Source organism: Zootoca vivipara, chromosome 9 (genome assembly GCF_965207765.1).
Source record: "Zootoca vivipara chromosome 9, rZooViv2.hap1.1, whole genome shotgun sequence".
Taxonomy (NCBI): Eukaryota; Metazoa; Chordata; class Lepidosauria; order Squamata; family Lacertidae; genus Zootoca; species Zootoca vivipara.
The window spans coordinates 42,703,119-42,846,573 of NC_142592.1; the positions used below are offsets into that span (position 1 = coordinate 42,703,119).

General features: G+C 44.7%; 5 protein-coding genes, 1 long non-coding RNA gene and 1 pseudogene across 10 annotated transcripts; 2 read left to right on the forward strand and 5 right to left on the reverse strand.

Annotated features, from left to right (window-relative positions):
- The first annotated feature begins 11,332 nt into the window (after positions 1 to 11,332).
- RPS19BP1 (ribosomal protein S19 binding protein 1) lies at positions 11,333 to 15,541 on the forward strand. The gene is made up of 4 exons (XM_035127234.3): positions 11,333 to 11,422; positions 11,515 to 11,646; positions 13,921 to 14,018; positions 14,940 to 15,541. The coding sequence occupies exons 1-4, from the start codon at positions 11,371 to 11,373 to the stop codon at positions 15,078 to 15,080; spliced, it is 423 nt and encodes a 140-aa protein (XP_034983125.3). The 5' UTR covers positions 11,333 to 11,370; the 3' UTR covers positions 15,081 to 15,541.
- A 2,707-nt stretch (positions 15,542 to 18,248) lies between these two features.
- ATF4 (activating transcription factor 4) lies at positions 18,249 to 21,341 on the reverse strand. The gene is made up of 3 exons (XM_035127236.3): positions 21,144 to 21,341; positions 19,454 to 19,771; positions 18,249 to 19,180 (listed from the first exon to the last, which is right to left on the reverse strand). Exons 2-3 carry the CDS (start codon positions 19,671 to 19,673, stop codon positions 18,339 to 18,341), a joined length of 1,062 nt encoding a protein of 353 aa, XP_034983127.2. The 5' UTR covers positions 19,674 to 19,771; positions 21,144 to 21,341; the 3' UTR covers positions 18,249 to 18,338.
- Positions 21,342 to 31,525: 10,184 nt separating this feature from the next.
- On the reverse strand, positions 31,526 to 39,762 carry MIEF1 (mitochondrial elongation factor 1). The gene is made up of 4 exons (XM_060279822.2): positions 39,619 to 39,762; positions 37,866 to 38,046; positions 36,899 to 37,161; positions 31,526 to 35,544 (listed from the first exon to the last, which is right to left on the reverse strand). The coding sequence occupies exons 1-4, from the start codon at positions 39,760 to 39,762 to the stop codon at positions 34,735 to 34,737; spliced, it is 1,398 nt and encodes a 465-aa protein (XP_060135805.2). The 3' UTR covers positions 31,526 to 34,734.
- A 1,153-nt stretch (positions 39,763 to 40,915) lies between these two features.
- Positions 40,916 to 41,128, reverse strand: MIURF (mitochondrial elongation factor 1 upstream open reading frame). The gene has a single exon (XM_060279823.2). The coding sequence runs from the start codon at positions 41,126 to 41,128 to the stop codon at positions 40,916 to 40,918; it is 213 nt and encodes a 70-aa protein (XP_060135806.1).
- A 1,402-nt stretch (positions 41,129 to 42,530) lies between these two features.
- LOC132592767 (uncharacterized) lies at positions 42,531 to 74,553 on the forward strand. The gene is made up of 4 exons (XR_009558277.2): positions 42,531 to 42,667; positions 64,148 to 64,352; positions 67,200 to 67,331; positions 74,477 to 74,553. It is a non-coding gene; the product is annotated as an uncharacterized LOC132592767 (long non-coding RNA).
- Positions 53,986 to 105,098, reverse strand: MGAT3 (beta-1,4-mannosyl-glycoprotein 4-beta-N-acetylglucosaminyltransferase). Of its 5 annotated transcripts, none has more exons than XM_088652077.1 (3): positions 104,341 to 105,098; positions 80,363 to 80,508; positions 53,986 to 61,895 (listed from the first exon to the last, which is right to left on the reverse strand). In XM_088652077.1, exons 1-3 carry the CDS (start codon positions 104,449 to 104,451, stop codon positions 60,389 to 60,391), a joined length of 1,764 nt encoding a protein of 587 aa, XP_088508203.1. In that variant the 5' UTR covers positions 104,452 to 105,098; the 3' UTR covers positions 53,986 to 60,388. The 5 variants fall into 5 exon arrangements, with proteins under 5 accessions (XP_088508203.1, XP_060135804.2, XP_034983051.2 ...); XM_060279821.2 differs by lacking the exon at positions 80,363 to 80,508 and adding an exon at positions 97,129 to 98,301; XM_035127160.3 differs by lacking the exon at positions 80,363 to 80,508 and having other exon boundaries at positions 104,341 to 105,097.
- On the reverse strand, positions 88,902 to 91,185 carry LOC148684616 (uncharacterized; annotated as a pseudogene).
- Positions 105,099 to 143,455: the final 38,357 nt, after the last annotated feature.

Genomic DNA, 143,455 nt, shown 5'->3' on the forward strand with positions numbered 1-143,455 from the left:
TCCTCCTCTGAAGACTGCAAAAAAACAAAGCCATTCTTCCCCTGCCCATCCCCACCCCCCAATATTCTTATGAGAGTCCCTTCTCCAGCCTTCAGAGAGTGGCTGGAAGTGGGGAGGCAGAAAAAGGTCCTCCTTTTCTTTCAGCAGTGGTAGTTTTAATCTGAAATTTCAGGTGCAGTACTACTGTGCCCAGAGCTCAGAAACTGCTTGCATTAATGAAATTCCCTGTCGCAAAATGCGCCTAGAGCAATAGGAGATTTGAACGCTGTGCTAGTGTATTTTTAAACCACTTAAGAGATCTTTATCATATTAAGCAGTATACATTTTTATGAATGAATGTATGTATGTATTTAATTCTAGTCAACAAGCAGGAAGAGCCATTGTGGATATAATGTTGGGTCAACAAGATCTGGGCCAACCATCACTTGTATTTTTGGTTGTAGACACTTCACATACTCCCAGCCAGTTATCTATTTGTAACAGGGAAACATTAGTGACCAACCTTACATTGATATTGCAAATATATGTGTGTGCATACAAATATTCCTTTGCATATGTGTTATGTCATTGTACTAGCTGTATTCAGCATGGTTTATTGTATGAGCATTTTCCCCCCTTTTTTATTATTTAAATGCACCCCGCATGTTGTTAAAAGAAATAGGTCGTTGTCCTCATCAACAAGCCAGAGAAAGGCATTAACCCCAACAGACACTCATCCTCCTTCAGCAGCCTCCTCCATTGCCTTCCCAGAGGCTAACTGCAAAACATCCAGTCTGTCATGGAATGGCGACACCTTGTGATGAAAGGAAGCAATTGCAACAAGGGCCAAAGTAATTCTGTGCATCCTCTGATGGGAAACTTTGCTGTCACTGGTGAAGAGAAGTGAACAAACAGAAAACAGCAATCAGTCCTTCCTTCTCCTGTGCTGCAGAAGATGATGGAAAAGAGCAGGGAAGGAGGGACACTGCCCCCAACCAGGAAGCTCCTCTAACCTCCCCGCCCTCTGGCATCACCTCCTGTGAGCAGCGCTGTTTGGGCCACGGTGTGTGTGTGTGAAATAAGTGCAAGCAAAATAAGTCAGCAGCTGGTTTTCCACCAATTGCCATTTACTCTGATTCAGCTTTAAAAGAGCAGGTTTTCACAGGGAAAGCTCCGGGGCAAAACAAAACTGTGCTTGGACACGGAGATTTTAAGCAGAGACAGTGCCTGGGAAAGGCAAGTGTGCATTAGCCTTTTGATGTGCGCGCTTTTACTGTTCTTATAATGAACTGTGGAATTGTAGAGTTGGAAGGGACACTGGGAGTCATCTAGTCCAACCCCCTGCAATGGAGGAATCTTTTGCCCAACGTGAAGCTCGAACCCACGAGCCTGAAATTAAGAGTCTCACGCTCAACCGAGCTATCCCATAAATCATTGTTCTCATATTAAAACCAAAGTATGTGGGGGGGGGCAGTACATTTTAAGCGCCATAAACTTAACAGCAGGAGAATTTCATCGCAGCTGATAGGCTTCCAAAAATTCCCTTCCACTCCTCCTGCATTCTGTTCCACCAGACAGTCTCTCTGGCTGCTGTGATGGCTTTCTAGGGCTGCATACACACTTTCTCTTTAAAGGACATTCAAAGTGCATTATTTATCTCAAGTAATTCCAGCCAGAAGTGGAGGCTGGTCCACTAGGGCTAAGGGGGCTCTGCCCAACCAACCTCAGTCTACCCTTAGCCAGTCCCCCACCTGCCTACCTTTTCATAACCAGTCAATAGGGATGGCACAGCTGGTCAGCTACCTCATCCCCCGTCTCAGGCTACTGATTCCATGGGCACAATGAATGTTGAAAACATGATAAAATATTTTATCATTTATATATTATGACCGGGATAGGGAATTTCTAGCCTGTGGGCCAAAAGTGGATCTCTTTTCTGGCCATGCCAGAACAGCTCTTACTGTCAGAAAGTTCTTCCTAATGTTTAGCCTGTCAGGGTTAATGGTGCTTCTAAGACCAATTTGAATCAACTAGTTCAGCTCCTGCCCTATTGAGCAGCAGAAAACAAGCTTGCTCCATCTTCCATGCCCTTCAGATATTTGAAGTTGCCTGCCCTGTCCCCTCTCAGTCTAAAACATACCCAACTCCCTCAATAGTTCCTCCTGCATGCAGGTTTTTGCAGCACCTACACAATCTTCCAAAAATTCCAAAATGAGGAGGAATTAAAGAACCTTTTAATGAGGGTGAAAGAGGAGAGTGCAAAATATGGTCTGAAGCTCAACATCAAAAAAACCAAGATCATGGCCACTGGTCCCATCACCTCCTGGCAAATAGAAGGGGAAGAAATGGAGGCAGTGAGAGATTTTACTTTCTTGGGCTCCTTGATCACTGCAGATGGTGACAGCAGTCACGAAATTAAAAGACACCTGCTTCTTGCAAGAAGATCAAACCTATCCATTCTGAAGGAAATCAGCCCTGAGTGCTCACTGGAAGGACAGATCGTGAAGCTGAGGCTCCAATACTTTGGCCACCTCATGAGAAGAGAAGACTCCCTGGAAAAGACCCTGATGTTGGGAAAGATTGAAGGCACTAGGTGAAGGGGACGACAGAGGACGAGATGGTTGGACAGTGTTCTCGAAGCTACGAACATGAGTTTGACCAAACTGCAGGAGGCAGTGCAAGACAGGAGTGCCTGGCTTGCTATGGTCCATGGGGTCACGAAGAGTCGGACACGACTAAATGACTAAACAACAACAACAACACAATCTTGTTCTCATCAAAATGCCATCTCACATTTTTCTCTATCCCTCCCCATTTAATCTGAACTGGTTGTTTCTTTGGTTGTTTTTCTACTTATTAGTGGAAAAGGCAAATCTGGATTAAAGCAAGGAAGGATATGGGATGGTATTTTGATAAGGATGCCGTTGTGTGGAGACTGTGCAAAACTTGCATGCATGAGCAGCAACCGAGTCCAAAATAAACTGCTTAGTTGAAGCACCCAGACTTAAGATTCCCCCACTGCCATTTTAATCCATTAAAAAAGTCCTCATTAGCAAGGTTTTAAAAACTAATTTGCATTTACCTTTTTAAAATACAAATTGAACTAATTAGTTCCTTAGTTCCTCTCACAGAGGTCCTACGTAGCCTGAATACAAAATGTGATTTACTGTGGAATCTGTACTGTTCCATTAGTTACAGTATTATACATTTCCACTGGAATAGCACTGCATTATGTGTTGACATCCAGCTTCATCGTTCTTCATATTTATTTGTATTTGCCCACCTGAGGCAATTTACTCGGCAGTCGCTTTACCTACAAAGAGATATGGATCACTGGCTGGCTGTTCTGCAGGCGTGTGGTGTAAACACTTTTGGCTTTTAACTGGTGACATCGCTTTGAAAAATGATGTTTTCCTCCCTTGCCTTTATGGCTGACTGAATGCAAGCAAATGGAAGGCAGTTCCTTGAATTTCGGTCTTGAGTGCATTGAACATGTAGCTATTTCTGACTGTCAAGGTGGGGGAAGAACCCAAACCCCCTTACTACTCTTATTTCCAATATTTGGTTCATCTCTCCCTTGTAAATTTTTTATCTCCTCTCCTCTTGGTTTATAAATAATGAATACCCCATCAAGACATACAGTAAGATGATAAACAGGCGTACAACCTGGATCTCTAATCCAGCTCTTAGAGGTCATTCTTGGCAGGTAATAACAACTTTAAGGCTGTGTACAAACTCCTGTACAAACTTTAAGGCCTGTGCACAAACACAGTGTGCTCCTCCAGTGCGGTTCCACCACTGGTTTGGGAAGCAGTGTGCACACAATGTTAGCCACAATCCATATTGATCCTGTACCTATCATGTCACTTCTTAGGAAATGCTGCATTTTGATGCATTCCCCCGCAAACCGGCTTCAATCCAAATTGAGAAAAAGAACAACGTCACCGTGTTTTAAGCTGGTAATGTGTACATAGCCTTGGCCTCAGTCCTGTCCGCCTCTTTCAGTTCTGTGAACAAAACTGAATCCACAATAAACTGCTGTGCAAAAGGTGCTCTTCAATTCTACAAATGCCACATCATTGTCTGCCCCGCATTTGCAAGGGATCGATCCTTCAGTGTAGCAGCACCCACTACTCTTTGGAAATCTCTGCCTTTTATTATTAGTAAAGGGACCCCTGACCATTAGGTCCAGTCATGATCGACTCTGGGGTTGCGGAGCTCATCTCGCATTATTGGCCGAGGGAGCCGGCATACAGCTTCCAGGTCATTTGGCCAGCATGACTAAGCCGCTTCTGGTAAACCAGAGCAGCACACGGAAACGCCATTTACCTTCCCGCTTGGAGCGGTACCTATTTATCTACTTGCATTTTGATGTGCTTTCGAACTGCTAGGTTGGCAGGAGCTGGGACTGAACAACGGGAGCTCACCCCGTCGCGGGGATTCGAACCGCCGACCTTCTGATCAGCAAGCCCTAGGCTCTGTGGTTTAACCCACAGTGCCACCTACATCCCTACTATTATTAGACAAGCCCATTTGCTATACTGCATTGTTTTTGGCATGTGCCATTTTTGTTTAGGCACACCTACCCAGATATACAGTTTTAAAACACAATTTTAGCATATAGTTTTATTATGTGACTGTTTTATACCTGCTGGTTTTGTTTATGTTTTGATAAATTTAATGCCAAGTTGTTTTTAATGTTTAATTTTACTGCATCTTTGACATTGTTTTAAGTAAACCAACTGCGGGGAGGGGAGTTGTCAATTAAGCTGTATGTAAATTTGTCAGATTAAATGGCAATAAATTTGACCCAGAAGTTCAAAGGGAAAGGAATGGATATATTGAAGGAGACTTCTCAAAGAGCTTCCAGAGCCTACAATGTGAAAGGAAAATAAAATAGAAATGCCAGTACAGTGTGTGTGCCCATACAGTTCCCAGGGATTTCAATGGGGCTAGTGCATAAATTTGTCAGAGAGAACTGCACAGCACTTCTGGGGTATTATGGGGTCCTCTTGGAAGCCCCCCTAAAGCTCTGCAAATGTTTGCAGATGCTTCCACCTATAGCCCCACTGCCTTTCAGCGCCACGTCATTGGCCGAAGTCAAGCTCCCACAGAGCCAGTGTGGTATAGTGGTTAAGAGCGGTAGACTCTTAATCTGATGAACCAGGTTCGCGTCTCCATTCCTCCACATGCAGCTGCTGGGCTAGTCACACAACTCTGAAGTCTCTCAGCCCCACTCACCTCACAGAGTGTTTGTTGTGGGGGAGGAAGGGAAAGGAGAATGTTAGCCGCTTTGAGACTCCTTTGGGTAGTGATAAAGCGGGATATGAAATCCAAACTACTACTACTACTACTACTCTTCTTCTTCTTCTTCTTCTTCTTCTTCTTCTTCTTCTTCTTCTTCTTCTTCTTCTTCTTCTTCTTCTTCTTCGCAAGCTTGCAATCCAGAATCACACAAACTGTTATTTGTCCCTCATCTTTCAAGCCCTCCTCAAAACCCATTCTTAAGATTCCCACCCCCCACCCCCAGCCTTTTCTGCATCTGGTATTTTACCATCCTTATCTCACTCATCCTAAGAAAACAATCCTTTCTGCAGTCTCTCTCAAGTGTTCTTTCCTGTCTCAGAACCAAACAAGACGCAACCATTGTCACGTAGGCTGGGCTGGGCACACTCCATATCCTGTGTGCTTTCACCGCTGGCATTTGAAGCTGAGTATGTGTGACGTTAGCCGCAGTCCCTTACCTATCCTGTAGTTTCCTGATAAATGCTGCTCTTTGATGTGTTTTCCCACAAACCAAATTCCATCTGATTTGAAAATGTAAACTTCAGTTGAGCTGAGGCATCTGTTGAGCATGCACAGATGGCAGCACCTGTGCAGGTGGCAGCTTCATTCAATAGGATTTGAGGGTGTTGCAGGCACAGGGAAACAAATCAGGTAATGTGCATCAGGTAAAGATATTCCATCAACGGTGCCTCCGTTGGGAAGACAGGCGAACTAATATCAGTGTACTGGAAGAAGCAAAGATCACCATTGTTGAAGCAATGATTCTTCAACATCAACTTCGTTGGACTGGTCATGTTGTGCGGATACCTGGTGATCGTCTTCTAAAGCAACTACTCTATTCTGAACTTAAAAATGGAAAGTGTAATGCTGATGGTTAACAAAAGAGGTTTAAAGACTGTCTCAAGGCAAATCTTAAAAAATGTAGTATAAACACTGACAACTAGGAAACACTGACCTGCAAGCGGTCCAGTTGGAGAACAGCCTTTACCAAAGGTGTCATGAGCTTTGAAGATCCTTGAACTCAGGATGCAAGGGAGAAACGTGCTAAGGGGAAGGCACACTTGGCAAATCCACACCGTGATCAACTCCCACCCAGAAACCAATGTCCCCACTGTGGAAGGACGTGCGGATCCAGAATAGGCCTCCACAGTCACTTACGGCAGTGTTTCTCAACCAGTGTGCCTCCAGATGTTTTGGGACTACAACTCCCATCATCCCTAGCTAGCAAGACCAGTGGTCAGGAATGATGGGAGTTGTAGTCCCAAAACATCTGGAGGCACACTGGTTGAGAAACACTGACTTACGGACTCATTGTTAAAACCATGTTTATGGAAGACAATCTTACTCGGCTACAAGTGATCGCCAAAGAAGAAGAATCCCCACCTCCTCTCCAGTGTGCGCAGCAACATAAAAAACTTGTGACTTGAAAATCAGTGGGGAGTTGACTTGCTGCATTTTAAGCTGCTAATGAGCACTTAGGCATAGTTTCCTCCAACTTCTTTTCTTTTCTATTTTAATAGCCAGCATGGCAGGGAAAAGAGGCAAGTTGAATAGGGACCATGTCAAAAAAAAATCAAGCATTCCAGGAAAAACACACCAAGTATGCCAGCAAAAGTGACCTATAGTTCAGCTCTTAGAAAGGCCATCCAGCACATGGAATTGGAATCAAAGTGTTCTGGGTACAAGGCTAACAACTTTCTGGTCTAAACTGGACCTCACTTTCACCAAAATGCCAGTGTGAACATCAGCCTGGCAAGGAAGATATATTGTTACTCTTTGTTATTCCTTTATTGGTCTCTATCCTCTCTTTCAGTATTCATCTTGGCCATCTAATGTAGACTGGCTTTAAATTAATTAATTAATTTGCTGCATTTCTATCTATCCCACATTTTTCTCCAATTTCAATTCATCCATATTTTTTTTTAAAAAAAACTTACCTACTTATTTATTTCATTTATGAATTGCTTCCTATGAAACATCCAAAGCGATTCACAGTAAAATCAGGAATCAGAATTGGAAGGGTCTCAGTGGACTGGGTGATTCAACTCTCTGTGAAATACATCAGGCCAAAAAAAATATGCCACAAAGTTTTGTACTGTTCCTAAATGAGCTTAAAGGGCCTAATGGACAGATAGGCACTGTATACATTTTTGAAACAGACATCACACAGAGGTGGTCGAGACTCATGTTTAACAGCTCATCTGGCCGCCATTGGTGGCAAGGAATCCTATGCAGGCGATTGAGCAAGATGGCAGGTCTGTTAAATACAAACCTATGCATGGTGATTTATTCAAAACACTGAGAACTGGGATAGCTCAGTCGGTAGAGCACAAGACTCTTAGTACTGTGTCCAGTTCTGGGCACCACAGTTCAAGAAGGATACTGACAAGCTGGAACGTGTCCAGAAGAGGGCAACGAAAATGGTCAAAGGCCTGGAAACGATGCCTTATGAGGAACGGCTTAGGGAGCTGGGTATGTTTAGCCTGGAGAAGAGAAGGTTAAGGGGTGATATGATAGCCATGTTCAAATATATAAAAGGATGTCATATAGAGGAGGGAGAAAGGTTGTTTTCTGCTGCTCCAGAGAAGCGGACACGGAGCAATGGATTCAAACTACAAGAAAAAAGATTCCACCTAAACATTAGGAAGAACTTCCTGACAGTAAGAGCTGTTCGGCAGTGGAATTTGCTACCAAGGAGTGTGGTGGAGTCTCCTTCTTTGGAGGTCTTTAAGCAGAGGCTTGACAGGCATATGTCAAGAATGCTTTGGTGGTGTTTCCTGCTCGGCAGGGGGTTGGACTGGATGGCCCTTGTGGTCTCTTCCAACTCTACGATTCTATGATTCTATGATTCTATAATCTCAAGGTGGTGGGTTCAAGCTCCATGTGGGCAAAAGGATTCCTGTATTGCAGAGGATTGGACTAGATGACCATTGTGGTCCCTTCCAACTCTACAATTCTATGATTTTATTATTTATATCTCACCTTTCCATACAGTGGGGTAGAAGTGGACTAGGTCTGGGCATCTCATCATGTGATTGATTCACTATGAGCACAAATCCTAATTTTTCCACGGCAGGTGGCACTTTGAAAAGTCACTACGAAAGCCTCTAAGATTGATATCTCCATCACATAAAGAGATCCCATGGCAGTTTCATTGCACACCCAACTCCAAGCATATCACACTTCAGTTCAGCCCATATCAATCCTTCTTTCAGGGTCAAGTGAATCAATCCTTATTGTACACTTCATTTAAGGGTAATGAATCTTGAATGGAGAGATTTAAGAGAATATAATGAAGCCTCAAATCGTTTGCACAGAACACAGGAGGAAGACTTTGAAGCGAAAAAGCAGAGAGGAGCCTTTCCAAGAGCTCAGCTACTGAAACTAATTTGAGCAGTGGTATTTTCTTAAACTGCTGATTCAGATAAAACAACACAACAGCTGAAAAGCACACTGCTCAGTATAAAATACATCCTCGCTAGTATTTAAAGGAATAATAAAATATCTAGCAAATTAATTCAAAGCCTTTGGTCAATAAACCCTTTAAAGAACTGGCACAAAACGATATTGTCTGGCACGGGCAAGGCTGAGATAAATTTGATTCCTTGAGGAACAGAAAATGTAATGAGAAAATCTCTTAATAGTGCCAGCATTAGCATTACAAGGACAAGGGCTACCAAAGTCACCAATTTGTTGCAAGTGCTACTCTGTGCTGCACATGCCAAGTAGGCTGTGAGATCAGAATAGAAAAAGAGGAGCAGAAACCGAAAGGAGGGGGTGTCAGCTATCCTTGTCCAAGAAATGCTGCCCAGTTGCAGCTTGGATGCAATAAATTATCATTTATCCCTGCCTGGTAAGTTATTTCCAGCAAAGTTCTGTCGTAAGCTTTTCCAGGATTGATTTTTTTAAGTCTATGGAAAAGTGAAGATCAAGAGCTGCGCTGATACAGTAGTAATACATGCCTGTTTCTCATCTATAGATTTTCAAAGGATATTTCATGTGGCCAAATATTCTCATTTATAGATTTTCAAAGGATATTTCATGTGGCCAAATATGCAAGAGAAGTAGCGCGTGCGCGCCCACACACACATTTATATATACATACTATATAACCCAGTCATGAACACACACAAGAAATGAAGGGGGGGGATTGTGACTAGTATCATGTAAGAGGCTAGTGGTGAAGGCACTAGCACACCATTTTTAGTCATTTCTTTTCCAGACCAAATCACAGACTACTCCCCACTTTTTTCCACTGATGCAGAGGGAGAAGAAAAAAACCTCAAAAGCCTCTGCCAGCAGGGCCGGCCCTACGTATAGGCTGGGTGGCGCAGGGCACCATGGCGCCGGCCTGCCAGGAGGGCGCCGCGAGCTGCGCCTGCCTGCTGGCCTGCCGGTCCGCCGCGCAGCTGCGCACTGCGCCCACCCGCCCACCACGCTGGGAAACGGGGCGGGAGGGCGCCGGAGAGATCGCGCTGTGCCTGCCCACCCGCCCACCGCGCTGGGAAACGGGGCGGGAGGGTGCCGGAGAGATCCGGCGCACCATGACGCGAGGGGTGCTTAAGACGGCCCTGTCTGCCAGCAAAATTAGCCCCCACCCGTAGAGGCTGCATAAAAACCATACTGTACATTTAGAACAGGAACCTAAGGTCCGGGGGCCGGATGCAGCCCAATCGCCTTCTCAATACGGCCCGTGGACGGTCCGGGAATCAGCGTGTTTTTACATGAGTAGAATGTGTCCTTTTATTTAAAATGCAACTCTGGGTTATTTGTAGGGCATAAGAATTCCTTCATTTCCCCCCCCCAAAAAAAAATAGTCCGGCCCATAACATGGTCTGATTTAGAGCATATTCCCCCTTCCAAGAATCCTGAGAACTGCATTTTGCCCCTCACAGAGCTACAATTCCCAGAACCCTCAACAAACTATAGTTCCCATGATTCTTGGGAGGGCAGAAACGTGCTTTAAATATATGGTGCATTGCCAGTTCAATCTGTATCCATCCACATTCATTAGACTGCTCAGCAAACTGAATATAGTAATACATATTCACATTCAGTAAAGGGAGGACAGTGAGAGGAAGAGTTGAGAGGCAATTAACCAACTGTGTTAATTGACAATTAACCAACCAGCATGTGTTCACTTCTCCCAGGCTTACCTGTGTGGGTTGCTCTGTCCAGGCATCCCTAGCTGATGGAGTGGAGTTTGGTATTTGTGTCTAGAATCCCAAGGCCTGTTAGGGTTCTAAACAAATAAATATTGGTAATGCTACCTGAGGAGAAACAGGAATGTGCCTCTCCCTGCATTTTTATTTTAGAAGCTCCGATATTTGGTTTTACATATTGTAAATCTCACAACGACGTTTACTTGGTTTTGTAAAGTCTTTTTTTCTGTTGTTACCTGTCTGGAGCGCTCTAAAATTAGACGGGGCGGAAGTTGCTATATAAATAAAAATAAGAAGGATTAACAGCCAACTTCAGCCCCTGGAGGCTAACAAGATGTCGCCCTAGAAATGGGGAATACTTCAGCCACTCAGGGGTCAATACTTTACTCACTTATCTGGGAGTAAGCCCACTGAACTCAATAGGTCTTAGTTCTCAGCAGACACGTAAAGGACTGCACGGCCACCCTCAACGTTCCCGCCTAAAAATTAAAGTGGACATTCCTTCCCTCACCCGCTAAGTACAGTACAAGTTACAGGTAGGTAGCCGTGTTGGTCTGGCGTAGTCGAAACAAAATAAAAGAAAATTTCTTCCAGTAGTACCTTAGAGACCAACTAAGTTTGCCATTGTGCATGCACACGAAAGCTCATACCAATGACAAACTTAGTTGGTCTCTAAGGTGCTACTGGAAGAAAATATATATATATATTGTTTTAAGTCCAGTACAGTACAGTACTGTATCCGATTTGATTACCCTCCCCTCTGCGCAACCGCCAGCAAAACCTAAGCAGGTGCGGCATAGAACTACCGGAAGTGTGGCAGAAACCAGGACGGCACACCAGGAAGTGTGGCTGGAGGAAACACGGAATTGCGTTCATCATAGACAGTAGTACCATAGAGGTGAGACAGGAAGAAGGGCATTTCACGTGGGAGAAGCGGGGCAACATGTCAGCCTCCTTGCTGAGGAAGGGTCTGGAGTTGCTGGAGACGGCGGGAGGTAGCGTTAAGGCAGCGGGGGACTGAGGGAAAGGGACGAAAACCGTTCGTTCTTTACTCTAATAGGTTTTATCTCTCTTTTCCTCTGAATAGCGTCCGCTCCCCGGCCCAAGAGGGCAGCCACCAGCAGCCCACCCAACAAGGCGAGGGCGAGAAAAAAGAAATTCTCTCGGCCCCAAAAGGAGAAGGCGACGGTCAAGGGCAAAGTCATCAAGTCTGCGTTAGGTGAGCGCCGAGGAGCCCTTATGTTTCGGATCCACCCATACGTTTTTTAACAATCAAAGCAAAACCCTTCAGGCAAGCTTGCTCTGAATCCCAGGAGGATGCAGTTAATCACCGAAACTTTATATTTATTAAGATGACGAACAGCAGAGATGCTAAAGTTTTAAAGCGAACCGCTTTTACTTCCGGTTTCTTCAGCTGTTCTTATGTGTATCAGATGCTGCAGCCGAGGTGGCAGTTTCGGAACACGAGGGAGTATTTGGAAGTGTGACTGTGGTTGAGTGATGCCTGTTATTATCCTCCAGGTTGAGGCTTTTTAGTTTAGAGAGAAGGGGAATAATAGGAGATATGCATCCAGGTGTATTAAACTATGCTTGGTGTAGGGAAGGTGGATAGAAAAAACGGTTTTTCTCCCTCATAATACTAGAACTTGGGTGCAATCCAACAAAGTTGAATGTTGGAAAATTCAGGAGAAGCAAAAGAATGTATAAACGACAGAATTCATTGCTACAAAAGGTAGTGATGTCTACCAAGTTGAGTGGTGCTAAAAGAAGAATAGACAAATTCATGGAGCATAAGGCTATCAGTAGCTACTGGCCATGATGGTTATGTTTCCCTCCCTCTGTGCTTCTGAATACCAGTTGCTAAGATTCACAGGTGTGGAGAGTGCTATCCTGCTCATATCCTGTTTACTAACTAAGCATCTGGTTAGCAACTGTGAGAACAGGATGCTGGACTAGATGGGCCATTGGCATGTTCTCTGTATTTCTTCAATGAGGTCCTGTATCAAGTACAGTGGTACCTCTACTTACGAATATTTCTACTTACGAATGGAGCTCCGTCCGCCATCTTGGATGCGGTTTAGATAGGGTTTTTTCTACTTAACGAATTTTTAGATAGGGTTGCTTCAACTTATGATTTTTTTCTCCCAGTGCATTCCTATGGGATTCAACTTACAATTTTTTTCTACTTATGAATGTGCGTTCGGAACACATTAAATTCGTAAGTAGAGGTACCACTGTATATAGATATTGAGTTTTTTCTAGAGCAAATGACATTTCTGTTGCAATTATGGATCAACCAGAGAGGCTTTAATTATCTGAATATTACCTCACCTACAGTACCCGCTATTCACATCAAAGGAACTAAGGAATATGGAAACCAATATGTTTTGCTTAAATATATCTGTTTTGTAAATCACTGGTGATGAGTGCGGGGTCTATGTCGGTTCATATGGGGAAAGGCAGTCCTTGAGGTCCTCTGATGGTTTGCAGATAAGGAATTCTAAAAGGAAGCTGAAAAGACAAACTGACTTTTGCCCCAACTGGAGCTGCTTAAAAAACTCTGTGCACGTCGTAGGCAATTGTGAATGACATGCAAGAACATTCTGCAAGACTGTAATAATACATGCCCAGGCATCTGTCCTTGTTTTGTATCCGTTAGTTACATTAGTTGCTTAATGATCTGAATTGTGTATTTGTATAGACATGAATCTCTCTACTACCATCACTTCCCCACTTCCTTGGGCTTCTCAATGTACTATATTATAATTAAGATCTGGAAGGTTTTGTGATTGGCCTATTATCTACCTGAAGTGACTGCAGGATTCACTTTAGTAAATAATTTTGCTCTCCACATTGGGAATTAACACATGCCCCATGCATGGCCCTAGTTGATCCAACGAAAGACCACCTTACCAGTTTTATCTGTAGTTTTAGATCTATGACCTATGCTATACTGTATGAAGGGCAATTAAAAAAAAAAATCTCGGCCGCAGTGGCAATGTCCATGCCATACATGAAAGAAAGTACCTGAATCAGTCATAGCAGCATGTTATATCTCACTGTATCTGTTGAACAATCTTAAAGGTAAAGGTAAAGGGGCCCCTGGCCATCAGTTCCAGTCGTGTACGACTCTGGGGTTGCGGCGCTCATCTCGCTCTATAGGCCGAGGGAGCCGGCGTTTGTCCGCAGACAGCTTCCGGGTCATGTGGCCAGCATGACAAAGCTGCTTCTGGCGAACCAGAGCAGCGCACGGAAACGCCGTTTACCTTCCTGCCAGAGCGATCCCTATTTATCTACTTACATTTTGATGTGCTTTCGAACTGCTAGGTGGGCAGGAGCTGCTGGGACCAAGCAACGGGAGCTCACCCCGTTGCAGGGATTCGAACCGCCGACCTTCTGATCAGCAAGCCCTAGACTCTGTGATTTAACCCACAGCGCCACCTGGGTCCCTGTTGAACAATCTTACTAACAATTATTTTCTTAACTTTCCCAGAGGAGTATACAAAACATCAAGCTGTTGACCATTTTCAGGAGAATGTGAAGTACATGACGAGTAGCCATTTCATGACAGACAGCACCATCACTCAGAAGGTGAGCCTTCTACTGTGTTCATTAGATGCCATGGTTTAATTGGAGGAAGGGGTGAGGAATGTACTGTTGTTGCTAGTTTGTTTTTCCTGCCTTGTGCCTTGTCACATCCCCTAACGATAATGTTTCTTTAATAGAAATTGAGTTGAGAAAGCTTGCCTGTAATATGGATTCTATGTGCCATATGTCGTGTAAGAAAAACTAACAAATTTCTATACCTGTAAAGTATCAGTTAAAATGATGTCTCAGAAGGAAGAGCTGTAGCTCGGTTGCAGAGCATCTGTTTTGCATGCAAAAAGTCCCAGATTCAATCTCCAGATGGGACTGGGGATATTCTTGGCCAGAAAATACCAGTCAGTGTGGACAGTATTGAGCTAAATGGACCAGTGGTCTGACTCTGTATAAGCCATCTTTCTGTGTTCCTAAGAGCGGGGTATCTTGAGAAAGAACTTGCATTTTTCCACTTACCTTCTAATTCCTATTGCTTCTTCCTCTGCCATTCTTACCAAATGGTAAATATTTATCTTAATACATTAAAAAATATTTTTTAAACAGTCTGGTGAATTCCTAAAAATGATTTCTGTAAATCAGACTTTTTGACTCAAGTATTTTTTAAAAAATTCTCATCTTGCATGGGTCCTTTTCTTCCCAAAAGGAAGAGGCAGTTGCTTTTGAAATTGGACTATGATTGAATTTTACTATTGGTATGCAGCAATGCAGAGTGTAGCCTTGTTGGACTGAATTTCCTTAAATTATTTTGAACAGAGCCTCGACTTGGCTCTATTTGAACAGTGTGTCAGCAGTCTGTGCTCAGATGATTGTTTGAGCTGGAAGATAAATCGAGACTTGGGAACCGTAAGTATTGGTAGTTGTGCAGTAATAGAAAGCTGTAATTTCTCATTTCCCTTTGTTTTGTGTCTGAAGGTTTTGGCCCAAAATAGAGGCAGGAAAGCCAGAGACCGCCATCAAGAGGTGGAGAAAAAGAAGCCCGAAGGCACTGTTTTCACCGAGGAAGACTTCCAGAGATTTGAGAGAGAATATTTTGGGGGAACTGGAACTGTCTGACAAAAATGGTGCTGTCTCCTGGTTATAGAGAAAACATCAAAGATTAGGATACTTCCTTTTTATAAGCAGTTGGGAGCAGAACTTTTAATATACGGAGCCGAAGCACCTCTACATCTACTGTAACTTGTTCAGTCCTCTCATGCAGGATGTCTGCTCTTTCTTACCAAGAAAACATTGTTCCTAGGAATTATCTTCTATACTTTGGGACTTAGAGTTGTACCTCTCCAACAGAGGTATTGCAGCAGTATGAGAAAATGATGGCTTGAACCAATCATCCCCCACCCCCAAATAGTTAAGAGGCCTGTGGAGACTTAAACTGCTACTTTGTATAGGGTGTGTGTGAGACAAACTGAATGCAAATGTTGGGGCAAGGGGAATTCGCTAAAAGTGTGGGAATTAAATGCACTTCCTTTTGCAAGAATGCCGCTAGGAAAACTCCATAAATGTGTATTTTATTGTTACACTTGCATTTTTTGTCCTTCCAAAGAAATTACAGGAGCTTATATACAGTTGTGCTCTGTACCCCAAGTACCATCTCTCTAAAGCATCTTGGGTTTCTGTATTCCATGTGAGGCTGTAGTAACACTGCCTGTTAGTAAGTGAAAAGTTTCTCTCGTTGACAGTTTCTGAAAATCATTATTGAGGCTTACAAGGTAGGTAGGGATTGTATTTATGGTAGGCTATAGCGTAACTTGTGCTCTTACAGTAGCTTGAGGGTAAGTAGCTTGGTTTGGTGGGGGCACTTCTGGATCTTTTGCTGTCACTTGAGGCCCAAGTGGTCTCAGTGGAGCGAAGTGCCTTCCCTCAGCTTCGGCAGGTGACCCAGCTATGACCCTATCTGGACAGAGATAGCCTAACTTCTGCCATCTGTGCTCTGGTAACGTCTAGGGTGGTGGTAGTAGTAGTAGTAGTAACATTTCTTATACACAGCTCATCAGACTGGTTTGCCCCACTCTGGGCGATTACTGCAGTGTGTTATACATAGGGCTTCCTCTGTAGACAGTTCAGAAACTCCAGCTGGTGCAGAATTCAGTGGTCAGGTTGCTAACCAGAACAAGAGGGTTTGAGCATATTACACCAATCCTGCATTGCCTGTCAATGAGTTTCCAGGCCCTATTCAAAGTGTGTTTTTTTTACCTATTAAGTTTGAATGGCTGAGGACTGCCTATCACCATATGAACTGACCCAGACCCTATGATCATCATCTGAGGTCCTTCTTTGTGTGACTCAAGAGGTCTGGGTGGCGGCAACACAAGAGTGGGCCATTTCTGCAGTGGCTCCGCTTGTGGAATGCTGTCCTCAGGGAGGTTTGGCTAGCACCTTTATGACACACCTTTGGACCCCAGGCAGAAATGATCCTCTTTAACCAGGCCTGATTGATTTAACATCCTATATACCCTTTTAAGTGTGTCTATGGGAGTAATAATTATTTATTTATTCCCCAGCCACTCTGGGCGGCTTCCAACCGAGTATTAAAATATTAAAAACAATACATTAAAAACTTCCCTAAACAGGTTGTCTTTCAAAAGGTTGCTTATTACCTTGACATTTGCTGGGAGGGCGTTCCACAGGGCAGGCGCCACTACCGAGGCCCTCTGCCTGGTTCCCTGTAACCTCACTTCTCGCAGCGAGGGAACCTCCAGGCCTTCGGTGCTGGACCTCATGTCCAGGCTGGACGATAGGGGTGGAGATGCTTCTTCAGGTATACAGGGCCTCTGTTTAGGGCTTTAAAAGTCAGCACCAACACTTTGAATTGTGCTTGGAAACATGCTGGGAGCATGTTACTGTCTCCCCAAAATGAGTTGGGAAAGCCACTGCTCTTCAGCTGTTTGAAACTTCCATAATCCCAGTAAATTGGCCATGCTCCCTATGGTTGATGGTGCAAGTACCGTACCACAGCTCTCCCTCAGTGAGCCATTGTTCAGTTATTGTGCAAATTCATTTATGAAAGTCGCCATCTGTACCTACTGGTAGTAGCCTTGGGCAGCTGCCAAGCCCCCATTTTGGCCCATTAAAAAAAAACTGAAACCTGTATTAAACTCTTCAGCGCATCACTCTAATGTACTGCAGCAAAATTAAAATGGCAAGACATGGCCAGTTCAATTTCTACCGTAAGACTGCTGAACTCATGGCAGGTAAGCCAAAGGCCTAGTCAAAGATGTCTTACTAGTGGAAATACCCCTCTGCCCCAATTATGTGAAAGTACGGTATTTTAAGTTATTTTCTCCCTCATCTTAATCAATTTGGGTTTAAATTACTTGGCGAAGTCTGCTGGATGGTGTAGTAACTTTACCAAAATGTGGCAACAGCACTCTGCCAGTAAACCTACTGTGGTTGTCAAAAGGTATGGGTGCATAGCTTTTGCTACTGATTGCTAAACTGTTAGGCTGTTGAAAGCTTCTTCAGAGTATTAAGGGGAAAAGCACCTCCACCAATGTAGGAGGCAGATGAAGCTGCCTTGCTGCAACAGTGTTCTTCAGTCTGGATTTTCTTACAGTTAACCTTTTCTCCCCCCCCCCCAGGCTGTACTCACACTGAAAAATGCTATCATTTCAATTCCTTTTATGCATTTTTTGTTGCAATATGGTGTTTCAAAACATTGTCTGCAAACAGACTGAGAAGTCTGACGAATTACCATAACCAAATTTTAAAAAAACCTCATAGAACTAGCTCTTGCTCCCTTCATGCACTTTTGTTATCTAACCCAGGCATCCCCAAACTTCAGCCCTCCAGATGTTTGGGACTACATTTCCCATCATCCCTGACCACTGGTCCTGTTAGCTACGGATCATGGGAGTTGTAGGCCAAAACATCTGGAGGGCCGCAGTTTAGGGATGCCTAATCTAACCAAATGACACCCCCAAATACATAGCACAGTAAAACTGCAATTAAGGTTGCTTTTGAGAATAAAGGCCTTTGGATCATTAAACTAAAAAAAAAATTATTGGTTGTACCAATAATATATTAAAATATACACACATAACTAGCTTGGAGATGAATACTGCCAGAAGTGCCGTATCCCATTTTTTAAGCCTTATCAAATGGAGTTCCCAGGTTCCCCTCACCAGCATAATCCAGACCTATTTTTATTCCTTTTGAGTTTTATTAAAATCTACAGACCAAGCCTGCTGTAAGTAGAACCTGCTTTTGCAAGAAACAAGACAAATGTGTACTAGAAAATAATTTATTAAGCAACAATACACAGCTCATTGTACTAAGCTCTTATATACATACATGTAACATACACCCTTGACTACCCTATTCTGGGACTTTAACTTTTTTACCCTTGGCCTTCCGGACCTCTTCAATTAGATCTTTCAAATACTGAATTTCTTTGCTCAGGGAATCTGCCTTTTCCCTCAGTGTTTCATTTTTCTGCTCTAGTTCTCTACATTCCCCCGATAAGGCCTCCTGTTCCAACCTTTTCTTCTGTCGATAGCGTGTAGCTGCAGTCTTGTTTTGCTCCATCTTCTTCAGCTTCTTATCTACTCTCTTTTCTCCTTTCATCTTTACTGACACTACCTTATCTGTAGGATGTTCATAAGGTTTGGACCTCACAGGGCTATCATGCAGGACTGTGACTGATTGGCCATCACTGGGGGAATTAACAGAAGTGGTGGGGCTTTGCTGGGGAGACCCCAGGTAAGATTCTGGACTCATGCATATTCCACTATCATTGTCTGAGTGAGCTTCATCCTCTTTTTCACACTTTGGAATCACCACTACTAAGATATGGGCTTCAGTTTTCTTGTCTCCTTCAAGAACATCTACTTCACTGCCTAATTCTAAACTGAAAGAATGGTCTGTAGTGGAAATCACTGACTCTGGAGTGAGGGGAAATGGTAACAAGGGGGCCACCTGGTCTGCCCCAGAGGGAGACTTAGGAGAATGAATAATTAATTCTGTTATCAGTGGAATTTCTTTGTTGGGGATTTCTTGGACAGGAGGGTCAAATAGATCACACGTGTCCTCCAACGTGGCCATGAGCTCATCTGGGGAGACGGTGGCTTCCAGATCATCGATACCCAACAGTGCATCGAAGTCAAATTCCTTCAAATCCATCTTCTCCACCATCCAATCCATGCCAGAGAAGGCATCCTCTGTTAAAGAAATGACATTTTTTTAAAAAAAAATAAAAATAAAGCACAAACTTTTTAAAAAAAAGCACCACAAACTTTAGCAGAAATGAGGGTTTTTTTAAAAAATATTTTTTCCTCCTATCCTGTGTTCATTTAACATATTTAGATGATGTTGCTAGCATTCATATCAGCTCAGCTCTTTAATCTTATTAAGAATGTCACACATTTACTACATTGAACTGTAGTTCAGCAAGGCCACCCAACGTTTTCAGAACATGTTTTAGTCTGTCTTACCCTGGCTGTTGTCTGTGGTGGCATTGTCCAAACTATCCACAGCCAGCCATTCGGAGGAGCCCACTTTAGCCTTGTCGCTGGAGAACCCATGCGAACTGAGGTTCTTGGCCACCTCCAGGTAGTCATCTAGGAGGCCCAGGCCCTCCTCAGCCACCAAACACGGCTGGTTGGAGGGGGACAGAAAATCCCCCAACAACATCTCTGTGTTTGAGAAGCTCATTTTGGTCAGATTTTAGTACTTTGTCGTCAAAAAGTGTGGACAAATAGATGGTGTCTTTGTCGAATACAGCAAAGCTGCTGTCTGATGGCTTGAAAAACCTGAAAGACACAAGCAATTTTGTTGTTGTTATCAAGATGTCCATTGATGTTGAATTCAGGTTATCCCTTAAGAGAGGGAAAAGATGGGGGGAAAGTACATTACTGCAACAACAGCACACCATGATTCCAGTTTAGGATTTTTCAGAGTACCGACACTGTATCTGGATGCTATCCAAGAGAGTTCTAATGAATACCAACAAGGCACTATTGTACAATAGCGCCAACTAGGATTTGTGGAAAATGTTCTCACTTCTGCAAGACAGCTTGCTTGGGTTTCCTCCCAACCATATATGGTCACAGCCACGGCTTCAGCTCCACCCACCACTTTTCCTGGTCTGATTCATGCATTCACAAGCGTCAAAGGCAACAGCTGCAGCCATTTCATGATCTGCCTGCTGTGCATGTCCCCACCCTATAAATAGGGAGCCATTTTGTGTCCTGCCACGTTTCCATGGAGGTTCGATTACTCCTGGCATCCTGGCATTTTTCTAATCATGGCTGAGCAGCAGCAATATAAGGGGGTGCAAAATAGTTTGAATTCACATTCAGTGATCAAAGAAGGGTAACATTTTCCACAAATATACACAAAACTTATTTCAGGGTGACAGGGAGCCATCTGAAATCCCCACCCTTTCTTGGAAAGCTCAATATGGCACCAACCCAAAACAGTCAGATCTGAAGCTAGGGAAAGCCAGCATTGTTCTCATTTCAAGTGCCTTGGGCCCAGGAAAATTAAACAAAAATTAGAGCTGCTCCTTTTGCGCCTCACTTTGTGTTGAGAAAAGCTTTACCATTGCCTGGCAAGTAGGTCCTAATAAACCCACAGCTGTTCGGCTCATGAAAGCCACAACAAATTTACATTAAATGCCATCTTTGGTCTATATAGGACCGGAAGAGACAGCACAGATCTATCAATAGTTCAGATCTCATGAGCATTTGCTTAGCTATGAAGAGAAATCACTTTAATTACCCTGGGAAACCCAGAGGCTCATTAACTCATCCTCCACTTTGGACAAATAGACCTCTCCCATCCTTTTTCTCCAAGGGAAGCTTCGCCCCACCCTCTGAGCTCCTTTCCACTTCCAAGGTAGATCTGTATTTTGGGAGGACGAACCATTTCCAGAAAGTCACATTATCCCCATTTCATGCCCTGCCCACAAAAGCAGATGTCAAAGAGCGACCCTTTCCAGTGGGTGAAGCGGAGCGTAAAACGCTGCTAATTACACCCCCCGGGCTTTTAATCCCGTGAGGTGAGTCTATGAGCTCCCCGCCGCCGCCCACTACTGGTTTATTTTTAAAGATGGTTCTCGTCGTCTCCTCCTTCGGAATAATGAGGCGATCCCGCGCAGTCGTTTTGTCCCTCGATACTCACGCCATGGTTGCAGATGCCTGGAGATGCCGAGGCCGCGGCCGCTGCTGCTGCGCCTCTGCAATGGCCGATGCCGCCGCTTGCACTGCCGCACCTACCATGCCATGGCGGCGGCGGAAGCAGAAATCACCCTTCGCTTCGACGTGTCTGAGCTGTGCCCCAGACAATGACACGCGACAACCAGCTATACTCTTAATTCTACAGGCAGACAATGAGGCTGCGCCGCCCGCGCTTTCCGTATTTATACGCAACAAGATCCGGCAGGACGCGCCCTTCGAAGAGCAATCACTCCAACAAGGATCCTTCCACCAATCGTTTCCAGAGTTAAAATAACTTCGTTCAAAGAACTGGATTTTCTCAGAGGGCACTCTGCAGGACTCTAGGGGCCAAATGTACAGTTTGCGGGGCTTGGCGACTGGATTTGCCTGACCCTGCTCAAAAGTCAGCGGAAGGTTTTCAGGTACTACACTGTGTTGTTTTACCCTAACGCCGCTCTCCAGGCTCTCAATTAAGGTCAGACCGCGTGACGCAGAAACGGCTGGCTAGCTTCCTATTGGTTTCCTTGGAGCAGTGGGAAGGCGACTGGCTGGAGCAGATGGTCTCCCTAACTCGAGACAGCACGTGAACATAGAAACACCCGATTGGCTGACAGCGCCTGTCCACGTGTACTGTAAACCGTCATTGGCTTAGAGCGGGAAGGGCGTCAATGGGTTCCGAAAGGCAGTTGAGGGGTGGGAGGGAGGCAGAATTCTTTTCTGTGTTGCGCGCGTGCATTAAAAATTCAACCGCCTCAGGTTGGAGGACGGCGAAAACGTCCTTTCGTTGTCCTCGACCTGCGTGTTTCTTAATGCGGTGCTGCTTGCCTCTCCCTTCTTTTGGAATGTGAATATAGGGAAGAAAAGGAACCTTGTCGTTCCATCTTCTTTGCCATCCTTTTCCTTCCCCCTTTTCCCGAGCGGCTGCCATGTTTGGTCGGTGTGGCAAGTGACTAAACATGGCTGCTCCCCTGGAACCGGCCTGACATTTGTGGAGCTCCGTCCGCAGGAGCCCTGTAGGGCGCAGTAACCGCCTCTTCCTCTCCCTCCCTTGGCTGTGCTGGGGTGCTGATGGTGCTTGGCGAGCCTAATTGCGCCCCACCATGATGCACTATGAAAGAGAGAAGAATTGAGTGTAACGCAGCTGCTTTCCCCTCAAGATGGCCAAGCTGCCCACAGAAGGCGCAAGTGGACATAAAGCCTTCTGGGCGGCTGGGGGGAGATGAGCCTTCAGGCAGCAGCAACCGCCCATGCTGACTCCTCGCACTTGCCTGCCTGCCTGTTTCTCGGGGCAGCATAGCAGGGAGTATATGGTGCGCTGGACTGGATCCGCGCCTCTGAGCTCTCGAGAGGGTAAAAGGAAGAGATCGTTATGCCGTGGTCGCTGCTCGCACGTTTTTCTAGGCAGCAGCGCAGCACCGTAGGGCCAATCCTCTTCTCTGCACCCAGGGACGATAAGCGAGAGAGGGGAGGTGTAAGGAGCTGCTCTTTGCCCTTGCCATGCACATTTCAGCCCTTCCCAAAACGGGAGAGCGTAGTAGAGATGGTGCCGCTGGGGTGTATGCGTTCTGGGGCGCTGTCTAAGTTGGGGAAACCCCCCACCCCCAAATCCTTTCCAGCATCTGATGCAGATGGCATAAATTGTTTGGTCACCTTTTCCTTCCCTTCAATTCGGCTTCTTTTCCTGCAGAATAACTGCGTCAGTGCTAAGCATAAGGTATGGTTTTTAAAAATAACATGACATGTAGCTTGACCCCCTTCGTGTTGGGTAATCCACTTCCTTTCTTCTGCCAGTATCTATGGGTGACGCACAACTTTTTCTTCCTCCTTCCCTCATGATGGGAATCAACATGAAAGTTCATGTTATGTGGTCTGGTAGCCCAGAACTGGACTCAGCTGCGCAGCAATAATGGTTAGCTAAGGAAAGACAAAGTCACAGAATACTTGCAGTAGTTGCTGATTTCTGATACTGTATTTACTGTCTTTTTCAAAAAGAGACTAACAAAGTATCTTTGAAGATGTATGAATGGAAAACTATTTACTTGATCTGCCTGTTGTTACTGTTGTAATTCCATCCATATGAATTTACAGCTAGATAGCTGATACATTACTTATGTTGGGTGCAGTGCTTTGAAGGCCATGTAATTTTTGTAATTTTGTTGTACTGTTAATACTATACAGTACACAACTTGTCTCAAAACTATGTAGCTCCTAAAGCTTTAGTGTTTCAAAATTAACAAATCCACAAATGAATAGTGCTCACAATTGGACTTTTGAGCCTGTCCAGTGCTACTTAAACCTGTGTGTTGGTTGGGAATATGAAGCCCATAAGGTTACATTGCTAGTTAAAAATAAACCAGTTCCAACACATACACGTTATTGTCTCCTTCTTTAAGATTAGCCTTGTTCAGCTTCTGTTTCCTCTTTTCAAAATAAAATCTTCAACAGGATATAGTAAACGGAATTTCATTGCCCAAGACTGATGAGGGGGGAAATAATCACTAGGTGGACACGTCAGCACCAGTGTTTTCCATTGACAGAGTAGCAGTTCTCCTGTTTGCTTAAAAGGTCATACAAGATTTTATTGACTGATGCCGGTCAATCTGTTCCTGTATTTTTTTAAAAAAAAAACAACAACCATGCCCCTCACGGTCACAAGTAATTAAGTGTTTTTTTAAAAAAATTGATTTAGCACTGCATTGCACCAAATATGTGTATTTGGCAAATACATTAGATTACTTCCTTTTTCTTTCTTTTTTACAAATTTAGTTTGGTTAGTTGAAGATAGATTACATGGTTATTTTTACATATGTGTAAAAATAGATTTCACTAGGCCAAAACACTCATTTTTACAAGTCACATTGATTTTGATGTGCAGATGTACCTGTGTTTGTTCAGCCCCACGGCCTGAACTAGGTTTGTGTGTGTGTGTAGCTGTTCTGTGAAAGGGGTGGGGAATGTGAACTTAGCTGAAGAATCCACTGGTGCACATTAGCAATACTTGACTTATTTACTTCTGCTGGTTTTGAAAAATGAAAGCAACAGAACCTATTAGGCTTTAACAACAATTGAAGTAAATATGTGCAGTTCTTCAGATAGGAAAATACGTGTGCAGAAAGCATGTGAGATATTTTATCATTCAGGATCTAAAACCACAAAATCCTACTTTAGTTTTGTCATTTGCTCTCTGCCAAAGAAAAATCCCCCAAAGCACTTCAGTACTGCAGAAATCTAGGAAACTCTGCTTTCAGTTCATAAAGGGGGATGCAGCTGCTGCATGTCTGATTGGCTGGGCAAATGGGTGGACATCATCACAGGGTGCTGACAGGCTGCTGTAAACGATCTCATATCATTGCCCTCCCTACTTTAGTGAATGCCTTTTTAAGTGAAAATGAAAAGGTCATTCTAATCATAGTTAAATCAATGGAAATTAAATGTAAACCTTAACCTCTACCCCCCCCCCCCAGAGATAATAAATCTCAATGAAAGAGCTCATTGTGGAGCTAAACCAAAGGCACAAGTTAAATAAAAAGAACTGGCTTGCCCTAGCATTACAAAGGAAATAAATCCTTAGCATTTGTGGCAAGGAAAGATTCGAGAAAGAAATTCCCAGTCCCTGAGCCAAAAATAAATTAATTCAAAAAAGAATCATGTTCTATTTAGGCATGAAATGTCATTACTTTCAGAATTCTGCAGAGAAACTAATGTACTTAACCTGGGTGGGTAACAACATTTTTCCAGCCTTAAAGCAACTTTGTAGGATTATTATAATTAGTCTTACTGACAAAGACTTGTCCCTGGCAATTGGAGGGAATTGAACACAGCATCCCAAAATCTCTACCCAGCATTAAAAAGGTAAAGGGACCCCTGACCATTAGATCCAGTCGTGACCGACTCTGGGGTTGCAGCGCTCATCTCGCCTTATTGGCCGAGGGAGCCGGCGTACAGCTTCCAGGTCATGTGGCCAGCATGACAAAGCCCCTTCTGGCGAACCAGAGCAGCACACGGAAACGCCATTTACCTTCCCGCTGTAGCGGTACCTATTTATCTACTTGCACTTTGACGTGCTTTCGAACTGCTAGATTGGCAGGAGCTGGGACCGAGCAACGGGAGCTGCCCCCCCCCCCCAGTCACGGGGATTCGAACCACCGAACTTCTGATCAGCAAACCCTAGGCTCTGTGGTTCAACCCACAGTGCCACCCGCATCCCTAATACCCAGCATTAAAGTAAAGGTAAAGGGACCCCTGACCATTAGGTCCAGTCGTGACCGACTCTGGGGTTGCAGCGCTCATCTCGCCTTATTGGCCGAGGGAGCTGGAGTACAGCTTCCAGGTCATGTGGCCAGCATGACAAAGCCGCTTCTGGCAAACCAGAGCAGCACATGGAAACGCCGTTTACCTTCCCGCTGTAGCGGTACCTATTTATCTACTTGCACTTTGACGTGCTTTTGAACTGCTAGGTTGGCAGGAGCTGGGACCAAGCAACGGGAGCTCACCCCGTCACAGGGATTCGAACCACCGACCTTCTGATCAGCAAAAGCCCTAGGCTCAGTGGTTTAACCACAGCGCCACCTGGGTCCCTTAATACCCAGCATTACAAACACACAAATTAACAATTTCTTTCTCTCTAATGTAAGATATAGAAAAATAGAATGTCATGTTGACTCGTCAATACATCTCACCATTTCACAGCAAGCAAGCAAGCAAGCAAACAAACAAACAAACCACCAGCTCTAGTTGCTGGACATTTTCCCCAGAGCATTAAAGAATCCATTGGAATTTCCTATGTCCCCAGGGGTATATAATCCTGCATGGGGTGTTTTGCCACTTACCAGGAAATGATTTAACAATGACAACAGGTTTATGAGCACTCCTGTTTCCAGACCATCCCTCCCACAGAATACCAAACTGAGGGCATGCCCTGCTCCATGTGCTGAGCCGACAATAAACTGAAATAGCCGCATGGTTACCATGGAGGCCATGAAGTCCCACACTAGCTCACTCAGAGGGACTTTGGTGTGGACACCAAAGTCCCCCAAAATAATAATCGTGGAGTTCTCCAATACCATGCTCCAGACCACCTTTACTAGCTCAGTCAAGGAAACTGTTGGGCAGCAGGAATCAGTATAATTCGGTTCAGAGATGGGAAACTTCTGGTCCAGGGGCTGGACTCTCCCCAGGCCACATCACTCCCTGGCCTTGCTTCATAACCTAAGCATTTTCCCAGGATGGGATGTGCCCTTCAACTCTTGCTTGCCTGGATGGAGGCTAAAGAAGGATGTGTGAGTGTGTGTAGAAGCTAGCCTACTGTAAAAAAGGCAAAACTCACTTTCATTGCTCCATGTCCTTTGGACTCTGGCCTCACCCACCACTGGTGTGTGGCCTCTGGATAGTTGCCCAAAACAGAATGTGGCCCTTGGCCTGAAAAAGGTTCCCCAGCACTGGTGTATTTGTTCCCTCCATCTACAGTTTATAACAATCTGGAGTTGGAATATAAGAGAAGTTTGCAGACATACTTGAATTAGCCTTACAAGGTGGAAGACCAAGGCCACATTCACAACATGCATTTAAAGCACTATGATGCCACTGTGATTTTTACTATGATTGTAGTTAAGGGTGCTTCAATTTACTGGAAATTGTAGTTAAGGATGCTGAGAATTGTTAGCAGTCTCCTATTCCCCTCACAGAGCTACAGTTCCAGAGTGGTTTAACAACCAATCCCCATTCGCAGGGAACTCTAGGAATTGTACCTTTGTGAGGGGGCATCAGGAAGCTGCCTTATATTGAGTCAGACCATTGCTCCATCTAGCTCAGTATTGGCTGCACTGACTGAGACAAAGATCCAGGGATCTTCTGCATGTACAGCAGATGTTCCCCTACTGTCAGGAACCAGATTGAAGGAAGGAAGGTGAGGAAGAATAGTTAGAGCCCCCCCTCTCCCTCTGCTCAAAGGCCTGATCCTGAAGTTCATCTGGAGCAGGAGGATAGTATCGATCTAGAACAATGTTTTCCAGAAGGACACAGTTAGAGAACTGACAGTTGGGCTGAGCTGGGAGAAGAGCAACCAAGGGGAGAGGATCAGGAAGAGAGGGAGCTGGTTGGATCTCCCTCACTAGAAAGTGTGCAGCCCATGAGCCCTAGAGCCAGGCGTCTGGATAGGGTAGCCTCTCAGAAGGCTCAGTGGTGGAGGGATTACGTGGTGAGGAGATGGAAGTAACTAGAGGGAAGTGGGAGGAACTCAATTAGGAGTACCTGCACAATGAGAATGGACGCTGAATGTTTGTGCTGTGTTCAATAAACCTCTCTGTTGCTGCAAAAGACTGCTTTCGCTTCGTGCTGTTATCTACAGAGAGGGGGAAGGTAAGCCTTGCCTGGCAGCATGACACCTACTGAACTACAGCCATTTTCCAATTGAATAAATTGAATTTAGGCATCTGTAGACATTACTGCTTGTCATAGTTCATACCAAATGGCAGCAGCCTGGGTATGTAACATTATGTAAAGCAGATGCTCAGTCACTGAACTATGGCCCTTCCCTCCACTTGGGTTGTGTAAGACTTGTGTAAGACTCTGATGACCATCTACTCTATTGCTACAGTCCACATTTGGCCATTGGGCAGGAATGGAGTATTGCTACATTCAAGAAGATGCAAGAAATGCTCAGAATTGTTCCCCTCAATCTACAGAGGGGAAATCCTATGGAAAGCCCAGTTATAGCCAGTTAACACAAATAACATGCTCCTGTTTTGCATCTCGTTCTTTAGAAGCTGATATGCTTCATTTAATTCCCTTGAAGCATAACCAGCAATACAGCAAAAGGTCAAAACTGCAAATGAGTATTGGAATGTAATGGGCAGACAGGGTTACAATTTTGTTACTTAAAATACAGTAAGGGATCAGGTAAGGATGCAATTGTTGTCGTACTGGGTTGCAATGAGATCCTTTGGCTAGTTTACCCCACCCACAGACACATAGTTGGGTACATTTCTACACTAGTTCAGAGCAACCATGTTGTCACGCGATTCTTGGAATTACACAATGTTCCTTTCCCCCTCTTTCATATTTCATTTTTCTTCACTGAATCACCATGAAAATATTATAATTACAACCGTAAGCAGAGTCTTGTGCTGCGGTGAGCTCACTGGGCTCAAAGGCACCAATGCTTTGCTATTACTCCGCTGCTAGACGGTTAACACAGCAGCCCACATACAGCATGGAAAAATGTTTATTATTTAATTTAATGCCCTTATTTGTTTTAATCCACCTTTCTCCAAATGCAGGACCCAAGGCATAATAAATTATAACAAATATAACAAATACAACTAAAACACACACAAGAAATATAAATATCAAAGCAAAGTTGTTGTTTTTTAAAGTAACCGTGTTTTTTAAAATGACTTTTTCCCTTTATTTATTATGAAGATTTTAGGGTGGTGGAAGGAAGCAGTTTGTCCCAGTTGTTACCCAAATTATGGCAAAAGAAACCATCAATGCAGATGGTGATACTTGGGGAAAGGGGATGGGTTAAAAGCTGAACACACACACACAGATGTTTGATAGTGATACTTAAGGGATGTCAAAAAATGAAAGATAAATCATGCGTTCAAAACATATATTCCATACCTGGTGGCTAGTCTTACCCTCACTAACCAGATAACTTGATTAGCTTATAGACCAGGTGTAAGGAATCCTTTTTTCCTGTTGAGGGCTGCTTTCCATAGGGCTGGATGTAAAAAGGTAAAGGACCCCTGACAGTTAAGTCCAGTCGCAGACGACTCTGGGGTTGCGGCACGCATCTAGCTTTACTGGCCGAGGTAGCCGGCGTTTGTCCGCAGACAGTTTTTCCAAGTCATGTGGCCAGCATGACCAAGCCTTGTACTTCTTGATGTGCTTTTGAACTGCTAGGTTGGCAGGAGCTGGGACTGAGCAATGGGAGCTCACCCCATCACGGGGATTCGAACCGCCAACCTTCTGATCGGCAATCCCAAGAGGCTCAGTGGTTTAAACCACAGCACCACCCACGTCCCCTTTGGGGTGGATGAGTATGGGCTTATTTGAAGAGGAGGCTTTCAGACTGTAATTGAATAATGCAACTTATTTTGAATTTTCCAGGGCCTACATACTGTATATGCCTGCTGTTTGGGTCCCAAACATACCATGCAACATTGGGGATGTGATTATGAAGGCTAGAGTCCTAAGATGCCCTGGCTCTTCTGCTTTCCATCCACACAAATACCGTAACCTTAGGAACAATAGTTGTAGCAGGTTCCCCACTTGTGTTGCCTTATGGGGAAAGCAAGGAATGGTGACTGCCTGGTTAGGCTGAAACATTCCTCTCTGTGCTTTCCACAGTGACAGGAATGACTGTTAAATTGCTTACAAGCCTCCGACAGACTGTTTCTCCATGTGCTCACATTTGCTGCAACCGTAAGAGCTGCAAACTTGCTTAAGGCTGCAATTCAATGCACACTTACCTGCAAGCAAGTCCCATTGAACTAAATGAGTCTTGCTTCCAAAAAGTATAGGATACAGTTAAAAACGAAACCTGAGGTTTTCAGGGAGTTTAACTCCATGACGTTCAATGCAGTCAGTGGCAGAATAACAGAACTCACCTCACAAATGTTTATCATAAATTCAGGTCATGATGTATAACAGCAGTATACAGCTCAAATCAGAGAGTCATTTTCATTTTTCCCCAACGAAAGAGTTCCATATCACTATCTTAAGTGGGGAGAGATGGGGGAAATCTTCCATGCCAAGTGTGTTCTTTTTTTTAACTCTTTCCCAATAATCCAATTTCTCAATAGTAATTGAGAAGGGACACAGCATTCTAATGGATGAATTCCATAGCCAAAGAACTCCAAATTACCGGTACATGTCAAGAAATCACTAATTCTATGTTCAGAATTAGTAATGTGTATCATCGTCCGTGACTGGACTTAATGGTCAGGGGTCCCTTTACCTTTATCATTATTATTATCATATGGTTATCAGATGTCAATTCCCCTGGATTTACAAATCTGTCCCCAGACAAATTCCATCCCCAGAATGTCCCCGGATTTCATTTAATGTTCCTGGATTTATATTTCAAGTGTTGTAGATTTATTAGTAGGGAATGAATGTTGCGTGATTGGTTCAATGGCACAAGACACATCATATGGGGACTTCCGGCGAGGCAAAATGGCGGGCACCACTGCCGAGGGGGAACTGGGGACGCTCAGAGCGTCAACTGGGAGAACCGCTGACACCCGCCCCCACAACCCAAATCGAGTTGGGAGCGAGAGCACTGGACACCAGGACAACTGCCCAGCGGCAGTCCAGGGCCATGAAAACACTGGAGCCAATGCAGGGAGGAGGGGAGGAGGAGGAGAAAGAGGAAGGAGAAAAAAAGAGGGGAGCCCCGACCTTGCAGCGCCTCTGCCACTGCCACTGAGGAGAGGTAGGAGAGCACCAGGAGGGCAAGGACACATGGCGGAGCCCAGGCCCGACCCGGGCCTACTCCACGGTGGCTAGCACTCCAACAGAGCAGGCCGGGGCCCAGAGGAAGGCCACGCGACAAGAGATCACAGAGAAGAGAAGATATTACTTCTTTTAAAAATTTAAAATAACTTTTCTTTTCTCTTAAAAAAAAGTGTCCCTGGATTCTTTGAAAAAAATCTGGTAGCTTTATATTATCATTTGGTGGCTAAGACAGAGGGCATAGAAGATGGAAGCAGGAGGTACCACCCTAGGCTCCTTTGAGAGGAAGGGTGGGGTAGAAATTTAATAAATAAAAAGCTGGGATCTTAAGGACAGGAGGACAAGCATCCATGTTGGGCATAAAAACCAAGACCTCCAAGTTCTCTGCTCAACTCCTTACAAACACACACCTTGACTTCTAATTTGCTGAGGAACTGCGCCTTTAAAAAACAAAATTGAACACCGAGTTGTGCGAGAAGCTAACTCTTGCAACCTCTGCACCAAGGTAATATGACAGCTATCTTTTGTGGCATTTCCAAGTGACTTCCACAAGGCCTATGGTGAAATGTTGATGTAAAGCTATAGCACCATCTTATTTGAATTTTTAAAAGCGCACGAGGCAGCATGTTCTGCAGAAAAGTCTATAATTTTTTGCTCACTCCTTGCCAAGTTTTTCTCACAAACCAGCAAGTGCTATTTGAAAGCTGTATGCAGTTGTAGATGGATTATTGTATGGCTTAAGTACAGCTTAAGTGCATTTCTCCCTGTGGGCATTACAAGCTGATAGTTTCAAGATTTTATCAATCTAACTAGCACACAAGGAATTTTCCTGTCCCCCAGAAAAAGGCTATGCATCTTATGTTGTAGAGACATTCAAAAACAGCCACACAATTGTGGAAAAGTTGTTTTATTTCATAATTTCCACACAGTCACAGACCATGCACTAGACCTTGTTCTTCCAACACCCTTACACAGCATTAGGGCTTGAGAGGGGCTGAAGTATCTCATTCCTTTCTCTTCAATATCTTGGACACACAGATACTAGAAGAAGTCTACAATTTACATAATTAAGTTGTTGTATTAAGAATTTTAACTGGTTTGGAAGATCAGTAGTGGTGTTTGACAATAATGAAAGCCTTCAAGTTGAGATAGATGGTCCCCACCTTGCAGTTTAGGGGCAAATCACATTAGCTGGTTTGACCTAAACATCAAGATAGTACGTCGATGCTTTCCCAAGGTTCAAGAATGCAGCAGCAGACTTTGACTTCTGGGCCTATGACAATCATTTATTTTATGTCAAGGCCTCCCCATTCCCCATGATATGCGAAAGCAGCTAGACACTACTGGCATCTACAATTTGTTCTGACATTTCACATAAGGAGTCCACAAATGCTTAAGACCAAACCATCCTAGATATACCAATACACATGCATTTTACTGAATACTGGTGGCGGTGTAAACATTCTTCAGAACGAATCATCTAGTCACATAGCAGAATTGGTGCAATATTGTTATAGCTGTCCTGCATAGCCAGGTGCCTAAACGCTGAACAAGATGCATCCCCTGCCACAGAAATGAGGAATAGCCCAGACATGCTTCTCCCAACCACTTTAAACTTTGTGTTGACTGTCAATAGCATGGTCTCTTATTTCCTACTTGTGGAATTATACGCACCTACCATACTAAGAAATAGGCTCAAATCCCTCGTCCTTTTTTAGGTGCCTCAAAGAAAGAATTAATTACTTTGAGAAAAGAACAGCTAAAGCGATTAAAGTGAATAATACAAGTGTGTCTTGTTGGCCTAAGCCTACACTCAATACGCATTCAGAATCATGGCAACATGTCTTGGTCAAGGCTTCTATCAATTATGTTCCTAGTCAGTAATAAAGCATTCATTTTCTTAACTGAGCATGTAATGATATGCATTTGAGAAGTGGAAAAGCAGGAGAAACTAGATCCCTCCTACTCTCCCTGCAGGATCTTCCCTGCTTACCATGCTGCAACTTTGAAACAAGCAACAGAATGATGGCAAAGAGGAAACGGGATTAACACAGAAGAGGTCAATGTGGGGTTTCGTACAACTCTTAAAATTCATGTTCAAATAGCAAGGTCTCCATCACCCTAAATTCCGCATGCATCCATTTCAGCAAGGGGGGCAGGAAGACTCGTACTGGAAGGACAGCTGAGAGATGAGTGAAAAACCTGGTGTTTTTCCAGGCTATGTATTACCAGACACCCACACACAACCTTTCAAGTCTTTGGCTGTAAATCTGGTGAGGCTTAAATAACAGCAACACTGTTTCTCTGCTGAGCAACAAATACCATCTAGCAGACAAAAATGAAAAGACAGGGTTTTTTTTGGGGGGGGGGTACCCGGGTTAAGTTGGTACTGTATATAGATTAAAGCCTCCACTCTGGAACCACACCAAAGGCTTAACTTATTAACATAAGCACCACCTTTAAAAAAAAAGGACAGGGAAGGGCACTTGTTCCTTATACCTACAAATTATCTCATTATTTATGCTGCCTTTTCAGCGGCAAGGGTGAGCATTTCAGATGAGAAAGCAGGGGAGCCATGCCTGCAAAATTACACACAACCATAGCAGTGCTTGTCACGCGGACTCGATACACAAGAATCTCGCCACTTAGGGCACCCCCTGTTACTTTTCTTTCTTTTTTGGTGATGGCAGCAGTAACAGAACCAAACATTCCTGAGAGATAAGACATTCACAGTCAATGCCCATTTCATGTCTGCAGAGCGGGAGACAGTAGCTAGAGTGAGTGGCCACTCCTTGAGCTGTGCCATTATCTCAAGGAGCAGCCAGAGATGCAGAGCAGCACTGCGTAAATTAAAGCTGATGACTCCTTAAAAAGCAGCAGGGGCAAGGTGATTAAGCGTGAAATGTGCCACCCTCTTTAAAAGCATATTAAAAGCAAAATTCTACTTTCTATTCAAGTTTTCTTTTGCCTTCCTGTAGAACCTTAATCTCTTGTTTCCAGTGACTAGTCATTTTACGGACCTGAAGTCTGTCAGGTACAAGGTAGTGACCATCAATTCTAGCAATTGGGAGATGAAGGTCTGAATCTCAACTACTCCTCATAGCACACTCCAGCCGCGGTGCTTTCAGCAAGAATTTGAATGTTCAAAACGGAAATATTTGAAAATATGGCGCCTTACTTCCAGAGCTGCTTGTTTTTTGTCGCAATAAAAGCTAAAGAATGTGTGTTCCTAGCAGTTTGCATTTTCTTGGGCAGTTACCACTTGTAGTGGGAAGTGTTCTTGATAGCCACATACAGGAAACTGCTCTCCCTACATTCTTCCAGACACCTTAAGGGTCTAGCGCCAGTTTTGCAAACATGCATGCAATAAAAGAACCAAATTTGTATACATTGAAGGGCATCAGATTGGCTGGGGAGTTTATCCCTAGATTCCTAAAAATGGGGATACATTAGTGAGAACCTATGCAAATGTGCAAACTCTCTCTGGACACCGCCCCCCAAGGCAAATATAAATACAATCAATGCACAGAGCTCACACAAATACATTCTCCACTATAAATATTTCTATTGAAACTTTTCATCCAGACTGCCATGCACTTTGGGGTGTGAGAGGAACAAAAACAAACTCCCACGCAAAAACCAACAATAGGGGACTGAATCCCTTGGGGGAAGAGGGCACAGAATCACCAAATTTAGATGTTTCCAAAAATTGGCAGTAGGTTACTGGCCCAATTCCACACTTTCCTAGGTGGGAGTGAGAGTTTTCAGTGCAACAAGTCATAGCATATTACTGGGGTGGTGGGTTGCACAGGGTTGGGACCGGCAGTTGGGACCACAGCAAGGACTTTCTAATAGACCAAGCAGCCAATCCACATAACTTCTTGCCCCATGAGACAATGACTATGCGGGTAATGGAAGTGGACTAATAGCACCAAGAAATCTAATGGACTCCCCGCTCTCACGGTATGATAAAAACGGAAAGATAAACAGGACGAACTTGTGAAAAGAATGGGGCAGGGTATGCATATCTCACTCAGGATGTGTCAGAGAGAACCTGTCGTGGGCAGGAAGCTCCAACACTGTTCTCACGCATAAGGCAGCTATTCTGTCTGGAGTAGGACCTCTGGTTCCGAAAGGGAACAGTACAGAGTGTAACCCAACTCATCCACCTCTTCAGGAGTAAGCTCTGAAAACAAGTTCACCTTGGGATTCAAAGCGCTGGGAAGGACCCCTGCTTCCAAATAGCCAATGAGCCCTTTCAAGGCCTGCAGAAAACGGTCAGCGAGCAGGTCTTGTGACCAGTCAGTCTCCTTCTGTGTCAGGTGCAGTATGACGTTGGTAAGCTGGCTGGCAGAAAGGTGACTCAACGCCGGGTTCAGCTTGCATATAGCCTTGAGGATCTTGAGGCACAAGGAACGGCAGCCAGAATCAGCCTGGTCTAAGGCCCGCAGGCGAGCTGTCTCAGCCGGCCGAAGACTGAGCCGCCACAGATTATCATACTGGGCCAGTCGGTGTGGTTTGGCTACTAAGACTGTGTCACCTAGCGTCACAGATGGCAAGAAGTCTATGAAAAGGCGCCGATCTCTTTCATACTGGACCTCCAACGTCAGAGATTCCAAGGGCGCTACTGGACGGATCACATAGTCTAGGAGGGTCCCAATAGCTGGCCAGTTGATGGAGCCTGCCACAACTTTCTCAAAGGTGCTGGACACTGCCCTGGGTGAAAGGTAGCCCCCCACCACACAGCGGTCCCAGTAACTGCTACCACGAGGGAAGTATTCTGGGTTTTCCCGACGTACCAGACAGAAGCCAGGGATGTTCATAATGGTGTCTTCACCTGGAATGCAAGACCACAGGTTCTGTTCCAACACCAGAGGAACCATGAGCTGGATGTGATCAGCAGTCACAACCTGCCAGGGGGGAGAAAAAGAAGAGGTTTTCTAAGGCCCTTAAAAGGCCACACTATTTGGCTAAGGGGAAGGCTGAAATGCAAAGGAAAGTTGAGCTGGGATCTCCTATGATGCTCGGTGCCATGCTAGAACATGCTGGTGTATCAGAGGCAGCATTGGAAATAGTTCCACATAAATTAAACAGTAAGAAGGAAATAAAAGCAGAGTTTATGCTTCAAGGAAACTACCACCTTATTGAGATGCCATTCACATGCTCACAGTGATGATTTGCAGATAGGCATTCCCTGGATACAGACCAGAGACAGACGGGGGAGTTGCCTGAGTTTTAGTGAATAGGAATAAGTTTGCATGTAGGTGAAGCTTACCTGATGTTTTTAATTCTGTAGAGGTTGTGCAATTTTTTCCCTTGAGATGTTTTGGGTATTTAGTCATATATAGATTTAAATGTGTTGCAACCTATCCTAAGCCCCTCAAGTGGAGTGCATTTACATTAACTAAAGCCTGAGAAGAATGCTAAGAATGTAAGAAACGAAGAAATGAAATTGCTTCCTCAAAAGAAAACAGAACTGTTCACATTTATGGTGAATGCAATAAAAGAGCCAAGGGCATATAATAGAAAACAGGGAGCCATTCACTGAGTCAGACTATTGTTCTATCTAGCTCACGATTGTTTATTCATCAACTGGCAACAAATATCCAGGGTTTTTCACACAGGAGTCTTTCTCAGACCTACCAGGAGTGGCAGGGACTGAACCTGGGACATTGTTGCTTCTAAGTTTTTATTGTCTAATGCCAAAAGACAACTATTTAAAGACTGAGTTTGACGAAACATAATACAACGTTTCTCCAAGGAAATCACCATCACCATTAGGTGTAAATTTAAGTTTTACCTAATGCAAAATACTACACATAGAAGTCTTGATGCAGTGTTGAATCAAGTAAGTCCATTCAGAATTGCTCATTTAAAGGCTATATGTTCATCAGGGTAGCATGCAGGAATGGCTCCCATGCCCATTATATATTGAAAAGAACAGAAGAGACTAAATAATGTAGAAGGACCATGCACTGTCAGGAACAGATGTGGGAGAGAAAAGATAGAGAAATATTTGAATCTTGCTCAGTTGGAAAGAGAGGACATTAAAATTGCAAAAAGGAGGGAAAGTGCTTTACAGTCTTGGGGAGAACAAATTATTTCCTATGCAAGATCAAATCACAAAAAGCCAAGAAATACCGTATGACTACAGACAATTGTAGGCACAATGATGCTGAGACAAACACTGGCAACAATGAAGTTTGCATGTTCTCTATCATACCTATTGAATAATATGTAAACCTTCTCACCCATCCAAATTACCTGCAAATCATCATAGAGGCTACCACTCAGGTACATTTCACGGAGAGGCATGTCTGGCAGCTTGGCACGGAGGAAACCACGCAGTTCTGCACATATATCTACAGCAGCTTGCTTGGCTTTGGCCTGCTCTTCTGTTGGGATGGCCACCTTCCTCCGGTAATACGCAAACAGCTTCTCTTGCAAGGAGATTCGGAGGCGGGACTTCTTCAGCTCCACCTGGCTTTTCTTGATGGATGATTTCTGCTTTGTGGATTTGATCAAATCTGCCAGGATAGGTTGGAGAGAGAACAGCAGGCCTCAATATTTCACCACACAGGACTCATTAGGTACAAATTGCCTGTACTGAATTGGACCTGTATTGAATTTGGAAACACTGGGGATTAAACTATGTGAGACAAGAATCATTGACCACACTTTTAACCTTTCTTTAATGGCAATGTGCATCTTGATACAGACTGCAACACCACCCATTAATTCATGTCACTTTCCTGACAAAAACAGTCCCACTGCCCAGCTTTAATCTTCCTTATCAGGACAAAATGAAAAGTACCCATGTGCTTTTCCTGCACATTGTTAGTGTTATGATGTAGTGATATAATTTCTCTTACATATATATGATTATTGTAATAATTTGGACAGTCTGTTTTCTGTAAACTACTTTGAGCACAAATATCTTTGTTGAAAGTACAGTGTAAAATGAACTGACCTATTTGAAAAAGATGCTCTTGTTCCCTGGAGATTTTCACATAAGGCACGAGAACCGTACTTGTCAGGAATACATTGGGTCAGCAGTATCCTTCCTCAGAAGAATGTGCTGGACTTACTGATCAGTAGGCTCTCTTCCAAAACTAAGATCCTTTCTTAACTAACTGTTTTTTGACACCAGAACACGTAAAGGTGAAAGGTTTACCTGTTTGGCAACCAAATTATGTAAGAAGTTGCGTAAGAGTTACAGGATGTCCCTCACCTATATCAAAATCTGAAGAATCAGTGGGAAGAGTCTGCAGAGAGCGGCTAATATTAGTCTTCATATCTTGGTTTAATAACCGAGATGATGATCCAAGCCAACTTGGTTCCTCCCAGCTTCTCTTTCCTGACTGACTCATGCGAGTGGGGCTGGCTGGAGCACTGATTGCCCGGTCATACATCTGAAGCAATAAAGTGGGGAGACAAGAAATTAAGTGTATGATCCATTCAAAAGCCTTCATTTCCACAGCCTACCTGTGTAGAACCCAATGGTGAAACCGTTCTGGAAGGCCTGTAAACTCCATTTTGGTAGTCAAGCAAACATGGGACTAATATATGCGAGCTGTAAAATGAGCTTATCTCCTTGCTTTGAAGCCTTGGCTGCTGGCTTGGTTAGTTGGGAAAACCTGTCAGCTATGCACTTATCTGAGAGATGGATGTGAGTGGGGAACAGGCCCCAAAGACAGTGTGATTAATTGGATTATTTCTGCCAGTTTATATATCTTGTTTTCTGTATAAGTAACACATAAGCTACCGTGTTTCTCATATTATAAGTCATGTCATAATCTTTTTTTCTCAAGAAAATAAGCCTATGGCTTATTTTCGGGGGGTGTCTTATTATTTTTTTAAAAAAATACAGTATGGTACCTCCCCTGTCCAGCGCCCGGAACTGGCTGCTGCTGCGCTGCTGGGCGCGTTGTCGCGCTTCAGCAGGGCACGCTGCTGGGTCCCGCCGGGTCGGGGCTTCACGCGGCGCGCGCTGAGGCTCTTGCCGGATCCCGGCTCGGAGCAGCGCGCGCTGCGGCTCTTGCTGCGTCCCGCCGCCGGGTTGGGGCTTGGAGCAGTGCCAGCGCCAAGCGCCAACCCAGCAGCGGGACCAGCGGGACCTGCAGCGCGCGCGACAGGAAGAGGAGGGACCAGCGAGTGGCAGCCGCGGCGGCCAATGAAGGCTCGGCCGGGTGTTTTTTGTCGTTGTAGCTGCGTCCCGCCTCTTCCTGTCACGGCTCGGCGCCCGGAACTGGCTGCTGCTGCGCGCGTTGTCGGCTCTTCAGCAGGGCACGCTGCTGGGTCCCGCCGGGTTGGGGCTCCACGCGGCGCGCGCTGAGGCTCTTGCCGGGTCTCGCCGCCGGGTCGGGGCTTGGAGCAGCGCGCGCTGCGGCTATTGCTGCGTCCCGCCGCCGGGTCGGGGCTTGGAGCAGCACGCACTGCGGCTCTTGCCAGTCCCGCCGCCGGGTCAGCGCTTGGCGCGGTGCATGCTGCTGGACATTTTGGAGGGGCAGCAGCAGCCGGTTCCGGGCGCTGACAGGCATCTTCCTCTTCCATGGCGCCATCCAGACCTGCTCCCAGCACTACGGCTTATTTTTGGGGTATGTCTTATATTTCTTCAACTCAGGAAAATCCTGCCATGGCTTATTTTGTAGGGATGACTTAAAATATGAGAAACACGGTATTAGCCTCTCAGAGACGAAGCATGGTGGTGCTTGTTGCTTCAGCGTCTATCCTGGGGTGTAGTGACAAGGAATTCTATGTTGTCTTGTATGTTTCTTATATATATCCTTATAATAAAACATTACAACTGATTACTCTGGTATTGTGTGCATCTTTCTTTGGAATCCCTGCAACTGGGTCCTTCGGAGCACCAGTCAATCCTTCACTTTGGTCTGTATTTCGACCCATGGGACAGAAAACTCCCATTGCATCTTTATCGTACCCCAAAGTCTAGGCACCCTTTCACTCACAATGTTCACTCTTACCCGCTTAACAGCCAAGGTGGCAATCCCCAGCATGGCAGCGCCTCCCACACCTAGGACAAGTCGAGCATTGGACAATACAAAATCAATGGCTGTGCCAATGCCATTGTCATCCTTCTTTCCTTTGCGCTCTCCAGCGCCTGCCATTGCTCCTTTATGGGAAGAGAAAAACCAAACACAACTGTTAACATATTTCATTTTGCCCATTTGTCATTCAGTGCTTCCTGATTAAAGCTAGAATCTCACTCTGTCATAGGGGTCCCCAAACTAAGGCCTGGGGGCCGGATGCGGCCCAATCACCTTCTAAATCCGGCCCGCGGACGGTCCGGGAATCAGCATGTTTTTACATGAGTAGAATGTGCCCTTTTATTTAAAATGCATCTCTGGGTTATTTGTGGGGCCTGCCTGGTGTTTTTACATGAGTAGAATGTGTCCTTTTATTTAAAATGCATCTCTGGGTTATTTGTGGGGCATAGGAAACACGTTCATATTTTTTTTCAAAATATAGTCCGGCCCCCCCACAAGGTTTGAGGGACAGTGGACCGGCCCCCTGCTGAAAAAGTTTGCTGACCCCTGCTCTGTCCCATAGGACATCAAACTTATCATGGGATAACATGCTTCACAATTCTTAAGTCATTTGTACAGACAACTCTGACACAGCTTAGGCTGAGATTTGCCCAAGTCCTTTCAGTGAACTTCATGGCTGAATAAAGAATTGAATGCAGCTGAACAACCAAACCCAAGTCTCTCTCTTTTACTGCTAAATACAACTAAGTTCCTAAGGCAAATGAGAATATATGAAAAATGGTATGCTCTTTAAGAATGAACTCAAGACAAAACTATCTCAAGTTTTCATAAACTGATTTCCAGATCGTAAAAATAGTTGTAATAAGAGCTTACAATATTGTACAGAAATAGATCTTTCCACTATGAAAAACCATCAAAAGCTAGATGGGAATTTCCCCAACCTCTGCAGTTAAGTATAGGTCAGTCCTTGCAGTGTGATCTGCAAGCTTCCTGGAACTACTCTGGCTCCCATATATCCTACTCATGTTACATTTAGTCATTCAAAGTAGTGCTTTAGGACAGATCTACAATCATTTATAAAGATTCTGAATAAGTAAGAGAGCACTTTCTGCCTGGAAAACAACCTACCTGAAGTTTACTGCATCTGTGAAGAATGGGGAATACTCCCAGGCAGGACACTATTGGGATTCCTTTTTCAAGTTTGTACCACACAGCCAATATTGATGAAAAGGAAAGTGGTGAGGAAAACAGGTGGGGGGGGGAAGGAAAGTCTCTAAACCAACCCCCCAAGTTTGGAGTGCAAGAAAGCCTGGCCCTTCTCCAGCTGTCTCTCCTTATCTTTGAGCTGCTCAAGCTGTTGGTTCTTGCGGAATTCCCGCCGGATTGTGTCGAAGTAGAAATCACGGTCAGTATAGCGCAGGCCACGTCCCTGACGCAGTAGAGCCCGATAAAGGTTCAGCACTGCTTCACGGGTCCACGCTGCCATGGAGGATGAGTGGAGGGCGGGCAAACTGAAGGCACACAGAATAAACATAAACAATGAAACAATCTCTCTCTCTCTCTCTCTGCAAATTATAATATTTAGCCAAGTTGTCAATTGTGTTTTATCCAAGAGGACATGATTCATAATATCAACCAATATGAGAAATACATCTATTTAAAGCTCTAACCACTACAACTACTTGCAAAGTTATCCTCTATTTTACAAGCAAAAGACAGAGAAGACTTCACTAGACATATTAAAAGAAACACTAAAAAAAGTTCCAAAAGGTGAGGGAAAGCCTTTTTAAAAAATACAACCTATATTCACATCCCACAAAACTAGGTATCAAATCTCAAAGGGAGATGCAATCAAGCAGCCTGTGGCAGCGTTGCCTCTTTCTAGGCCCTGCGACTTAATCAGAAAGTTGGGTTATGGGGAAGCATCATGTATATGTATTTTTAAAGAAATTATTGTTAAGTCAGATTTACTAAAAGTTATTGTGAGAACGTCAGTCTCCTGGCAGCCTTAGAATAAATCTTGAAATAAAGAGAAAGTATATAGCAAAACGTTCTTGATAATAAATGGGAAAACAAAATAATAACAACAAAATGTGTACAGACTAACAAAATGCAAAATAGCACAATGAGAAGAATCGGAAGTTAGTGTTTATGGTGTGTATATGTTGTAGTGTGTGGTGTATGTACTCTATGTAGTAAATTGTTATAAGTTATATGTAAATTGATGTTAATTGAAGAAGACAGTAAGCAGCAGTAAGCGGCGACTAGCAGATATCCCCGCTCCCTCCAGCCTACCACAAAACGAATAATAGATGTACTGTATAGATATATAGATATATAGATATAGATATATTTTGAGTGCACGATGAGGAAAATGAAAGGCCCTCAGAGGAAAGTGGAACTCAAGGGACCAAGGAAGCCTCTCTCCTCCCCTCCGAGCCGAGGGTCCTTAGGAAGAATAGCCCCGCCGTTGCCACCGAGGTTGGGGCGGCCCTAAGGCTCCGGGCGTCAACCCTGGAGGGAAGGGGGGGGGCTAAGGGCGGGCACTTGCTCTCGGTACCTGCGCGGAGGAGAGGAGACCGTCGCGTTTCAGGGGCTGCTCAGAGCCCACCTCTTCCCGCTCCCGGCACAGCTCGCGGGGTTACTCGGCAACATGGCGGCTTCTCTTCCGGGGCACGACCTCCTTCGCTATGGAAACGTCAAGGGAAAAAAACATCCACAAAAAGGCCGCGCTTCCCGTTCGGCCCTGAGGCGGAAGGGCATCGATGGAAAAGGATTCAAATGAAGCAGAACAGGGCTAAAAACAAAACCGACCAACCCCCTTCCAGCGCTCGGAAATAATAATACTCTGCAGTGCACTCTAAAAGTATTATATTTTGCTCATTGAAGGAGGCTGCGCCCCTGCTGGGCTGTTTGCATATAGAGCCTCTGCGTCGTGGATGCTTTGATTAAAGGCACTGTTTTTTAAGGTGATGTGCGAAGCAACGAGCTAAGCAACGGAGTTAAATTTAGGCATTCGACGTGTGTAAGTTGCATTGTTTATAAATAAAGAGTTCTCTATGGCAAGGCTTGGGCATAGCTGCCAAGTTATCCCCTTTTTTAAGGGATTTTCCCTTATGCTGAATACGCTTCCTCGCGAGAAAAGGGAAAACGTGGCAGCTATGGGCTTGGGTGCAGATTTATGCTTAGAGTAGACCTATTGAAATCCACACTTCAGGTAGTAGTAACTTGGGAGTCTCATTTTTTTTCCAGTTGGTCAATTCTTAGGTAAAGGTAAAGGGACCCCGGCCTGACCATTAGGTCCAGTCGTGACTGAGTCTGGGGTTGCGGTGCTCATCTTGCATTATTGGCCGAGGGAGCCGGCTTACAGCTTCCAGGTCATGTGGCCAGCATGACTAAGCCGCTTCTGGTGAACCAGAGCAGCACACAGAAACGCCGTTTACATTCCCGCTGTAGCGGTACCTATTTATCTATTTGCACTTGACGTGCTTTCGAACTGCTAGGTTGGCAGGAGTTGGGACCGAGCAACGGGAGCTCACCCCGTCGCGGGGATTCGAACCGCCGACCTTCTGATCAGCAAGCCCTAGGCTCTGTAGTTTAACCCACAGTGCCACCCACGCCAGTTCTTAGGCATGACTAAAAAAAGGCTGCAGTACGGTAGTAGCTGTGTCCACCCAGCAGGAATAATTCCCAAGGAATTCAGTGGGATTTCCTCCTAGGAAAATGGGTTGCAGTCTTGCTCATTCGTAAGAGTAGAGCTGTTGGAAATGGTCCTCCTGCCCAGAACTCCTCCTGCCCAGAACTCCCCCTGTGTGGTAAGGTTACCAGATTTTTTTCAATGAATCCGGGAACACTTTTCAACTTCAGTCGTAATGGATGGATTTTGTCAGGGGACTGATTTGTACATCCGGGGACTGTCCCCGGGAAACGGGGACGTCTGGTAACCTTACTGTGTGGTACTGTATAGTGGTTAGTGTCAGACTAGGACATGGGAGACCAGGGTTCAAATGCCCATTTGGCTATGTAGCTCAGTGGGTGACCTTGGGCCAGCCACTTCTTCTCAGTTTAAATTTACCTCACAGGATTATCGAGATGAGTGTCACAACTCTATAGTCGCCTTTGACTGGACTTAACCATCCAGGGGTCCTTTACCTTTTACCTTACCTATTGTGGAGATTAGTAGAGGATGAGGAGGACCATGTACAATGAGCTCCTTGGAGAACAAGCTGGGCTTTGAATGCAATAAATAAATAGCTCTGCTACCCTTTATAGTGGCCCCCTTTGCTCCTGTTTCAGAAGACTATGGAGGATGCAATTACTCTTCCAAGCCTTCCCTTTCTGGATCTCCCCATCATGTCTTTCTTTGGCTATGTTCCTGATCGAGGATAAAAGCAGTTGGCCTTTTGGTCTATTTACATTGCTTTGTTGACTTGGGCAATGCAGTTGTAGCCTCTTGGTTGCTCTTGCTTGTCAGTGTTTTTAACCAATGAATGAAGTCAGAGCTATGATTTATAAGTGAGTTGGTTTGGATAGATAGACATTTCTGAGGTCCTAAAGAGCTGCTGGATTATCCTCCTGTTTACTGATTTTGCTTATTTCCTACTCCCTAGAATTTGGTATTTTACGTCCTTTTCCCAGCAACCAGGATGCATCTTTCTTGGGCTGGGTTCACCTGACATTGGGTAGTCCCTAGAAGTTTCTTTCTGCAAATCATAGTACTGTACACAGTAAGTGTGGGTGAATGTTAAAGAATCCTTCTTCTTCCCAAAAGCCAAATGTCAAAACTTTGCAAAGAAGCTTAGACACAGCTCCTGTTTTGCAGGAATTAAAGACCAGGCACTCATTAAGAATTCACTGCATAGTTAACAATGGTATATATTTCTACCCAGAAGTATCTTTGTGTTTAATGGGAGTTACTCCCAGGTAAGTGGGTAATGGATGGCAACTGAGGCTTTGGTTTAGGGTTGACATTTGGGAGAGAGGGGTTCTTGTGTATTTAACCAGCTGTATGGCAGGGAGAAATTCAACAGGTTAAAGCTTTTTCCTGTGTGGATATACAATTATGTGGAAAGCTTCACCATGACTACTCTCTCTAAAATTGTGTTATGTCATGCATGGCCCCATGATAGTATTATATATGATTAAAAATGAACTGATGTTTTAAACCTTTTCTAGTTGGATGCCTTGGGAAAAATAAGCTTTCAGTCCTAGGCCTTACTTCTCAGTAGGCATGGTTAGAATTGTGCTGTTCATTTTCTCCCCAGCTGCCCAAGAACAAATTGGTAGGCCTCTGCTGTGTGTATGTGCTGTAAAACACACTGAAATCAAAATGTAATTACTTCCACTTTCATTCCCAAACAGTAGCTGTATTGATCCTTCGAGCTAAAAACAAATCCTGTGTATATTCCTATCTGTGTGTAACCCCATCAAACTCAGTGTGGGTTACATCTAAGTAGAACTGCATAGGTTTGGGAATTCTAATATGAAGTAGTTAGGATGAAAATTGAAGCAGGTTTTTATTTTTATTTATTCACACACACACACACACACAGAGCGCGCGCGAGAGAGAGCGCTTTATTGTGGTCCATAGACCCAAAAGCTTATTTATTATTGTCTATACTTATAGCCCACCCTTCACCAAATGGTCCCTGGGTGGGTTATAAAATTGCCACAATTAAACAAGTACAATTGACATTTAAATAAATAAATAAAATCCACAAAAAAGCCAATAACAAAGCAACAAAAGAACAGCCGGGCATCAACTCTGACTTGACCCACTCACTTACTGCTCACCTTTAAAAAAGGAGTGTCTGCCCCTGCCTTAAAACATAACTAACAGGTAGAAATGCAATGGGAGCAGCTTCCCCCTCCCCACGTGCATCTCTTGCTATTGAATTGGTGCTTGCTGTGAGGCATTTAAATGTACACCAGCATTGCAGAGTGGGGGTGGGGTGGAATATGAAGCACTGCCTGGGGGAGGGGGGAGGTAACCCTTGTTTATTTATTTTGTGTGTTTGTTTTTGATAGAGGGTACAATTTCAAAGCAGCAGCAGCAAAACAGAGACCCTAATCCAGCCTACTTTAATTCCGTTGTTACATTAATCCATGGGTGTCAAACACAAGGCCCGGGGGCCAAATCCGGCCCGCCAGACCTCGTCATGTGGCCCGCCAAGCGCCCCAGCCAGCGGGACCCAGCAGCAGGACCTTGCTGCTGAAGCGCGGCGCCGACAAACAGCTGGGGGCAGGGGGGGGTCCCTTCGCGCTCTTTTTTGGCGCTGAATCAAGGGGGCGACCCCCCTTCCCTTTCTTTCTTCCTCTCTCTCGTTCTTATTCTTTCTTTCCCTCTCCTTCCTTCCTTCTTTATCTCTATCTTCTCTCCCTTTCTTTTTCTTTCCTTCTTTATTCCTTCTTTCCTACTCTTCTTTCTCTCACCTCTTTCCTTCCTCTCTCCCTCCTGCTCCCTCCTTCCTTCCTTCCTTCCTTCCGTCCTTCCCATCTTTCTTCCTCTCCCTCATTCTTATTCTTTCTTTCCCTCTACTTCCTTCCTTCTTTCTCCCTTTCCCTCTTCTCTCCCTCTTTCTTTTTCTTTCCTTCTTTATTCCCTTCCTTATTTCCTACTCTTCTTTCTCTCCCCTCTTTCTTTCCTTCCTTCCTCCCTCCCTCCCACTCCCTCTTTTCTTCCTTCCTTCCTTCCTCCCTCCCCTCCCTCTCTTCAGAAACATAGGATGCTGTTTTATACTTCTGGCCCTTAAACCCTGGAACCAGGAGAGCAGCTCCAGTGAGTCAACCTCAGCCAGTCCCTTTGGTGAAGGGTGGTGGCTCACTGGCAGAACATCTGTCCTGCATGCAGAAGGACCCCAGCATCTCCAGGTACTAGTAGCTCTGCAAAGGTCCTGCATGAAACCCTAGCGAGCCTCCACCACCCAGTGCAGTTACCAAAAATCATTTTTCAATAAATTGTACAATAATTGTACATTTGAATATCTACTTGCCATTATTCTGACTATTTTTCTGCTTTGAGAGCTAGTTATTACATTATTACAAAAAACAGTAATAATTGAATGCAGTGACAATAATTTATGATAATAAAGAGTGGACACATAGTCCTACAGATACAACCGGCCCTTTGAGGGTGACCAAACGGCTGATGCGGCCCCCGATGAATTTGAGTTTGACACCCCTGCATTAATCCCTATGCGTTTCCATCAGTTTTGCCCCACATACAGAGGGTTCTGCCAACAGCAATCAGAGTCTGCAAGTGGTGCTCAAGGAGCACTGTTCCTTTGTAAATGATCGTGATATTGTAGAGAAGGACTAGACCACAGATATAGGAAAAAATAGCATGGAAGGCTCCCGTTATGCGCAAGAGCTGACTGTCCTCCTCCCATCCCTCATGCTCAGCTCAGCTCAATGGTGCCGCCTTCTGGTTGTTTTCTTGAAAGCTCATTGCTGACGCACTATTCTTGAGAATAGCATTTCTGATTGGAAATTGTGGGAAGGTCAGCAGCACTATAAGTGCTACAAATAAACTCCTTCCACTTCTGTGGGAAGAGCAAAGCATTGTGGACTTGGTTGCTGGACTTCGTGGACCTGTCCGAGTCCATGAGCCTGGATAGAAGAAGAGGTTGCCGAGACATTTATGGCTTAGGGGTGATTAAAAAGAACAAAATAGGGGGTAGTAAATCCTCCTGCTCTTTTGCAGTGTATGTTTTCCCATGGAACAGGAATTACAACCTGCATTGGTGGCTGCATTGCTTCAAATCTGGAGGGTGGCAATATGGTTCACTTTCTGCCCTAAGCTTGTTTAAAAGGCTTAATGCACATGCAAACAGTTCTGTATAATGAACTTTAAACTTGGATATTCTCACCAGGGTTAAACTGCAGAGTCCATGGGATTTATGGATCACTCTCTTTTAAGAAGAATGTGTATCCTACTCTGCTCCTGACTTTTTTTGTTGTTGTTAACGGAGAAGGGCCTACACCATCACTTTCCAGGGTGTGTCTGTGTCTAAACTGTCTAAACTTCCTTTCTAGAGAGCAGGCCTATGAAAAATCTGGTATGGTCTTGCAAAACTATTTTGAGCATAATATATTTGTGGGGAAAACTGGGGAATGCGTAGGTACATAAGGAGTATGTGGACACTGCAGAAGGCATCCTTCCCACAGAAATATCCAATATTCATGAGAACGTACATATTCCTCATAATTGGATGCTTGGAAGTAATTTTCACTGAGGTCCTTAATTCCAATTAATGCATATAAGACTAAGGAACCATGCAATCATTATGATTTCCAGGGCTTTTTTCAGCCAGAACTCTGTTCCGACACCTCTCAGGTGGGCGCCATTGCCATTATAAGAGAACAAGGGAGGTGCTCATGGTGAGTTCCAGCATCTCTCTTTCTAGAAAAATGGCACTGACTATGCAGAAGCATTTTTCAGGGGCTTAGTGAAGGTTAGTGGCCTTCAAATGTCCTACATCCAGGGAATCCTTTCCATGTGGATTCACTTGCACGAAACCTGTTACATATCAGGATTCTATAGTGTGTTCTAGGATGTCTTCTCAATGTTGTTTAAGGAGGCAAATGCAAAGCCAAGAGTGTGTTGAATACTTGCTTCCAACTGCACATTGCTGAAAACTGGTAGCGATGAGCAACCTTTGTTTTTGTTTTTTACCTGAAAACCTGAATTTTGTGCAGGTTGTTTCTGTCGTTAGAAATGAGAGACTTCCTCAATGTACTGTCCAAAGCTAACAGATGTTTTTCAGAGCATCTCCATTATGATGTCATCAAAATGCCAATACCCCCCTTTTTTGACACTTAATCTGGATTTCCCCTTACTCCAGCTAATAAAAACAACCCATTATACATCTGCAGTCACTGCTCCTGTGGAAGCTGATTAGTATTGTTTGGGGTGAATGGGTTTGTCATATTTTGGTGATGTTTCAGGGGCTACTCTATCATCACACCCACACTTCCCTTTACTCCTTATCTGGGCACATCCTAGCCATTTTGTTTCCTGCAGCCTAATACCAGATGAAAAGCACCCATTTTTACAGATTGATGCTTACTAAAAGCACATCAGGTTCAGAGGAGCCATTCTCTCATTTACACAGTAAGCGTGACAGATTGTCTCATAGACTGTAATCTACATATATAGTGGGCTTTTTAAAAAGAATACTAATAAGGAGGCTTTGCACAAGACCTATTGTGCAAGCCTTATATGAGTCAACTAAATATAATGCTTGTGCAATACCTGGTTATTACTTAAATGTTAAAACTGAATGGCAATGGATATTGTACCCCAAAAGTCTCCATTTTGCCCATTGTGAATCAATATCACAGGCTGGAAATGTTTGCTCTTATATTCTTCCTGGGAACTTTTTCTTTCATATAAGAAAAAGTGTGTACACACAAATACAAAAATAGTAGATCCTAGGAACAGAGCAAAACAAAAGTAGTGAAAGGTGGGCAGGAGTGATTCGAGTGGGACAAAACAGCAACCCCGCAACTCAAATTATTCCTTTACACACACCTGTTTTGTGATCATGTTGAAAACAAGAAGGCCAGTTTAAAATATTATTAAAGCAAGTTTTAGGCAATTGTCATAGTTTTGGAAGCTAAGCTCTTCATCATTCACAAACATGACACAACAGCCAAATTATGGCCCAGGGTAATTTTACCAGACGTACATAAACAGAGCATTTGGTTATCTCAATACCAAATCATATATTCACCAACAATATCACTTTTCCTTGTCATGGGTTCCTAGATATTTTTTAGAATTTGGTGTGGTATTTTTTGTATCATTCCTTTATTTGGGACCGAGTTGTCTGCTCTACTGGTGTGGCTGTGGCGAGAGTACCGGTACTAAAGCCTGGGTGTGGTGCTATGCAGGGACTGGTTCAAATCTGCATTTACAGGCCAGTAGTGTGAGTTAGTGCCAGTGGAGGGTTTTGACTGACGCAGCTCCTCTACCACATTGCAGCTAAGGGAGTGCTTGCTCCTTTGGTTGGGATAGAACCAGAAGTTGAATGTTCTCTTCTGGTATGTTGATTAGGAGGCAAAAATGCACTAACTGTTTTTGAGCTTGTGCTGAATGGGATTTCAATGTGCTAGTAACATTTGTTGGCAGCACTGGCAGCTTAAGGTTTCCGCTGGAGATTTGTTATGCCTTGTATGTAGCTTGTCTAGGTTTTCTTTTCCAATTGCTTGAAAACAACAATCTTACAAATGGTAAGGTGTCATGTTTACTAGCTGCCATTGATCTGCCTCCATTAAAAACAGTTTGCAAAGAATGAAAAAAATCCTTTTCTGATTGCATTGCACTGGTTTAGAGCTGAGAATCCTGCTTGCTGGAAGATGGTGGGAAGATGCACAGCAATTGTTAAGGCAGACTTGGTTCCTTAGTGTTCCTCAGATGCACTGCTAAGAAGTGTTTCAGGGGGCCCAGATCTTCTGTACCAAGCCCCTATTACCTTCCCCTTTCACCTTCTTTTAAAAACTTCTTTTTCTTTGCTTACAAAGTGGCTGAGCACATGGCAAAGCAGAGTGTTGATGAGACCCCCCCAACCCCCCCATCATCTTGATTTTCCCAGAAGCATCTATACATATAAATTTCTGTATGCAATTGTTTTATTAGCAAATTTGTGTCATGGGTCTGTGTCCCAAGTCTGTTAGGCTCTTCTTATGCTCTTAAGTAGGGGTGGCAACGTTTATTAGCTTTTGAGCCACATAATTGAAGTATTCACAAAATGAACTTGAAGCACAAGCACTACCTTCTTTGCCTTCCATCCCTCAACAAGTCCTGCAGCTACCATTCTTCCTGCTAGTCTGGCCCAACTATCTTTGCCCCGAGCTCCAGAATCTCCCTCCACCAATCAGACAACAGATCACATTCCCTTTCCTTCTTTGCTAACCACCCCTGTTCTCAATGTGCAGTGTAGCTGGGAGAGGAGATGAGGAAGATTGAAGAGCTCGGCCTTACGGCACTAATGTACGGTATATGTACACTTAAACACATCATACACAGCCCATTCCTAAGCATGTTTACTCTCTGAGGTCCTATGGGACTTTCTTCCTACTAAGTATGTGCATAGGAATGCACTGCAGCAGTGATTGCGTTCCTCTTTGTCTGAAACCATCTGGGATCTGTGCTTGGAACTGCTTAAGAACAACCTGTCATTGGTGAGCTGTAGCTTGCTTCTCAGAGTGAATTGCTTGGAATCGAAAGCACCATGATTAGGTAAAATAAACCGTTAGGACTATTGCTGAAAACATTTTGTTATCTGGAACTGTAGCTGTAGCCATTAGCAGAAGAGCAGGGGAGGTGGGAGGAAGTGACTAAAAATAATTTCTCTACTCAGAATTTTACTAAGCAGGGTGTATGGAAATCCCACAAACTTGGAGGGCTTTGCTTTATTGACACAATCTTTCCAGCTCTTTAGATTGCAATATAAAGTTATATTTAGTTCTTCAGATCATAATGTTCCCAACAGTGTACAACCCAAAGCATTTGGGCATGTGCTTAACTTCAGACCCTTAAGTAATCCCATTGGGCTGGGCTGCAAAATACTTAAGCATGCCAGTGCGTGGGCTTCTTCTCATTTTGCACTTTATTGACTGGCTCAGAGGTAAGCCCTAATACAGCTTTATATATGCCACAGAGATTCTCTTGGCTGCGAGAGCTGTGGCGTATACATTTTAAAGCAATGGGCGTAGCTATTTTTAGAGGGTTTGTTTCCATTTTCTGAATGCATCCGATCAATAGATGTTTTGTACAACTCCAGAAATACAACATATGCCTATTTATTTCATTTTTATTTGAAGAATGTGTGCCGTGCTACCTAGCAAGGAGAGCCCCTAATGAGCAACTATATATAAGACAGTTTCCGTCTGATTCTTTGGAATCCAGAAGGAACAAGCAAGCTTCCTCCCACTGGCTCTAAGAATTCTTTTTGTACATGGTGTTGGAAACTTGTGCATGCAGTAATGGCACTACCAGATGGGAGGTTTTATGCATGAAACCAGACCTTTTGAATAAACATTTGCTGTAATTGTTCCTTTGTGATAAACAGAGGTCCAGGGTGGAAGGAGCACTGGTCTGGCATCAGACGTCTTAACAGAGCAGTACGAGCACTTTCAGACAGTTGCTGGTGAGGCTCAGGTGTGTCAAATCATCCTCAGTCCACAAAAGGACAATGCCCATCCCTGCAGTATGTGAACCAGTAGGTTCAGTGTAGGTAGCACAACAATCACCACTCCAAAACAGCCAGGTTACTCATTACCTTTGTCTTGGAGGTGTTTTCCTTTGGATGCCATGCCAAAACTATCCCTGTTGCCACCTCCTTGTTAGATGTATTTTAGCTCACCAGCGCTTCCAGAAACAAATGGCATTAGCCTCCCTCCTCAATGGTGGGAGGGATAAGAAGATGGGAGCGCCTCCTTCCTTATGCTACACTGAGAATGCTTTGTGATATGCTGTCTCAGGAGGATCAAAATAGGCTAAAGGCACTGGTGACTTCAGTAGTAAGCCAGTTCAGTCTTACTTGCTTTATCAGCTCCTAGAGTGTTATCATAAGTCGGGTAGTAATAACCACTTTGGCTGTCATACAGCATGGAATTGAAACCTATGATTTTTTAAAACACTTTCCCTAAATGCCCAAGCAATATTGAAATCCTTTCTGTGGAGTGTAAAATATTGAGCTTATTTTATTTCATAAAGGAGTGATTGCACAGTGCAAAAGTTTAAAGATGCAATTAAGATCCCAACTTGCAAAGTTTGCCACAGAAGCAGGGCTGCTATTATCAGGCTGAATATTTACAGGTTTAATAATGGCACCAAATCCCTTTCTCTGAAGTTGTTACCTACAAACCTGGAGCTGAGACAGTGAGCCATATAATCAAAAGCTTTGCAAAAGCAGGAAGCAAAGAGAAAATGTGAATGTTCAGTTCTCTGGGGATAAGATCTATTGTCTGGACCAAAAGTTTCACACTGTTCCTCTTTTGTCACTGCTCTTTTCCTCCATCAGTGGAGTAACTTTAAGCTGCATTTAGGAACATAGGAATCTGACTTATACCAAGAGAGTCAATTGGTCCACCTAGCTGATTACTGACTACACAGACTGGCAGTGGCTCTTGTCAGGCAACAGTCTCGCCCAGCCCCTACCTAGGCTTTGTACCCATAGCAGGTATCTATGATTGAATCATCTGTACACACCAACATTTCCTCACCTAGTTGTATTAGATTGAAATCCTAACCTCACTGTATTCAATAGGGTGTACTTCTGAGCAGACGTGGTTCAGAGAGCACTGCTACTTGCTACGCATAGCAAAAGATAAACTAACAACATTTGCAATCCTACATGAAGGGGAATTGAACCCATGTTCTCATTTCCAGAAGTGAGTAAATTGCTCCATGCAGGACACTGGGCAGTTCATACTATGAAGTAGTGTCGGGGAGCAGAAAACATGGCATAGTATTGTTATAAGAGGGAGTTCATGCAAGATCACCTATTGTCTGTTAACTGAAGTTTGCTTGAATAGGTTGATCTACCGGTATGTAGGTGCTTCCTAATCCTTCTCTCTCTCATTAATAACCTATGTAAACAGTTTTGTGTGCTTTAGTTGACCTGAGATTTGATTTAGAGGTACATGGTGCGGAGGAAGATGTTTGTTCACTCAGTTAATTTTAATTGTATATAAATAGTTGTAAAACTGATCCAGGGATTGAAGGGAGAAAGAGGAAGGAACGTATGGTATGTTGGCAATGAATGGGTCCTAACAAATAAGCAGGCATTTACCACAGGTGGATTATTTGCAGAGGGAAGGAAAAATGTTGCTACATACTGCTGTTAAGTAAGCCTCCAATGACTAACTGAACTTTTAACTAAAGACTGTGCAATAATTCACTAATTCATCCATCTGCTGTGTATATATTGTAGTCATATGTCATTTATTAGCACATATTTTGTATTAATGTCTTATTTGCTCCTTCTCCTATCAGAGGCAGTTGAGATGGGTGCATGGCACCAAATCTTTCATTCCTGTTTGTCTGACAATTCTGTGTGGAATATTCAGGGGAGGGGTATACATATATATATCCAGTTGGGAATCATGAGGTTGAAAGTGGCTACATACTTTGCTATATCCTGCTATGGAGAAAACACAAAATATCTTTAACTGTCCATAGGCTTCCTCAGTTGACTGGGCAATTGTGCTTTCAGGCTAAAGGGAAGGAATATACAAACAGTCAGTTCTAAGCTGAAGGAAACAAGCAAGCTCCCCTCTCCTTTTCCACAAACATCTTCCAGTTTCAATTGGAAATAAAACTACCACACATGCTCATTTCCCTTTCATGGTTTGTAATTTGTTTTATTTCTTCCTTTAAACATCCCTTTAAGGGTGAAATGAAATCCAACCATTTACAGAGAAAATGATTTCAGAATGTACACTTTGATTTTTTTCCTTACAAAAAAATTATTAATAATTGGTATTTATAAATTAGACTTTAAAGGGCTTCTTCAACTTATTTGGCAAGTCCCATGTATTCCTTAGCCAACAGGGGGCACAAAAGCTATTTCTTTGTGCTGGGATGAGAGATCCTGTATCCTTTCTTTAAGAAATGAGCTATTTTCAGGACTTTCCACGGCAGAATACTGCTCAATTGTTCCCTCAGGAATCATACTGGATAGTGGTGTGTACCCTTGTTGCAGGTTCTTCTTCATATCTCTTTTAGGCTAATTTACCAGCCTTGTTCCCTCCCACCCCCACCTATGAGAGAGTTCTGTATCAAAATTTTCTCTTGCTTTTTTATGGCAGGGGTGGCAAAGTCATAGCCTTCCAGATGTTATTAGACTACCACTGCCATCACCCCAGACCATTGGCCATGCTGGCTGGGGTGGCTGGTGGTTGACTCCAACATCATGTGGAGGGCCACTGATTTCCCAACCCTATTTTTATAGTGTGGTTATGGCCCTTAATGCCTCCCCCTCTTCCCCCCCAACAAAACTCATCAACTCCATATTTTCCCTTTTTAAGATCCTTCAGAGTTTGAAAAGTGCTCCGAAAGTCGAGTGGAGTACCATTCCTTTTTTTCAAACCATTCCGTTTAAGGTCTATAAAGCCATGGCACCTTGTCCCTTCCAATCCAATCCAGAGTGTGACTACTTCCACGATTACTCCGGATCTCCACCAGTAGAGGACAGACAGAGAAATGAAGTTTGGCAACTGCCTAGGAGCAGGCAACGAGTGAAAATGAACGGTAGTTCAAGTCTGAGCTCTAAATTTGCAAGGAAAACGCCGTAGTTTCACCAGAAATGATTCAGAACATCCTTATGTGCCTGCTATAGAAAAGAAGTTATGAATCTTCCAGTTTTCCTTTTTCAGCAGCTGAATACCCAGTCTTAATGACAGTATTGGGAAGACAAGGAGCTACAAAGCAGAGAGAAAATATCTCTTCCATACAGATACACAAAACTAAAAAGAACAGCCTATCCAGCTCTCTGCGCAGTGCCAACTTTGTCCCTTGTAACTGGATAAGGTGTGAAGTAGCCCCCCCCCCAGGTCACAGAGAACATATGAATATGAGTAAGAATTAGTACAAATTGATAACCAGTCACATAAGTTGCTGCCTGTATTGGTCAAGGGGTGAAAAGGTGAAAAGATGCTTACAAGTAGGTCAAAGGAGCTGTTCTCTAATGCTTAGTTCAGGCATCCCCAAACTGCGGCCCTCCAGATGTTTTGGCCTACAACTCCCATGATCCCTAGCTAACAGGACCAGTGGTTGGGGAAGATGGGAATTGTAGTCCAAAACATCTGGAGGGCCAAAGTTTGGGGATGCCTGGCTTAGTTCATGTAAAGAGCAGATAAGATGGGGAAACTGTTCCTGGACAGTTTCATACTGTAGCTATGGGATCTCATAGCAGAGTGCTATCTCATTGGTGAGGATGGGTAGGAATCCCTAGAGACACAAAGCATACAAATCATGGAAAAGTCTAGGGTGGCTATAATTCTTCTCCCTCACATCTTCTTTCCCACACACAGGGAAGTTAGTTTTGTTTTCAAATAAGGAAAAACATTCAATCCCCCCACCACCACCACACACACCTTGCAACTTAAAAAGAGGTAGAGTCAAAGACCAATTTCACAACCTCATTTTGTACAAATCAGGTTTGAAGACAGTGGAATGTGGCACTATGGGAGATAGGGCTTCTCTGAACAAATGGGAAGTTATTCTCTAAATCCTGTCTACAAAGTGGGCACTGTCTCCACAAATACTGGCCATAGTTGCTGTCGCTGGCCATGACAATACTTCTGGAGGTCTACTAGGGATAAGCAAGGTGGGTTTGTTGTGGGGAAAATGGGAAAGATATACTCCTCAACTTCCTCCAGCTATTCATGGAGAGAGGAGACTCAAGCTAGCTCTGCTAGGAGTTATATGCTGGCATTCATGAGGATAGTGCATCATGATGGTTATAGTACTATTGGTACACTTGCAAGTAGCATTATGCAGCACTATAACAAAGACTGCTCCAAACCTTTCTGCGTAGCAGGAAAGAACTCTGCTAATACTTTTAAGCCAGCCCACCCTTTGCCCATTTGAAGTGGCATGAATTATTCTAAAAATCAAAGTTCTTTCCAAACACTCACCAATACAGTTAAGACACGACGTCACTGCAGCTGCAATGCTGAACACAAATTCTGTGTATACATTAAACTGACGGAGGGGCAGGCACTAAATATCTACTTGCATAGCAGCAGCTCCTCGTTAGTATGCAGCCACTGACACACTCCAAAATGAGGCTGGCTTTGCCCACCAACCACACCAAGGGCTCATCCACACTTCTGTTTGCCCCACTGTTTTCTCATGGGAAAACCCATAGTTTAGTGCTGAATCGGAACAAACCGCAATCAGCAAAATCACTCAGACCTCTGGCCAGAAAGCAGGGGGACAAGCGGAAGTGGGGACGAACCCTTAATTACCTTTGTAAGGATGTGAAAGGATCTCAGATTCTCTATGTGGTACCAGCTGGATACAGCCTTGTTACAAGATGGAGGGTGTGCACACCCTGATTTTTCTACATCGGTCCCTCTACAATTGTGCCTAAAGGTTCTTCCATTAGGGCAGGTTCTTCACTCATCTCAGAGCTCTCCTCTTCTACCTGTTGCATATACATTTACCGTAATATTTGACTTACTCATTTTCCATTGACTCTGCAAGTCAAGGGGTAAAATTAGGTGCCTAAATTACTGGCTTACCAAGATATTTCCCCAAAGTTGTTTCTCCTTTAGCCACTGTTGGCCACCCCCACCCCCAACCGGAATGCAGAAGTCCAAAGGCTTTTCTATTAGTGCAAAGTTCCTTAATGTGGGACTCTGTTCCCACTACATAATAAATAATTAAATAGAGGGTTCTTAAACTGGAAATGTTTTAAAAAAACCACCCATCATATGCAAAAGGCAGTCCTATTTTTTAAAAAGCAAAGCTTTTACTGTAAATTCTCCTTTTCTTCCCCTATCCCCAACCCAAGAGGTCAGTTTCAAGTTTCACTTTGGTGCAGTCAAAGAGGGGACCAGAACAAAGAGTTCTTTCAGTGTCCCAAAGGAATTCAGCGCTAACTTATCCAATTACAATGGGATCTGTTCCTTGCACACAACAGGGGGGGGAACCCCCCCACCCCCAAGGAAGGGGGAGAGTTGCGGAAAGTATAACAGGGCTAGGAACAGCCTCGCTGTCTGTGTGTGTTTTTCAGTGACAGATGGAGCCTAGAGACAGCAGTGATGGGAGTATTACGAATTCATGAGCTGTAATTGTGAAAGCCCTAGATGTGCACAAAGCATGCCCTGTAGAGCAAGTGCAAGGACTGAAATGAACAGCGAGCTGGATTGGAGAAAGGAGCTCGGTTTGCAGGAAAGCAGCACAGTGCTGAAGATATGTGAAGTCATCCCCTTGGTTATTTCTTGATGGGCTATTTTTCTGGAATTTCGTCCCAATACGCTGCAGGCTTACAACCAAGCACTGCAGCACAACCAAAGCGCACATTCTCCATGTCCCAAGGGTTGGAGCACATCTCTCCCCCCTCCCTCTCCCTTGCCTCTCAACACACATCAGTAGTGAAGGAACATACTGCAACAATTGTGTTAGGCAGGCTGGGTCATAAGAGCTGAAGGTCAAAGCCTAGATTCCCATTTCCTCCCAAGACTGAAAAGAAAACTATTCCCTCTGTGTAGTGGGCCTTTGTATGGCAGTACTGGGAACCTATGGTGCTTAACTAACCTCCATTAGTCACCAGCAGCTCCTTTGCTATTGCTGCACATTCATTTTGGAATAGCCGCTTGAGATCTGCTCCATCAACTCTACACCCCACTGTGCCCGCTGTACCCAGTATGGTTCAGGATCCCTCTCCTTTAGCCCAATGAAGATCTTCTCATAGAAAAAGCAAACAGCCCATTCCATGGGTCATTTTAGTGCCACCTTCCCCAACATGGTGGCCTCAAGATGTTTTGGACTATAATTCCAATCAGCCCCAGCCAGCATGGCCAATGGTCAGGGATGATGGGAGTTTGAATCCAACAATACTTGAAAGGCACCAGGTTGGAGGAGGGTGGTCTAATGTTTCAACAGAGAAAGGAACCATGTACAAAATTTAGCATTGCCTTAAGAGTGGTGCACAGAGTTAGGTTGGCAGCACCAGCCAATCCATTCACCCATCCAACAAAAAGAAAAGGGGCTTCAAGTGAGCTCAGCTTTAGACCGGAATTTCCTTCATTTTAAAGGCATAAAGGTTCATTCATACAACCATTTTTACATGGCACAGCTAAATGCAAGATGACTCGGGTTGGTACAAGGAGCCATCCTGCAACTGGCTGAAGCACTTCTCCCACCACCCCTTGGCTCAAACCCACAGGCCAGAAAGTTTGCCACTAGAAGAGGTGTAATCATCTTGAGCTATCCAAGCATTCACAAGACCAGCAGCTGCACCAAAAAAGAAGAAGTCAATGCAGAGGGATTTCATCACATGAAAATGGTAGAGCATGAACTGGCTGAGCGCATCATGGAGACAAAGCATTAGGAGTGATGCCAATGGAAAACTATAAAGCAAGACACAGCACTTTCTGTGTCTCTTATAGGGATCAGGAATAAGGCATTTGAAGGGCAGGAAAGACAAAGGGAATGAGAAAGAGAAAAACACACACACACACACCACACATCAGAGGAACACACTGTTCCAGTGGCAAGGAACCTGTGTGCACCCTCCTATTGCTGCACACACATCACCCATTTTTTTTGCAGTTAGCATAGTAGCTCACTGTTTAATATATTTCCTTAGCAGCAAACATAACATGGGGTTTACAATACATTTCACCCTGACTCCATATCGTTAGTTAAAAGAGACATACTGGAGCCTCTTCAACAAAGGAGAAAGGATGCACACCGTAAATGGAATACTTAAATGCTTGGCACCCAGATCTAAATGTTGGGCTCTTACATCAGCCTCATCCGCCACACACCCTGTCCCCTCTACTTGCCTATGCAAAGCACATTATAGGCGTGCAAATGCTAGACTTCCAATATAGCACTGTCTTCAAAATGGTGGCATCATAGAGCCAAGTACCTTTACACCTCTCCTGTTCCAGAGGTAGTAGGATGTGCACTGTAGCTTTAGCATCCTAATATCCCCTTTCCTTAAAAGCAACTCTAAGCATGACATGCACACTGTTTTAATTGAAAATGTAAACAACACATTTTGTTGTCATGGAAGAGGGAAAGTAGGACCTCAGTGGGTATTCCCCTTGCAAGTCTGTGGGCTACAGCCCTCCTGTCATGTTCCTTCCACATTAGAGACTGGTTACCAAAACCATCCATTTAATGAGCAAAACCAGACAGCTTTTCGACCTCCATAGCCTGCCAATTTGCAGAGAGTTTTTCCCTGAATGTTCATCATTATCAGGTGGAAAGCAGAGTTCTTTGGTGCTACCGTGCTCCCAGTTTGTGTGCACACCCACACTCAAATGTAACAAACACAGGTGGCAAAATATACATATCCTAGACAGACATGACTCCTGGAGTCACCTACAAAAATTCTTTCACACTTATACACCCATTTCCTAGTGAAGCTGCCACCCACCTGTTCTGGCTCCAAAGAAAGAGCATTGTATCCAGGGACAGGGTGCTTTTTGGCCAAACATCACCACATGCTCTTGAAAACGACCAAGACAAGAAGAGTCCACACATCTACCCTGACATATGTCCATAACCTCTATGGGCTGAACAAGTGGCAATATGCTAGGAGAGTGGAACTTAATTGGACATCCATTGGTTTCAAATGACTCAGATGAACATTGGCTTTTAGCAATGGAGCATGACATCACGCCCACCTAAACAACAAAGACTCGAGGCTTCTGCACTCTCACACATCCAGCTGTGTGCTCCTTCTCATCTCCATGTCACACAGAGAGGCGCTACCTGTCTTAAGAGTTTTCTTCCATCCCACAAGAGAGGTGAAGGAGCTGTACCTCCTGCTGGTTCTCAGGGCCAGTTCCTACATCCTCTGGTCCTTGTTTACATGGTTTGCAATCTCCTCCACACCCAGACACACCCAAGTATATTTTCTGGGATGGGGCAAACAGAGGCTGGAGAGAACACACACTTCTCCAAGAGGAGTGGGTGGGGAGGGGAGGAAGAAAAACAAAAGACGTACCCCACTTCCCCCTTTTTCCATAAAGTCCCATGCAAGCCCCACTCCCCTCACCCAGCCCCCTCTGCTTTCTGGTAAGGGTTCTCCAATAAGTAACTAAACCGCTGGTAGTTCTTCAACAGATATTTGGGGGCATACATTTGTTCTTTGGGGTCCGCAGCAGGATACTCTTGGGTGGTGCCATCAAACCACCCGCCAGTCCGAATTAGCTCCCGGATATAGTTAAGGTCCCGCTTGTCCTCGTAGTCACCCCAGCGGGGGAAATCCCCATTCTGGGCTGACACCAGTTTGAAGTAGATTCCTTCTGGTGTAAAGCACCAAGAGCAGTGCCAGCCAGCAAAATGGAGCGGGCTACCCAGCGACCACTGCACCAGGATGTGACCTGTGCTGTTTTCATACTGCCGAAAGCCTGGCATGGTGTAGTACTCCCTCCGGCGCAGGCGAATCCCATCTGTGGCGTAAACAGTTTGGAGCATCCCCACCGTGCAACCAGAAACCACTTCCAGGGTGCCGGGCTGCTTCCAGAAGAATCCATAGAGGGATTTGCGCATGTGGAAAGCAAAGGGCTCTGTCCAGCCATCGTAGAGTTTGAGGAAGAGCACGCCATCGCGGGCTGGGATCTCGTCGGCGTCGTCAATTATGAAAACATCATCGGGCCGCAGATTGCGGAAGCGCGAGATGCCATCCCGAGTCAGGAAAGTGCGCAGGTAGTCATCGGCAATCCAACCATCCTGGCGCCCACCTGGGGGGAAGTGATCCAGGAAGACATAGAGCATCTTGTGGCGGATGTAGTCAAAGGAGCCATTGAGCAGCATCTCGCGGAACTTGAGGGGGCGTGGCTCACCATATGCGGTGAAGTTGGACTCACAGACCACAAAGGCATCTACCACATCGCCCAGCTCATGGAAACGCACGTCCAAGAGGTCAAATTCGTGGTTGACGTTGATGGCATTAATGACTCTCCGAGGAACCTCCCGTGGGGTCAGCCGGTCTTTAGTGGGGAGGTTCGAGTACTGGACCACAGTGGGCACCCCACAGCTAGGCCCATGCCAGCCAGGAAGGCACACACACTCCACCCACTTGCGCCGCTTTGTCCCATTGGTGCTCAGAGGTTTTCGGCCTGTCCGCCCAGAAGCAGCTCCTTCTATTTTCTCCTCTGGCCGGCCCGCTAGTGGCTTTTCCAACACCTTGGTGCCTGGTTTGAAGCAGACACCACCAGCTTTGGTATGCACAAAGTATTCCGCCGTGTCTTCAGGCAGCACAAACTCAGCTCTATGCAGCTCTTCGCCAGCTCTGCTTGGGGAGAGGGGCTGGAGCAGAGGTGAGTGGGAGTACAGTGGCGTTCGGAGGAGCTCAGGGCCCCCGGGCTCAGGGCTGACCTGAGGGGTGACGGGTGCATTGTTCCAGAAGAAGTTGGAGACCAGGTTGGGGCTAAGCGACGCCAGCTCCCTGGGGAATGTGACATAGGAGAGGGCCTTCAGGAAGTGAAGGAAAGAGATGAGGCAAAGACCAGCCATGCACAGAGTCAAAAAGAGTTTGTGGCGTCTCATCTTCATCCTGGAATGGGAAGGAGGGAAGACAAAGGGAGAGAAAGAGAGAAGTTGGGTTAAATATTTCCTAGCCCACAGAGATTGTTTAATCATTGGTTGGGTAAAATGCAGCAGTTGCCATCGGGGGCAGAATCCGAGCCCCCACCCCCACCCCACTCAGGAGAATGAGCTAGAGGTCCCCCTAACGCACGAGAGCTGGCTCACCACATTTTGAAGAAAGGGATGGAATACACGTTTACGATCTAAAGATGGAGCCCTCCATAAGACTATTAAGTCCAGAGTCTAAAATTACTTAACTGCACCACAGTTAAAATGTTGCAGGATGGGAAGCATAACCAGGGTTAGGCGGTTTTCCTCCTCACAGATTTAAGCAACAAAGGTTCAGCAAAGGGCACTCACTACATGGCATGAACTAAGTCCCGACAATCCTGTAGAAATGTACAGCTCATGAAATCAATCCTAGGGGAGATAATAATTCTGTAGAAACTTACAGTTCTTGCAGCTCTCCTCTATCAGGGAACCACAACCCAGAAACCTGGGCTTAGCTCCGTTTCCAGAACAGGGCAAAGCTTATATAAAGTTCTGCCTTAACAAAGACCACAATGCACACCTAGCTGGCAGGAAAGTCCATTCATAAACAAATAGCAGGCTTCGCTTTTAGTTCAAGCTCAGTGTAGGCTCGGCTTAGCTCACAAGGAGCCTAGTTCTTTGTGCTCAGCCCTACTGACAAGAGAAGCAGGAGTGAGAAAGGAATGAGAATAGGATGTTACCTACTCATTTTGTTATACTGCTATTTGGCATTATGAGCAACTGGAAGGAAAATCAATCCTGAACTCATTTGTCTTTGCCCTTTGATAGGTATTTTATCTGGTTGCTGTCAATCTGTGTAGATAATGTTTTCCTGACCTTTTGTCTTATTCTGATGCAGTTTATCTGGCTAAGATTGCGTCTCACAATTAGCTGCTGTTTCTGTTTTATCTAGCTGAGGGGGATCAGCCTTTGTCCCAACAATTATAAGGATATTCATGTGTGTGAGTGAATCAAGTAGTTCTGGGCAGGGGGAGAAAGAACAGCAGAGGTAGGAACTTCATGTCTTGCAGTGCAGTGAAATGTTTTCAATTGTATATATTTTCTGTTTTAAGAAGTGCACTGCTAAAAAGGTCTTGTAATGAAAGGCAGTCTATAGCTCAACTAAAGCTTTTAGCTGTTGGGGGCAGATACCAAAACAAATTATCTGAAATGATATCTAGGGATTGCTATGCTGCCATTTTGACCTGGATGTGATTATTCATGGTTTAATCATATCAAGATTTGACTTCTGGGACATGACTTACACAACAATGGCCCTGAAAAGCAATGGAAAATGTAAACTGATATAAAATGCTACCCGCCTGGTTATTAATTTGTGATACCAAGTAGGTGCTGTTTCTTAAACTTTTCATAATCTGCATTGGCTTCCTGTTTCTAGGTTCAGCTCCAAGTGCTGGTTCTGATCTTTGCAACACTTTAAAAAACTTGAGATCTAAGTAGTTTTAAGGTCTGCATTCCCCCATATGTACTCTTTTGTACTCTAAAAAAATTCCTTCAGTAGCACCTTAAAGACCAACTAAGTTTTTATTTTGGTATGAACTTTCGTGTGCATGCATTCTTCTTCAGATACCTTCTTCAGACACTCAAACCTGGATCTCAGTGTCTGGGCTGAACGATGGGGGTGAAGACACTCCTTCAGGTATACAAGGCCATAGCCATTTAGGGCTTTAAAGGTCAGCACCAACACTTTGAATTGTGCTTGGAAACATACCGGGAGCAAATGTAGACATTTTAGGACCGGTGTTATATGGTCCTGGTGGCCGCTCCCAGTCACCAATCTGGCAGCCACATTCTGGACTAGTTGTAGTTTCTGAGTCACCTTCAAAGGTAGCCCCACATAGAGTGCATTGCAGTAGTCCAAGTGGGAGATAACTAGAGTATCTCCCAGTACCCTATAATGTGCAGGCAGATAGGGTCTCAGCCAGCATAGCAAGTGAAGCTGGTAGACAGCTGCCCTGGACACAGAATTGACCTGTGCCTCCATAGACAGCTCTGAGTCCCAAACGACTTCCAAGCTGCGCACCTGGTTCTTTAGTGGCACAGTTACCCCATCCCTCCCCCATTTTGCGAGCTGCTTCTTTTTCAGTTTTAAAATGGGATAAAAGTTTAAAATCTAGGGTACTGCTTTTGCTGCTGGGGACTGCAGTAAGGTTGATACTGTTCTTCTAGGTGTCAGAGAGAAAATTCTATCTTTGAAAGGACAAGAACAGCTCGTGCAAAAGAAGAGCCCGTTTCAGATGTCACCACACTTGCAGAAACCGCTATTTGCAAGAACTACTGTTTGCAAAAATTGCAGGCCAGCTGCAATGCAGAAAAGACAATTAATGTGAAGGACATCAAGGCTAGTTTAAGGATGCTCATCAGTAATTGGAAGGTAAAAAAGGCCTTACTTTCTATTTTTGGTAATGTTTGCAGGATGCAGCTGAAGATGGAACAAAACCCACAAAACTAGTTCAGTACACCTGGGACGCTTCCAGACTCTAAATGATATTCATAATATTGGATTTTAAGTTGTTGTTGTTATTATTTTTTATTTATTAAATGTGTATACCTCACTTCATCCAAAGATCAAAAATACAAAATGAGAACACAAAATACATAATAAAAACAAGAATAGAAACAAACCAATAACCTTCCCCGCCCCCACAAACACTTAACAAAACAGAATGTTAGAAATGCTTTTGCCTGGTGCCTGAAGAAGGCGACAGGCGAATATCCCTGGGGAGAGCATTCCACAAACAGCGAGCCACTGCAGTAGAAAATACCTGTTCTCATGTTGCCACCCTCCAAACCTCTCATGCAGGAAGCACCTTAAGAAGGGCCTCAGATTATGAGCGCGGGGTCCAGCTCAGTTCACTTTGAATTGGGCCCAGAAACTAACTGGCAGCCAGTGCAGTCAGGCCAGGATCGGTATAATGCAGGCAACTCTCCATTTGCACAGGGGTTGCATTTTTGGACATCCACACACGTCAGGCACATAAGCCTGTTCTGCCCTCTTCCGGGTCCAAAATGACCTGTGCATCGGTGGTTGTATGTCAATGAAATACATGCATTGACTCAAACCATCTTGCCTCCATGAGCAACCTGACTGTTGAATTCTGCACCAGTGGAAGTTTCTGAATCACTGTAGCTCTGTCACTGAAAAATTGATCCAAGAAGTGGTCACTTGATTCTTAACCTACCAGTGGAGTGACCATCCTATCTACTGTATATCTAGAAACTGGGTCCCCATGGCCCAGTTCATGATTTTTAAAATATAAACTTCTGTTATAGGGTAACAGGACAATCCTATGTATGTAATCCTATGCAGTAAATTCAATAGAGTTTACTTCCCACTATGTGTGCTTAGGAATGAAGTTATATTGTATGAATAAAAGCTTGGCTAGACATCTACTGGTTATTCTAGCAACATATTTTTATTTTAAATGTCACTGAAACATTTTATTCAGAGATTTCTTTGTTTAATCAGCATATCTCTTCATTTTATGTGTAGCCCATATGAAACTCTGAATTAATGTTGTTGGCATCCATCTGTTGGGAGTGCCACGTAATCTGCCCAATTTAGAGGCACCTTCCTACTTGCTCTGGTTCATAGTTCAAAGGGCTTTGGGAACAGCAGACAATCTGGCAAATAAGAGTTACACCAGAGCTTCTACTGGGTCCTATATCACTTGTGGGGGTGAGAGGTCTTCTCCTTCCAGCCTGGTGAGTACTTGAAAGCCTCTAAGTTTTCTAAAGGAAGGGAATAAATATAAAAATCATAATACAAAGACTATCTTCTTGACCTCCTTGGACTCTTCACATCAGTGTTAATCTGATGACTGAGACAGGCAAAATACTGCAGCAAAGGATCTGAATATCTTCTTGTGGATAGTTCTTCTCTTAATGCTGCTTAAATTGGATTTTGGTTTTGGTGTGTTTTGCAACAGTTTCACATTACTACTGACTCATGTTGAAATATTTATGCACTGGCATCCCTGGGGCATTTCCCAAACTTTTGATACCTGTGGAACAGGGGTTTAGTTCTTTCGTTTTTCTTTGATCAAAATTGCATTTCCATCCTAAAAGCTCTAATAAAGTGTAAATGTATACATTGTCTTAATTTGATCCTAGAACCATGGGCAGGAATATTGCTTGGATATTCAGTGCATTTCATATACTGCTGCCTCTCATCATTCTTTGTCCAGACAGGGACAGGGCCATGATTTCTAGTGATGCTTCCCTCATACCCTTCAGGTGTCACATGGACTGCACTGGGGAATTCCTGCCAGTCTTTAGCACTGGGCATGAGGAACATGTGGCCACCGGCTGTGTTTGCACTCCAACTCCCATCTGCCCCAGTCAATATGGCCAGTGCCAGTGGTAAGAGATATTTGGAGTTACAGCCCAGCAACCTCTGAAGGGCCACTGGCTCCCCATCACAGCTTATGCCCGCCTTTAGATGAGGTCACCCACTGTCCATAAAGTGGCAGAAAGTGTGGTGAAGGGAACTCTGTGCAGTCCCTGTCTATAGAAAGAGGCAAAGAGTGATGGATGCATCCAGGAATGCACCTTAAACTACTTGGGAAATATGCTCTGACTCCTCTTATGGTACACTAATGGAAGGGAGGGGCCATAGATCAGTGGCTGAGCCCATGCTTTGCATGCAGAAGGTTCCCAGTTCAATCCCTGACATCTCCAGGTAGAACTGGAAAGACCACTCTCCAAAATGCTGGAGAGCCAGCTAGCCAGCGAAGACCAGGAAAAGCTAGATGGACCAATGGTCTAACTTGGTAGAAAGCAGCTTCCACTTGTTTACAAGTGATGCTAAGCTACTGCCACTTGGCTCTTTACCTTACACGTGTTTCCTGCCCTTTGTGGTCAAGTCCACCTTTCTAAGATTTCTACGAAATCATTGCAAATGGCTCTGATTTCATTTCAGCCACAATGTCATACAAGCTTAAAGAGCAAGCAAGCTAGCCTCCCCACTTTGACTCTTTCCTCCCATCTTCCTTGCTTGGAAACATCATGCAATTAGAAATTCATATGTGCAAAAATCAAAGAGACGTAAGCAGAACAGATAATTTCCCTCTTTTATCTGTCTCTCCATGACTTGTTGCCAATAAAATGAAGCAGAAAGAGCCAAATTGCACCAGCTCTACCCAGGCAGGCAGCCTAGGTTGCATTCCCAGCAGGATCAAAACGGCATGCTGTTAATGGGTTTCCATCTGATATCTTCTAGTTAGGAGTTAGGCACTATCAGCAGGAGTTGCTGGAAGATAAACAAGAAGAGATCTTCTGAAGAGGTTATGGCAAACCTCCAACAGTGCAATAACAACAGCCCTTGGGACTACGACCTAGTTCTCACTGAGCGGTAAGACTTCAAGTGGGAGAATTGTATGACTGAATGATCCTCCATACAGTAATCCTGTGAGCCCTCCACCTTCAGTGGTATACAGTACTCAGACAAGGGGTTTTACCACGGCAACAAGGTCTAAACATCCAGCTTTCCTAAACATCCAGCTTTCCCGGCAACCAGATTGTCTCCAAATCCATCCACTAGGAACACACACACCTTCATCTGAAGAAGTGTGCATGCACACGAAAGCTCATACCAAAATATAAACTTAGTTGGTCTTTAAGGTGCTACTGAAGGAATTTTTTTATTTTACCTTCCTCCTTAATACTGTTACAAAAGTTGGGTAACCCCCCCCCCGCCTCTGCCCAGTGATAGGAAGATCCCCGGCCGCACCCCCCCCTCACAGTCTGTGTTCCTTTGGCGAATCCCATCACCTCAAACAGACACCCCATCAACTTGGCAATATCTGTCTCCCCAGGCCAAATGATTCTTTTCAGATGGCCCATCAACACCTTTTGTCATGTTAACAGATTTGCTCTTCACTAGACCAGTCAGGCTGGCTTGCATAAGACAGGACGAATTCCTTGTCTGGCACAGCTTGTACTTTCTTCCATATCTCAATTAACGAAAATAAAATCCTACCCTTTACTAATTTCTAGGGTTTAGGGGGATCACCTCCCAAAATCTATAACAATACTTTTTCCGCTACATCTGCAGGCAGAGAAGGGTTCACTACATTCATGTATTAACTTGAGAGAGGCCCGAGAACTATGATGATTGAATATACTCAGCATAGGAAAATACAGGTAAAGCATCTGCTGGGACCCCTGTCTGAAACCTTGCAGAGCGGTTGCCAGTCAGTGTGGATAATACTAAGTTGGAGTTTTGCCCTTCAGGCATAGATGTTCTTCAGCAGTTTTTAAGATGAAGGAAATTCCTTCATGTCCAGACACAATTATCTATGCCTGAAGAAAAGAAAAACAACCCTCTAAATTTGCAACTAGTAAAACTTATCAAGTCGAAAGCATTTAATGTATCCTATTACAACAAACAAACAAACAAAACAAAACAAGAATTTGCTTTAATACTAAAAAGGCAACAGCTTGAAGTAGGTTTAATAAAGAGACCCAGACAGAGGTTATCAAAAAAGGCCAGAAAACCTTGTTCTGTTTCTTAATGCTTGTGAAACATGAAAACCTTTGGCAAAGTGCATTCACAGCTATCCTACCGTAGTAGGAATGCACCTGGGCCATTAAATTCAGAATGATTTTCAGAACGACAACCCTGGGCATCAAAGGAAATTCAGACCAAAATGTTCCAGTGGAATAAATGCTGCTTCCAAAGTAACTAAAGGTAGCAAACCTATGCATGTGCATAGGCAACTTCCAAGAAAGGCCCATTGACTTTAAAAGGAGAGAAGTATGATCAGGTAAGTGTGCATAGGATTGCAGGCTAAACGAGTTATGCCAAATTAAAACCATAAATCAGTAGGGATCTCTGAGATGTAATAAGTTTCAAGCCAGAGGGTGTGAGGCAGCTTATTTAAACTCCAGTTCAGGAGTCAAGAACCAGTTGCCAGAGTTTCTTTTGAAATTTTTATGCACGACATTTAATTATGTGCATAATTATTTCTATACACAACATTTAATTATGAAGGCAGCGGACAGTATGGGGAGGTCTATGCAAGCTAGGGGTCAGAAAATGAGGAAGGGGACAGGGCAGAAGACGGCCAGCAGAAGCAGAGACTGAAGTTATCTTACATCTCCTTCCTCTACTTTATGAAGCAATTCATTTCCAGACTAGTGTATTTCAGCCCGTTCAATAACGGGCTCTAGAACATCCTGGGGTTCGGAGAAGCGCTTGCGCAGCGCTTCTCCGAACCCTGGGACCTGTCATTGCTGTCGGCGGCAAGGGGACAGGAACGGAGGAGGAGAAAGCGCTGCTTTCTCCTCCTCCGTTCCTCTCCCGCAGCCGCCGACAGCAAGGACACCTCCCAGGGTTCGGAGAAGCGCTTGCACAGCGCTTCTCCGAACCCTGGGACCTGTCATTGTTGTCGGCGGCAGGGGGACAGGAACGGAGGAGGAGAAAGCGCTGCTTTCTCCTCCTCCGTTCCTCTCCCGCAGCCGCCGACAGGAAGCAGAACTCCCAGGGTTCGGAGAAGCGCTTGCGCAGCGCTTCTTCGAACCCTGGGACCTGTCCTTGCTGTCAGCGGCAGGGGGACAGGAACGAAGGAGGAGAAAGCGCTGCTTTCTCCTCCTCCGTTCCTCTCCTGCAGCCACCGACAGGAAGCAGACATCCCAGAGTTCGGAGAAGCGCTTGCACAGCGCTTCTCTGAACCCTGGGACCTGTCCTTGCTATCGGCGGCAGGGGGACAGGAACGAAGGAGGAGAAAGCGCTGCTTTCTCCTCCTCCGTTCCTCTCCCGCAGCCGCCGACAGGAAGCAGACATCCCATGGTTCGGAGAAGCGCTTGCGCAGCGCTTCTCCGAACCCTGGGACCCGTCCTTGCTGTCGGCGGCAGGGGGACAGGAACGGAGGAGGAGAAAGCGCTGCTTTCTCCTTCTCCGTTCCTCTCCCGCAGCCGCCGACAGGAAGCAGACATCCCAGGGTTCGGAGAAGCGCTTGCGCAGCGCTTCTCCGAACCCTGGGACCCGTCCTTGCTGTCGGCGGCAGGGGGACAGGAACGGAGGAGGAGAAAGCGCTGCTTTCTCCTTCTCCGTTCCTCTCCCGCAGCCGCCGACAGGAAGCAGACATCCCAGGGTTCGGAGAAGCGCTTGCGCAGCGCTTCTCCGAACCCTGGGACCCGTCCTTGCTGTCGGCGGCAGGGGGACAGGAACGGAGGAGGAGAAAGCGGCGCTTTCTCCTCCTTCCTTCCTCTCCCCCAGCCGCCGACAGGAAGGACGCGCGCACTCTCCCCCCCCCGCCTCCTCCAACCGCCGCTCCTCACGGCCAGGGAGGGTTGTGAGGAGGCCTTCGCCGGCCTCCACCCCGGCGGGAGCGGCGGTTGGAGGAGGCAGAGTGGGGGGAGAGTGCGCGCGCGCAGTCTCTGCTGTCCAATCCCTGTATCCCTGGGGCACATGCGCAGTGACCCAGGGACACACGGGACATCTGGACGCAGGGACAACATGGACATTATTATATAGGATAGGATAGGATAAAAGAGAAGTAGCATTGCACAGCAGATAGAAGTCTTTGGTTTGCCTCCATTAAGAACTCTCAAGGCACTATTTCTTCCACTCAGCTCCCAATTGGCAATACAGGCATAAAACTAGCATAGGGCTGACCAAGAATGTGTGTGAAAAAGTAATCTGAGCTATATAGCCGTTCATTATTGAAAACCAAGGACAAAGTTTTTCCCCCCTGAAGCCAAGACAGCTAATGCCAGCAGTTGTTTGTGTAAGCAGCATTGCCAATGCGAACAAGACTGTCTATTCACCTAAAACCCCAAGCCAGGGGTCAGCAATCTTTTTCAGCAGGGGGCTGGTCCACTGTCCCTCAGACCTTGGGGGGGGACTATATGGGGGGGGGGATGAATGAATTCCTATGCCCCACAAATAACCCAAAGATGCATTTTAAATAAAAGCACACATTCTACCCATGGAAAAACACCAGGCAGGCCCCACAAATAACCCAGAGATACATTTTAAATAAAAGGGCACATTCTACTCATGTAAAAACATGCTGATTCTCGGACTGTCTGCAGGCCGGATTTAGAAGGTGATTGGGCCGGATCCGGCCCCCGGGCCTTAGTTTGCCTAGCTTTGGGGCACCCTCTGGCTAGATGTCCTTAGCAGACTTGCCAGCCCTATAAGTGTTGCTGCTGCCCATTCTCTTGCTCCTGTCTCAGCTCAGTCTGTGCCACTGTCCAAAAAGAGAAGGCAAGGGGACACAGGCTGCTTTTCCTGTCGGGACCCATCAGAGGACAGGTGAACCAGCAGAGGACAGGTGAACATGAGCAAGGAGTAGCAGCAGAATCAGGGGACTGCCAGTAGACTCCTGCTGGGATGTGAGCGTCGCCCCGAGGCCACAGGCTTCCAATTCTGGCCCTGCACCTAACTATTAGGTCTACTTGCCCAAACAAAATTTATCTCTGCCCATAGCTCCTCTTGTCCAGTCTCCTGCTAATGGGGTGGCAATAGCACCGCACTGTTTCTGTCTACCCAAGTGTCCCTCCTAATTTGCTTCCAACAGTGCATGCAAACCCCTTTGTTCACCAAGGCAATGTATTAAAGCAGGCACCCCCAAACTGTGGCCCTCCAGATGTTTTGGCCTACAACTCCCATGATCCCTAGCTAACAGGACCAGTGGTCAGGGATGATGGGAATTGTAGTCCAAAACATCTGGAGGGCCGAAGTTTGGGAATGCCTGTATTAAAGCCTCCCAGAAATCATCTTTTGGGCAGGAGAGTCTGCCACATTCTCAGTCCTCCGCTCAGCTAAGAAGGGGATGAAGGCCCATTTTTCACTTACGGATAGCTGGTCCAAGCAGAGAAGCCTCAATGGAGCTCCACAGAAAAGGCAGGAGTGCTGCTCACACGACACCAAGTAGTTCTGGTGCAGGAGATGAGCCCTCCTTAGGTTGGTGGTGGTTAGGCCTCAAACTTTCCCCACGGTTTCCTTATAACTGCAACTGGGCCTAGGCCCCTGGATGTCACATTGCGAAAGACTCTTTTCATAGCATCCTGCTTGCAATCTTTTTTTGTTAAAATGTTTGAAGACATTGGGAAGCACAGGAAAACAGAAGCTTTCACAACTTGGTAGCAATAGTATATTGCCCTCTGTTATATACATACCCGTGTTTCTCTGAAAATAAGACACTGTCTTATATTTATTTTTGCTAAAAAACACACACATTATGGCTGATTTTCAGGGGATGTCTTATTTTTTCCCTCCTCCTCCTGCCGCGGCCGGCATTGATGCTGCGCCTATCACTATGTCTTATTTTCGGGGTATGGCTTATATTCCTTGAATGCTTAAAAATCCTGCTATGGCTTATTTTATGACTACGTCTTAAAATAGGGGAAACAGGGTATATACCACAACGAGGACTTCTGAAGTAAGCCCAAAGTCCCTTTTTACAGCCACGGCATTAAACACTACTGATAATAATTTTTATTAGTTTACAATTACTATCCAATAATAGCCTCATTATAGCAATACCAATTTATTATACAATTACTAATACCAGTCATTGAATTATATAATTTAGGTGGCGCCCCGCATGCTAGAAATGATGGTTTGAGGATTTTATTTCTGTGTTCCAAAACATTGAACACTATTATGGGTCATGACTGTTGAAACATTGGTCTAAAAATATGAGACAATATCTCTCTTCTCTCTCTCTCTCTCTCTCTCTCTCTCACACACACACACACACACACACACACACACACACACAATTTTACAACACATGAGTAGAGACCCTGGACCAGAGAGGATTATTTGATGAGGATACAGGATTGTTCAAATAAGGAAGGGCCTGCTTACCTTAAATTAACAGGTTTTTGAAGACTTGAATAATCATGGGCCTGTGGGTAATTAGAAAGGCAGAAGCAGAGCACTAAAATCCATAAATTGGATTTTAGTGCAAGTTCAGCTTGGGGTTTATTTAGATATAGGAGCCCCCACTGATAAGCCCCCGAAAAATGCTTCTGCATACTCGGTGCTATTTTTCTAGAAAAAGAGGTGCCAGGACTCATCATGAATGCATCCCTTGTTCTCTTATAATGGCAATGGTGCCCACCTGAGAGGTGCTGGAACTGAGTTAGGGCTGGAAAAAAACCCTGGGGCATATACCTCACACTCTTAACTAGGGCTGACATACGTCTGGAATTTCCCAGACATAGCTGGAATTCATCCGTCAAAAATGTTGTCCGTGGCGTAATTTCCGGAAATCGGCTCAACAACTTTGCCAAACCTTTGTGTCCGGATTTTCACTTTTTGAAATATGGCAATCCTACTCTTAACCATCACCCAAGTTCTCAAAGAGAACTTGCCTGGTGGGCAACTTTGTTGATAAATCTGAATTCACCTCTGGGAGTACTATTATATAGCATGTAGCACACACTAGAAACCTTGATTTCTAATCTGGATTTGACCTACCCACTGGTAGATGGATTCATATTCTAGGGTTCCAGTTGTCTCTCTCCCCTGTGGGAGACATCACTGCAATAAAAAAAATGTCTTTCATTGGGGAAACTTTATAGAAACTATTTGTCATAGCACCCCAAAGCTATCAAATTAAGATCAGCCTGCCCTGCTCATAACCACACACCATAGCTGTCAACTTTCAGATTTGAAAATAAGGGATCAGCAGCCACACCTGTCCCGGAGAAAGTCTATGGTATATCTAACAATCCAGGATAGCAGTGGGAAACGGCGCTGGAATAAGGGAATTTCCAGCAGAAAAAGGGAAGGTTGACAGCTATGCCACACACAGAGTCACCTCTGCTTCCTCACATACCAGAGATTCCTCATCTCAGAGAGGAAGGAAAACACTTGGCCTCTGGGTGGGCTGACATTCTGTAGCCTTCTCTCCCATTTTTTCCTTTTTCCATTTCCTCAGATTAACATTGCAATGCAAGAAATGCCTCTGAATTGCAGGCGCTTGAGGCCGAAGTTCATCAGATGAAGCAATCAACACATTTCTCCTTCACCCACAATTAAGAGAAAAACAGTGCACAGGTGGAAAGGAGACAACAGACCGCAGGGCCAGTCTAAGTCACGTTGTTGTCTGAGACAAAGGAGATGGTGCCCTTTTCTGTTCCACACACAGAAGCTGACTGGTCTGCCAGCTGACTCTTAATTCAACACTGGTGATGGGAGTAGTACATCTAAAGCAATGGGCTAGTATAGCAGAACCAGGACAAGCCATGTAGTAGTCAACCATTCCCCCTCAGTTGGAGGACAGAGCTGTGTAAAGGAGGCTTAGGAGGATCGGAAGAGAGGCTGTCGCCATTACCTCCACCAGTTGCTGCCTGAACATGAACCAGTCCTGACAAAATGTATGAAAATCAGAGAACGTAAAGGATCTTCCCACCCCAAAAAATAAATATGGAAACCAGAGGTCTCCTATAACACCTAGATGAAACTACTGAGTTTTGGACTACATTGCCAGCAATATGATGACAACACACAGCTCTACTTCTCCTTTACATCTGCAGGTATGGATGTGCTGGACATCCGTCTTTCCTTGGTAATGGACTGGATGAAAGCCAAACTGAAGCTCAATCCAGGTAAGACTGAGGCACTGCACCCCTATCTGGACAAAGATAGCCTAATTGCTGTTGTTTATGCTCTGTTAACATCTAGGTTAGATTACTGCAACACATTATATGCAAGGGCTGCCTCGGAAGGTGGTTCGGAAACTTTAGCTGGTACAAAATTTGGCAGCCAGGTTGCTCATGGGGGCAAGATGGTTTGAGCGTATTGTACTGGCTGCCAATTAGTAATTATTTCCCTTCACCATAGGGGTTTTGGGGTGGGCTACAATTTTTTAAATGCAATTGTTAAAATAAAAATCAGTTAAAAAAAACACAGAATAAAAGGGTAGGTCCTAAAGACCTAAAATATATGAGGTGTCAAAGGCTAGGGGTAAAGAGGCACATCTTTAGCATTCAATTAAAACTCCATAATGAAGGTGTGGGGGGGGGAACTGCACAGCTTAAGGGGTGCCACAAGGGTTGCTCTCCCCTGAGCCACCATCACCTCCAAACTTCTGAAAGCAGTGGAACTACCAGAAGGATCCCCTCTGCCTGTCTTCAAACAAGTGAGCCTGTGGGGAAGGCACAAAGAGCCCCACAATCAGCAAAGTATTACTAGTTTGCACTGTGGCGAAACACTAGGTGGTATGTTCAGATACATACAGTCTCAGCACGGATATTGGAAGTCCCTCAATACAATCATGAAAGCCTTCTCCACCACCACATTCAGTATTACATTCTGCCAGCTTGGTGAAGGAGTTTGTAGTACAGTAAGGTAGACAGTGCACTAACATCCCCTTTCTGTCTCATTGGTCACAAACACCACAAGCAACCACTTGAACTCAGACACAGTCTCATAGTGAGGGAGATGGGTTTTTTTTCCCCCAAAATGGGTGATAGCGACCTCCCTTCCCTGCCTCTCTCTGACCTATAGAGTGGTGTTGCACTGAGCACCCAGGCAGACACAGCCGGGTTAGAGATGGGGAACCTGTGGCCTTCCAGATGTTGGACTCCATCACCCCTGATCATTGGCCATACTGGTTACGGCTGATTTGGTTTAGAGTCCCACAAGGAGGGCCACAGGTTCCTCATTCCTGATTTAGTGATTTCAGCATGTAACAATCAACTGAGCCAGTTAAGAGATTAGAAATCCATGCTGCTTTTTTTTTTGGTCAGCAATTTAATGAGCACCTTTTCCTGCAGCAGAATTTTGATTGCTAATAGTATAACACAGTCCTGTTACCTGGTAACCAAGAAACAGAAGCCAGAATTAGGCTATGGCAGAGAAGAGGCTGGCTTGTTTCCCAATGACTTCTATGGGACACAACAAAAACAAGCCTTATGCGAGGGGCATGTAATTGTTTTTGTTCATTACTATGTTTTGTGTGTGTCTATTGTAAATAAAATGCAGTGATCCTTGGATGAAGGGTGATATAGAAATTTATTAAGTCAAAAAATATGTAAGGAGACTGGGACATGAGAAAACATCCTCTCCAACGTCAAGATACTGGGGTCACCAGCAGATTGACTTACGGTAGCATCCCTGAATGCATCCTTGATTTTCTTTCCCACTTAAGTCAATGGTTCTGGCACTTGAGACATGGTCAAGGTAGGGCAAAGCCTGCCTTCTACTTGTGACACTGAGTCCCAATGAGTAAGGCCCTTGCAATACAGAGATTCACTTTCCATCACACCCTTTCTAGTATGAGTAGCCAACATGGTGCCTTCCAGATACCTTGGAACTACAACAAACATCAACCACATCCAGAAAGACCAATAGGGATGATGGGTTCTGTAGCCCAAAAACATCTGGAAGGAACCATACTGACTACTCCAAGCAACATCATAATGGCTGGTATTCTGCTAGCTGCAGTTTCAAGAAACAAACTCTTTTCAAATTATTACCCGAATCAAGACACCTAAATCTCCTTCTGAAAATTAAACCATTTTACAGGTTCGTTCAACAGACAGCTGTAATTTATTTGGTACATGGGGAAATGACTGGATCTAAGCTATTATAAATCGGTGCTTTTTGTCATCTTGCTAAGCAGTAAGAAACTGGGGCCAAGTGCAGTAATAATACACTAGAGGTTATCTTCTCCTTCCCTAGAATTAGGCCTTTTTATTGTTCAGAATTATCAAGTGATTTATACCATCCTGTACTCACATCCGAAACATAATGGAACTTTAGTAAACAGGTCAACCATTACTGACATTAATGTTCACCTTGGGAGCTGAACAAACAGAGGATGCAAACAACTTGATGTTATTCCTTACAAAGGAACTGCCCTTACAAGACATTCTCCAATATGTGATCTGGAAGCATAAGAAAGTAACTGGGATGTGTCTTGCACTCAGATGTCTGTGCACACCAGTACAAGACACTTGAAAAATGAAACAGCAACCTGGGAACCACAGAACCTACTTATGTTCTAAGACATTTCTGCACCTGAGGCAGAAAATATAGAGGCTTTGCTCCTCACCCCGCTGCCCACCGGTAGTGACAATCATAAAAATACCTATAATATTTTTAAACTGGTTTCCAAAGATTGCTTGAGGACTCCTTTTGGCATAACGGACGTTGCCCTAGAAAAATAAAACTTAAAATTATAAGAATGAAAATATTAGGAGTGCAATTATGTGCTCGTGAATAAGCCCCACTGAACATAGTAAACCTTTTGAGGAATTGTGCTGTAAGTGTTTACCTTTTAAACTTTAAAAAGGGTGCCTCAAAATGGCTTTAGGAATGGGTTTTTCCTCTTCAGTGATGCCAGTGGGTGTCTGAAGACCCAGTATGCTCTGTCCTTCAAAGGGAAATAAGGACTCTACTTATCTCTTCCTATCCTACCCTGCTGAAATAACCACCTTGGGGTGAGGTTGCTGGTAAAATTAGTTTTCCCCACAACTGATGTGCTAATTTCCAAAATATCACGTGTGTATTGTACAAGTGGCAACTGCATGTTTCCAGTGCAATGAAATGATTCTTAAGAACACACAGGTTAAATGTCAAATTCATTCTACGCTGGCAACACAACCATATTTAGTTCTATCATGTTTTTGCACACTAAGAGACTGGGTTCTGAACTCCACCTCTACCCCAAGCCAAAAAGAATACAGTGGTACCTTGGTTTACGAACTTAATCTGTTCTGGAAGTCCATTCTTAAACCAAAGCGTTCTTAAACCAAGTCATGCTTTCCCATAGCTGTGGGGGACTCCATTTACAAATGGAACACACTCAACAGGAAGCGAAACAAGTTCTGCTTCCAAGGCAAAGTTCACAAACCAAAACACCTACTTTCGGGTTTGCAGCGTTCTTAATCCAAGTTGTTCATTAACTAAGCTGTTCTTAAACCAAATGTACCACTGTATATGAATATACTTCCTTCCAGAATGAAGTCACCAACAGGCCCGCTTTTCTTCAGTTTTAGCTGACTGCCCTGAAGTAACTCCAAAACTGATTGACTAACAAAGGTAACAATGGACAAAGAACAACACATTACATGCAAATGTGTATTAAAAATTGTGATGGCTTCTTCTTCTATGGTTTTCTGGATGCGTTGGACTACAATTCCCATGATCCCTGACCATTGGGCCAAGCAGGTTGGGGTTGATGGGAATTGCAGTCCAACAGGGGCTACAGGTTCCCTCTTGCTGCTCTAGAGAAAAGCTGCTTTGGATGATGTGAAGTGGAGAAACAGAGGGCAGGGATGCTTAACTCCCTATTATCTACTACAGTGGTACCTCGGGTTACAGACACTTCAGGTTACAGGTGCTTCAGGTTACAGTCTCCGCTAACCCAGAAATAGTACCTCGGGTTAAGAACTTTGCTTCAGGATGAGAACAGAAATTGTGCTCCGGCAGCAAGGCGGCAGTGGGAGGCCCCATTAGCTAAAGTGGTACCTCAGGTTAAGAACAGTTTCAGGTTAAGAACGGACCTCCAGAACGAATCAAGTTCTTAACCTGAGGTACCACTGTATTTTTCTGCTGCAACTCTCAACCTTCTTTATTTCTTCCTTGGGGCTTCAATATACATTTTTGTTTGATCAAAGTGGAGTTGGTCCCATCCAGTCACTTCCTTCTGTGCACAGACATCTAAATACAAACCGGTTCTCTCTTGTAAAATTCTCCTTTGTCATACCAACAGAGAGTCAGTCTTTGATTGGATTATGTCGCCCTGGCAGGTCAGGTCAGGCTGAAAACACATCCTTCTTTTACTGCCGTTTATTCTCTGAAGAACTCTATGTTTATGCCCTTTTATTTTTCATTTGCATTTGATGGACTGGTCAATTGACTTAACGAGGCCATATATCTTCATTTTGGTACAGAATGTTTAGTTGTGTTTTGAAGACTAATCCTCCGAGCCAGATACAACATTTTTAAAAAGCTGTTCTTAAAGACAAAGCAGGAAGTTATCTGTCCTTGTTTAAGCCCTACTTCCCAATGAATGCCCATAAAGATACTTTAGAGCTTGTTTTTCAAATAAGGAAACCAACTTGGCTTTAATGGGTTCTGCTGTGTCCAGCCAGATCAGGCCACTTCAGTATTGCTGCTGTAGCAACTTTCTTTGGGATAATTGGGATATAGCCACCCAAAAGTCACAAAAGGGTTCTGACTTGGGGAGGGGGGCAGTGGAATGAGGTGCAAAGACATTTTAAAGGGCATAATGATGCAGAGTTTCAACAGTTTCTAGATCAAGTAGCCTTGCCTTGAAGGAGTTCCTGTAATTTTGCTACAGTTACAAATCACCTTTGCCGGGCCAGGGGTGTGTGTGTGTGTATGTGTTTTTTTAAATTGGCCTTTAGAAAGCAAAGCAATTTTCTTAACGGATGGCTTTTCTGTGGGGCAGGTTTCTGGAAAGAGGGGCTCAGAAAGAGGAAGGCACTGCAAAGCACAAATGACAGGATCACTACTGGGGGGAGGGCAGCAACAAATACACGCATACCCTGGTCACTTGAGGTTTGGCAGCAGGATCACTTTCCCACAGTAGCAGCTCTATTACTGTTTTGGAATAGAGCAGTCACTCCACCTCCCCTTCCCTCTCACCCCCCCCTCCCTTTCTGTCTGCACGGGTCCCAACTTGGCTCCTTCTCTGCTTCAATGAATGTTTGGGCATAAGCCAATCCTATGCAAAAAGCATTCCCTGTCGCTTGCACTCTCTCTCTCTCTCTGAACCCCCCTCCCACTCACTACACACACAGAGACAGGGGGAAACCTGACTCCACACTTTAATCTAAGGGGGTCTCTCTCTCTCTTCCCCCACCTCCACCCTTTCCTCTAATCACAATCCAAATGTAGCAGGGGAGCACAGCCTCTTCCAGTATGCATTACTTTTGCTCAAGGGAGATTCACTTGATCCAAGAAGTGGCCTTATTTATTTTCCCAGCTTTCTTTTGTTCTCCATTTCCTCCTCCTGAGCTCTGGCAAAACCCAGCAAATCACCTCATCTCCAACAATTCTATAAGATTAACCCCCACCCCACGCATTTTTAAGAATCATGCCGTTAGCCAATGGGAGAAATAATGAAATACCCCACACTAGGGATGGAGATGGAATCCGTTTTAAACGGATTTATTTATACAGTACATGGAATTTGGAGGTTCTGATCAGACTGTGTTTTGCTCAGAAGCACTGCTTCTTGTGTAATATGCCAATTTATGTCCAAGCTGCTTGTGCATTGTTGTGGTTGTTTAAAAGTCCAACTAATTATGTGCAAACTTGACATGAGTCAACAGTGTGATGTAGCAGCTAAAAAAGCCAATGCAATTCTGGGCTGCATCAATAGGAGTATAGCATCTAGATCTAGGGAAGTAATAGTACCACTGTATTCTGCTCTGGTCAGACCTCACCTGGAGTACTGTGCCCAGTTCTGGGCACCACAGTTCAAGAAGGATACTGATAGCTGGAACATGTCCAGAGGAGGGCAACCAAAATGGTCAAAGGTCCGGAAACGAAGTCTTATGAGGAACGGCTTAGGGAGCTGGGTATGTTTAGCCTGGAGAAGAGAAGATTAAGGGGTGATATGATAGCCATGTTCAAATATATTAAAGGATGCCATATAGATGAGGGAGAAAGGTTGTTTTCTGCTGCTCCAGAGAAGCGGACACGGAGCAATGGATTCAAACTACAAGAAAGAAGATTCCACCTAAACATTAGGAAGAACTTCCTGACAGTAAGAGCTGTTCGGCAGTGGAATTTGCTGCCAAGGAGTGTGGTGGAGTCTCCTTCTTTGGAGGTCTTTAAGCAGAGGCTTGATGGTGTTTCCTGCTTGGCAGGGGGTTGGACTGGATGGCCCTTGTAGTCTCTTCCAACTCTATGAGTCGATGATTCTATAAATTGGGGGGGGGGGATCTAAAGCTTCATGCTGTACTGTATTTCTCCAGCACAATTCCACCCACTCACACAGTTATACATATTGTTGTATGATGTACTAGTTATTTTAGGAAGCCAGCAGTGGATATGTGTACATCATTATATGTATAATAGTCCATATATGAGAACTGTTCGTGTTTTTTAGCAAAAGGCTCCTTATCAAGATTAGGAAGCAAGACAGGAATTAGAAAAAATCCATGCAGATAAACTCGCCATTTGAGATTTGCAAAAAATTCCATCCCTACCCTGGACTGCCACATATGTAACCAACAAAGTCTGATGAGTTGGCTTAAAAGAGGATGTACTGCCCACCTATGCTAGGACCGTAGATTTCTGCTTGGCCGATATCCATCTTCTTGCAAATAATGGCCTTGCAGCTAGAGGACCCTAACCGATAGGATTAAAGTTCTGTAGAAGCTAGCTAGTTAACAGTTTTTGCACAGTAGTGACAGGCATAACATACCCCCAAACCAGGTTTTACACTTGCTAAACCTAAAGCAAACATTTTGTAGTATATTAAACTCACAAGTAAGGCTTAGTTACTGAGTTTTAAGAAACCTCTCAGTTATTTCAGAGGAAAAGGGGGATATAGACTGACGGTCTTTGAACTACGATAGAAGTATCTTCCATATGATTCAAGCCGAGTGCAGATTTGGCAAAGATTCCCTTGAATCTACATTCTCAGCCCACCAAATTTGGACATTTCTCAGAATTGCCTCCTCTAGAGATGTATGTTTTTGACCTCAGATATAACCTTTTAATAGTAGGTGGCGAGAAAGCCAAGAGACTAGGATCACATTCACACCATACATTGAAAACACTATGTTACCACCTTAAACAGTTGTGTTGTTGTTGTTTAGTCGTTTAGTCGTGTCTGACTCTTCGTGACCCCATGGACCAGAGCACGCCAGGCACTCCTGTCTTCCACTACCTCCTGCAGTTTGGTCAGACTCATGTTCGTAGCTTCGAGAACACTGTCCAACCATCTCGTCCTCTGTCATCCCCTTCTCCTTGTGCCCTCAATCTTTCCCAACATCAGGGTCTTTTCCAGTGAGTCTTCTCTTCTCATGAGGTGGCCAAAGTATTGGAGCCTCAGCTTCACGACCTGTCCTTCCAGTGAGCTAAAGAGTTGTGGCTTCCCCCAAAGAATTCTGGGAGCTGTAGTTTGGTAAGGTAGCTAAGAGTTGGTAAAGGTAAAGGGACCCCTGACCATGAGGTCTAGTCGTGACCAACTCTGGGATTGCGGCGCTCATCTCGCATTATTGGCCGAGGGAGCCGGCGTACAGCTTCCAGGTCATGTGGCCAGCATGACAAAGCCGCTTCTGGTGAACCAGAGCAGCGCACGGAAATGCCGTTTACCTTCCCGCTTGGAGAGGTACCCATTTATCTACTTGCACTTTGTCATGCTTTTGAACTGCTAGGCCCCTATTCCCCTCACAGATCCACAATTCCTGGAGGTTCCTGTGAAGAGGGATCAATTGTTAATGTAGCTAATTTCCATACTCAAGATCAGCCTCATTTCAGGGTGGGCTTCAAGCTGTCATGTGCCACCACCCTTCAGGCAGGGATGTGGAAGTGCAGTTTTAGGGGCAGGAAATGCTGTGGTCAGTTTTAGTTCCCAGTGTGCTGCCCATTGGGATTTGAGAAGTGTCTCCAAAAGAACACAGAGTCTGTGCAGCATTAAGCACAAACTACGTTTTGGAGACAATGGACACCCTACAACCTAGGAAGCCTGCAGCGCCTTATACCAGAACCTGCCTTACAAGGGCAGGAGCCATAGCTCAGTAGAAGAGAACATGCAGGAAGGCAAAGGTTCAAACCCCAGCATCTCCAAGCAGGGCTGGAGAAAAACACTTTTTCTGAAATCCTGGAGAGCCGCTGCCAGGCATTTTAGAGAATACTGAACAAGGCAGACTGAGAAAGGAGAACATGTCAAACTTTCAGAACATTTCAGTCTACCAGAACACTCTGTCACTGATACCAAGGTGGACATACGTGAGCAAAGGAGTTTCAAACATAACATTCACACAGCATTGTCGCATAAGTGTTACAGTCCTGTCTTGTTAGCCCTTTTGACAGATCTGAAAAAGGCTGGAGTTACAACAATGGAGCAGCAACATTTACAGAGCTTACAAAATCAACATAAATTATATTAGATACTATGTTTCTGTTTTTCCACAGCATCACTTAAATAATTAAAGGTGAAAAAGTTTTCCAAATGCTCATTTTAAGCACCTGTTTGCAAGTTCAGCCTTATGAATGCTGCCTTATAAATGCAAATGGGGAATTTATGATAGATAATAGCACAGTAATTGACCCTTGGGTAGCCTCTCAATCGACCCATTTCAGTTTCTGTTCTCACAAGATGAGGGGGGGGGCTTCAATTACTAGTTTCCTCTCATTAATAGCAAAAAGAAGAGGGGGGGGGGACTAGCAATTAAGCCCTCCCCTCACGCAGGAACAGAAACTGACACTGTGGGGATAGGATATCACTAATCCTCCTCCTATAGCAGGGGTCCCAAACTAAGGCCCGGGGGCCGGATGTGGCCCAATCGCCTTCTAAATCCGGTCCATGGATGGTCCAGGAATCAGCATGTTTTTACATGAGTAGAATGTGTCCTTTTATTTAAAATGCATCTCTGGGTTATTTGTGGAGCATAGGAATTCGTTCTTAATTTTTTTTCAAAATATAGTCCGGCCCCCCACAAGGTCTGAGGGACAGTGGACCAGCCCTCTGCTGAAAAAGTTTGCTGACCCCTGCTATAGTCATTAAGAAGCAAATCAGGCCAGCTCTACAAGGGGAGAAGTTTTAATAAGCTGAACGGGACTTACTCTGGAATTAATACAGAAGGAGTTTGGCCATAAGGAAAGGCCCTGCTGGACAACTGGGCGCTTTATCAAGTGCTTGTGTGGAACCTCCCATTTTAATTCTGCTTCCAGCTAATTGAGGAAAAGCAATGCCTCAGCAGTACTCAGGAAAAGGAATCTAGAATGGAAGCACTAGCAGCCTTTTGTCTCACAGCATGCTGATATTTTGCTGCAGTGTACCCAGAGGCCATTTCATACATTACAGGAAGTGAAAAAGCAACACATTTCTATGGCCAGCAAACTAGTCTTTTAGTGGCTTAAAAACATCTGTGCTTCAGAAAACTTGTGGTGAAATGTACGCACCAAGCCTCAAGCCAACTGCATCTCCTGGGAGTGGGTTCACTACTTAATTTTAGATGTGCAAATGCCCTTCAGCTGTTGACAGGAAATGTGTGGTTCCGCTGTGCCAAAACAAAGTCCTAAACCAGGCAGTCTGAACCACTGCACGGCCAGTACACCTAGTTTTTCTGCAAGCCACCAGCCCAGTCTCCAGATGTTCTGGACCACAACATCCATCAGCCCCAGCCACCCCAGGCAAAGGGGTGGGGGGAAGGGAGAGAATGCAAAGAGACAGTAAACCCACTCTGATTTCAGCTGCTGAGATATACATCACCAGGACCAAATAGCGCTATCTCCAGTATTTACAGGAAACCAGAAGATGCTGTTCCACTGCACAAATAGCCTATAAATGATGCAAAAGGTTGTTTAATAATGCAAAAGCCATCCTATAGCTCTCCTGACCGTTCCAAATGCAGGTGTGGCCACAAAACAATGGCAGGAACTGGTGGGAAAGCAGGATTCATTTGGATCATGCACTCATGCAACAAAAAGACTTTTTTAAAAATGACAACAGGGCCAGTAAGCAGTGGGGAATGGCCATATGGCAAAGGGTTTTAAAAAGATCCTATTCCCCCCCCCCCCAGTTACAATCGAGGAGCTGCTGCAGCGGCAAAGAGATATGGTTAGCCACAAGCCTGTGATACTAAAAAAGAAAATCATGCTCAAAGTAGGAATGGCGGAGAGATTTGCTTCAAATCACCTTTAAAGGTGAAGCTCATAGCTGCCAAGTTTTCCCTTTTCTCGCGAGGAAGCCTATTCAGCATAAGGGAAAATCCCTTTTAAAAAGGGATAACTTGGCAGCTATGGTGAAGCTGCTTGATCTGCACTTTCCGAAGTAATTCATGAACCGAAACAGCCATCCTTCCAAATTTGCACTTCCCCAGATTTTGCTAAGCAGTAATGTTTACAACAATGCACATGATGCAGTAAAGTGTGCACAAAAAGGGATATATTGGCAAACATAACATAAAATTGCATTATATTGGGGGGAAATTGCTTTGCAAAAATGTGTATGTTCAGCAAAATTACATGCAAACATATTAGGATAAATTTGCTGGTGAAGTTCCACGAGGTCTTTAAAAATAATTTACAAACTGATGTGGAAATGTGTAAAAACCGAACTAAAGACTGGAAAAGTGATAAACTAAAATTGACACATTTGCCCACCAGATTCACATGTCATTTGAACATAGGACTGTAGCAAGCATCTCTCTTCAGACTGTCTCCTAGGGCTTCAGTTTAGGAGGATGGAAACAGCACACACAGGATCACAGAATTGTAGAGTTGCAAGGGATCCCAAGGGTCATTTAGTAACACTCCCTACAATGCAGGAATTTCAACTGGATCATACATGACAGATGGCCACCGAATCTCTGCTTAAGAACCTCTAAGGAAGGAGAGCCTACAACCTCCCCAGGGAGTCCGTTCCACTGTCAAACAGCTCTTACCACCAAGCAAGTTATTCCTGATGCCTTGGTTCAGGTCCTACCCTCTGGAGCAGGAAAAAACAAGCTGGCTCCCTCCTCCAAGTGATAGTGCTTTAGATGTTTTAAGATGGCTATCATATCTCCTCTCAGTCTCATTGAAAGAACACAAAACAACTATGCCAGGTATTTGAGATAAGACATCACCCACCTAGGTTGCGTAAGGCCCAATTCACACATTGCAGAAGAGAATACACCTCCTCACACTTCTACCACAAACTGACAACATCTCTCCCACCAAAAAACTGTTCCCGATCTCTGCCGATCCAGATATTTTGAGTGAAGAAGAAAGGAAGAGGAATATGTAACAGCATTGTTAATTAATAACTGTACATTGCTTCATTGTACTTCCTCTGGGGCATAAAAGATTGACTCTATCCCTGAACCGGCCTGACCTTAATAATTAGCCTCCTTTATGGTGGTTGCCTACATTGCACTTTTGTGCTGGGCAAATAGTCAGCACAGAGCATCCTGCCTTTCCCCAAAGGGCTACCCCTTTAAATACAGTGGTACCTCGGGTTACAAACGCTTCAGGTTACAAACTCTGCCAACCCAGAAAATAGTACCTCAGGTTAAGAACTTTGCTTCAGGAGAACAGAAATCGTGCTCCCGCGGCACGGCGGCAGCAGGAGGCCCCATTAGCTAAAGTGGTGCTTCAGGTTAAGAACAGTTTCAGGTTAAGAATGGACCTCTGGAATGAATTAAGTTCTTAACCAGAGGTACCACTGTAGTTCTCGTATGTCTAACGTAACTCCAGCCAGAATGTGCTTGGTCTGTTTCCTCTTCTCACTAGCAGGGATGCGTCAATTTCGGTTTCTCTCAGTTTCGTATTTTTTTATTCTTAATTTCAGTTCTTCACATTTGCACATTTTTTAATTAAAAAACAAAACCCCTCATGAAAACTAATTAGCATTAAGTGAGAATTTCTCCAAATAGACTCATTTTTGGAAAGCCATTTTCCCATATAGATTGCATTTTGGTGTGGTATTTTCCCCACTGTATGCATGTTAATGCAGACTTCACCTCAGTATATGCACTATTGTACATGCCACTGACTGGAGAGCTGCACTACAAAATTTAGAGAATTGCAAATTTTGATGGATGGCTCTGTGTTTCATTTCATGTATCATTTTGGAAAGTGCAAATAATATAGACTCACCTTTAAATGTGAACTGGATCTTCCAGGTTTTTTTAAAAAAAATCTGCCTCCTTGTGTTAAAGGGCCAGAACAAGGGTAATCTCGTTTTCTGCTTGGTTCGTCGAGAAATTTTGCTCTATTCTAAATAAAGTGCAACAGGCTCTATCTCTTGCCCGCCTCTGCCTCTCCCTAAGAGGTTCTTCCTCTTTTGTTTCAGGCTTCAGAGAACTGGCACCTCTTTTCAGTACTGTAGTGCTAAGCCAGAAAAGGGAGGTCACCTTTCAATAATAATAATTAATAATAATAATAATAATAATAATTTATTTATACCCCGCCCTCCCCAGTGAGAGCCGGGCTCAGAGTGGCTGACATCAATAAAATTACAATAAAACATAAAAGAAAGAAAAACAATTGATTAAGATGCAGATTAAAATACAATTTAGATTTAAAAATTGTTTTAAAATGCAGCCTCATTTTAAAATGGCCCAGATCAAAACCCAAAGGCCAGGCAGAACAGCTCCATCTTTCAGGCCCTGCAGAAAGATGTCAAATCCCGCAGGGCCCTGGTCTCCTGTGAGAGAGTGTTCCACCAAGTCGGGGCCAATACTGAAAAGGCCCTGGCCCTAGTTAAGGCCAATCTAGCCACCTTATGGCTCAGGATCTCCAAAATATTGTTGTTTGTGGACCTTAAGGTCCTCTGCGGGGCATACCAGGAGAGGCGGTCCCATAGGTACGAGGGTCCCAAGCCACATAGGGCTTTAAAGGTCAAAACCAGCACCATAAATCTGATCCTGTACTCCACCGGGAGCCACTGCAGCTGGTAAAGCACTGGATGAATGTGATCCCGCGGCCAGGACCCTGTAAGGAGCCTCGCCGTGACATTCTGCACCCACTGGAGTTTCTGGGTCAGCTTCAAGGGCAGCCCCGCGTAAAGCGAGTTACAGTAATCAAGCCTGGAGGTGACCGTCGCATAGATCACTGTGGCCAGATCAGGGTGAGAGAGGTAAGGGACCAACTGCTTGATTCAGTGGAGATGGAAAAATGCCACCTTAGCTGTGGCTGCAACCTGCGCCTCCATGGAAAGGGAGGTGTCGAAGGTTACACCCAAACTTTTGACAGAAGGCGCTGGCACTAGTTGAGCCCCCGCAAAAGATGGGAGTTGGCCTCCCCAACCCCATGTCATCCTGACCCAACCAGAGGACCTCTGTCTTCAAAGGATTTAACTTCAATTGGCTCCCACGTAGCCATCCAGCCACAGCTTCCAAGGACCTGGTCAGTGTGTCCAGGGCCGAGTCAGGACGGCTGTCCATCAACAGATAAATCTGGGTATCATCAGCATATTGATGACAACCCAGCCCAAAACTCCAGACAATCTGGACAAGGGGACGCATAAAGATATTAAAAAGCATCGGGGAAAGGATTGCGCCCTGCGGGACTCCACACACCAAGAAGTGCCGCAGCAACAACTCCCTCCCTAGCGCCACCCTCTGTCCCCGACCTGAGATAAAGGAGCGCAGCCATTGTCGGACTGTGCCCTGAATCCCCACGTCAGCAAAGCGGTGGTCTAAAATTTCATGATCGACCATGTCAAAGGCTGCTGACCAATCTAAAAGAATCAGCAGTCCCAAAGCCGTCTCGATCCAGCTGTCTATGGAGATCATCTGTTAGGGTGACCAGAGCCGTCTTGGTCCCATAACCAGGGCGAAAGCTGGACTGAAATGGATCTAACGCCGATGTTTCATCCAGAAATCTACCCAGCTGTTCGGCAACCGCTCTCTCAATTACCTTACCCAGGTACGGAAGATTCAAAACCGGGCGGTAATTGGAAAGATCTAAAGGATCTAGTGATGTTTTCTTTAGGAGCGGACACACCACTGCTTCCTTCAACTCGCCTGGGAAAGTCCCCGTGCCAAGGGACAAGTTCATGATCTCACCCAGGGGGGCCGTACCTCATCTGGACACACTCTGATCAGCCAAGACGGGCACAGGTCAAGGGAACAAGTGGTGGGCCTTCCAGCTCAGAGGAATCTGTCTACATCAGCAGGGAGCATCCGATCGAAATGGTCCAATACTGGACTCGAAGACGGTCGAGGGGCCTCCAGTTCTGTTATTGTATCCAAATTGGCAGGGAGGTCACAGCAGAGCAGCAAGACTTTCTCCGCAAAAAAGCTCGCAAATGCCTCACAGCTATGGGTTGAATTCATATTTAAATTTGGCTGTTCATCTAAAGTTGTTAGAGACATAATTATTCTAAAAAGTTGCGCCGGGCGAGAGCTAGCGGATGCAATGGAAACTGAGAAGACTTCTTTGCAGCTTTCACCGCCATCTCGTAGGCTTTCATAAGTGTCCTATAAGATGTTTTTGAGGCTCCGTCCCGAGTATGCCACCTACTTGCTCTAGCTGTCTGAGGTCCCGCTTCATTTTTCGAAACTCCTTGATAAACCAAGGGGCCTGGTTTCGGCGGGGTCGCAGAGGGCGCTTAGGTGCGATCTCATCGATGGCCACCGAGAACCGGTTATTCCAGTCCTCGATAAGGTCGTCTAATGAGTCGCCGGGGGAGCAGGGTCCTGCAAGGCCTGACAGAATCTATCAGGATCCATCAGCCTCTGCGTGCGAGCCCAAATAGGCTCGCCACCCGAGCAGGGGAGGAGCGGGAAGTCAATCTTGGCTTTCAGGGCATAGTGATCAGACCATGGCACTTCCACTGGAGGGAACATGATCACATCTATGCCAGCACCAAAAATCAAATCCAGCGTGTGGCCTGCTTGGTGAGTGGGGCCCAAAACAAACTGGGGGAGCCCTAGTGTTGCCATGGAAGTCACTAGGTCCAGGGCCTGTGAGGAGGGGGTGGCATCAGCATGGATGTTGAAGTCTTCCAAAACCAATAGGTTTGGGAACTCCAAGGCCCAGCCCGCTGCCACCTCCAGCAGGTCTGACAGGGTGGTAGCCGGTGCGCTGGGTGGTCGGTACACCAGCCAGACAGCCAAGCTCTCCTTGGCGCCCAACACAAGACCAACACATTCAATGCCAGAGATCGCCGGTGCTAGCAGAGCCCTGAAAGAGCAATCCTCCCGGATTAACAGCGCTACTCTCCCCCCCCCCCGACCCACAGTCTGTGATTGGTGGAGGACAGAGAAACCTGGGGGTGTTATCTCATCTTAAGACAGGGGTTTCATGCAGTGTCTTTTGCAGGCATGTCCAACAGGTAGATCGTGATCTACCGGTAGATCACTGGACGTCTGCGGTAGATCACTGGTAGATCATTGGCTCCCCCCAAAGAAGCTGAACAACTGTGGCTCCCCTAAAAAAAGCTCAACATTTTACCTCCTCCCTGAAAGAACTCAACAACTTTGACCCGAACCCCCCCCCAAAAATGGGCCTTCCTCCTTCCTATAAAAAAGCTCAACAATTTTGACCTGAACCCCCCAAAAAGGGGGTAGATCACTGCCTGTTTTTAACTGTGAGTAGATCTCAGTCTCTTGGGAGTTGGCCACCCCGGTATTGTATTATTATGAACAGTATGCTACCTGTCCTGATACTGCACATGTACTGGTCTGCCATTAGGGTTAGCAAAGATTCCCATGTGGTTTACAAGTGTCTGGCACATCAGTGCACCTGGAGTTGCACTTAGCTTAGCCCAAGCCGAAAGTTTCACCCTTTCTTGATCCCAATAATCCTACACTCACCAGTCCTGAACACCTCAATCCACAATCACAGGTGTAAGTCAGTTTAGCAACAACATCTTCCTAGGAAGCAACAGCATCATTGTTCTGTCAGATGGGCAAGGAATCTCTAAAGATTATCAGCATCGAAGAGTACAGTTCCCATGACTCTTTGGGGGAAGCCATGAAGTTAAAGTGGTATTAAGTATATAGGTTTGAAGCAGATCTATGCCTTAGTGCCCAAATGGAGAGAAACTCAATACCCTCCACTATTGCACAAGGAGAAACAGGCTTCTCAAGGCATCAGTGTTTGCAAGACAGTTGTTTTCATAGCCTTGTTTTCAGTTCCGTTCTAATTATTCTTAGTGCTACGATAACTATCTTACTGTAACTAAAACCAACATAGCGATTACACAAGGAAGATTGCAGACTAGCAAGAGATTTTATGCAGGGTGGCCACTTCAAGAAATGTCTCTAACACTGCGGTTTTGTTTGTTTTTAAAAATTAGCAACAGGTGCATCCCAGGTGAACCTTCTCCAGTCGCAAACATATTCAAGGGTAAGTCCATCCCACTCATTTCAACAAAACCTATTTCTAGAAGTCTGGGCATGTGCGGAGAGATAGGTGTGCCTAACACCATCAATTTAATGAGGCTTAAGCACACCTAACTCTGAATAAAAGCAACTTGCAAAAGCACTTTCTTGGCCGTGAGGTGTACTTGAAATTCCACTGAAGCCAAAATGTCATCTTTAGAGGGGCTTTGCCTACCAAGCAAGGTGTGGCAGAAAGAAGTGAGAGACAGAGCCATCTTGATGGAAGGTGGCACCTCTAGTGAGGGAATATCCTCCCCAAGGAGATTCTGTATTTATTCTGGCACCAGGTGAAGATTTTGGCCTCAAGTAAATACTCCTTTTCTTTTAAAAAAATCCTTTTTAAAAGTGTTTCTAAGATGCACTGTTAGTGAATTTCACTTCTTATTGGTTTTAAACAATTGATTTAATCTCTGATGCTTAATTTTAAGCTGCATTTGTGTTTTTATGCTTTAATTTGTTATTTGTATTGTAAGCCACCCATTAGTTCTGGTTGTAGGGCAGCATAAACGCCATAAATAAATGGAGTTTGCTTCCATATATGCTAGTAGGGGAGAGAGTGAGAGTTCTTGTTTCAAAAGTTGCAAGTACAGTCATACCTCGGTTTACAACCGCCTCAGTTTACAACCACCTCGGTTTACAAACACCGCGGACCCATCTGGAACGGATTAATTCACTTTCCATTACTTTTCAATGGGAAAGTTCGCTTCAGGTTAAGTACGCTTCAGTTTAAGTACAGACTTCCAGAACCAATTACACTCATACTTCGGGTTAAGTACGCTTCAGTTTGAGTACTCCACGGACCTGTCTGGAATGGATTAATCCACTTTCCATTACTTTCAATGGGAAAGTTCGCTTCAGGTTAAGTACGCTTCAGTTACACACAGCTGCTTATTTGGTGTTGGGTAAACTCATTAATAAGCTGCTGTCATCTTTTATCTAATAAAGTTAATGGGTGGCTAGGATCAATAAGTTCAATTTTAATATATTTGTTTTTAATGTTGGCAAACTGTTGACGCCAAGAAATAAAGAATTTCCCCATGCTTCAGCGCAACATGAGAAATAAAAATACAGTTAAAATCACACAGCATCTAGCATAGTACATTACAAATGCTACAACGGTCACAAAAACCATTAAGTGTTCTGCCAAAATCCTCTGCAATTCTCAACTGGTGTGGATGGTACTGAACTAGATGGGGCAGTGACCCGACTCAGTAAAAGGCAGCTGGTTATGCACTGAAGTCAATAGGGACTACTCTGAAGCAAAGGGTATACAGTACAGCAACTTCAGTCCTATACCTGGAAAGATTTTACAATAGTAAAAAACGCACCCGTCAGCCTCAACTGTTGAATAACGTAAGACAACATCCTGATACTTGCAAGCAAAACAAATCTTTAAAAAGGAACATTTACTATCCTCCAACACTAATTATTATTCCCAAGGAACACAACCACCCAAATTTGTACTCTTTAAAAATACAGGAAGAGGATGCTCATTGCAGATTAATTTCCCTTGGTAACATGGCCCATAGGTTTCACTTTTAGGGTATAATTAATTACTTAATGTAAGTAAGGCTGCATTGATCAGGAAACAAAACTCTGGGAAGATCCCAGGAAAGAACAGGAATGGATAAGAGCAGAAAAGAAAAGAAATAAAAACAGTAGAGAGGTTAAACTGGAACAAACCCCACTTCTTACCTATTGAGAAGCTGCTTTTCTATTTCTTTGATTGAGCCATTACCCAGAAACTCCTGGCTACACTCCTTTACCCACCTAGCTGGGAGTACTGTAGGTCTCAGAAATCAATGGGACATACTTCTAAACAGACACATATAGCATTACACTGTTAGTAGACTGGATGTTGGTCCCTTCTGGTATTCTTCAGAAGAGTAAATTACATTCTACAGAGCCTCTGTTTCCCATTCTGTGAAATGGTGGTAGTGCTACTTCCTTCCCACCTGGGGCTGATTAATGCAAATTGGCCACAAACATGAGATTCCTTAGCTAATTACGCTTCCTCCCCCCCAGTGCTTGCTAATTGCTTTGCATTCCCCAAAGAAGTGGAGTGTATACTTAAGAGCATTGCCAAGAATGCCCAAGTTCTTCTGCACCCACTTTCCTTGCCTCAGCGTGATAATTACCATGCTTCCAAACTACCATAGGTAGATAACTTGGTTATCTGAGAGTACCGTAAGCCCCACTGAATTCAATGGGACTTACCTCTGAGTAGACATTATTAGGCTCGCAATCATTTATTTGTCCACTCAGCTCCTAAAACACATTTGCATACCCTCCAACATTACTTCAATGAAAATAGGGACATCCCATTCCATAACGATGCTTTTACTATTTATACCCCACACATCTTACTGGGTTTCCCCAGACACTCTTGGCAGCTTCCAACATAGATAAAACATAATAAAACATTAAGCATTAAAACGCTTCCCCTAAAGAGCTGCCTTCAGGTGTCTTCTAAAGGTTGTATAGTTACTTATCTCCTTTGCTTGGGGGGGGGGGTCGTTGCATAATTCCATACCCTCCAACATTTCTCTGATAAAAATAGGGGCGTCCTAAGGAAAGGCGGAACATTCTGGAATCAAATCAGCTTCTGTAAATCCAGGAATGTCCTTGGAAAATAGGGACACTTGGAGGGTCTGCATTTGTTTGGAAGTTAAGTCCAAGCAAATCAATAAGGCTAATGTGCAAGTAACAGAATCTAGGACTACCATGTCAGTCTTCAAACTGTTTTCCAAGTCTTATATTTATTTAAGATATCTATTCCCCATTTTACCAAGTCCACAAGGCAGATTATAGCAAAACCTTTACTACTACTACTACCACTACTACTACAACAACAACAACCTAATAGTAAAGGTAATAAAGATAATAAAATAATAAAGATGAAATTACAGCTAACTAGAAAAGACAAACAGCTAACAGAAAATAGCAGAAAACCCAGCAACTGATTACCCATGAGAGATTCAATAATCAATATGTCACTCATCATTCACCCCTAAAAGATATCTGAAGGTAGTTCTCACTCGTGTCTAAAGGCTAACAGGGAAGGAGAGAGAGAGAGAGAGAGAGAGAGAGAGAGAAGACAAGAAAATTATGTAGCCTTCAGGCTGCTATTGGGAAATTCTTTTCCTACAGCATCACCTGCTCTACTGCCAATTGTGTAGGAAAATTTCTGCCTGAGGCAAAGGAGAAGATGGCACGCCCTACCCAAGCAACATACAGAAGCCAACCCAACTGGAAACTTTCTGGAGATGTGGCTTCCAACAAGATCTCCTGAGATCTCTCACAAGTTCCACAAGATCTCGTGAGACATTGGCAAAAGCCACTGCAGCCACACAACCTCAGCAGCAGCAAGAGATGGCAGGGTGCCCGCAGGGTCACCACTGTGTGGGATTCTGCCACCCCATGATCTGTTTCCGTCCACCTCATGGGCAGGCTGGCCCTACTGGAACCTACAACTAACATAAACACTGTCCAGGATAGCATATCTGAAGTCAGCGGGCTAGTTTAGGGGCCCCAGGGCAGGCCACTGCCCACTTTTTGCCTAATGGTAGGGCTGGTCTAGAGCGGGGCAGGGTGAGACAGCAAGCAGAGAACTCTTGTCAATCAGGAGCAGGCTGAAGATATCCTTGGATCTCCTGGTAGATATCTGGGTGAGCTGCGGCAGGTTGGCATGGATTTCTGCCTTCCAAGTTATAACAATAGCTTGTAGAAATTTATTTTAAAGCAATCTCTGTCTGTCTTTGGGCTAATTGCTTATTATTCTCAGAGTTCCTCTCCCTTTGAGATGCACTGCTTTCCTCATATTGTTCGTTTTCAGTTATTTGTTTAGTATCCTTACCAGGCTGAAGGCTGAAGTCAACACAACAATCATCCATAAAAAGATTGTTGACTTTAAAGACATTTTAGACAGTGTGTCTATACTGCAGGCTCCTTTCTGTGTATATTAAACATTTGCTGTCACTATGAAACCTACAGCAGCCATAACTTTCAAGTGAGCCCTAATGAATCAGGAGTCTAGGTGGCTGAAAGGCCACAGCCAGGGAGAGGCATCATTAGAAGGGCTATTTACTTTTCATAAACCTGTTTATGACTTTGGCATACAACTGGGAGTTCACATGATAGGGTGCTGATGACATGATGAAGAAAAAGGATTTTGTGCTTACAGAAAAAGAATAATGCTGGAAGAAGGCTAGGCTAGCATCCTTCTACCAGGCATTTAGTTTTAGGACTCCTTTGGATGGACAACCATTCAATCGTGTGAGCTCCGACCTGCAGTCTCAAGTAGACATGAGATAATCCAGGCACAACATCTCATCTGCTGTTTAGGAGATGGAGACTGCCCATATCATACATTTAAAGAACCTCCCAAGAATTCTGGGAATGGTGGTTTGCCCCTCACAGAACTACAATCCCCAGCACCCTTAGCAACCTAGTTTCCAGGATACTTTGGTGGGACCGGGCAACCAAAATGGTCAAAGGCCTGGAAACGATGCCTTATGAGGAACGACTTAGGGAGCTGGGTATGTTTAGCCTGGAGAAGAGAAGGTTAAGGGGTGATATGATAGCCATGTTCAAATATATGAAAGGATGTCATATGGAGGAGGGAGAAAGATTGTTTTCTGCTGCTCCAGAGAAGCGGACACGGAGCAATGGATTCAAACTTCAAGAAAGAAGATTCCACCTAAACATTAAGAAGAACTTCCTGACAGTAAGAGCTGTTCGGCAGTGGAATTTGCTGCCAAGGAGTGTGGTGGAGGTCTTTAAGCGGAGGCTTGACAGCCATCTGTCAGGAATGCTTTGATGGTGTTTCCTGCTTGGCAGGGGGTTGGACTGGATGGCCCTGGTGGTCTCTTCCAACTCTATGATTCTATGACCGGCAGGGATGTGCTTTAAAGGTAAGGTTTGCACACAGCAGAAGTCAGGTCTAGGAAGTTTATGTTATGCTTTAAGTGCCATTTTAAACTGATGACTTCCTTTCTAAATGCTCTTTTGACTTTGTTAGCCACCTTAGCTATTTCACATTAATTAATGGGGTTGCTTATTGTGATGCACTTTCCTAGAGAAATTCTCTAAAATGAACTATCAACGTGTTGTCCTTAGAACAAAAATCAGCATTGGTGCAGCAGATAATATGAAGCTGGCAAATGAAGCTGCTCATTTCTTTAAGGATGGAGGCTGTCCGTTTCACAGACAGGGAAGTGTTTCTTTGGGCATGAGGAACAGAGCATATTCCAGAAGCAATACTTCCGTCGACGTGGAGAATGAAGGTGGCACATTGGGGAAGGGGTGATGCTCAGAGGTTAAAGCACTTGTCTTGCTTGCAGAAAGTCCCAGGTTAAATCCCTGGCACCTCCACGTAGGGCTGGGACAGACTCCTGCCCGAAAGTCTAGAGAGCAGCTGGCAGTCAGTGTAGATCAGGCATGAGGAACATCTTTCAGCCTGAGGGCCACATCGCATCCTGGGCAATCTTCCAGGGGCCACAGGCCAGTGGTGGGTGGGGCTCAGGCAAAAGTGGGTGGAGCAACAAATGCATATCATACCTTTCTGCAGTAGGCTGATTTATGCACACACACCTGCACTGCACTTAATTTTCACAGCACACCTGCAATTCTCCCAGTTTGGGAATGAATGGTCTAGACTCTAGAGCAGCCTTTCTCAACCTTGGGTCCCCAGATGTTGTTGAACTACAACTCACATCATTCCTGAGCACTGGCCATGCTGGCTAGGAATGATGGGAGATGTAGTCCAACTACAGCTGGGGCCCCCATCTAGAGAAAGGCCAGCCTAGAGACACCTCAGAGCCTATGGCTCTATGTCCTGGGTGAATACAGGAAGCTGCCTTATATTGGGCCAGACCATTGGTCCACCTAGCTCAGTAGTGTCTACACTGACTGGCAGCAGCTCTCCAGGGTTTCAGCCTGGGGTCTTTTACAGCCCTGGAACTGCAGGGCATTGAACCTGGGACCTTTGGCATGCAGAGCTGATGCTCTACCAATGAGCTCCGGGCACCTCAGGGCTCGTCTCCATTAGTGCAACTCCACTAGTCAATTTTATCTTGGATTCAAGCCAATACACAATTAATCCACTTGATCAGGACCTTAGACCGAAGTAATCACCATGCTGGCGCCAGCTTGGTTACCTGGACTGGGGTCAGGACTGTGTCCTTCCTGGTTTAAATTTCCTGAGTTTTCTCTTTTTCTTTCTTCTTCTATCCACTTTCTTCTTCCTTATGTTTCGTTCTGTTTCTTGATGTCCTCTGCTCTGAGTTAACGAGGGAATGCAGAGGAAAGTGATGGATGGAAGGAGAAAGACCCTGTTTGAGAAGCAGGGAAGGGAAGATCTCCCAGGGTGGGAGAAGAAAGGGAAGCTCCCAGGTGAGAGCTGGGAGCCTTTGCCAGCTTTTATCTGTGATAAGAGTTAAGGTCTACCTCTGATAGGAGGGCTTTGTATTCCCTCCCTCTCCCTCTCCCTCTTTTTTGCTTTTGCTTTTAATTTTTCTTTAGATTAGTTTGTTATTTATTGTATTATTGTATGCTGGAAAATGTCCATAAATAAAACAACAACAAACGAGGGACACAATGTCCCTCAGCCATTCTTCTCACGACAACCTTGAGGGGAAAGCAGAATGGCTTGACCACTCCTAGCACACACCTGCCAACCTGGTGGCACACCGAGCGGAAAGTACTTCTCCCCCTGCTTTGTGCTCCCCCCCCAGCAGGGTGGAAGAAGGGCAAGCACTGTGCACGCCCACCAGCATGCAACCGCAGGCGATGCGCTGTGAGTGCAAGCCAGTCCTCCTTGGTGCACATGACCTGACCCAGAGATACGAGCCGGGCTTGATTTGCCAGGCAATGGCCTGCCACCCACCCACCCACCCTGGCATGGCTGCAGGCTGTGCCAGGCTTCCTCGGCACTGCCACCTCCTCCTCAAACCGTATCCCATTCTGACCCGGTCACAGATTCCAACAATGTACAAAGAGCCCGTTTCAGAGAGCGCGGCCCCACCTCGAGCCTTGCCAGCCTTGGCAACTGTTAGTCACAGCCCTCTGGGGAAGCTCTGCCCACTGCCCCTGACTGTTTCAATGGGGCTTTTACAGGAGAATTTCCTGGGCGGATAGTCACCACTGGCACTTATCCTGCCCCCCCCCCCACCGACTCCATTCCTTCATCCAATCTGCCCATTGGGTTTTTGTTTTTTTATCTTCAAGATGTTGTTCTTAAGAAAGCTTGTGACAGGAAATTCAGCGGCAGCTTGATAAGACCTCTGTCCCCATGCAGAGTTTTATCCCCCAGCTAAAAGATTAACACACAGCTGTTTGTGTGTGTGTGTGTGTGTGTGTGTGTGTGTGAGACAGAGAGAGAGAGAGAGAGAGAGAGAGAGAGAGAGAGATGGCATAAGCTGCAATCAGGTTATATACACACTCCTTAACTGTTCAAGTATATCAGACGTTCCTACTATTTTATGTAAACCGCTCAAGAGATTGTTATTATTTAATTAAGCAGTATAGATGCTGTGAAGTAAGTAAAACCGTAGATCTTGGGTATATGCATATTTAGCCATTTTTAGGTCAAGGGCGAATAGAAACATGGAGCATTTCTTAGGGCCTGGTAGTGTGTCAGATCCTCCACAGAACGGTTGCAGTGGCTGCCCAGAAGGTACAATATAAGGAAGGATGGAGATGCCCTAGAGGCCTTCCTCAGCCTGCCACAACCTGATGCCCTTCAGCCGTTTTATACTACTTCCATTAGTTCCCAGTCAGTGGTAGTCCAAAACAGCTGGAGAGCACCAGGCTGGGGGAGATCGTGCTACATGATGGGCTAGGGGAGAGTCAAGTGGTGGTGATGGACCAAGGATCAAACAAAGGGAGGTTCTGCTTTTACAAAAGTCCCACACCTACAAGAACTTGCTGCAAACTTTCTGGCTATAGCTTCACATTCTAGATGGATCCCAAAAACACACATCTCAGGTGTCAAAGTCCAGGACAAAGAGATGTGTCTCTGGCATTTGCTGAATCCATGTTGTATTCAGTGGCAGTCCCACATAGGTGTGCACTGCAATAATCCAGCCTGGAAGTGACTAGAGCAGGCATCCCCAAAGTGCAGCCCTCCAGATATTTTGGCCTACAACTCCCATGATCCCTAGCTAACAGGACCAGTGGTCGGGGATGATGGGAATTGTAGTCCAAAACATCTGGAGGGCCGAAGTTTGGGGATGCCTGGCCTAGAGCATGGGGCACAAATCATTGTTGTCCATAAGAGGCTGTAGCTGGTGAACCGGCTGTAGCTGCAAAAAGGCACTGTTATCCCCTTAGGTATCCTGAGCCTTCAGTGACCGTGTTGAATCCAGAAGCACCCCCAACCAACAGACCAGCCCTTCCCGGGCAATGCAAATCCATCCATAACAGATTGTCTTCCCACCTTCTGGATGTGAGAACTTGGGACACATAACAAACACCTCTGCCTTTTCAGGATTCGGCTTCAACTTATTGGCCCACATTCAGCCCATCACAGCCACCAAGCACCTTTCTAACATCTCAGCTGCCTCTTCTGGTTCAGAAGGAACAGAGAAAGTGAGTTTATATTGGCTATCTATCCAACCTTTCTTTTAAAAGATCCAAAAAAAAGAATTTCTTTAACCAACTTTTAAAATTATTTATTGCTGAGTTTCTCTCATGGCTACCAAATTTCTTTTCGTCATGGCTCCTGTGCCAAACAGAAATTCAGCAGGCAAAGCATGGAGATGCACTGGAGTTAGAAAACCATTCACCAGCTAAATTTGGCTTCTCCCAAACCTGCAATAGGTATAGAAACCGTGCTAGAAAAAGCTGGCAACCCTAAAATGTCTTCTAGTCCCTGGCCACTCTGTATGTTTTGTGTACATCCCATAGTAATGTGCATGCACTACTTTCAGGTTACTATGCAAACATGCCCACAAAAATACAGCACAAGGAGTAAATAAGAACAAATGGAAAAACAACCCTAAACCAGCACTTTGATAAGCACATTAAATTTGGATAGAAAATTATTACACCTAAGAGACTCTGATTTCTGACAAAGTGTGTTCAGTTTCCAGTCTCTTGGTTGTCTTTCATGAGTATAGTGTGTGTTTATATCAAAATAAATCCTAGGATGCAATACAACAAAAACCTATTTCTTCAGCTGCATGTCTGTCTGTCTATAAGGAAGAGGCCATAGCATGTCCCTGAAGCAGCTCAAAGTGCTTGAGGGATACGGTGGCATTTCAAGCAGGCACCACAGACGCAAAGAAACATGATGGTATTAGAAGCAGCTGCTTGGACAGCAATCTGGGAAAGGGCCTTCTTAATGTGAGCTGGCACCTGCAGGGAAAATTGGTCAGGTTCCCTCTCCGGTATTCGGCTGGGTGCACTCTGCATCCAGTTTTGGGTCGTCTGCATATTTGCAGAATCCAAACCAAGGGATATAGCTATCTGGCACAGCACCCCAGCAGGAAAGGATGTCACACCTGCAGCAAACTTCCTGCCTCTACTGCAAAGCTACCTTGAGTCAGTTGGTCCAGCTACTAGGCTGGGAGCTTTGCCACAGCCTGTGGTAATTGTAGGCTTCAGTCCAAGTCTACTGTTTACAACAAGACTTCACTGCAGAGACTCAAGGATTCTCAAAGGGCATCAGGGAAGAGAAGATTTGGGCATTTCTCCCCTCAAAAAGACACAGACGAAATGCCATCTTTCTAGACCTAGGGTTTGTTTGTTTTATAATGCCCCTGTCTCTATTGTCTCACCAAATGCTGCACAGATTATCCCCACTTTTACTTCTCTATTTGGAATGGAACTTATCTTTGGAGGCGGGACTTCAAGGAAAGGGGCCATAGCTCAGTGGTAGAGCATCTGTTTTGCATGCAGAAGGTCACATGTTCAATCCCCAGCATCTCCAGGTCGGGCTGGGAGAGAATCCTGCAATGAAACCCTCAAGAGCCACTGCCAGTCTGTGAAGGCAACACTGAGATGGGTGGCTCAGTGGTCTGACTTCATATAAGGCAGCTTCCTATGTTCCCCTCTTCTATCCGGGCTGAGTACTGACTACAGTCTTTCAGAGATTTGAATGAAGTACAGAAGAACCATTGTAACATGCATATTAAAAAAAAAAACCCAATCCATCCCACTACAGGCAAAGCAGATTTTTCAAGCAAATTCTGCTGGACCAAAGGGATAGAAAAAAAGAGAGCACGCATACCAACAGGCAGTGATAGCCCTATTGTACTATTTTCAAGTTTCTGAGAAAATGTCACCCATGCAGTCAGTTCCTAGCCGATGTCAAATTTGACCCCAGATTTGCAGCGCACATGGATCACATACCTTATGGTGTGCCCTGCCATCCAGCTCAGGGGGGAGGGGAAGGTACTATAGATTATAGTGACTAGAGTTTGGTGGATTAGATCAGGCATCCCCAAACTGCGGCCCTCCAGATGTTTTGGACTACAACTCCCATGATCCCTAGCTAACAGGACCAGTGGTCAGGGATGATGGGAATTGTAGTCCAAAACATCTGGAGGGCCGAAGTTTGGGGATGCCTGGATTAGATAACGTAGATGGAAAAGAGATCATCAATAGGAAAAATTAAATGAGGAATTTCCAGGTGACACAAGGACTTGTTTGGGAATGTGTGGCCACTCTGCTCATCACATAATTATCACTGCCTCTCTGCTTTCCTGCATTTACTTTTTCTTCTGCTTACAATCCCACCACTCTAGCATGTGCATGGGACTAGCACATAATGAATCTGATGGCATGGGTTGTAGTCCATTAAAGCTTGTGTCATTTAAAAAAATGTTGGTGTGGAGGGAGAAGCACAGCAGTTCCAAGGAATGGGGGGGGGAATGGCTGCTTTTCTTGATATTTGTGATTCCTCGTGATCTGAGCTCTGCTATATAGGGAGTTGAGGGGCTGTAGGTGAGGGAAGGGCCATAGGTCAATGGTAGATCACATGCTTTGCATGCAGAATCAGAGAATTGTAGAGCTGGATGGGATCCTGAGGGTCATCTAGTCCAACCTCTGCAATGCAAGAATCCTGCCCACTGCCATCCCTGGGTGGCCATGAACCAGCAACCTTTTGGTCAATTGCCAGTGTGACTTGGTAGGATGCATCTTCCTGTGCTCCAATGTATGGGAAGGTAGTGAGCCTTGTGGATGATTCAGTTTCTGCTGAAATGTATGTATATTTTGGGATTTACAGATGACTCAGCCCCTTCCACTCTCAGCAGTGGCGGGGGACAAACACATCTGAACCTCCAGGAAATTTGTTGGTTAACTGAGTAACACTCTCAGCCTAAGGTCTAGCTCAACATGCAAGCTCATCCCATGATGACTGCAACATCAAGTGATGGCTGGCATGTGTGAAAGAGTCAGCTGCAATCTATCACAACAAATGGTTATTTATATCACAAAATGCCCCAACTCAGATGCTATACTTTTTCAGTGTAGTCAAGTTCATGTATTCCACTTCCAGCCATGGTCCATTGACTCATGTGATGTACATACAGTATGTGCAAAAGCAGCCTATAAATGATTGTCAAGTATGTCCCTGGTTCAGATCTAACTCAAACTCACCAGGTTGTCTTTGGCAAGCCACCACTGGCCTTCCGCCTACAAATATGGGGATAAAAATGCTGGCCTACCTAACAGGGCTGTTCTAAATATTACTGAGATGGTTTGTGTGAAGAACTTCCAACAGGCAAAAAGCTCTGTTGTCCTTGCTGATGATGGGGACAGCTTTCCTAATTGTGAAAATTCTACTTTTGGGGAATATTTGCTCTTGACTGATCTACTTAGTGGTCCTGAAAAGGTGCCAAGAGAACAACTTTAATGTGGCCCAAGAAGAGAACCCAGAAGGTAGAACCCACAAATCCCGGAAGAAAGGAAAGCTATGGGGGGCTGGGGGCCCAAGTCTTCTTTCTCTTCCATCCCTCCTGCTTGCTCTCCCTGCCCCTTCTTTCCATAATACTGCCTAAGTAGGTTTACATCTGCAGCACAGGCTCCACTCCCCACCACCACCACAACACCTTTGTTGTGCTCCTGCAGACAATCACATCACCCTGGGATGGAGCAGCATGGGGTGGTCCCTCCTTCACCACAATATACAGAGAGGGAGAGCTCTGTCTGTCTAGCTGTGCATTTTCAGACATTGCCAGTGGCCCTATGTACAGTAGAAGCCAAGGGAAAGAAGCCCAGCTTCTGTATCAAACCCTGTCGAGGGATCATTTGAAATCAACAACACAATGAGCAATATGCTTGAGGGAGTGAATCGGAAAGGAAAACCTCTGTGCTTAATTCTATAGAATAAGTGTTCAAAATCGCACCTCTCTTTTTCTCATCTCTCTCCCCCCCCCCCTTATTTACTGCCTATAGCACGGTGCAGGCTTGGCACAAATACACCATCAGTGCCCTCCTGGCATTGAGAGCTGGGCAGCAGATGGGCTGTTGCTGCAGTGCCTGCGCTTGTAGGTTCCCAGCCTTGCTTTGAGGTGCATCTCCCTCCCTCTCTCTCTCTCTGTAGGGTGGGAAAGGCAGAGTGGGCTTGCAATCTAGCCTTGGATTTGGAATGCAGGAGATCCCCATCATCCCCTCCAGAGAGAGAGAGAGAGAGAGAGAGAGAGAGAGAGAGAGAGAGAGAGAGATGCTGAGGTTATGGTCTTTCAGAAGGGGCAGCATCTTCCCTCTGGTCATGTCTTAGCCATCCCTGCAGATACAGGTGGGTCGTTTCTCTACAGTGCTAATGAGGAGGAACTGCCCCCCCCCCAGTTCCCTCTTTCCCCCATACTACAATCACAAGCAGCAGCAGAGATTGGGGGGCGATGCCACCCCTTACCCTCCCAACACACACACACACACACACACACACACACCAATTATTTCTAAGGCTCAAAGTGAAGTAAAGGAAGTGAAAGATCAAAAACACTTGGGAGTTTCCTCCTGGATGGATGGTGCAGAGTGTCTGGTCCCCCCACCATTAGCTCCCAGACTCAAAGAATGGACTGATTGTGACCTCTTCCCGCACCCCTACAGTCTTAAAATAATTGTGCCTCCAAAGAAGGCCCCCCCCCATTCCTAATCATACACAAAGATCTGACGACCTGGTGCGGGGTGGGAGGGACGAAGCGAGGAGGCACAAGTGGCAAGGGAGACCCTTGGGGTCAGGAGCGATGTGGGGTGGAATGGGAACACACGTCAAATGGGAAGATGGGTGGAATGGGGTAGGAAAGGGTGGCAGTGAGATGGGCAGTGGGGGGTTCGGAGTGCAAGTGGGAAGGAGGGCCGGAGAGGAGAGCGTGACGGCGGGTGGGGGGGGACAGTGAGGGGGGGCTGCTCCCACTTACCCATCGCCCGTTGTTTTTCAGCAGCGGCGGCGGCAGCGGCGGCGGCGGCTCCTCTGCCTCGCGGGCCCCCGGTGGGGAGATGCTGGACTCCGCAGCAGCCTCTCGCCCCATCCCTGATTCCGGCAGCCGTGGCCGCCCCCCGGCATGGCTCAGCCGGGGCGAAAGCCCTCCACCTCCCTGCTCCTCCTCCTCCTCCCCCGCTCCACCAGCAGCCTCTGCAGGGGAGGGAGGGGGCGAGGCGAGCGACCCACACACCGGGGTGTGGAGCGTGGTTTGGGGAGAGAGAGAGAGAGAGAGAGAGAGAGCGTGGTTTGGGGAGAGAGAGAGAGAGAAAGAAGGAGAGAGAGAGAGAGACGCAGGATGAAGAGAGGGGAGGATGATGAAGATGGTGGTGATTATGTGAAGGCGGAGAGAGAGAGAGAGAGAGAGAAGCAGGCGGGGCAGGCGATGGATCTGGGCAGAAATAGGGAATGTGTGCGTGGAGGGGGGGAATCACCTCCTCGCGCAAGAATAATACTAATAGTTCTAATAATAATGCGGCCGAGGCTCCTCCCCCGCCTCCTCCTCGGAGCCGCCAAAGGAGGGAGCCCGATGCTAACGGGGAGAGAGAGATCAGGTTGGGAGGGCTGCTCTCCTTCCCTCCCTCCCGCCTCGCCAAGCCTGGCAGGTCTCTATGCTGCTGCCGCTGCTGCTGCTGCAGTCATTCAAAAGCCCTGCGTGCGCGAGAGCGAGGGTCCGTCCGTGCCCCTTCCGCCCGCTGTCCTGCCCCTGAAGGTTCCTTCTCAGCCCCCCTCCCCCCCAAAAAAACCCTCCTTCTGCCCTCGCCAAGCCAGATCGCCGCAGCTCCTTCCCCACCTTCCCGTCCCTCCTCCGGTTTAAAAATATCCCGCCCCCTACCCCGACGCAAAGTAGGGAAGGGAGCAGGCGGGGGGGCGGGGGAGGGAATGATGAGAGAAAGGACTCGTCGGGAGGAGAGGGATTAAGTCATCCGAGCATCATCGTGACCCCCAGAGGCGCTCGCTCGCTCTCTCTCTCTCTCTCTCTCTCTCTCTCTCTCTCTCTCTCTCTCTCTCTCTCTCTCTCTCTTGCATCTAGGTAGGATTCGAGGGTGGGCTTCCCCACCATCTTCAAAGCGAGCTCAACCGCACGCCCCTCACAATACCAAACAAAAAACAAAAAACCCCACAACAAACCGGGACAGATATTTGAGTGTGGAAATCTACGCCTAGCAATTGGCGGCGCCTTTTGCAGCTTAAAGAACGCTCTCTCTCTCTCTCTCTCTCTCTCTCTCTCTCTCTCTCTCTCTCTCTCTCTCTCTCTCTCTCTCTCTCTGTGTGTGTGTGTGTGTGTGTGTGTGTCTTTTTTGTGCACTCGCACTCCTGTTCTGCCTCTGCAATGGAAGGCAATACAAAGGAACGCCTTGTGTTTGGAAGCCGAGTTGGGAAGGGGCGGGAGGGCGGGGAGGAGACGGCGGGGTGGGCTCGGTGAGTGTCTGAACTGGGCACGACCACTTGTGCTGGGCGAAGGAATGCGCCAAGCTCGAGAACGAAGGGGGCGGCCGGTGGGGAGTAGGCCCTTCCCCAAGGCACCTGAAAGGGCAGGGAAAGCTGCCAGGACGGTGCAGCGGACAGCTGGGAGTGGAGCCGGCAAGGCCTGGATTTGAATCTGCTGCACGTCCAAGGCACCGTCTGTAAAATGGGCACAACGAACACCCTGTTCTAGAGGGGGCCGTGGCAAAAATAGGTGGGTCGGGGTGCAGTTTGAGGCACAGCTCCACTCTTCAGTTCAGACTGGCAGATCCATGATGCGGGGGGGAGGGGCATTTTAGGAGCTTTCCAGCAAACCATCCTTGCTACTTATCCATCACCAAAGAACAGGAAATGGAAGGCATATATTTAATTTACATAGGTTAACTTATATGTATTGATGCAAATTTAGACATCTGACCAGTGTTGCTGCTCAGTTTGCTGTGAATGGACCCCCGGTCAAGGTCCCTGCTCTTCCTTCTGATGGATCTTGATCTATAGATTGGGCTTAGACTGGGCAGAGGATTTCAAACACAGGACTATCCTCCAATATCCCTTCAAAGAGAGAGAACTGCTCTCTGTGAAGCAGAAGGAAAGGCTACCCTGTTACTGCCTCTAGGCAATAAATGTATAGGTCAGCACAATCCTCAGCATTTCTATTCAGAACCAAGCCCCAGAGTCCCGTGCATCTTACTCGCAAGCAGGGCCGGCTCTAGGTAGACCCCCGGTGGCGCGGTGCGCCAGGGCGCTGGGCCGGTAGGCCGGGCGCCGCGCGGAAACCATGCTGTGCCCTGCGAGGCCGGAGCGATCTCCGCCCCTCAGCGCCAGGGCGCGCGATCTGCTCAAGACTGCCCTGCTCGCAAGTAATCACGCACAGGTTAGCAGCCATTGTTCATTTTGTTTTGCTGGTGATACAAATTATTCCCCTCCCTACAAAGTGGAACATTGGTTGTGCCAAATTAATATTCCCCCAGCATTCAGACTGGGTTATTTTGTCACTGGGAAAATGCAGCAATCCAGCAAATGTAATTATGAATCCTATGTGGCAGTGTGGTTGCACAAGTGCCTTCATGAGCCCCTCTTGGGCAAGGCTTGTGACATGGCAAGGGGTGAAGACATGAGAGCCTTTCAAGCTGTGTTCATCCACTGATTGGGTCACTGATTACTTTTAGGTATGAATTTGTTCATTTATTAAAGGAATTTGTAAGTTGCCTTTCACAAGGCCTTTCATTTCATTTTTAAATTGCTTCCCAGGAAACACATTGAAGGAACTTGACAAGTTAAACATCAACAATTTTTAAAAAAAGTCAAATCCAATGCAGACTGAGAAAAATCTCCACCTATAAGTCAGGGGAGGGGCAGGGAGGTGTTCAGGAAGTGCTGAAAAAGAAGAAGGGGGGTGGCATCTGTCTGATATGTAATGTAATATGTAGTGTCAGATTATGACATGAAGTTGGAGGGAGTTTGAAAGGGTAGGTACACCACACTGAGGCCCAGTTCCTACAGAAGTGTCTTCCTCAGGCATAGGCAACCTTAGTTCTGGGCCCTGTACGTTTCCAAGCACAATTCAAAGTGTTAGTGCTGACCTTTAAAGCCCTAAATGGCCTCGGTCCAGTATACCTGATGGAGTGTCTCCACCTCCATTGCTCTGCCTTGACACTGAGGTCCAGTGCCGAGGGCCTTCTGGCGGTTCCCTCGCTGCGAGAAGCCAAGTTACAGGGAACCAGGCAGAGGGTCTTCTCGGTAGTGGCACCCGCCCTGTGGAACGCCCTCCCACCAGATGTTAAAAAGAAAAATAACTACCAGACTTTTAGAGGACATCTGAAGGCAGCCCTGTTTAGGGAAGATTTTAATCTATAATAAATTAGTGTACTATTTTAATATTTCTGTTGGAAGTTGCCCAGAGTGGCTGGGGAAACCCAGCCAGATGCGTGGGGTATAAATAATAAATTTTACAATTTATTTTAAAAATTAATAATAATAATAACAACAATAATAATAATATAGTTCAGGGGTCCCCAAACTAAGGCCCAGGGGCTGGATGCGGCCCAATCACCTTCTAAATCCGGCCCGCAGATGGCCCAGGAATCAGCATGTTTTTACATGAGTAGAATGTGTCCTTTTATTTAAAATGCATCTCTGGGTTATTTGTGGGGCCTGCCTGGTGTTTTTACATGAGTAGAATGTGTCCTTTTATTTAAAATGCATCTCTAGGTTATTTGTGGGGCATATTTTTTTCAAAATATAGTCCGGCCCCCCACAAGGTCTGAGGGACAGTAGACCAGCCCCCTGCTGAAAAAGTTTGCTGACCCCTGATAGTTTTCTATATGTTTTGGAACTACAACTCCCATGATCCCTAGCTAAAAGGGCCAGTGGTCAGGGATCATGGGAGTTGTAGTTCCAAAACATCTGAAGAGCCAAGGTTGCCTATGACTGGTCTTCCTGATGAGATGATATATGCAGGAAGCCCTCTCCTGCAGAGCACAGTGATAGTTGGGGATATAAAGGGTACAGCAGTCATTTAGGTATCCTGGCTCCAGGCAGTGTTGGGCTTCTGAAACCAGTACCAGCACCTTTAACTATTAGCAGTTTCATGGGGAAAACACCATGAGCACGGTTGTTTTCAAGGAGTCTCCACGGTACCATTTAAACCCAGGAATGTTTATGTAGACCTTTTTATAAAAAAAAGGAAAATGCTAGCAAGGCTTCTCGCCCCACCTAGCAATTCCTTTGCATTTTGTAAACCCTTTTGTTTATTCATTTTGCTTATTTCTTTGGAAATTGCACACTCCTCTTCTCCAATGTTGGAATAATACACTACTCTCTTGATTCCCCCCCACCAAGTAGTGGTTTCAAGTATGAATTCCCCCTATAGTAAGGGTGTCTCATTCTGTTAATTGGGAACAGATATTGTATTATTGGTGTTTAAACAGTGGTGCCATCAGACCCAACTTTGGGGCAGAAGTCTGGGGCCCCCGCTTAGCAGAATGAGCAGGCAGGGCCATGAACACAGCAGTGGCTCTCTTACTGTAACTACAGTATTCTATTCTGGACTTTTTAGATGGTTTACAGTGGTGCCTCAGGTTACGAACTTAATTCATTATGGAAGTCCATTCTTAACCCGAAGCGTTCTTAACCCGAGGTGCGCATTCCCTACATAGGCCTCCTGCGGCCCCGGAAGCAGATTGCGTTTGAATCCCGAGGCAAAGTCCGCAACCCAGGACACCCACTTCCGGGTTTGTGGAGTTCATAACCCGAAGCGTTCGTAAGCAGGACTGTTTGTAACCCCGAGGTACTACTGTATTTCTTTGGATCATGGCATCAGTGCAGCGGGCATAAGTTTAATATGAAAGATATCCCGCATGAACTATCTCTGACCCTGGTTACAAGCTCCTATCTCATACACGACCTGGAGAACGGCTGAGGTCCTGACCCCTAATAGTTGCAGCAAAGATCGACATTCTAATCCTTTTATCTAGCCAGGAAGACCTAGTGATCAACCTCCTGTGGGCAGGAAGAAGACAAGAAAGATCACTTTTAAGGCAAATTTATGATTCAAGAACTGTAAAATTAAGTTCCCAAAATTAAGTTCATGTCATCCTCACTTCATACTTATCTCGCAGAAACACAATAGTAAACCAGGGAAAACAAACCACAGTTGAAAGGATTTGGTGTCACATTATTCACTCACTGAGCAAGCCCCTTCCCTTTGCCCATGAAAAGTTAGATTCCAATTATATTTAAACCCAAGGTTTTACAGTGGTTTGTCAGCTCACCATTCCAATGGAACCCCTTCTTGCCATACATCATTCTCAAAGATCAGCCCTATGTCTCTCTAAGAGATTTCTGTTGCCTGGCTGATAGAGGAGTTTAAGGTTAGAGCTTACATCTCGAAAAAAGGCACAGATCTCCTTGTGTTCCATGAAACTCCAAGATCAGGTATTCCTTTCTTCTTTTTACTGTGAGTCTGTGGCACATAGCTGCACTCATTCACCGACCTTTGGGGTAGTTCTTTTTGAGATTAAAGTGTGCAGGATTAAGGTGTGTGTTGCCTGCATATTTGTATCTTACCCTCTAAAGCAGTATGCACACACTCCGTTTTTCTTTTCCATTTAATAAACCGATTGTTTCTATTTCCTGGCTTGACAAGTTCTTTTTTGAGTATAAAGGTTAAATAATAAAGAACTAGGATCAGCTTGTTCAGAAAGTTCCCTATAGTGGACATGACACTTCTTCCCACTTCTTCAGTCCAGGGTTTCTGCTGGACTTATTACAGGCCATTGCCCAAGTGACAAGGAGACAAAGAATCTATAGCGAAGAAAGAGGGAAATGGGTGAACCAAACATGTCTGCTGTGTGGCTGTGCATGAGAAGCAGCCCTGCAAGGGCTGACCAACAGCAATCCTTTGTTAATTCTGTGCATGGGTCAATCTCCTTAAGAAAAATATGGGCCAGACCAAAGGGCTATCTGGTCCAACATGCTGTTTCCCACAGTGACCAATCAGGTCCCTCTGGGAAGTCCTCAAGCAGGGCATGAAGGTGATGACCTGAAGGCAAAACTAGCCCAAGGCATTTTGCTGCCTGAAGCGAAAGGGAAAATGCTACCTCCTCCCCATTCCATGTATAGAAGCCCACTGGACTGCCAGTTGAGTCTTATTTCAATATAAATGATGGGATAGCATCTCTACAGCATAGCAGGCTAGCCTAGACATTTAGACAGAACAGGCAGTGTAACATGCACAGCTCTACAGTGGTACCTCGACTTACGATCGACTTGACAACTGAATTTTTCGACTTACAAGTGGGGCAAATGGCCGCACGCTTACGAATTTCTCAACATCCGAACGGAAACCGTGGCGGTTTTAGATAGGGTTTTTTTGACTTACGAATTTCAGATGGGGTTGCTTCGACTTACAGATTTTTCCATTTCCAATGCATTCCTATGGGAAATCGCGTTTCCAATGGCGCTTTTCGACTTACGAATTTTTCGACCTACGAAGGTGCCTTTGGAACGGATTAAATTCATAAGTCGAGGCACCGCTGTATTCTCCAACAGGGGTAATGGTTGGGTGGCTTAGGAGAACCAGCCCCTCCAGCACTAGCCGCCTGAGGCAATTGCTTCACTTTGTCTAATGGTAGGGCTCTCTGTCTGGAGCAGCAGTATAAAGCTATCATGCTTGGCCTGATGTTGCACCTCTTAGGCTTTTACAGCTTGCTGCTGAACTTGTTCAAAGAACAGCAGGATCAAAGCATAATAAATCAATAGGAAGGATCTGGATAAGAAATATGTTCATAAGTGGGTGAGTACACATAAATTCCCAAGGGCAGCCGTATGACTTTGTTTTAGCACAAACAACAGAGAAATTTCACGATATTGTATTGTGGCATAAGTTTTCTCACTGTTACGGTTTATTTGTGAGTCTTTAAGGTGCCACAAGGCTTGGCTGCTTTCATATACATGTGAGTGCATGTATGTGGGGTGGTTAATGGAATTGTGGTGGTTGGCATCCTGGGAGAGAGGAGGTTGGATTTCTAGAGATACCCTCCCCCCACCCCGACTCCTATCACTCAGTTCTCTAACCTCTTTCTCCAGCTCACCTCCTGTTGCTTAAAGATAAGGACAGTGGGCATGCCAGCACCAACAGCTTGAATCTTTGTGCAAACAGCAACTTGCACAACGGGCTGCATATTTTGTAGTTCAATTTGGAGAAGGAAGAAGCCGAAGGAGTGGCAAAGTGCAAACAGCCAAAGAACTCCCCACCCTCAAAGGGAAGAACCTACTTGCACTGCTTCTGGCAAGCAATTGTGCACATTCACTCCCATGCAAACTGCATGCCATAAATGGCACAGCATTTGCAGGCTGAGGGGAAAAATCAGCTGAAGAATGCTTTGAGGAATCACATGGGAAGGCTTGCTGATAAAGATGAGAGAGCATGCTTTAGGTTAAAATGTTTAGGAAGCTGTAAAATAAGAAAAAATACCATTACGAGTGAATTGTCTGTGCGGAAGTAGGATTGTGTCCTATTTGTATATGATGAAAATAGAACAAAATACAAAAATGAAAGCTCTAAGAACAAAACCATTTTAGTAAATCTGTCTCCCTGCCCTTAATTGGGTTGTAGACCTGGTTGTTGTTGTTTTAATAGGCTCGGCATCCCTTTTTTTCTCTTGTGAGACTGGACACTTTCTGTTGAGTGGCAAACTCTACTGAGCCACCTTCAGAAGCATGTGAGAATAAGGGTTGTAGGAGAGCAGGCTTTCCCTTGTCCCCACTGGCTCCAGCCCTGACTTTCACAAGTTGACAAAGTCTGGAAAGAGCTTCTTTGCACATTCAGCTGAACAGGCTTAGAATGCTTTCTGTGACTGGGAACTTAATCCCACACAGTTCTGAAGGGCACCTCCTGCACATCACAATTGCTTCCTCATTTGATTGCATTGCCAGTGTTGAAACACAACTGAAATGTGTTTTGATTGGTTCATGGGCTTATAACAGGCATCCCCCAATTGCGACCCTCCAGATGTTTTGGCCTACAACTCCCATGATCCCTAGCTAACAGGACCAGTGGTCGGGGAAGATGGGAATTGTAGTCCAAAACATCTGGAGGGCCGAGGTTTGGGGATGCCTGGCTTATAATGTCAGAAGACACACACCCTGCCACCACAATAAAAGGGTTGCCTCCGGCTACCTTTCATCTTCATTTTTTGTTCAGTCTTGCACACTTGTTGGACTTCAGCAGCAGCATCTTCAGATAGAGAGTCTCACTTTTACTTTCTGTCTGGCTGAAGGAAAGTCTCCTTGAACGATTAATAACTTCCTTTGGACCCTGGAAATGCAGCTGTCCACGTTCTTTTCTACAGCCTTTAACCCCTAAGCTAGAACAATGTGCTAGATAGCATGTTTTTGTGGTTATGTTCTGATATGCCAGTATTTAAATCCTTTTCTGATTTTCCAAAATAGTTACGTGAAAACTCGGGGTTTGTCTTTATTCAAAACCTGTAGATGAACATTGTTGTTGTTCTAGCACAAGAACAAAGCACTTAGAGAAGGGGTGGTGGATTCCTACCCTCCATCCCAAGGGGGATGGAGCAACTTCCCAAGGTCCTCATGCCACTGGTGGGAGTGGCCAGAGGAAAAAGTGGGTGGAGCAACAGGTATGACTTCTACCTTTGTTGGGCTGCCTGTGTTCCAGTTATGCAAAAGCCCATGGTTTCTACACAAACCCGTCTCTCTGCATCCAGGCAAGCAAGAGGCATGTTTACATATCCCAACCAGGCAAAAGACTTGTGAAGAGTGCAGAGTAAGGCTGGAGAGGTGTGGCCTAGGAAGGGCCAGAAAAAGAGGCCAGCCCCCGCCTGAGGTTCCCAACCCTTGATTTAGGGCAGAACTTTTGGAAAGAACATTATGTTCAAACATTGTTGAAATATACTCAGAGTCCTGTAGTGACATCATGCTCTTTATTGCAGCTTGTAAAACAGTGAATGAAATGCCCCCAAACCTCAGGCTTTTATATACATTACTGTATTTACACAATGAGTCCCGTCTGATTGGCTGATTCTGCTTCTCTCCTGGAGCCGGCCAATCAGTTGTTGCATTCTACGATCCTACCAGCCTAATAGGTTGATTAACTTCTTCCTGAAGGCTGATTGGTCTTCTCCTGCAAACCAATCAGTTGTTGCATTCTAGGATCCTACTTGCCTATTGTTCTAGGATCCAAGCTTAGTACTGTACATAACAATTGTGTTGCCTAAGTGCTCTTTACAATGCCCATTGCAATAAGACTGTGCTGACCCAGGCATTGTTTGCATGCCCCAACTGGGAAGGGCTTGCACTTCCCAGTCTAAAAAAAAATGGGATGGATTGACTGCAGTAGCAGCGTTGGGTGGGGGAGGAGGACTGGGAAACGACAGTAGCAGAATTCTGGACACTAGAGACAAGGTGGCCATCTGCCCTACTTTATAGAGACTGTTTTCTGTTTAAAGGTGTCCTTTGTTTGTCTGGTTCATGTCTCCATTAATGAGAAAGAGCCAGAAGTATAGAGAGCACAGATCTACAGTTTGCACCTGAGCAGGTACATAGCCTGTCTTGTCTCAGTCTTCCCCATTATGTGGAGGTCTATTTATTTCACTTTAAATTATAGTGGGAGGGGGTACAGTTTTTGTTTTAAATATTTTGACTTTTAACCCTAGCTAATATTTTTTACATTTTTATCTTCTATTATTATTATTATTATTTCACTTGCTACATTTTATTGTTTCAAAATGGTTTCCATTTTTTTTAAAAAAAGAAAAGCCCACAATACCAAATTAAACTACAGTATATGGATATTTAAAATCTTTATTAGCTAAAAAGGCTCATCCTGCAGGAACATAAAAAGGACACATCCCACATACCTCACCCAGCTAAAAGAGGAACACCAAGTAGGAGTAAGATCCCTGGGTAAATGAGAATCAGGTGTATACTCATGGGGGTGGCAGATGGTTGATGGAGAACACTGGGTGAGAGACAGGGAGGAGAAAGGAAAGATCTCAGGTGAGAGCTAGGAGGAGCTGCTATCTTCTGTGGGTGTTATGGGCTAAGAATTAATTTTAAGAGAGGACTCCATATTCCACTTTTTCTATTTGTACTTTTTGAAGCAGTTGTTTTATTGTATTATGAAAAACTTTAATTAAAAAAAACTCATAATAGGTAAATAAGAATCAGGCATGGCCCAATACATTTTGCCGCCTGAGGCAAACCACAAAATGGGGCCTCCTGAATGTCCTGATCCCCACCAGGGAAGAAGGGCTGAGTGAACATCTACATCAGGAACAAGGCAGGAAATAAAAATATACTGTTCCTGTGGATCCTGTTGCCCAAGGCAGTTGCCTCACCTTGTCTCATGGGTGAGCCAGCCCTGATAAGAATATTTTCACCTGGTGCCTAAAGATTGATAGTGATTGTACTAGGCCCATCTCTCTGGGAAATTAGGACATGCTATTTTTCTGCAAATCAATACCTTCTTTCATCCTCTTTTTTGGTGATGCATAAATGGCCACTGTGAAGCAGCACACAAAGCGAGAAGAACAACAGGGAAGACATTTGCATCTTTAATGTTAAGGGGAAAGAAAGATAAACTTTTGCAGGTTGATACGTGGTTAAAGAGCTTGGGTATTTGCATGGGAAATGCTGTAGATTAGCCTGGTGCCTTCCAGCTGTTTTGGACTCCAACTTCTCATACAACCACCTCCTTGAAATTTAAGATGGATCATCACTTACTGAATGGGACTTTCTTCTGAGTGGACATGCATGTGATTGCATTGTTAATCAGCTAAAAATGTTAACTGAGCAGCAAATTTAAATGTACCATATATTACTTTTAAAAGAGAAAGCTAGTGCCATCTTCAAAGAGATGTTCTCCTTTCTCTCACTTACACACACAGGAGGATTCCCTCTTCCAAGACAAGGGTAGGGAACCTGTGGCCTTTCATATGCTGTTGGACCCTTCCAAACAGCATCGTCACTGTTCAAGGATGATGGGACTTGTAGTCCAACAACATTTGGAGTGCCAACATTCCCCTATCACATTTCTATATACTCATCATTGCCAATAGCCGTTGGGAGCAGAGCTCAATATAGGACAACCTTTCACATCATGGTGCCCTCCAGCTATTTTGGACTGCAGCTGGGGCTGATGGGATTTGCAGTCCATGACAGCTGTTGTTGACCTTGAGGCTGGCCATGGTGCTGGATGTTCATCCCCTCCTTCTCTTCTTTGACTGCTGGATGGACCAAGGGCATTTTCTTTTCTTTTCTTTTTTCTTTTCTTCCCTCCCCCACCCATGCTAAAAGCAATGCTTGTAAGCAGCTGTCTCTTCCAAGATGCTATTAAATGTTTGCTTGTGCACTTCACAGAGGGCTTCCCACTGGAGTTTATGTACGGATGTCACTCATGCCTTCTGTGTTCTGTTATTGTTGGTGCTATGCGAATCTGGGTGCACAGCCTGAAAGCGATAATTGACCGATCAATACAAATAAGCACTTAATGGGTTCATTGCACATTCCAAACATAGCTTTAACCAGAATCTACAAAGCGGTCTCTCTCAATAGAACACATATGAAATGCAGTTGGTTCAGGAATTAAACAGTAAAAGTAGTAGTAGTAGTAATAACAGCTGCAACCCAATGAAATGAAATTTAGTCTAATCCTATGAGTTATAGTCAATCTGTTGGGTTGGTCACATTTGCATAAGGGTGAAACAATTTTTCTGAAACAAGAAGCATACTTTGTTTTTAAAATGGTGCACACCTGTGTCATAGCACACGTCATTTTAGATGACAGGTAGGGAACCTGTGGCTGTCTAGATGTTCCTGGTTTACCGTCCTCATCATCCATGGTACCTGGAACTGCTGGAAGTAGGGAGTCCAAAAACATTCGGAAGGTCACAGGTTCCCTTGTCATAGAACAAAGATTCCTCTTGTGTGTGAGAGAAGACTCAGAAGAGAGAATGCCTCTTTGAAGATGGTGCTTGTGAGCATTTTTCTGAAGCATTTTTTATTTTTTAAAAATACATGCATTCAAATTTGCTGCCCACTTAATAGGAACAGGTTTTTAGCTGATTAAGAATGCAATCACATAAATGCCTACTCAGAAAAAGTTCCATTCAGTTCAATGGAGCTTCCTCTTAGGGCACTTGGGCCTTAGTGACAAAGAGGTGTAATAATATGAATATTAAAATAAATTTGCAGCCAAATATTATCCCTATAACTTTGAAGGAAAGTTTCTTCAAACATAGATAGATGATAGATAGATGATAGATAGATAGATAGATAGATAGATAGATAGATAGATAGTACAGTACATCACATCAAACCATTTAATGAAAATGTATAATTCATAAGGGACAGCTATTGAAAACAGAGAAGCTGTCCTAAGATTAAGTTCTTTTTGTCAATAGGTGATGAGGATTATAACTGAAATTCTTGGTAGCAGCATAATATGAACACCAAAATATACCTTATTGGGATATCTGAAAGGCATAGTAAAAGAGGAAAATATAGAACTTGCAACAGCTATTATCACTGCAGTCAGACTAGTCACAGCAAGAAATTGGAAATCAGATAAACTGGGTTGACATGCAACGGCATAAAAATATATGGCAAAAACTGTTGGCAAAACCTGTATATTATAAAAGAGACATTGAAGGAAGTGCACCAAATAAATTAATGAAAAATAGAGTTTCTTGGTTAAAGAATATAAAATTCCAAGGCAATGCCCAACCTTATATATCATTTTCATGCATATAATTTTATGTTCTCCTTAAAATACAGCAGTAGCCAAGGGCACCTAATAAGTGCTTATGATGCTCTTTAAACCATAACTGATTTTGTGTACATGAATAAATTATAATATAAAACAATATGTATGTTTTGGGTTCATGTATATCATTAACATACTTGACTTCTTTTGTAGTGATCTGAATTATATATATTTTGCAATATAAATGAAAACACAGAAAGAAAAAAATGGAACAAAGAGTTACCCTCCATCTTCCTACATTGACAAATCATTTCTTATGGTATGGAAGGGAAGTTGAGGCCACAGATGAACAGCTGCAAGACAAAAGTACAAAACTGAACCACGAGAAAATCCAGGCCTTAAATACAAACAGATTCCTTCAGCTTTGTGTTTCATATTAATATGGGACAAGCCTCTGCATAAAGGAACAGAAAATGGGAAGGATGAGATCCTGTGAGTTGCAAGAGCATCATCAAACGGAGGTTCAGGCACAGGAGAGGTCGCGGGAGAAAGGCAGCTTCAGTTCCTTCCTTTATGGTTTTCTATTACTGTAGATACACTGGAAACTTCAGAGGCCAGGAAGAGAGAATGTGCCAGCTGATGACACAATGTCAGTGATCTTCAGTTCTGTTCACAGCTCTGTGGCTGGAAGCTGAAGAGAGGAATAGGCTCAGGCAAACCATCCTGCATGTAAAAGATCTCTTTATTAAAGGCAACATCTCTAATGGTACAAATGAAGTCAGATCATTGGCCCATCTTGGCCTCTCTTGTCTGTAGGCCAGGCATGGGAAGCCTCCAGCCTGAGAGGCAGTCTCCCCAACCACAGCCATCCACACCATGTCGGATAGAATATATGATGTCAGGTGTAGGGCAGGTAAGGACTTGACTGCAAAGGACTAATCAAGAGTCCTAAAGCCTTTCAACTTTGGCAGCAAATGCCCAAAGCTGTGCTGGCATCACCTATACTCCAAGTGTATCTGATCCTTGCAAAAGCATGGCTTGAAATCAGCTGATTGGCAGTAAGCTCAGACTCCACAGGTGCCATTTGAATCTAACCCATGCCCGGAGAGGAACTTTTTAGGTCACCTGACAGTATATGGGTATGTCAGGTGATTGACAGGTGGGTGACCCCATCCATCTGTCAAAATGGTCTGGGCAAGGTCTTTCCATCTTTAGTGTGGACCAATGTTTGGGTGTCTGCACAAAAAATTGAACAGGGCGGGAAGTCTATGCTTTGTAACTACAGGTTGTTGATGTGACTGTTTTCAGTCTTCATGGGACTGAACTTCCCACACCATTACATGGTGCTGAAGAAGAAGCCAGGAGAAACAATTATGGGCTGTGCCTCTTGGTGATTTACTGTCTTGTGTGGGATCCATAGCTGCCAAGTTATCCCTTTTTTTAAGGGATTTCCCCTTATGCTGAATAGGCTTCCTCACGAGAAAAGGGAAAACTTGGCAGCTATGGTGGGATCATACATTTCAGAACTAACAAATTGCTTTGTTCATTTAACAATAACAGAAAAAGTACTAGAAAGATGTACAGCTTCAGTTTGCCCATTAAAGAACAATACTGTAGGACTCTAAGCCAAATTAAAAACTATTAAGGCTGTATGTCACACCTTTTGCACAGAATTGCCTTGGTTAAATGCCAGACATAAGGTCTAAAACAGTCAGACTTTTTGTTAATGCTTGTCTGTGCGTAATATAATGGAAAATAGAGTACAAAGTGGGCCATTCTTTCAATGAAAACCAGAGTCCTTGAGGGTTGTAGCCGAAAGGGCCAATAAGATTATAAAATTCTCCTTGGGACAGGCTTCAACTTTTCTCTATGGACACTCAACAAACAGAAGCCAGGCGGTCAGTCTTCACTCAAATTGCGCTTGTTGTAACTGGGAGGGAAAGTGCTGCAAGGAGGCCATTTTAATAACAAGGAATGGTTTAGGGTGGTTCAACAGTTCAGTAAGGCTCATGTTGCTTATGTCACACAATGAGAGGTGCATTTCTTTGTAATGTCTTTTTGCCCACAACTCATACCATGTAACCGATTCATCTCCATAGTTTTCAAATTTGTAAAGTCCCTGAATGGAATTCACATGGGATTGAAAGTTTTTTCCTTCAGATGGATGTAGTTTCAGCAAATTGTAAAAAAGTATTCAGTGAGGTAATAAGCAAACCCAGGTAGAGAACCTTGATGGGCCACAGGTAGCACTCCTCTCTGGATTGGTTGTAATGACTGGCATGGTTTTTCTGTCCTATGGTTTGTCCAGGTGTTGTAAATCCTACATCTACTTCATTGGCCAGTTTCTTGCACTTCTCTATTATTGTGCTAATGGTCCTCTCGTAAGCGTCCCTGTGTTGTTCCATTATTCCCAACAAAGTCTTCATATTCACTTTCATATAAATCATATTTAACTTCACAGTTTGTAGAGCTTGGTTCTAGCATCAAAAAATGTTTGCTTAGGACCACAAGATAAATAAGAAAAGTTGATGCCTATGATGCACAGAACAACTGATACAAAAGTTGTCTTGTCGGATCCTGCTAATTGCTTAAGCTGTGAGAAAATGTTTAATTTTCTGCAAAGGTATGGATTTTTTTTAGTCCACCACATTTCACATAGCATTAATATGTTGGGTATGTCATCTTTGAATGTTCTCATGGGATTTTTTATGGTGGCTTAAATGTGTCTGCTTTATTGCACACATCACTTACATTGTTAGATCATTTACAGTGAGACTATGTTTATAGGATGAGCAATGGACAAAGGTTGCCTGAAGAATGCCCAAAGTTGTGGTTGAACCCTACCTTCTTTTCCTGCCCAACTAAGGTATGGAAATTTAGTCCAAAATCAGAACAAGCAGATCAGATTGTGTTGGCTATGCCTGCTGGAAGTGATGATATTCCAGCTGAACTATTTACAATTTTAAAAGATGATGCTGTTAAGGTTCTACACTCAATATGCCAGCAAGTTTGGAAAACTCAGCAGTGGCCAGAGGATTGGAGAAGATCAGTCTACATCCCAATCCCAAAGAAGGGCAGTGCCAAAAAATGCCCCAACTACCGCACAATTGCGCTTATTTCACACGCTAGCAAGGTTATGCTCAAAATTCTACAAGGCAGGCTTTGGCAGTATGTGGATCAAGAACTCCCAGAAGTGCAAGCTGGATTTCAAAGGGGCAGAGGAACCAGAGACCAAATTGCAAACATGTGCTGGATTATGGAAAAAGCTAGAGAGTTCCAGAAAAACATCTACTTCTGCTTCATTGACTATGCAAAAGCCTTTGATTGTGTCGACCACAGCAAACTATGGCAAGTTCTTAAAGAAATGGGAGTGCCTGATCACCTTATCTGTCTCCTGAGAAATCTCTATGTGGGACAAGAAGCTACAGTTAGAACTGGATATGCAGGGCCGGCTCTACGTAGACCCCCGGTGGCGCAGTGCACCAGGGCGGGGGGCTGGTAATCTGGGCGCCGGGTTGCTAAGGAGGGCGCGCAGAAACCAATTGCACCCTGCGAGGGCGGGGCGGGCGGCGGAGCGATCTCCGCCCCTCAGCACCAGGGCACGCGATCTGCTCAAGATGGCCCTGTGGATATGGAACAACTGATTGATTCAAAATTGGGAAAGGAGTACGACAAGGCTGTATATTGTCTCCCAAGCAAGAGATAACTAGAGCATGCACCACTCTGGTGAGACAGTCCGCGGGCAGGTAGGGTCTCAGCCTGCGTACCAGATGGAGCTGATAAACAGCTGCCCTGGATACAGAATTAACCTGCGCCTCCATGGACAGCTGTGAGTCCAAAATGACTCCCAGGCTGCGCACTTGGTCCTTCAGGGGCACAGTTACCCCATTCAGGACCAGGGAGTCCCCCACACCTGCCCGCCTCCTGTCCCCCACAAACAGTACTTCTGTCTTGTCAGGATTCAACCTCAATGATTTATTTTTCATCTGGCCTTCAGATATGAAAGGCAGAATGATTTAACACCTGTATAGATTTGTCATCCATGTGACGTCATGAAAAGTATGCCATTTGCAGTAAACTTTGCATAAAACCATTGCATAAAATTTGCACTTAATTTTAATGATTCTAAGAATGTCAGGCAAAATGGTCGGGCCCCATGCATGTTCACTTCATCAAATCATGCCTCAGCTCTCATGCTACCTGTTGTTGCTGTTGCTGCTGCATGTTGTAGTCTCCATCATCTGGGACAGGCACCCCCAAACTTCGGCCCTCCAGATGTTTTGGACAACAATTCCCATCTTCCCCGACCACTGGTCTTGTTAGCTAGGGATCATGGGAGTTGTGGGCCAAAACATCTGGAGGGCCGCAGTTTGGGGATGCCTGATCTGGGGCAACAGGTTGACAAAGGCTGCTGTAGAGTCTCAGGAGTTGAAGCAGCCCAGGAAAGGAGATGCCAATAATAATGGAGAGCTTGTTTATTTGAAGTTTGACCACCGCCACTGTTCTCTTCTGTCTCCACAACACCTAAGTGTAAATGTAAGTTACAGCCAACAATTTCTGTGGGGAGCAATTCTAAAAAAAAGCTCAACAACTTTTGCCACATGTTCACTTAATCATCAGATCTGGCCCTCTTTGAAAAAAGCTTGGAACCACTGCCATAGACCTAATGTCTGATTCAGTATAAGGCAGTTTCTTGTTTTCCTAGTTAATGTTATACAGAATGTTTATGCCTTTAAAAATGCACTCATCTTTGAGCTAACGTTCTTCGTTTTACATACTGAACGTAAGAGCAAATTACCATAAGATCAAATTAAGCAGTTCACACTTCGGATGCACTGACATTTTAAAAATAGGTTATATTTTGTAGGGAGCTAAACAATGTTTAGATTTTTATTTTCTGCTGCTGCTGGTTATGTTTGTATTATTAAGCATTTAATAAAAAAAAACCCTTAAAAAACAACAACTGAGCACACAGCCTTCTAAGGGTAAAGGAAAGCAAAAACCAAAACATCAAAGAAAAGAAAGCTCCACATTTCATGCTCAGTTTGGAAAATAATAGTTTGTTTTCAGATTTAGAATAGTTGCCTACATGGCTAGACAGACACACATGGTGTGGAGATGGGAGTGGAAAACCAACCCCTTTCAGGGGAACCCCCTACCTCAGAAGGTTTGGCTGTCTTCCTCCTTATTCGTATTCAGCCGTTCCTTTCTAACCAAGCTTTGATTCTGTTGCTGCCTCAGGTACTGTCCAGGGGTGAAGCTCTTTCCATTCTTGTTTTTGCTGCTCTTTCCAGTGGAACAATTTGTGTCTTCACGATTGCATCACTGTAGGCTTCATATTTGTAAACCACTTGGAACAACTCTTTTGGAGGAAAGTGATGCACACAGAGGCTTGGAGCCAGTGTTAGTCCTTCTCAGAGTAAACCCATTGACATTAGGCTGTACTCTGAGCAGAGCAATTGAATTGACATCAATATACTGTAAGAAAACAGAACCATACTAACTGACACCTCTACACCAGAGGTAGGAGGATCTGGAGCTACTTCCTAGCAGATACTGTGGGGTTTGCCATAGATCAGTAATGAAGTCTTTCCTCCAGCAATAGCAGCAACAACAATCTGTGTGATCCCACTTTCAATACTGTTTCGGGGTGATCACACGGCTTCATCTCCAACCAGTGCATGCCCCGTAACTTCCTCCTGCAACCCTGCAACTTGTTATACTGCAAATTTTGGTACTGTATATTTTTCTCTTGCTCTTGTTGTGCTAGGGCCCCTCCAGGTAGCAGTAATGTGGTAGCACTGGAGCATCATTACAGAACAACTAATAAAGTGGGATAAATCCACCATTAATGCAGTGTTTCTCAACCAGTGTGCCTCCAGATGTTTTGGGACTACAACTCCCATCATTCCTGACCACTGGTCTTGCTAGCTAGGGATGATGGGAGTTGTAGTCCCAAAACATCTGGAGGCACACTGGTTGAGAAACACTGCATTAATGCATTCTCTTGCAGAATACACCTGCAACAAAACGCCATTCTGGAAGGGAACCTGAGTTATGAAAATAGCAATTTCTCCTGAGCTGCTGCTGTGATTGCCAGAACTCAACCCAACAATTGATTCTGACCCTTTAACATTTTTATTTACTTATTAAATGGGAGATGCAGCTGCTATGTTCTCCAGTCTGCTATGTGACAAACCTGGAGGCCTGCTTGATTTAAGATTGATGAGTGTTTCAGATAGGGGAGATTTTTCAGCTGTGGCCCTGGTGTTCTGGAACTTATCCTTCATATAAGAGGAATTTTCTTCCCTCCTTCACCTGTCAACTGACCAGCCATTCCATCAGAAGTGGTGGGAGAGGAAGGTAAGCAGGACCACTCCATCAATGCCACTGAGAGACCAGCAACCTTTGGCTAATGCCTGAGTTTGCTTTTTCCCTACCTACCTACCTACCTTCCTTCCTTCCTTCCTTCCTTCCTTCCTTCCTTCCTTCCAAACTCTCTTCCTTTTGTGATGTGTCTTTGAGATTTGAAGCCTTGTTATTGATCTTCATAAGCCACTCTGAGAACCCTTCTTGGAATGGAGGCAAGTGAGATAAAAATGCTTTGAATTAAATCATCAATTAGAAAACTGATTTTCAGTCCACCCCTGCAGAATGTTAGAAAGAGATACATTTTTTTAAAGCATACCTAAGTTATTTGTTAGGCATATGATTATAGTTTCACTGAACTTCCCACCTGGAAAATTGGGAGTGCTTCCCCCATTTCAATAGTGATTTGGGTTTTGTTTTCTTGAAGCACTTTCTAATATATTACTTTTCTTTTGGACACTGTGTATTTGCATGTCTGTGCAGAGTTCCTTTTGACAGATTGGCAGGGAATGTGTTGCCAGGTTGTGGTGACCTGCCACTTCTAGCTGTGTGACTCAAGCCATGATCGGTAGGTGCACATGTCTACATGAATCTGTCCAAAGATGTAGGGCTCCAGTTATTAGCTCATGCCCTCCAACATATCACAGACGAAACTAAAGGCATGTTGATTCCCATTTCAAGGATCACATCGAGAGCCCTGTCCTCCCTTGGTTGTTGGTTACACACATTCCTGACAGCCCTCCTTTATTTGCTGAGTGCTAAATTCACTAGCTCTGCAAAAGCCTTTCCTTCACAGATTTAAAAGCCAAGAATGTCAATTGTAGTTTTGAGCAGAGCTGAAATCAAGTATTTGACTGCCCAGAGCTAGCTTGCAGGAATTATTTGGGCCGCATGACGAGTGAACATAAAGCAAGTCCCTCTGGGAGTGACAGGACTTGATGATTTTCCATCACTCCGAGGGGGAATTATATGGAGGAAATGTGGCTGCCCCAGTGAATCCCCTCCAGGAGCAATGGATTGGTCCTAGGGGGCTTGCTGTACGTTCATGCAAGGCATGTGCTCATTCAAGAAGGCGTGGGATCTAGCTGCTCACGCTGTGGGCTACTGGATACATAGTTTTAGAAGGTTTAAAGGGGGAAACCATTGGGTGAGACTGGAAACAGGGGCATTGCAGAACCCTTGGACCAGCTTGTAATCAAATCCACTGGATGGCAGATTCTGAAGTAGACCATTGATACAATCTGGCCTAGGTCAAGATTTATCCTGAATGGATCAAGTTAAGTCCACTTTAGAATTCAAAAAAGGCAATTTCCTCCCTAGATACCTCACCCTTGAAAACCTGTTAGAAAAGTTCTCTTTCCCCTGGAGAAATTAAGTGAAAAATTGTATTTCCCCACCTATTTCTGTGCCCATTTCCCTGGAGAATATGTTTGAAGAGACCATGTAGGCACAGCTCAAGTAGATGCATGCCAGTAGAATATAAAATTCACCTACAATAGGTTATGAGCTGCTCCAAATATACCAGCTTCAAAGTGTGAAATGGCAAGCTGTGCAGTGCGCATGGTGCTTTAGCAAGTAGATAAATAGGTACCGCTACAGCGGGAAGGTAAATGGCAATTCCATGTGCTACTCTGGTTCGCCAGAAGCGGCTTAGTCATGCTGGCCACATGACCTGGAAGCTGTACGCCGGCTCCCTCGGCCAATAACGCAATATGAGTGCCACAACCCCAGAGTCGATCATGACTGGACCCAATGGTTAGGGGTCTCTTTACCGTTACACTAGAGTCAAGGTGCACTCAGAGATTTAACCTCTAAAGCACACATAGATGCCATTGGACTCCAATTCCCATCAGTCCCTGCCAGTGTGGACAATGGACAGGGATGATGGGTGCTGAAGTCCAATGCCATCTGGAAGACCACAGGTTCCCCAGCCCTTGCACTAAAGACCCTGAATTAGGAGCTGAACCCTGAGGGATGATAATGCTAGCAACTCATCTTCACAAAGCTTCAAGCAGTGTAGTGGGTTGAGTGTTGGACTAGAATCGACATCAAATCCCTCTTTAGGCATGAAATTACTGAAATTACTCAGCCAGTCACTATGTCCTGGTCTACCCTTCCTCATGGGATGTGCGGACAACATATGCACCCTGAGCTTCTTGGAAAAGGATGGAATAAAAAAAATCATCAAACTGGTCTTCAAAAGACAAAAAAATTGGACTGTGATTTACCAGGGATGACCAGATCCCACAAGCTGGAAAAAAGCTACAGAGTCTTGTGATAGCTTAAAGACTGGGGCTGCAATCCTAGCCCTGCTTACCTGGGAGTAAGCATCATTGAGTTCAATGGGATTCAGAGCAGTCACATTACATTAATTACAGCATAAGCTTTTGCAGACAACAGCCTACTGTATCAGTTGCAGGAAGTGTAACCCCAGATTCACTGGCACCTATGTGCTTGGTTCTGCAGGGGGGTGGGGAAGTAGAGGAAAGAGGTCAGAGTAGGGTTGCCAGTGCCACCCATCCCTAGAAAAACATGATCGTCCTTTTTTTGGTGGGCGAGTCCTGTTTGGACTTCAAATGGCATGCGGGCAGAGGGTGGGACCGGGAGGAGGAGTTTGAGAGAGTGTGTTTGAGAGAGAGGGATGCAGGCAGAGGTGGGTCGCAGAGAGCAAGAGCGGGATTGCACTTTGCACAGACCTGGCCCATCTATTCCAGTGGAGAGTCTGCATGGGCAGAGAGAAGGAAGGGTGGCCATCCGAAGAGCAAGATCAGAAGATAAAGAAATCACTGAGCAGAGTGTAGCAGTTAAAAGGCAAAGGCGCTTGCAAAGGTGGTGGTGACTCAGCTCAAATTCTTGCTCCCCAATTGGGGTGAAACATGCAACTGTGATGTTTCATGCTGGTATGCGTCAAACGAATTGGCATTACAAAGGCCAGCTATGCATGTAATATGCAATATTCTTCTTACAGTTGTAAATAATAGCGCTTTTGTTTCTTTCATTGAATGAAACACTGTAAACCATGTGTGTCATTGTAATGGATTGTTTTGAAGTCATTTCTGCATCAGGTAAAGTAATTTTTAGCGCCCCCCCCCCCCCGATCTCCCCCATATTCTGCCCAACCTGTTCTTTATTTTGCCCAACCAAAGGTGGAAACCAGAGAGAGAGAGAGAGAGAGAGAGAGAGAGAGAGAGAGAGAGAGATGAAATGCAAAAAGAACAGTGATGACTACTTAAAAGCAAAACAGTTGAAGGGATCAATTCATTGCTAGGCCCAAACTAACACAAATTTACATAAAATCTGCAGGTGTAATTTATATGCATAGATACCTCTGGGCAAACTAAGATGGTGGGTAGACAAGAGATCTCTGGCGCAAAGTACCTCGGGGCTCAGGTCCACTCAGCTATCTTTTCATAATGCCCATAGTGATTTACTAGAGACAGACACTGGCGGAGGAAGAGGAGTGCGGGGGGAGCACACTGTCCCCAGCAGTGCGATCCCGGTGGGATGCCATCGCGGCTGCCCCCCCGCCTGCTCTGGACACCACGCCCATGCAGGCGGCATTCCATGCCCCCAGGATGTGCACCACGCCCCTGCGGGTGGCGCACCATGCCCTCGGGACACGCACTAGCCCCATCCGCACCTGCTCTCCGCCGCCCCCCCCCCCCCCCCCGGTGCCAGAGCATGAAGCTCCCTCACTGGGGACAGACACCAGAAAATAGAAATGGCCCCAGGATAAAGGAAGGGCCAGCATATTCCCTGCATAGCCCAACAGAGGGTGAACTCTTCAAGCTTGGTTCAGTGGGGATCACCCACAGAAAGACAAAGGGGCAACTTTAGTCATCGTGGTCTTTCTTTCCTGTTTCATCCTTGAGTGCTCTTCTGAGACTGCTGGCAAGTGGGATCAATTAGGCCTAATTGTGTTGGTAGTTTGTGTTATGCAAACATGAATCCCATTAGGCAATGAGCAAAGTCCACTAATTCATTTCACACAGGCCAGTGAACAGCTATCAGATGACAATAGCCATGAATAGCTGGTGGACCGTCGGAAAAACGTTGATAGAGGCTCTTGGGCTGCACATAACGGGCATGAATCAAGTGAAGCTTCTCCTGGCTGAGAGATGCACGGGCTGGTTGGGTCTCTCCAAGTGATGCAACCTCAGTTGCCCTGGAGACCTTTTTATCTGGCCAGTCCCCTCCCAGGCACACCCTTCACTTGTTCTGCTCTCTGTACTTCTCTAGTGGTTTTCTCTGGCTGGAGTATGTCCTTGAACAGTGATAAATGCTGCTTGCTTGCTTGGATGAAAGGCGGAGAGTGGTGTGTGTCTGGCCAGACCTACTTTGCCGACAACCCCTGGAAGGTTTCCTACAATGCAATGTGGCCCCCGGGTTCTCTACCACCGTGTTAAAGGCATAAAAGGGGTGTCAGCTGAAGCACCAGGTGTTTGTAGTAAGTGTGAGCTCATTTACATCAGATAAGTAAAGCCATCGAAACTTCTCTATTGGCACAGTTGACTGTCTGGATATAACAATCACAGCCAGAACAAAACAAAACAAATTCCTTCCAGTAGCACCTTAGAGACCAACTACGTTTGTCATAGGTATGAGCTTTCGTGTGCATGCACACTTCTTCACAGCCAGAGACATTTATACTCTTGCAAGATGTGGTCCTCTTGAGCAGGTTTACAGATACACCTGAGAGATCAACTTGCAGGTGTCGCCATGGGTGTCACTCCTCAAAGGGAAATGGGCCATTGCAGTGAATCCATATGATGGAAACTTTAAAATTAAATATCTAGTACTTTGCACAGCCGGGGAACATCGTTAGCAGGATGGAAACTGGAAAGTAATGAGGAGGATGGGATGAGCAACACAGAAAAGGGAAGAACATGGCTACCTGCCAAGGTAACAGTGAAGGAGGAGATTGGAAACGGACATATGTCTTGGTCTACCATATGCATCCATGGACTTCTCCTAAAAAGCCTAGACCTTTTAGACTTTCCAAAGTTTGAAAATCTCTCTTTTGATCCAGTGTGTCTTCAGTATGCATCTGGGAGCTGGGACACAATCATGTCGTACGTGATGCTGTGAAGTGATGGGTTTAAGACAGAGCTTATGACATTGAGTATAACCTTGGGAACAGTTGACCTGCCAGCAGTCAAGTCCGGTTCAAAGACTCAAATCGCGCAAACCTTTTCAGAATATTTATTTTGAAATATATTCATGCCACCCATCATCAAAATCGTTTCCAGGGTGGTTTGCAAGGTTAAGGCAAGAAACATAAAAGATGAGCCCACAGATAAAACAGCAGTCAAGAATATTTAAAATGCTTTTTGCATTCCTTTTTTAAAAGACTGAGCAAAGGAAAACATTTTTGTCTGGTACATAGAAAAAGGAACACTGGTATCAGGCAAGCCTCCCAGGGGAGAGCATTCCACTGTCTCTACAAGGAGTTAGCGGCAGTCAGTATTTTAATGGCCCCTACAGACTAGTGTCTCTTTCTGGTGTTCTCTGCAAAATATGATGGATGTTTTCAAAAGTGGCTTTAGTCTCATCTCTATAAACACAAATCAAGAGGGCTAGACAATCTTAATTGCCAACGTTTTCCTACCAGGGCCCCTCCAGACTGGTTTGTGGTGGTTGTGGTGGTTTTTTGCAAGTGATTCTGCAACATGTCATTAACACAATAATAGAGCATTAGCGGTGGATTTATGCTTGACCATCTACACATCATTCTGCTTTATTAGTTGTGCTGTGCTGCTTTCCTGGTCCTAAAACATTACTGCCATCTGGAGGGTCACTCTTCCATTATAGTGCAACAAAAGGAGGCCACAAAAAATAAACTGAAACATTGGTAGGATTTCAGCAGGTGGTTACAGGACATACACTGGAAGTGAAGCAGTATGTCTGCCCTGAAACCATTGCAGGTGCAAACAGTTTTGAAAGTGGGATTGTGTATAACCACACTGATATTATTATGAGCACAAATCATCACGAATGCCCTATTTTTGGAGCACTACTGAATCCTGCAAAACCTAATTACCAGAGGTGATAGTGGGTTGAGCAGTCATACTTTTATGGAAATATCAAGCGTCTTGTCTTCAGCCCAAGAAAGCATGTATGAATCACAACATAAAATCTCCTACAGTACAAAAGATGCCAGGATAGTTATTTCAGAAATCAGACTGGGCAGACTCGAAGTCACAGGTGAACTCACATTGTGGACACAGATTAGAATTGTCTGCCACCTGTTGGCATTTTTCATGGTGAGGCTATTGTGTTTTTTTCAAATCACTTGGTTCTCAAGTTAAAAGAAAAGCTCGGTCGTAGAACATGAGACTCTTAATCTCAGGCTTGTGGGTTTGAGCCTCACGTTGGGCAAAAGATTTCTGCATTGCAGGGGCTTGGACTGGATGACCCTTGTGGTCCCTTCCAAATATACAATTCTAAGATTCTAAGAACACTCTTAATAGGTATAAAGGTAAAGGTAAAGGGACCCCTGACCATTAGGTCCAGTCGTGACCGACTCTGGGGTTGCGCGCCCATGTCGCATTATTGGCCGAGGGAGCCGGCGTATAGCTTCCAGGTCATGTGGCCAGCATGACAAAGCCACTTCTGGCGAACCAGAGCAGCACACGGAAATGTCGTTTCCCTTCCCGCTGTAGCGGTTCCTATTTATCTACTTGCATTTTGACGTGCTTTTGAACTGCTAGATTGGCAGGAGCTGGGACCGAGCAACGGGAGCTCACCCCGTCGCAGGGATTCGAACCGCTGACCTTCTGATCAGCAAGCCTTAGGCTCTGTGGTTTAACCCACAGCGTCACCTGGGTCCCTCTTAATAGGTATACCAGAGAATTAAAGTCCACCAATTTTCTCATGCCCTACATTGGACATGGCTAGGAAGTTATGGAAGCTAAGGCTTGATGCTGCTTCCTTGGGTCTCCTTTGAATCTCATGCTAGTCTTATCCAAGGCTGTGTGTGCTACCTTTAGGCCCTAGCCCAGACCAACAGATTAAACCCCACAACCCGCTCTAGTGTGAGGGATCATTTCACCTACCGCACTCTTTTTCACCCATCCTTGGCTGGGCCTCCCTATTTTCCTGCCCCAGAAACCTGCCGTCCTCCAAAGAGAGCTGCGTTCAGCCCGGACATTGCTAAACACAATTGCTTGATTCAAGGCCAGGTGTTTCTGGATCACTGTGACTGTTCCTGCTACTGCGTTGGCAAGTTCTGAACGTCTTGTAAAATGTCCACTATCAACGGTGCAAGCCTCCTGTGGCCTAACTTTGCAATTATCCTATCAGGACTGTATATTTCTCTACTTTTGTAAGTAGCTCATTATCAGCAAGGCACATATTTTTCAACCACATGACTGAAATGATACCTGAAATATTGATCCCTTTCAATTCTACCCAAATGGAGAGTTCTGTGAAACTTGAAAGCTTGCACGTAATTTTTCTGTACAGCATCCTACGCTGGTCCACAATAAGATGTCATTTAACTTACTTTGATTTCCCCCTTTTTTTGGGGGGGGGGACAAATATTCTTTACTGATTAGCTGATAACTGCCCATCGATAACCAAGACGTCATGGCTTGAGTTATGATATGAAAAATATGGGGAGGGGGAGGCTACATTTCACCTCCATGATCGTCTAGCAACTTGATAAACATTAATGACACTCACTCAAAAATGCTACTACCTTTACAGAATTATTTTTGTACAGGTTCTTGGCAATGTGTATAGCAGGGAAAGGAAGAAAGTAGATTTGAATCTACAGTACTGGCAGATGACTGGATATTCTGCAGTAGACAGAGGCTCTTGACTCCCAGCAATATAACTATCAATACCAATAACACCATAGGCTTCTTCCTTCCCATCCTTAAATTTCCCTGCTCTTTACAGTTGGGTTAGGTTAGATTCAGTTAGGGAGGTTAGGTTTGTTAAAATTATATACCCGTTCCTGCTACGAAAAAAGTGATTTACAACCAGAATAGAAACATAATAATAAAACACATTTGTTGTTGTTTAGTCGTTTAGTCGTGTCCGACTCTTCGTGACCCCATGGACCATAGCACACCAGGCACTCCTGTCTTGCACTGCCTCCCGCAGTTTGGTCAAACTCATGTTCGTAGCTTCGAGAACACTGTCCAACCATCTTGTCCTCTGATGTCCCCTTCTCCTAGTGCCCTCCATCTTTCCCAACATCAGGGTCTTTTCCAGGGAGTCTTCTCTTCTCACGAGGTGGCCAAAGTATTGGAGCCTCAGCTTCACGATCTGTCCTTCCAGGGAGCACTCAGGGCTGATTTCCTTAAGAATGGATAGGTTTGATCTTCTTGCAGTCCATGGGACTCTCAAGAGTCTCCTCCAGCACCACAATTCAAAAGCAAATAAAAAATAAAAAATAAAACACATAAGCATGTTAAAAGCAAGTATGCCAGAATACAAATATCCAATCACTGGTGATGCCCAGATACCCAGGAAAACGAAATCGTATTTTCCTGCTACCAAAATTATGACAATCTTGGCACCAGGGGAGAGCATTCCATAGATGGGGATCTTCTACAGCAGAAGTGGCCAACTCCCAAGAGACTGCGATCTACTCAAGGAGTTAAAAACTGGCAGTGATCTACCCCCTTTTTTGGGGTTCAGGTGAAAGTTGTTGAGCTTTTTTCAGGGGAAAGGTAAAATGTTGAGCTTTTTGGGGGGATCCACAGTTGTTCACAGGGCCGGGTGGGTGGCACAGCTGGGTGGCGCAGGGCACCACGGCGCCGGCCCACCCGCTGGCCGGCCGGCCCACCGCACAGCTGCGCCCACGGCAACCACGCTGTGCCCGCCCGCCGCGCAGCAGTGCCTGTGGCAGCCGCGCGCCGCCCACCGCGCGCAGAAAGGGGGCGGGGGCGCCGAAGGGATCTGTCGCACCACGGCGCCAGGGGCACTTAAGACGCCCCTGGTTGTTCAGCTTCTTTGGGGGGAGCCAATGATCTGCCACTGATCTACCGTAGACGTCCAGTGATCTACAGTGATAACGATCTACCTGTTTGACATGCCTGTTCTACAGAAAAGGCCTGTCCTCTTGTCATTTCCCTTTAGACCTCCCTCAGATGTGGCATGCAGAGAAGGCGCTCAGATGGTCCAGGCAGGTTCATGGGGGGTGGGGGGTGGAATGTGCCCCTTTAGGTACAGTAACTCAGATGTAAATCTAGCCTAGTAGGTGCAGATCATCCAATTGAACGGGCTCGGTCCAGTATACCTGAAGGAGAGTCTCCACCTCCATCGCTCTGCCCGGACACTAAGGTCCAGTGCCGAGGGCCTTCTGGTGGTTCCCTCGCTGCGAGAAGCCAAGTTACAGGGAACCAGGCAGAGGGCCCTGTGGAACGCCCTCCCACCCGATGTCAAAAAGAAAAACAACTACCAGGCTTTTGGAGGACATCTGAAGGCAGCCCTGTTTAGGGAAGATTTTAATCTTTAAGAAATTAATTAAGAAATTAACATTTCTGCTGGAAGCCGCCCAGAGTAGCTGGGGAAACCCAGCCAGATGGGCAGGGTATGTATGTATGTATGTATGTATGTATGTATGTATGTATGTATGTATGTATGTATAAATAAATAAATAAATATTATTCTGCATTGGGTGGAATAGCAAATTGGCTGTACCCCTGAGCCATCATTTTATATCTGGCTCCAGCTTGTGGGACTTGACTGTTCTAGGGGAAAACAAAGGAGCTTCCAGTAACCTGAAATCTTCCCGCCCCTGGTGTAAAACATACCAGTCATGTTTTCAGCCTTCTTATTCTGCTACCCGAATACAGCCATCTGGCCACTGATTTATATTCCTCCTACAGGAATATATTTGGGTGCTGCTATCTGTTCTACCAGCTAAAATATGTCAGCGTAGCAAGTTTAGGTGGGTTGGGCCTCCCATTAGCCGGAACGAGGCAGCCTCCTCAGGCAGCTCATTTTAGGGGACATGAAAGGGTAGCATAATTGTTAGTTATTTAATTTATGGTTATTATATTTGTTACTGCCGGAGTGGGTGGGTGTGCTTGTGGGATTTTCTGCCTTGGGGTGCCAAAAATAACTTGGCTAGCCTTGGGTGCTAGGTTTCATCCCCTGAGACCGTCCCCAACCCTAGTCTTGGTGCATTTTGCTGTCTAGCTCCTAGCAGCAAAATGTTGAATCGTGAGAAGAAGAAGAAGAAGAAGAAGAAGAAGAAGAAGAAGAAGAAGAAGAAGAAGAAGAAGAAGAAGAAGAAGAAGAGTTTGGATTTGATATCCCGCTTGATATCCTGAAGGAGTCTCAAAGTGGCTAACATTCTCCTTTCCCTTTCTCCCCCACAACAAACACTCTGTGAGGTGAGTGGAGCTGAGAGACTTCAGAGAAGTGTGACTAGCCCAAGGTCACCCAGCAGCTGCATGTGGAGGAGCGGAGACGTGAACCCGGTTCCCCAGATTACAAGTCTACCACTCTTAACCACTACTCCACACTGGCTCTTAGCCACTACACCACTACACCACACTGAACAAATCTCCACCCCTCCCCATTGACTATGTGAACAGCCAGGGCAACAGGGAAGTGTAATCTCTCTGTGTATGTAGACAGTAGTGGCTGGATGTAGACATCTAGCAGTTTTTATTTATTTAACAAAATGTATATTCTGCTTACTGAAACAAACAAACAAACAAACAAACAAAAAGACCTCTTCTAAGCGGTTTACAAAAGCCCATTTGAAATAGGCATTAAAATTCATTCTGGAATACAGATGCTCAAAAGGGCGCGATCGCCAAGTGCAGGTGTGTAGGTTGAAATGCACCCTCCTTTTTGGAGCCAGGGTTTTGCTCCAGGGGAAAAGGGATGGAAAAGGGAGAGTGTCTGCAACTTCAGCCTAAAGTTTTGCCACTGTACAGATTTAAACATTTGCCAATCTCCTCCTACAACAACAGAGCCTTGTGGCATCGCTAACAAATTTATTATGGAACAAACTATAGTTTTCATCATCAGGACCATCTTCATCCTCAACTGCAGGGGAGGCAGAGGTCTCCATGGGGCTAGATCAAGGATGGGGATTTCAACAGTTGTGGGTGGGAAGGGGAGACAGAGGAGAAGAAATACACTGAAAAGGTAATGTTAGAATTGGTTTTGACTAACACAATTCATTTCTGCTTTACCACAAAATTAAAATCTGGAAAACGTGACGGATTCTTAATTATATGTGCCCTTGAGGTCTTGATATTCTTCCCAAAGCTTAACTTTTTGACCACTAACCTGTTTCTACAATTTCACTAACAAGAATTTATCTCATGGGATTTCAGACGTTCAAGAATCCTTTTGAGCTAGAATCTTTGAAACAAGCCTTCTTTTGAGTTCCTGTCTAGAAATATGATATACTAATTCAGTAGAAACGGCTGATGACATGGGAAAAAAACCAAATAGAGTAGGGTTATTGTCTGCCCTCCCTGTGTCGTTGTCTTCTTCTTCTTCTTCTTCTTCTTCTTCTTCTTCTTCTTCTTCTTCTTCTTCTTCTTCTTCTCACTTGGTTGACTTCTTTAAAACTGATGTTTGTTTTGCAACGTGCTATTAGAATCTGATTTAGTCATTTTAAAACCACAACAATGGTAAGTAACCAAATAGCTTGTCCCTCTGAGAAAGATAGCAACATAGCCATCATGGGTAAAGGTAAAGATAAAGCAACCCCTGACCATTAGGTCCAGTCGCGGATGACTCTGGGGTTGTGGTGCTCATCTCGCTTTACTGGCGAACAGCCAGTACATACATGCTGGTCATGTGGCCAGCATGACTAAGCTGCTTCTGGCGAACCAGAGCAGCGCATGGAAACACTGTTTACCTTCCTGCCTATTTATCTACTTGCACTTTGACGTGCTTTCGAACTGCTAGGTGGGCAGGAGCAGGGACCGAGCAATGGGAGCTCACCCCGTCGCGGGGATTCGAACCACCGACCTTCTGATTGGCAAGTCCTAGGCTCAGTGGTTTAACCCACAGCGCCACCCACGCACTACTGCCATCATGGGTAGTAGCTAGCCATTGATAGCCTCCATGAATTTGTATAATCCTCTTTTAAAGTCGTCCAAGTTGGTTCCCATCACTATGTCTTGTGACCTCTGCTGCCTTCCTCCAAATCTAGACACCTGGTCCAAAACCTCTCAGGAGCCAATGCACACTTCAGTCACCTACCTCTGCATCCCTTGCATTCTTGTAATGTGCAACAGTGACTTCTTGTATCGGTCCATCTCTTCCTGTGGTGACACAAAGGAGTGACAGCATGCGCAGATAGTTTTCAGATCAGCACCTGAGCAGATGTGGCAGTCAGTATCTCTTCCGGATGCAGAGTAACTTTACCTCGGGTCCATTCTGGCTTGTCTTTGTTTTCTGCATGTTGTGAATAGCAAATTAGCTGGTGCTCAATAGGCTCTAAACCGGTCCCCGAACTGTCTGATTCAAGCTGGGATTTGTTCCATATCTCGTCTTTCATGTGTTCCCTTCCACATCTTAATAGCAGAGTTTGCTTTCAGCAACGGTAACACTTCTATATATATATTTTTGAAGCTTCTTAACACTCCTAAGACATAATACCGTATACTGTCTGCTGTGTGTTGATGAGAAGGGGAACACCTCCTAGAGCATTTCCATAGACGGAGGCTTCAGGTAGTAAACGCTTCAAAATCTTCCTGAAAAGGTAATGGGAACCAGAATGTTTCTGCAGCAACTTTTGGATGCCCAACAGGTAGACATTAGGGCTGGGCAAATCTGTCAGTATCAGATTCTCTCCATTTCTTACTTTTTCCAATCTTAAATTCAGTCCCCCACATTTCTGCAGTATGGTATAGTAGCTGGAGTGTTGAACTAAGACCTGGGAGATCAGGATTCAAATCCCTACTCAACCACGAAGCTCACTGGGTGACTTTGGGCCAGTCACTGCCTCTCCGCCTAACCTACCTAGCAGGGTTGTTGTGGAATTTAAATGGAGAGGGAGAGCCATGGATACTACCTTGAGCGCCTTAGAGAAAAGGTGGTATATAAGTGTGAGAGATGATAGATAGATAGATAGATAGATAGATAATAGAATTTGCAATTTTTAAAAAGTCCCTAATGAAAATTCACCAGCCTCCTAGTGCAGATTTCTCATAATAAACACATTTTTCTATGCAGCTTTCATATGCACATTTTTGCAAGCAGATTTCCCTACTATAATGACTTTTTGTACTTTGTTTTCATTAATACACATTTTATGCACGCTTCACCCTAATATACCGTATGCATTTTGCACACATGGGTTAGAGAACTGCATTGTAAAACTAAGAGAAATGTGAATGTCTAGGGATAGCTTGTGTTTTCGGTTTGGGGTATTCTTAAGGAATGTTTTCTTTTAAGTTTTGCAATACAAAGGAATAAAAGAAAATAATGTACGATGGTCTGTACAAAATTTCCCAAAAATAAATTAGGAAAGGGGGTTCTCAAATTTCAGCAGCACCCTGTGTGACATTAAAATTCAGTGCGCACACAGACCCTTGCCTCTTGCATTCCGTTCTACATCATTGTTGCAGCTCCCAGTGTGGCCAAACTGGTCATGCTACCCCAAAACTGCCTGTGCCATCATCAACAAGCTGAAGTTCACATGACTCTTTGGGGGAAGCAATGTGCTTTAAACGTGTGGCATGGATGTGATGCTGCAGCAGCTGAAAAGACCCTTCCTGGGTCCTCACCTGTCCTGAACTTGCAGGACAACGAGGAGGCAGAGGAAGAGGATCCTGGCAAGGGGTGTACCTTGGACTGGGACACACTGGAGCAAGCTGGGGTTGGGAAAGGAGAGGTTGGTGTAGGAAGTATTCATGGGGTGATGGAGGATGACGAGGGGATAGGGGTCAGTGCACAGGAACCAGAGCAGCGGGACCCCATCACCAGAGTCAGAGAGGCCCCCCTCTTCATGAACACGGAGGGCTCTGAGGTGTAGGGAGCAGCAGGCTGGGCACTCCAGGAGGCTGAGGCATGCAAGGGCTCACAGCCCAGCTCCCTAGGTGGAGCTTGCTAGCTCTGGGAAGAAGTGTGTGATTCCTCAGCTGAAGTAGGCTCAGAACAGGTGAGGCTCACCTGCCTCGTAGAGCCCAGATGCTGCAATCAACAGGCAAAGTACAAAAGGGCAGCAGAGCTGAGGGGTTGTGCTTGCTCAAGTGCCCATGCTGGTGGACCTTGACTTGGATGCTCCTGGACCTCTATGAGATGGTGCTTTGTTTTGGACTTTGGACATGTGGATTGACCCCCGACTGGGTACTTGACCTACTTACTTGCTTCCAGGGGTTCAGGACACTACCTGCCATATATCAGGTGATGGAGGGAAATCAACAGGGCTTCATTTGTTGAACAAAGTACCGTATATGAGCAAGTGTGTATGAGTGATGAGGTTTCCCGAGGAATTCTAGTCCAGGACCTTAAAGGTGGAAGTCGATTTATAGAAGGGTTTTTGAGAAGTTAAAAGAAATTATTTTATTTGATAAACATTAATATGAGATTTATTGGCTTAAAGCAGGCTTTAAGCTAAATAAAGGGAAAACTAAGGTACTAGATAAGAACTTGACATTGCAAGAGAGACAGAACATAGAGGATTGCACAGGACTGAAGTGTGTAAAAAAGGTGAAATACCTAGGAGTTAATATGACGTCAAAAAATTTGAATTTGTATAAAGACAATTATGAGAAATTATGGAAAGAAATCCAAAGAGATTTGGAAGTATGGACAAGGTTGAAATTATCCTTAATGGGAAGAATAGCAACTGTTAAAATGAATGTATTGCCGAGAATGTTGTTTTTATTTCAGGCCCTACCGATAGTTGATAAGATGAAATGTTTTCAAGAGTGGCAGAAGACACTGTCTAAATTTGTCTGGCAGGGGAAGAAACCTAGGATTAAATATAAACTTTTGACTGATGTAAAAGAAAGAGGAGGATTCTCCTTGCCAGACTTAAAGATTTATTTTGAAGCCGCAGCTTTTTGTTGGTTGAAGGAATGGTTTCTGTTAGACAATGATGACTTGTTGGATTTAGAGGGCCATGATAATGCGTTTGGCTGGCATGCATACTTATGGTATGTTAAAGTAAAATTGCATAAAGGTTTTAAAAGCCATATAATTAGGAAATCATTGTTTAATGTCTGGATTAGATACAAAGATCTATTGGAAAGAAAAACTCCTAGGTGGATCTCACCACTTGAGGCAAAGAAACCTAAAAGGACAAATATGGATGAGAATAGGCTGAAATACAAAGATATTTTGATGGAGGTGGGAAACCACTTTAAGTTAAGGCCATATGAACAATTGAAAGATAGGCTGAGTGACTGGTTTCAGTATGTGCAGATAAATGAAGCATTCAAGTTAGATAAAAAAATAGGATTTCAAACAGAAAAGTCGAAATTAGAAACGGAATTATTAGAGACAGACCATAAGAATTTGTCCAGAATGTACAATTTGTTGCTAGAATGGCAGTTGAAAGATGAGCAAACAAAATCAGTTATGATTGAATGGGCCAAAGATTTGGGCCATAACGTGATGATGTCGGAGTGGGAAAAATTGTGGAAGAAGGGAATGAAATTTACGGCTTGTACTGTGTTGAAGGAAAATTTGATGAAAATGATGTATAGATGGTATTTGACGCCGGTCAAGTTAGCTAAAATGTACCACAAAAGCGACAACAAATGTTGGAAATGTAAGCAGGATGTTGGCTCATTCTACCATATGTGGTGGACATGCCCTAAGATAAAAGGCTTCTGGGAAATGATTTATAATGAATTGAAAAAGATGTTTAAAAACACATTTTTGAAAAAACCGGAAGCCTTTTTGCTTGGAATAATTGGGGAAGAAATTCCCAAGGATGATGTTAACTTGTTTATGTATGCCACCACAGCTGCTAGGATTTTAATAGCAAAATATTGGAAAAAAGAGGAATTGCCTTCGAAGCAGGAATGGCAAATGAAAATGATGGACTATATGGAATTGGCAGAATTGACAGGAAGACTCCGGGACCAAACAAATGACAAAGTTTTAAAAGATTGGAAGAAATTTAAATTATATATAGGTAATGTATTTGATAACTAGATTTTGAACATCCAGGAAAACAAAGAAAATAAGGCAATAGGGAGATAATAGAAGATTGAAAGGGAGAAATTTTGGTGGATGATATAAAGATGAAATTTCGAAGTGTTAAAGAGACTATATGATGGGTAAGAAAGATGATTTAGAAACTGCTACAGAAGTTTATAAAAATGAAAATCAATTAGTAGGGAATTGGGGAAGCCAGAAGACAATGAATACCAAAATGGATTCAGGATGATTTATTTTTCTTTTTTGTTGTTGATGTTGTTTTTCTTTTTTGCTGTATTTGTATTCTTGTATCATGTATTGTTTTTCTATGTGTGTTGATAAAATGTTTAATAAAAATATAATGAAATAATAATAATAATAATAATAATAATAATAATAATATGAGATTTATTGGAATTAGGTTATGATTTAGACATTTATTGGTAGGTTTTTAATTTGTATACTTTATATAATAGGTATGTTTTGTTTTGTTTATATCTTTTATATTATTTGTATGTATTTTATTTGTATAATTTGGATTGGAATTTCAATAAAGGTTTTACACACACACACACACACACACACACACACACACACACACAGGTTATAGTTAGTATTTTTAATTGAGCCTGGAAAATCATTGCCAGCCCATGCAGCTGAAATAGCACTGGAAAATGTGATCAGAATGTTTATACCAAATTGTAGGTTGATTGCTTTATTATTATTGGTTATGGTAGTAGTAGCAGTAGTTGTTTTGTTTTAAAATAAATAGCTGCTATGTACATAAAAATAATCAAATAATGCCATATGTAATTAATAATCAAAATGCTACATAATTTTTCTGAATAGTAAGTAAATAAGGGAAATAAGAAAAAATCTTGTTTAATTTTAAATTAAATTGAACAAAACATACTGTTGAATGTTAGCTTGAAATCTAAGATTCCAATAATTTTAAAAATGGACTCCTACCTGCCAATGAATTTGTTACTAGCTCTATCTTCTTTGAATACCATGTTAACCTTGTAAAAAGAAAAGCTATATTCCAGACTTTTGTGTACCACTGTGTTATATCTGGTGTCTCTGGAGCTAGCAGCCTGGCTGTTGCACAGTATTCCGAGCCACTTAGGAGTTCAGCTTTTATCGTTGATGTTCTCAACTGCCGTAGCAGCCCACAGTACAAATCAATGGTTCATAGTACAAATCGATTCACTGCCACCCCAATCCCATCTCTCTTGTTGAAACGCTTTCTCTCTACAAGCTTTCCCACCCTTTCTCTTTTAAATTGGTGTGGGAGGGCTCCTCCAGATGTAATTTTTATTGAATGTTCCCGATGGTTTGTGTTTATGGTGGTATTGGAGCAGTTATGGCACAATCCCATTTTAATAATACTCCTCGATTTGGTCCCTATTCAGTGGGAGAAAAACGCTATGGCTTTCTGATGCTCTGTTGGAAAAGGACATTAAACCCAACTATTTCAACTTGGGAGGTCCAAACAGTGGTGGCTGGTGATTATTGAGGCTGGTGGGGCGGAAAGCAGGGAGACAAACAGCAGGCAAAGTCCAAGCCAATGACAGGCAGAGGCACCACCTGACTTGCTGTGAGTAAGGAGGCAGGCAGGTGGGGGCAGGCTGAGCTTGGTGGGGCAATGTCCCATTTGCCCTAATGGTTTAGACTCCAATGCAAAGCAAGCTACGTTTGCCTTCTGTGCTGTAGGCAGGGGCGAAACGAGGCTCATTTTAACCCTGGTCCTAATCCTCACTGGAGACGTGAGAAGGTTACAGTGGTCAAGGCAGGCATTCAAAGACTGTCCGTTGGTGTTGGAGCTGAAGACATTTAGAGATAGGAAATAGCATGATTCTGGCTCCTTGCTCTGGAAGGCATTTACCTGGGTGTGGAGCAACGTAATGAAGGGCTTGTTTTCTGCCACAGAAGTAACTAGTCCGAACTGGTTTTGCAAAGCAGCTTGATACATGGGTCCACTGCTTTGCCCCCAGATGTTTTGAAGTCTTGAGTTTCACTCCCCATGAAAGATCAGATTCGGATCTTGGGGGCGCCACTTTGTCCAACACTTCATTTTGTGGCAGAGGTTGTTCCGGTGTCTAGGTGCCTCTTTGTCCATCTTTAAATACTATACTACCATTGGGAGGCGGGTGGAGGGAATCCTGGCTCAGACACGATCCACTCAGATGGAAGATCTCTGCATGTATTTGTTGGTGCACACTTAGAGCCTCTTCTCTGGCAGTGTCACATGACAGGGTGTATGGTTGCTAGGTGTGGCAGGCTTGAGGCTACCCCATGCAGCAGTCCCCATATACACACCCCTTGGGGAATCTTGCAATATACAGGCTCCCCAACAAGCTGCCAAGGAGTGTGGTGGAGTCTCCTCCTTTGGAGGTCTTTAAGCGGAGGCTTGACGGCCATATGCCAGGAATCCTGCTTGGCAGGGGGTTGGACTGGATAGCCCTTGTGGTCTCTTCCAACTCTATGATTCTATAAGCTGCCTGTCAAAATGATGGATGGGCATTTCACTAGTAAAAGATGTATGGAAGAAAAAAGACATTGTCCAGCAAAACTAAACATTTAAACAGTTGCTAGTCTTAAAGCATGGACCCCTCTCTGTGGATGCATGAGAAATGTCTCTGGGGGCTGTTCATTTATTTATTTTGAAGTGGGAGATTGTAAGATGGCATTTTCTCACGTGGGGCTGCCTTTGTTGCCCCATGCAGGATTTCATCCCCATCAGAAGCTTTGGGCCGATTGACAGCTGTTGGCAGACAACCTGAGTAACATTCCTGTTCTGTGTTTAAATAAATAACTGACTCCGACTGCTTGGCTGCTGACAATGGCTTTTGATTCGAGCATTCAGGCATCAAATACCTCTGAGATTCTTTGGATCCTAGTCTGTGCCAGTAATTTCTTTTTCCCTTTCAGCTTCTCTCTCCCTCCCTCCCTCTCCCCCTTCTCCCTCCTACCTTGATGTAGTGAAACAGTCTCTTTCAGGTACAGTGATGTGAATTTGAATGAGGTGCATTTTTCAGGAGCAGTGGTGCTTTCTTCCCTTTTTAAAGATAGATAAATAGATTAGATGTAGTCTTCTTTTTAAGTCAAGCACACTCGGGCTGTAGCTTAGTTGCAGAACAACTGCTTTGCACGCAAAAGTTCCTGGGTTCAAATGCCCAGAACCTGTCCCCAGAACCTCCATGTAGGAGGGAGAGACTTCTGCCCCAAACCCTGGAGAGCCATTGCTAATCTATGTTGCCACTACTGAGCTAGATGGAATGATGCGCTGGCTCAGTATAAGGCAGCTTCCTATGTTCCTAACCTGGCTGCCCGCTTTTGGAGACAGAAGGGGCCTTACGTCTGAGCCAGCACTGCAGTACATGTGTTTTGCTTGGGCTGCTTGCTGATGGGGGCCTTACTTTGCAAACAGGTCACAAAAACCCAGTTTTTCTTTGTGTATTTGGCCCATTAACAATGGGGCCTGTATCGACACCTGCCCAAAGACACTATGGCTGGAAATACACAAAGACCGCCATCACTATTCCCAACTTCATTCACTTGGGACATGTTCTGGGAGGGAAGGGCAGGGAGAGCCTAATTGAGAGGAGGGTTTTCAAATGTGTTCAAGTAACCTACCCTTGTGGAATGAATCTAGATTGAAAGCAGCAGGGCGAGGATGAAGGGCATTGGTCTTAGAAAAGCTACATTATTTTACTCCAAATGGGTTAGTGTGCCATAGTGCAGGAGCATTGAAAGCACCAGTTGAAATAGCCCTGGAGAAACACACACCACCTTTGAATGATCCACGACAGCAAGGATGAGCAGCTGAAATCCCCAAGAATTCCTTGTTTGCGCGAATGAATGTTATTTCAGCCTAATTCGGTCCTGAGCCTTGGTTGTA

Bases quoted from the DNA above. Each gene is read 5' to 3' on its own strand.
- MGAT3 (XM_088652077.1), bottom strand. From the start codon at position 104,451: ATGGGGCGAGAGGCTGCTGCGGAGTCCAGCATCTCCCCACCGGGGGCC. The intron at 80,509-104,340 runs GTAAGTGGGAGC...TCTCTTCTCCAG, and splicing joins TGAAAAACAACGGGCGATGG to GCTAAACATACCCAGCTCCC. The intron at 61,896-80,362 runs GTGAGGTCTGAC...TTCCCATTCCAG, and splicing joins AACTGGGCACAGTACTCCAG to GATGAAGATGAGACGCCACA.
- ATF4 (XM_035127236.3), bottom strand. From the start codon at position 19,673: ATGAGCTTCTCAAACACAGAGATGTTGTTGGGGGATTTTCTGTCCCCC. The intron at 19,181-19,453 runs GTAAGACAGACT...TTTCTTTAACAG, and splicing joins CACCACAGACAACAGCCAGG to AGGATGCCTTCTCTGGCATG.
- MIEF1 (XM_060279822.2), bottom strand. From the start codon at position 39,762: ATGGCAGGCGCTGGAGAGCGCAAAGGAAAGAAGGATGACAATGGCATT. The intron at 38,047-39,618 runs GTAAGAGTGAAC...TTATTGCTTCAG, and splicing joins CCACCTTGGCTGTTAAGCGG to ATGTATGACCGGGCAATCAG. The intron at 37,162-37,865 runs GTGAGGGACATC...CTATCCTGGCAG, and splicing joins TTCTTCAGATTTTGATATAG to ATTTGATCAAATCCACAAAG.
- MIURF (XM_060279823.2), bottom strand. From the start codon at position 41,128: ATGGCAGCGTGGACCCGTGAAGCAGTGCTGAACCTTTATCGGGCTCTA.
- RPS19BP1 (XM_035127234.3), top strand. From the start codon at position 11,371: ATGTCAGCCTCCTTGCTGAGGAAGGGTCTGGAGTTGCTGGAGACGGCG. The intron at 11,647-13,920 runs GTGAGCGCCGAG...TAACTTTCCCAG, and splicing joins AGTCATCAAGTCTGCGTTAG to AGGAGTATACAAAACATCAA. The intron at 14,019-14,939 runs GTGAGCCTTCTA...TTGTGTCTGAAG, and splicing joins ACAGCACCATCACTCAGAAG to GTTTTGGCCCAAAATAGAGG.